General features: G+C 41.1%; 5 protein-coding genes across 20 annotated transcripts in view; 3 read left to right on the forward strand and 2 right to left on the reverse strand.

Annotated features, from left to right (window-relative positions):
* Positions 1 to 11,700: 11,700 nt before the first annotated feature.
* On the reverse strand, positions 11,701 to 81,793 carry SPRY3 (sprouty RTK signaling antagonist 3). 4 transcript variants are annotated; one of them, XM_084871148.1, is made up of 3 exons: positions 80,557 to 81,793; positions 24,971 to 25,145; positions 11,701 to 19,131 (listed from the first exon to the last, which is right to left on the reverse strand). In XM_084871148.1, the coding sequence occupies exon 3, from the start codon at positions 19,026 to 19,028 to the stop codon at positions 18,162 to 18,164; it is 867 nt and encodes a 288-aa protein (XP_084727274.1). In that variant the 5' UTR covers positions 19,029 to 19,131; positions 24,971 to 25,145; positions 80,557 to 81,793; the 3' UTR covers positions 11,701 to 18,161. The 4 variants fall into 4 exon arrangements, with proteins under 4 accessions (XP_084727274.1, XP_084727275.1, XP_084727273.1 ...); XM_084871149.1 differs by lacking the exon at positions 80,557 to 81,793 and adding an exon at positions 25,481 to 25,549; XM_084871147.1 differs by lacking the exon at positions 24,971 to 25,145.
* Positions 79,764 to 103,462, forward strand: LOC311615747 (histone H2A-Bbd type 2/3-like). 13 transcript variants are annotated; one of them, XM_084871178.1, is made up of 6 exons: positions 80,006 to 80,397; positions 84,919 to 85,072; positions 86,140 to 86,231; positions 86,696 to 86,818; positions 95,856 to 96,034; positions 102,765 to 103,462. In XM_084871178.1, the coding sequence occupies exon 6, from the start codon at positions 102,950 to 102,952 to the stop codon at positions 103,295 to 103,297; it is 348 nt and encodes a 115-aa protein (XP_084727304.1). In that variant the 5' UTR covers positions 80,006 to 80,397; positions 84,919 to 85,072; positions 86,140 to 86,231; positions 86,696 to 86,818; positions 95,856 to 96,034; positions 102,765 to 102,949; the 3' UTR covers positions 103,298 to 103,462. The 13 variants fall into 13 exon arrangements, 10 of the variants coding, with proteins under 10 accessions (XP_084727311.1, XP_084727304.1, XP_084727306.1 ...); XR_014793791.1 differs by lacking the exons at positions 95,856 to 96,034; positions 102,765 to 103,462 and adding an exon at positions 87,658 to 88,481 and having other exon boundaries at positions 86,696 to 87,459; XM_084871180.1 differs by lacking the exon at positions 86,696 to 86,818.
* Positions 103,463 to 103,897: 435 nt separating this feature from the next.
* Positions 103,898 to 106,624, forward strand: LOC311615709 (40-kDa huntingtin-associated protein-like). The gene has a single exon (XM_084871117.1). The coding sequence runs from the start codon at positions 104,167 to 104,169 to the stop codon at positions 105,313 to 105,315; it is 1,149 nt and encodes a 382-aa protein (XP_084727243.1). The 5' UTR covers positions 103,898 to 104,166; the 3' UTR covers positions 105,316 to 106,624.
* A 10,407-nt stretch (positions 106,625 to 117,031) lies between these two features.
* LOC311615378 (histone H2A-Bbd type 2/3-like) lies at positions 117,032 to 118,143 on the reverse strand (the record flags this gene model as incomplete). Its single annotated transcript, XM_084870820.1, has 1 exon — positions 117,032 to 118,143. Exon 1 carries the CDS (start codon positions 117,377 to 117,379, stop codon positions 117,032 to 117,034), a length of 348 nt encoding a protein of 115 aa, XP_084726946.1. The 5' UTR covers positions 117,380 to 118,143.
* A 15,115-nt stretch (positions 118,144 to 133,258) lies between these two features.
* CLIC2 (chloride intracellular channel 2) overlaps positions 133,259 to 144,179 on the forward strand; it is a 17,608-nt gene continuing 6,687 nt past the window's right edge. The window contains exons 1-3 of the mRNA XM_084871155.1: positions 133,259 to 133,829; positions 143,190 to 143,299; positions 143,426 to 143,551. Of these exons, the coding sequence (XP_084727281.1) occupies positions 133,773 to 133,829; positions 143,190 to 143,299; positions 143,426 to 143,551 (293 nt within the window). The 5' untranslated portion in view covers positions 133,259 to 133,772. The remainder of the gene's footprint in view (positions 133,830 to 143,189; positions 143,300 to 143,425; positions 143,552 to 144,179) is intronic.

Genomic DNA, 144,179 nt, shown 5'->3' on the forward strand with positions numbered 1-144,179 from the left:
TAGTCCCTCTTCCACACTGCAAATGCCATCTTTCTTCGGTGGAGCAATCACCTCTTTATGTTATCAGCCTGAAAGACTGCCATAGCCCCACCATCTGGACTCCCTCTCACCCCACTCTTTGAAGCTCATGCCCTGCTGAGGAGTTAGCTGCCTGGGCTGGGATGTAGAGCTCTGGACAGACTCAAGGTGTGTCAGTGACTGAGTGATGTATCTTTGGGGCAGGGCCATTCATTTCACTTTCTCATAAACCTGACTGGCACCCCCTCCCCCAATAGGAGATCCACCAGCCCAGTGGTCGGCAAACTCATTAGTCAACAGAGCCAAATATCAACAGTACAACGATTGAAATTTCTTTGGAGAGCCAAATTGTTTAAACTTCAACTTCTTCTAATGTCACTTCTTCAAAATAGACTGCCCAGGCTGTGGTATTTTGTGGAAGAGCCACATTCAAGGGGGCAAAGAGCCGCATGTGGCTCCCGAGCCCCAGTTTGCTGACCACTGCACTAGTCCAACCCTCAGGTCTCCTGGTGATCCCAACATCCCTATTGCTGGTGTTGTGACCTGCAGAGGTCCTGGCAGAATCTATGATAGACTAAGTAGTATGGCTTTGGAATGGGGGTCACTCCTCACACTTTTCCCCTGTCTGTCTGGCACCTCACCCTTATGGGACATCCACTAGCCCCACCCTCCCAACTCCCAGTGGCCCCCTCTGCTGAGCTTGGCATTCCAGCAGAATCTTAGATAGGCTGAGCTATGTGGCTCTAGGATGAGGCCCATTTCCTTCTCAAGACATGCCTTTCCACAGAATATCAGTGTGTTTGAGCCTAATAAACTCTGCTGGCCTCATCCTGAAGACTCCCTGAGACTCAGCCCCACCACAAAGGTAGGTACCCAGCATGTGACAGAAAGACTTTCTAAACCCTGGGACATTTGCTGGCTGGCCTCAGACCCAGCACTGACACTAAGTTTAAACCTGTATCAATCTGGTGAATATCACTCACCCCTACCTAGTAGTGAGTCACTGAGAACCTACCTCATGCAACTTTAGAACTGCCTGAGGCTCTTTTAGTGACTTAGGAATTTTGCTGACCTGCTTCAGGGGCTGGTACTGGTATAGGCAGCCTTGGTGCACAGTGTGGTCTTTCTTGCACCATCCTGGCCCAGCATAGACAGCCACAAACTCTGGATCACTGTGTAACTCCAAACAGATTGCCCGGTGGCCAATAATCATAGGCAGTGTCTCACCTTGGCCTGCACCAGAATCCCTCCCAAGAGACCCCAAATCATCACACCCAGTGGTCAGCTTCGGAAAATATCAGAGGAAGATCCAATCAGCTTATAAGAGGCATATCCAAAGGGAGATCTCTGGCAGGCACCAGACACTGCTGAGGTGAATTCCACTTTATGTGGGAAGCACCTACACAGCAGCTTGTACACTGTGGTATGGGTCAATCTTCATAGTCAGTCAGCCCGAGGGTCTACCCTATGCACAAATGAGTCAGTATCAATCAAGACTCAATCACAACAGGGAGGCCCACAAAAAACACATAGGGGACATTCCTGGAGACCCAGCTCAGGTGACAAAGAAGACTGCAACACTGAATCGACAGGACACCTACTATATAAGGCCATCCTACCAAGACTAGAGGTCACAGCAGCTCTACCTAATAAACAGAAAAAAAAAAAAAAACACAAAGAGGCAGCCAAAATGGGGAGACAAAGACTCATTATCCAAATGAAAGAACAGGAGAAATCAGAAAGAGAGCTAAATGAAATGGAAGCAGGCAATTTACCAGATTTACAGTTTTTAAAAAAATGGCTATAAGGATGCTCAAGGAACATAGTAAGAATTTCAACACATAGATAGCAAGCATAAGAAGGATATAAAACAATAAAAAATATGCTAGAAGGAATAAACAGTAGGTTAGATGAATCAGAGGATCAAGCTGTCAATTTGGAAGGGTAATAGCAAACAGCCAATGAAAGCAGAAAAAAAAAATTTTAAATAAAGAAGCTAGTTTAAGGGAACTTTGGACAAGATGAAGCATAACACGTCCTCACCATAGGGATACCAGAAGGAAAAGAGAGAACAAGGGATTAAGAACCTATTTGAAGAAATTATGGCTGAAATCGTCCCAAACCTGGTGAAGCAATAAGGCACAAAAGTCCAGGAAGCTCCAAGAGTCCCAAGCAAGATGAACCCAAAGAGGCCCACACCATAGTTAAAATGGCAAAGGTTAAATAAAAAGAGAGAATTTTAAAAGCAGCAAGAGAATGACAATTACCTACAAGGGAGCTTCCATAAGAATGTCAGCTGTTTTCTCCAAGAGGATATAGCCCTTGTAAACATTTATGCACCCAACATAGGGGCACCTAAATACGTAAAGCAATTCTTGATGGATATAAAGGGAGAGATCAACAGTAGTACAGTCAGCGTAGGGGATTTTAAAAGCCATTAACATCAATGGATAGATCTTCCAGACAGAAAATCAACAAGGAAACAGCTGCCTTAAATGACGCACTAGATCAGATAGATTTAATTGATATCTTTAGAACATTTCACCACAAAGCAGCAGAATATACATTCTTTTCAAGTGCACATGAACGTTTTCTAGGATAGACCACATGTTAGGGCAGAAAACAAGCCTCAACAATTTTAAGAAGATTTAAATCATATCAAGCCACTTCCCTGACCATAATGGTATGACACTAGAAATCAACCACAAGAAAAACACTGGAAAACACACAAATTTGGTGAAGATAAAAACATGTTACTAAACAATGAATGAGTTAACAATGAGATCAAGGGAAAAATCAAAAGATAACTTGAAACAAATGAAAATGAGAGCACAAAACTCCAAAATCTATGGGACACAGTGAAAGCAGTCCTATGAGAGAAATGCATAGCATTATAGACCTACCTAAAAACACACACACACACACACACACACACACAAAAGAAAAATCTTGAAGTAACAATTCAACTTTACACTAAAAGAAACTAGAAAAACACAACAAAGCCCAAAGTGAGCAGAAGAAAATAATAAAATCAGAGCAGAAATAAACAAAATATTCTTTTAAGAACCACAATGAATAAGATAAATAAAATCAAGAGTTGTTTTATTGCTGAAGCTGGTTTGGCTCAATGGACAGAGTGTCAGTCAGCCTGTGGACCTAAGGGTCCCAGGCTCGATTCAGGTCAAAGGCATGTACCTCCATTGCAGGCTCCTCCCCAGCCCAGACCCTGGTTAGGGCATGTGCAGGAGGCAACCAAACCATGTATTTCTCTCACACCTGTATTTCTTTCTGTCTTTCCCTCTCTCTTCCACTCTCTTTAAAAATCAATGGAAAAATATCCTCAGGTGAAGATTTTTAAAAAAAGAAAAGTTGGTTCTTTGAAAAGATGAATAATATTGATAAACATTTATCCAGACTCATCAAGAAAAAAAGAGAGAGAACCCAAATAAATAAAATCTGAAATGAAAGAGGAGCATTAACAACTGACTCCACAGAAATACAAAGGTTTATAAGAAAATATTACGAACAACTACATGCTAACAAACAGACAATCTGGAAGAATTGGATAAATTCCTAGAAATATACAATCTTCCAAAATTGAATCAGAAAAAAAAAATCAGAAAATCTGAATGGACAGGTTATAGCTAATGAAGTTGAAGCAGTAACTAAAAACAAAACAAAACAAAAAAAAAAAACCCAACTCACAACAAACAAAAGTCCTCCACAGGTGAATATTACCAAACATTCAAAAAACTAGCATCTATCCTTCTCAAACTATTTCAAAATATTCAAGAGGGGGGAACACTCCCAAGCTCATTTTATAAGGCCAGCGTTATCCTAATTCCAAAACCAGATAAAGACATTACAAAGAAAGAAAATGATAGGCCATTATCCCTAATGAACATAGATGCTAAAATGTTCAAATGTAGCAAACCAGACCCAACAATACATCAAAAAGGTCACACACCATGACCAAGTGAGCTTTATTCTTGGGATATAAGGTTGGTACAATATCCACAAATCAATTAATGTGACATAAACAAAATTAAGGAGAAAAATTACATGATCATATCAATAGATGCAGAAAAAGCACTTGATAAAATCCACCACCTAATTATCAGGAAAAAAACACACTAAATAAGCAATCCCATTTATAATTGCATTAAAAAAATAAAACACCTAGGAATAAATTTAATAAAAAATGTAAGAGACCTGTACTCAGAAAATTATAAGACACTGAAGGAAGAAATTGAAGAAGATACAAATAAGTGAAAGTATATGCCATATTCATGGATAGGAAGAAATAACATAATTAAAATGTTCATACTACCCAAAGCAATCTATAGATTCAATGCATTTCCTATCAAGATAACAATGGCATATTTCACAGAATTAGAACAAATATTACAAAAATTTATATAGAACCACAAAAGACCCTGAATAGCAACAGCAATCTTGAGAAAGAATAACCAAGTTAGAGGTATCATGCCACCTGATGTCAAACTATATTACAAGGCCATAGGAATCAAAACAGCATGGTACTGGCATAAAATCAGACATAGAGATCAATGGAACAGAATAGATAGCTCAAAAATATACTCGTGCCTGTATGATCAATTAATATTTGACAAAGGAGTCAAGAACATACAATGGAGTAAAGATTGTCTGCTTAATAAATGGTTGGGAAAATTGGGACAGATACGTGCAAAAATGAAATTATACAACTTCTTACACCATACACAAGAATAAACACAAAAAGGATTAAAGACTTAAACGGAAGACCTGAAACCGTAAAAGTCCTAGAAGAAAACATAGGCAGTAACCTCTTTGACATCACTCTTCGTAATATTTCCCCCGATATATATCTCCTTGAGCAAGAAAAACAAAAGAAAAAAAATTAACAAATGGAACTACATCAAACTAAACAAAAACCAACCAATCCAATAAAAAACAAATGGGCAAAGGACCTAAATAAACATTTCTCCAAAGAGAACATGCAGGTGACCAATGGACATATGAAAAGATGCTCAATGTCACTAATCATCAGAGAAATGGAAATTAACACCACAATGAAATATCACCTCACACCGACAGAATGGCTATCATCAATAAATCAACAAATTAGTGTTGGTGAGGATGTGGAAAAATGGGACCCTTGTGCACTGTTATTGGAAATGCAGACTGGTACAGCCACTATGGAAAACAGTATGGAAGTACATAAAAAATATTAAAAATAGAACTGCTTTATGACCCCGTGATTCCACTTCTGGGAATGTATCCGAAGAAACCCGAAACACTGATTCGAAATAATAAATGCACCCCTCTGTTCATTGTAGCATTATTTACAATAGCCAAGATTTGGAAGCAGCCCAAGTGCCCATGAGTAGATGAGTGGATAAAAAAACTGTGGTGCCTTCACACAATGGAATACTACTCAACCATAAAAAAGAATGAACTCTTACCTTTAGCAATAGCATGGATGGACCTAGAGACTATTGTGCAAAGTGAAATAAGCCAGTCATAGAAAGACAAATGCCATATTATTTCACATAAATATGGAATCTAATGAACAAAACAAGTTAACGAACAAAATTTAAACAGACTCATTGATACAGAGAACAGACTGACAGCTGTTAGAAGGGAGGGAGTTTGGGAGGCTGGGTGAAAAAAAGTGAAAGGACTAAGCAAAAAACAACAACCAATAACTCATAGATGCATACAAGAGTGTGGTGATTAGCCAAAACCGGTTTGGAATGGGACTACATCAAAATAAAAAGCTTTTTTACAGCAAAAGAAACCATCAACAAAACAACAAGAAAGCCCACTGTGTGGGAGAGCATATTTGCAAATGTTACCACTGATAAAGGTTTAATCTCCAACATCTACAAACAGCTTACACAACTAAATAAAAGGAAGATGAATGATCCAATTAAAAAATGGGCAATGGACCTAAATAGAATATTTTCAAAAGAAGACAGAAGGAAGGCCAAAAAGCACATGAAAACATGCTCAAAGTCACTAATTATCCGAGAGATGCAAATCAAAACAACAATGCGGTACCATCTCACACCTGTCAGAATGGCCAACATCAACAAATCAACAAACGACAAGTGTTGGCGAGGTTGCGGAGAAAAAGGAACCCTCGTGCACTGCTGGTGGGAATGTAGACTGGTGCAACCACTGTGGAGAACAGTGTGGAGTTTCCTCAAAAAACTGAAAATGGAACTCCCATTTGACCCAGTAATTCCACTTCTAGGAATATATCCCAAGAAACTAGAAACACCAATCAGAAAGGATATATGCACCCCTATGTTCATAGCAGCACAATCTACAATAGCCAGAATTTGGAAACAGCCTAAGTGTCCGTAAGCAGATGATTGGATCCAAAAACTATGGTACATCTACACAATGGAATACTATGCTGCCATAAAAAAGAAGGATTTCTCATCATTTGCAGCATCCTGGATGGAATTGGAGAACATCATGCTGAGTGAAATAAGCCAATCAATGAAAGAGAAACACCACATGACCTCACTCATTTGTGGATAATAAAGAACATTATAAACTGATGAACCATAAGATAGATATAGAGACAGTATATCAACAAGTAGACTGTCAAGTTACAGCGGGGACGGGAGGAAGATCTGGGGGAGATAATAGATCAACCGAAGGACTTGTATACATGCATATAAGTGCAACCAATGGACACAAAACTCTGGGGAGGGAGGGGATGTGTGGGAGGGAGGGAGGGGGTCAAAAAAAATCAATAAAATATATTAAAAAATAAAAAAATAAAAAAATAAAATTAGCTTATCAAATTAAAAAAAAAAAAAAAACCGGTTTGGCTCAGTGGTAGAGCGTCAGTCTGCGGACTGAAAGGTCCCGGGTTTGATTCCGGTCAGGGGCATGTACCTTGGTTGCGGGCACATCCCCTGTAGGGGGTGTGCAAGAGGCAACTGGTTGATGTTTCTCTCTCATCGACGTTTCTAGCTCTCTATCTTCCTCCCTTCCTCTCTGTAAAAAATCAATAAAATATATTAAAAAAAAAAAGAGTGTGGTGATTACTAGCGGGAAAGGGGTGGAGGTGGTAAAAGTGGGAAAAGGAGGGATCAATAGTGACGGAAGACTTGACTTTGAGTGTTGAACACACAATACAGCATACAGATGATGTATTCTAGAATTGTACACCTTGAACCTATATAATTTTATTAATCAATGTCACCCCAGTAAATTTTAAAAAGTGATCTGACATTTAAAAGGAGATGACTGATAATTAATTCAAGAGCTAATCTTAAACTCTGACAGACTGAACAATGGAAAATCCAGGATTATTATCTTGGTGTAAACATAATGTGGTTGAGTTGAAAGCCACAACAAAAGAGAGATGTCAGCTGTGTACAAATACCCGTATGCACATGTATATAATGTAGCCAAACTTACAGGAGACATCATTAAATTAGATAAATATTATTTCCTTTCTTAAAAAAAAAAGTACAATAGTTTTAGCCATAGTTCCTGGGTCAAAACCAGACACAGAAAGCCTAAGTAACTTACCAAAGGCCCACAGCACATGGTGTAGCGGACTATAATCCTCTGGATGGAATTCATCAAGGCTGTCTCCTCTTTTATATTGTCTTGTGTGCTTTTACATTTATTTTTTTAAAATCCAATGTTGCTTCTGGACTTTTAGGTTACGCTCTAGCCTTTTATGCAGTAATTGCCCTTTACTCTCTCGGTTCCCATCTCCATTCTGTTTATTTGATGTTCTCTTGAAATAGATTTCAATGTTCCTACTGTTAATGCCTGATACCACAACCACACCGGACTCTTCTTTTAGATTTACAGACATTCGGATTTCTTTGTACACATGCTATTTTATGCAGCTCATCCTAGGCTCCTGTAGCAATTGTTCTTGGGCAAAGCACAATCACTCCGGTGGCAGGGAAGCTATTAGCAAGGAGCTTTTGGAGTCATATTTTCTAGGAAATCATAGACCTCTGAAACATGGCCTCTAACAACCCAATTTTTTCATTGCCTCTTAATTGTTACCTGAAAAGGCAGCCCCTGCCTCAGGCAGGTCAGGATTATAAGTGCTCATCACTGTATTTTTAGGCTTCTTGATTCCCGTAAGCTGTTTTCTCTGTACCTCCCCCCCTTACAAAAGGAGGCATTTCAAGATGAAATTATTACTAAGTAGATTTTTCTTAACCAGCTTGCAGTGTGACATACAGAAATACCTCGCTTATTCATGGCTTGTTCTTAATTTGTGAACATGGCTCAGATAAGAGGAATAAAGGAGTGCTTTGTTAAATAAATATATTTTTGTATTTAAAAATAACTTTCAAATAAATACTTAAAAATGGTTGGCAAAATGAATGATGAATTAGGAATGTGTATTATACTTTCAAAATAAGGAAGACACAAGAGGTCCATTTTATAAATGGTACAGAATTCCATTTTTACCAAATAAACAAGTAGCCAGATGTATGGCTCTTAGGGGAATAGAAGTGGCCCCCTCTGGAAATTTCTAATATCTGGGATGGATAGGACAGGAATGGGTTTGGAGAATCTGTTCTGGGGCCCTGGAGTTGGGGAAACGTGTTCCTTGCAGTTACAGATCATTCTGGGGACACTAGATTCCCCAAATAATCTATTTCCTCAGATCAGCCACATCAGAAAGCCCTTTCCCTCCTTTCTGGTTTTTATAGCAGCAGCTCTTCCTCATAGGCAGCCCTCCCCCACCGGCTTCCTGTGCATACCGCCTTTCAGAAGAGACATCCTTTCTTTACTCCCCCCTCGCTTCCCCCTTCCTTAGCTCTAACCTATGACAGGCCTTAGGAATAGTCCCAAAGAAACTGTGGGCTAATTCAGTCCTAAGGCCACGCTGTAATTGATTGAGTCTAAGAAGTCCAGAGATCCTATTACTTTTATATATCTTTTAAGAACGTTCTCAGGGAGGGAAAAAGAAAGAAAAGACTGATCTCTGTCCTCAACTCCTAATTTCTTTGATTGACATTAAGGCCAAGTTCTGTTTAAAGGTACACACAATCCACCCGAGTGTTAAACCTTGATGCATGTTACCAGGCAGAGACAACACAGCAATGATTGTTGTTAAAATAGAAACAACTTTTATTAGGTTGTTTTAGATACACAGTCTCACATATGTGTTTTACATTAATTCCCTCGAGTATAACATTCCTTTGTATTTGTGTACAATCTCAGACATTAAAAAGGCGAAAGATTTATGCGATCTGAAGAGAAACCAGAGTAGCAATCGCAGACATTAAGAAGTGCTTCGGCTTTAATGACTCTCACAACATCTCTAGCCTTTATTATCTTCATTTTACATATGAGAAAAGCAAAGGTCCAGGGAGACCACGGAGTAGAGAAAGAAGGGACATGGTATAAAGGCAAGAACTCTGTCCCTACCTCACTGTGTGTTTATGAGGAAGTCGCTTTCCCTCTCTGAGCTTCAGTATCTGCATTTATAGAATGAGATGATTGGGCTTTCTAAACACTGCTTCAGTATTATAATCACCTGGGAGCTTTAAGAAAATACATTCCTGGGCTCCACCTCCAAAGATTCTGATTTCATTTGTCTGAGAAGACTGTGATTTGCACAACACCACACTGACTCAGAAAATGCCAATCCGAGGAAAGTCACAAATCCAGTCTGGTATTTCTCTCTGAAGGAGAGAAACCTTGTCATTGAGTATAAGATCCAAATACTGTGGGGCATGTCCTAGAAGGGAGTTTGAAAGGCTGAGAGTGTTAGCAGGCATATTCTAACTTTGAACCTCTAGGGGTGAGCTCAAGGGCCCCATTCCATCCACCTCTCTCCCTCTCTACCTCTCATGCGCAAACATACACACACACACACACACACACACACACACACACACACACAGAGTCATTCCTGTGGAAGTGCTGTAGGAATTTGGGAGAAAAAAAAAAGAGTGCTGATATAAGTCAAGAACAAAATGGAGTTCAAGGCTACAGCTGCACTAAGAGGTTAGTGAAATGGAGTTTTAGGTGAGCGAAACAAACTGGTTTCTTTCACATGGCTATCTTTTCTTAACTTTTGTTTTTCTTCCTGGACCCACATTTACCCACTACTTTTTTTTCTCTTTCCATCAATAGAGCTTATATATTAAGATGGGCCTAGAGGCTTTTTCTTCTTGGGAGGTCTTCGTTCCCATTGGAAGGGGGCCTTTTAGAAGAAAATTCACAGTAAAATGTTTTAAGCCAACTCATCTCTGGTATTAAAAAATAGTGATTTTTTCCCCAACTATTTCCCTTCTAGTGTTTCTTTTTGTTCATCAGAATGGTAAAATTTTGAAGGCTAAGATTAAAGTGTGGGCCTGGGATAAAAGGGACATAGACTTGAAGATGAGCCTCAGGATGCATGTATGATTCACCTCAGCTTGTCACAATAGGAGAACATACAGGTGACTTGAGGTTAAAGCCCCGTGTTAATAAAACTTTGGTGTTTGTCTGAGAAACTGTTATCTGTTTTTGTTTGTTTGTTTTTTTTTTACTCTTAGTAACTAGCAACAGCAGTGTTAGTCACTTCTATGACTTGGGGGCTTCCAGATTCTTGTCATCTGTGTCTCTTACCATCAGAGGTATGACCATTATCTGATCCAGTCAGTTAAAAGGATTGCTTGAATAGTTGGAGAATGACAACGCATGGGTCAGGATTATCCTCTTCTTTTCCAGAGGCCTGGTCATCAAATACGTTTGGGAGCTACACATATAACTTTGTAAAGACAGCAAGATCCCTAAACAATGAGCAGTGTCATTCCAAAGATGTCCTTTGAAGGGCTATGTGTCTTGTCTATCCTGGTCTTTGAAAGAAGCAGCACTGGTAGTGTTGTGATGATAAATTCGAGAGTCAAGATAAGGCCTAGATTAAGCTAAAGGGAACAAGGATTTCACTCTTATCAAACCTTAGGCCAGAGGTTCAAAAGGGGTACTAATGAGCACATCTGATCCAGCCTAAATGACCAGAGTAGAAGACTAATTTAGGATTCAGAGGTTGAGAATGTTGACTGCATTCACAACTAATAAAAAGTCTAGTGGATTACTATAAAGTTTTTGATCTGAGAAACTAGAAGGTTGGAATTGGAATTAAAGGAGATAGGAGAGGCTGCAAAGATCAGGCTTAAGGAGAGAAAAATCAAGAGCTTGGTTTGAACACGTTATGTTTGAAATCTTTATAGATATCATAGTAGGGATGAGAAATAGGCAGTTGAATATTTGAGTGGGAAGTATAGGGGAGCAGTCAGGCTGGAGATATAACTTTGAGTCATCATGTAAATGGTACCCAAAGACCAGATTCCAAGGACCAATCCATGGGATACTTGAATATGAAAAGGGCGGTGAGAGGATCCAGCAGAGAATACAGAGAAGGAGCAGACAGTGAAGTAGGAGGAAAAAACAGCAGTCTGTTATCCTGGAAGCCAAGTAATAAAAGTGTTTTTTAGGAGGACAGTGTAGGCAACTGTGTCAAATGCTGCTTGTAGGTCAGGTACAATGAGAACAGAGAAGTAATCAATAGACTCACTAAATGGAGGTCACTGGAGAACAGTTTTGGTAGATTGTTTGAAATGATAGCATGATTTCATTATTTACCTTGGAAATTTTTCAGAATTCCCTTATGCTCATCATTCTTTTTAAAAAAATGTATTTCTTTATTGATTTCAGAAAGGAAGAGATAAGGAGAGATAGAAACATCAACGATGAGAATCATTGATCGGCTTCCTCCTGCACCCCCCTCCCCACCCCTACTGGGGATTGAGCTGCAACCCAGACATGTGCCCTTGGCCAGAATGGAACCTGGGACCCTTCAGTCCGCAGGCTGACACTCTATCCACTAAGCCAAGCCGGCTAGGGATCATCATTTCTTTTTTAAAAATAATATATTTTTATTGATTTCAGAGAGGAAAGGAAAGAGAGAGATAGAAATATCAATGAGAATCATTGATCAGATGCCTCCTGCATGCTCCTGACTGGGAATCAAGCCTGCAACCCGGGCATGTGCCCTGACCATGAGTTGAACCGTGACCTCCTGCTTCATAGGTCGATGCTCAACCACTGCGCTATACCAGCCATGCTCATTTTTTTTTTTATATGAAAAAATAAAAAAAGAATTAACCCAGTGGAATTCATTTAGTGTTTTTTATGACTTGACCATAGATATGAAACCACATCAATGGGGTGTTTTCTTCATCAACTAGATGCTTGACTTCCGGTAAGAATGGTCTGTAGGGCACAGGGAATTATTGTGTATGAGAATAAAGGATAGTATAACTTTTAGAATGTGTCTAGCCTCCCGCTCTGAGAGCATGCCCCAGCCTTTCCCCACCCTCTTCTTTCCCCGGGCAATGTGCATTTCCTAAACTCTAAGGGTCTCCACAGACTTGCAACTAAGGGAGCACTGGGCAGAGGACACTCATCCCAAGCAAACCCTCTGAACCTGTCCCCAAGACCTCCTTTTCCCAGACTTCTCAGTGAGCCAAAGCAGCCCAGCTTAGGCTCGTTTCTTTCCTATAACACTTTTAGGGAATCAAAGCAGGCCCACCTAGTCTCTCTCCTCTTGCTTCTTCTATCCTAGGCCCCATCTTGTCTCACTGTCCCTACCTTTAATAAATGTACTCTCAAAATCATCTGGACTTGTGTTGTGAATTTTTTCCTGCACAAAGTCAAGAACCCACACCCTACAGGCCAGCCGGAGGCAGACCTGCTCCAGGCCGGGTTCCTGTACAGGTGGGAAGACTGGATTGGATGTTAGCAGAGGGCCTGTCTAAATGTAATATTTTGAGAGTGCAGGTTAAGAATTAGATGGAGCTGAGAGGAGAAACGTGAAATGTGAACAGTGAAGGCTGGGGAAACAGATTGATCTGTAAAATTGGTGATTGTTCTGATAGCAACAAACCCCCTGATCTACTTCTAGGTTTCCCTGAATTTCATAAACCTCCCAGTAGTTAAAATAGTAGGAACGTGGTACACCCTCCCATCATCCATATGTGAGAGAAAGAAAGAATGTGTCTTTATGGCGCCATCACAATTAGTTGAAATATGAAAACAAATCCAGTCAACCAACAGAGTGTTTTATTTCCATGTTACAAAATAACTTGTTTAACCACTTTTTTCTGAATTTATTAACTTGACCAGTTTTTTGTTATTGTGCTGATGGAGCCTAAATGAACATATGCGAATTGCCGTACTGTACATGCATTGGCTTAGACATGCTTTTTGAAGAGCTCAGTACAATAAAGTTTCATTTTTACACCAAGAAGGCTATCTTGAGACTTTGTTACTCCTCTAGTTGTACTAAAACTTAATTTCCATGTAGAACGAAGCCCTTCAAAGCACATCAGAGAATACATAGATTCAAGAAGGCAAATTTAGTACAATTCTGAGCACCACAATAAAGCCTTATGTTCTTTAAAGATACAGTAGGTTATCTCTAAGTCATTTTAAATGAACATGATTAAAGATGTAAGGGGAAAGCACCAGCCTAGTGTGCACTTTAAGTTCATGTGTCTTCCTCTATCCACACACTTGCCTCGCTGTTGGTAGTGGAGCCACAATGTTATTCCATTGCTGCTGAGGCAGGAGAAGCCAAGGTACATGACATGCTTGGGCACCCACACATGCGCTACCCAGAAGTAAAGGGGAAATGATATCCCACGTGGAAGGTATTTGACTAATGGAATGGGAGATATGAGATAAATTCTTCTTCTTTCCTCCCTCAGACACAGTAGGCCTGTCACATGAGCGTGAAAGATTAGCTTATCACGAAACAGATTGTGGCCAACATACACTGCTTTAAGTGTGCTCTCTTCCCTTCCCTACTTCCCTACTCTTTCTCCTTACTCCTACTTTCCTGGGAAGAAACTCAGAAAAGACATCTGGATATGGAATTAAGTCATAATTCCACCCAAACTCAGAACTACGTGACTCTGGACAGGTTACTTTCCTTTCTGTGCATCTTTTTCTCCAACTATAAAATGTTGATGTTGAAGTTGATGTTTTTACATCTACTGGCTAAGAGTAAAAGATTGTCCGTGTGAGAGAGGTGAGGGGAAAAGGTTGGGTATTATACTGTCCAATGGTCATCAGTGGATTGCCTACATTTGAATGAGAAGAATGCACTCAATGTTAACAGCTCCAACCAATCTCAAGTTTCAAAAATAGTTTTAGTTCTACTTTCTGCAGAAAAATACCATTAGGTTTCCTGGATCTATAAAGAGAAGGCCAAATAAACTCTTACCCTCTCTGTAACAAGTGAAAATACTTCTCTACTAGCTCTACAACATAAGCTGTCTGAGAAATGGCAACTGACTGCAAGCATATTTTCAAAGGGAGTAGTGAAAAAATTTGTAATGTCACCATGTCGGGAAGTGAGACAGCTAAGATATGATGTCCACGACTATTGTTTCACTCTTAACGTAGGAGCACATTTGTTTCAGCTCTTAGGCTGGAGGTGGACTGGAGTTAGGGAAATGACTATATACTATTGGAGGCTTGTTATACCAACAAAGTTGACATCATGCTCCAGACTTCTATAGCTGATTCCGGAGCATAGACTCAGGAGTCAGACAGCATAGGTTCAAATCTTAGCTCAGCCATTTACAAGCCTCTCTGTGTTCCAGTTTTCTCATCTGTAAAATGGATATCGTAATAGTATCTACATCATAGAATTATTGTGAGCATTAAATTAGCTAATATTTGGTACTGTGCTTAAGATCATGCTTAGCACATAGTAAGCACTATGTAAGTGTTCACTACATTTATTATAGCTATCGTGATGAGGGAAGATGGGCTGGAACCAAAGAAAAACTCTTGGCTAAAGCCATATGAAATGTATCAAGGGACCAATATGTAGAAAGCAGTAGAGTTAGGGGGTAACAGATGACTTAACTGCAAAAAAATGCTAAGCAGGAAACACCCTCTAAATATTCTTGTTTATACAGTACATGACACAAAGTCGAAAAATAATGAAAACAGAGCCTCTCTGCAGGATTTAGAGTTCTTTCGTATATATTTTAAATATACATGTGCAATACATTAAAATATATAGAGATGTGTGAATATATATATTTACAAAGGTTATATATATATATATATATATATATATATATATATATATATATATATAATCACAGAAGGGATACATATGCACACTCACTCACACGTCCGTGCGCGTACCCCAACAGGACCCATCTATACGTAAACCAGATGCAGTCCACATCAGGCCAACTTGGACACAAGTGAAAGCCCTGACTCAGCAGCAGATTGCAGATTGCAACTGCATTTGAGTAACCCTTCAGTTTCTTCTACCAAGTGTAAGGCCATTTAGAAACACACTGGGAAGAGCTCATCTGGGTATATGGCAGATCCCAGGGCCCCTCCGGCAGTGCACCATTTGCCTGAGTAAGGACTGCAGGATTGGGTTATCAAGGAGCTATCAAGGAGAAGGGACTTGCTTGCATTGCTTTGGGCCCTGAAACTAAGAAGCAAACATCCATAGAATAACATTAGCTCCAGGAACAAAGCACTAGTGTCATAGAATCCTTATATATCTCAGCACTAAGCAAATATCAGGCAGAAGCGGAGAGAAGTGTGTGTTGCGACTCATCACCATCCAGCTTGCCCCAGAGCACTGGGCACAGCTTTTAAGGGTATATAAGTTCAAAGTTCAATCAGGCAAATTTATAAGATTAACAAAACAAAACAAAAAAGTACTTAAAAATTAAAGGATCTGAAAGCAACTTAAGAGGTTACAGGTATTGGTTTGGGTTTATAAATTTTCCAAGAAGCCAAACCTTATATATGGCACCATTTGCAGCAATATCATTAACATTATTAATAATCATCATAACATATTTATATATACAAAAATAGAGCAAAGCAATTCTAGAAGAGGAGGTGAACATGAAGGCGTGGAGCTGTGCGCAACCCAAATGTCAGTACACTTTAGGAAGATTCAGAACTAACAATGACTGAGTGGCACATGTTTCTATAGTACACATCCAACAGGGGGTTATAGATGGTCCCTTCTTTTTTTGTCCCCCTGGGTATGATTCTACATCTCTCCCTACCTCTCCACCCTGCGATACACATCCATGCACACTTTCAAAGAGATGATAGATAAAGTTAGAGTCTGGAAGTCTTATACTAAGTTGGAGCACCTTCATTTCAAGCAAGTGCCCTCAATCTCTGAATTCTGTAGTGTTGGATTCACTTACAGAGGGAAACCGCATCCAGTTCTTTTCGTCTTTTCGCATCAGCCTTTCGGAGCCTGCCTTCATCACCGCAGCTGTTTTCCATCCAAAGGTATTCACTCACAGCACAGGCTCTCAGTACTTTGCAAAAGAGAAGTCAGTTGTCTGTATCATACACCCTTTTCGTCTCAGTTTTCCGCTGTTGCTGAAATTTAGGTTCTCAGGCAACTGTCATAGTAAAGTCAGGAGTAAGCACAGTGTTGTGCAGCAAAAGGAGGCGCGATGGCAAAGATACAGCTTGGTTAGGACTTCTTTAAATGTTCTTTTCTTTTCCACACAAGCTTCTATAAGGTGACAGAGCCAAAGGTGATGTCCGCTGGGGGAAGTCCCCAGCACCTGGTAGCTAGTTAGCTACCCACCTGGCTCTGTATAATAAAGATCACCACACTAACTTGGCATGGTTCCTGAAAATTGAATGGGAATGGCTTTCTGTCATTGTTAATAGAGCCCTCAGAGAAAAGTCCCACGGCTTCGCATGGGACAGGGTAGGGAAAATGGAACTAGGAGTCAGACGGCCTGCATTCCAGTCCCAACTCTGCCATTAACTCCGTGTGTGGCCTTGAGCCAATTCCCTTCCTACCTCCAGGTCTCAGTCTTCCCATCTGTAAAATAAGGGCATTGAACTAGATTAACTGTTAAGATTCCTTCCAGCTCTACAGTTTTATGACTTTTGATGTCCATTATTAAGGCCTGAGCCATGCAGTCTCAGGGCAGTTAGCTTCTAAGAGAGAACAGACCTCTTTGATATCCTTTGCTTTGTTCATTTAGCTATAAAGCACGTCTGCCTTTGGCACTTGGGTCAGACATACGGAGTTATGAGCATCCTGATTTACTATCCTACTCAGCATGCTAGTGGAATCTGTCAGTACTATAAGTTCATTATTGGGAAAGGGAGTAAAACTCCAACCAATTAAACCTGGAAATGTAAGATACTTTTGCTTTATATGCTCACAAACCGGTTAAGTGTGGTTATAAGTGCACACACACGTCAGGATATAGACTATTGCTAGTGATCAGTCCATTACAGTAATCCATTTCCCTTAATGAAAATTAGTAAATAGTATAGCATAGCAAAGTTTGGCGTCAAAGGAAACACCCTACGGAAAAAACAGCACTTTGGGATGTGTTAGAGAAAGAGGGACAGGTAGAGAGAGCAAAGACATTATCACACAAGACAGAAATACAAGCAGAGAAAGGATTATACCGAGAGAGCGGGAAGGGAGGAGTAAAACTCGGGACGGAGACGGCATGAAAAGAGGGAAAGCAGAGTGGGTGAGAATGAAGGGGGAAGGGGTCCGGAACGGAGTGATGAAAGAAGAGGAGAGAGGAGAGAAAGAAGACTCAAGAAGAGAAGGGCACTCAACAGGGAGAAAGGGTAAGGTCCCTGGAATAGTGAATGTTGTTCCACATGGGCCTGTGAAAACCTTCTAGAAGAAAGTTTTCAAAGGCACAGTGGAAAGAAGAGTGACGCTCAGAGCCTGCATCGAGAGGCTTTGCATTAGGGAGCCCCTAAACCTCCACGTTGCTGGCTCTGCCAGTCCTCAGTGTTCAATCTCAATCCGATATATCACCTGAATTTGTCATGACAGCCTTAAGGGCTGAGATGGTGGGGTGGGGTGGGGTGGGATGGGGTGGGAAAAGGTTGGGGAGGAGTGGGGTAGATACTGTGAGAAAGAACAAGGCATCCTACGCTAGGATGCACTTGGCCATTCCCCTGACACTGCAGGAACAAAAATTGGTGAGGCCCTAGCTTTGGCTACTTTACTCCTCCTTCCCCTCTTCGAAGATGAGGCGGTTGCATTACTGATGGGGGCTGGAAGGAGAAAGCTCTGGATCCATTTGGTGAGGAGGTCATACAGACTTCTCCTGGGCCTTGGGGAAAGGCGCGCTACCAGAGGAGATCTTCCTGCACACAGTGTTGGTGTGCCTCTTACAGCGGCAGCCTGGTCGCCGGAGGCTATCATAGCCCTGCTGGCAGAGATGGAGGCATCCACGGGTAGGCAGGTAGCAGCACAGGCAGGGTAAGAAGAGGGAGATGAGGCTCATGGCTGCCCAGCGGACAAAGCAGGAGCTAGGCCCGCAGGAGCAGGGCTCATCAGCGCAGTTGTCTTCATCATCAGTGGAGCAGTGGTAGAAGAGGCCCTTAACACAGCAGAGACAAGTGCCATAATCGAGGAGGCTCTCGGCAGAGCAAAGGCAACGCTGGTTGCACAGCCAGCAGGAGGGGAGAGGGCGCGATGCTGTGCAGAGGACACACTTGCAGCGCCCACACTCCTCACAGATGAAGAGGTGCTCATTGGGATGCATTGCGGATTGCTCATCTTCTCCCTTCAGAGCACCGTCAACCTTCGGGTGGGCCCCCGTTCCAGGCTGGGTTCGGATGATGGACTGGCCGGAAGGTGAGGGTGTAATGCTGGCCAGGAGCCTTTGATCAGAGGCAGTGGTGCTATGGGACATTGAGCTGGCAATGCTAGATTGGCTCAGATGCTGAGGCAAGGGCTGCAATTGATGGCACTGGCTGAGACTGCGGGGGAGAGCAGTAGGCATGGTAGCCAAGGACCAATCAGATTTGTGGGTTTGCACAATGAGGGAAGGGCTGGAGAGGGCCTGTTTACAGGGGGCTGGAGGCCGGTCCACATAATCATTGCTAGCATGAGTAGAGCGCAGCTGTTCGATAGGCAGGATCTGTTGGAAGTCATCTGTCACTGCAGCATCCATTTTGTCTTGATTCTTGAGTTCTGAGTGGCTTTGGGTCAGGATGGCACTTATGGTGATAAAGAGCCCTTGTATTTACATAGACCTTAGGGAACATCAGAGAATCCTAGGAGAGAAGAAATAGAAACAATTAATGAGACCACACAGGCGAGAGTACTTTGCAGGGAACTTATAAAGCTTAGGCCCTGTCACCACCACTACCTTGGATCACTTTACAGTAGATTTCATGTTACATATTTATTCTGCAATGACCTCACCTACCTCTTTACAGGCAAGTCTGATCTTCCCATTCAGACAATAAAACACTTTAGGAGCAAAGATCGGATCATTGATTTCTTTTGTATTCCATCATATGACAAGGGTCACAGGAGCAGCTAGCTCATTCAGATGCTTGCTACCAGAGAAATCCAGGCCTTGAGCATCAAAATTCTAATAAAAATGGACCCTGATTCCAAGCATAAAGGCCACTCCCCAAGGCAATGCTGATGTCAAAGAGAAAGCCTCAAAAGTCTTCTGTGAATTTTCATGTATAAATTCTCCTTTCATTGAAATTTGTGAGAAGCATAAATAAACAAGTGAGAAATGGCATTGCTTGATTCAATGCATAGAGGCAAGCAAGCAAGATGCAATAATGGCAGAGATGTGGCAGAGATGCAGAGGGCAGATATTAGGCTATCTGCAGAATAATAGGAAAAATGGCTTCCCAGAGGGACAGGATGCCAAGACTAATCATCCTACAGCTCTCCTCATCTTATAGGCTGATTTAACTTATTGAGGAGGTAATTCTTTCTAAATGACAGTGTGGCTACACAATCGGTTTATTTATGTATCTATATCTATACCTACATCTATTTCTATCTATATACATACACACAAATAGATATAGATAGATATATACAGAGAGATATAGATATAGATATATAGTTATATAGATATATATATGGAAGTAATACTGGGGCTGAAAGAACCATACAAGATGAGCCCTGAATTATTTTAAATATTACCCATGATTATACTTATTACTACCCTAAATCAGGGGTCTTCAAACTACGGCCCGAGGGCCACATGCGGCTCGCAGAGGAGTCTGATCCGGCCCGCCAGGTTTTTTGGGCAGTGAGCGCAGCCGAGGTGTTACAGTAGGAATTAGTAGTTCATATAGTCCGGCCCTCCAGCTCTCTGAGGGACCGTGATCTGGCCCCCACTTTAAAAAGTTTGAAGACCCCTGCCCTAAATCAAGTTTTATTGATGGCATTTACTTGGCAGAATCTGCTTGGAGTACTTTTCTCTATCCTTACCTTACACAATACAATAAACTAGCTTTCTTAAAGAGCAGCAATGTTCTTATATCAGATTTAAGCTAAGAAAGCATGTGCTGTATCTCCATTTTACTGCAATCCAGGATGGTTGGTGGCTATTCCCTCAAGGATTTGACTGAGCCTAGTATTGTTCATGGTGACTATGAGGAAAACACTGTACCCATAGCAGTTTACTGTATTGCACCAGAAGACTGAACCGCCAAAAAGGTGGACACAAAGAAACCTAAACGCAAACCTAAGAGTCACCCTGGAGGCATTAGGACCTAGGAAACAACATCATGAACAAAGTACATATTTGAAATCCATCAGATTTCAGGCGTCTCAAAATAGATTGGTTACTCACACTACTGTATGGGATGGAAAGCTTGAATGAGTAATAGAATGAACAAGTGAAAGAACATAGTGCTTGATTAAGCTTCCATAAGCAAGCAAACATGATACTAAAATATGCCCGAAGTTCAATAACAGGAAAAATAAGGATGCAGTTCATAAAGGACTCAGGGCTAACAATATGACCAGCCTCATTGCCTCGAGAGGCTATATCCCCATGCAAACCTGTTTAGTTGCATTTACATCTGTTCATTTTTTGAAAAGAAGATTTAATTTGGTTAAAAATAACTTTGCTGGCACATAACATCACAGAACCAGTGTGAGTTGTTTCAGTGTTATTTAATGCAACACAGAGAACGCAGATAAACACTATGGAGAGCCTAAGACAAATATCTGTATAACTTTCATCAAATCACTTGCTTTGCTTGGACCACAGTTTCACTATCTATATAATTATAGGGATGGACTAGGTGATTCTGAAAGACTGTGCCCCATTATTGTTTATGATTATATAACTACATCATTTGACAAGACTTATCTTTGTCTACACCTTCTGCATGTTCAATCCTTGAGGGAAAACTAAGCAACATGGCCTTGCTTACATATTTGGATATTCAAAGGCAAAATTCTATTTTATTCACTTGAACTCACAGCCTCCTGAAGCCTCGCACCTCAACCTTTGTTGTATCTTTATTAAGATTCATAATCTCAGCATTAGAAAAGAACAGGTAGTTTTCATTGGCACACTCAAATAACAAGGACATATTGTTCAGATGACTTGCAGGGTATGTGGATGTAGGAGCTATGGATTGGGAAGAATCTCTTGACAAACTTATAAGAAATAGATTTGTTCACCATTGATCACACAAAGAAGGTATGAGGCCCTTCAAGTCCTTTCCACTGTAAGAACAACATACACCCTGGATTCGTTAGACTCGTTAGTTGCCCAAAGGAAACCGGATTCAAACCATACTGAAAATTCCAAGAATCAGTGACTCAAAGGAAGGCACACACGGTCTCAAAGCTACAGAAAATGATCATATGAGATTCCAGGGTTGTCACCAGGTATCTCAGGGATATGATCAGAAGGTTGAAAGCTAAGGTTGGGGGATATAGGTCATAATAGAAATGACTCAGAACCATGTCCAAAGGGATTCTGTCTGGGAAGAAGAAGGGCATGTGGTGTTTAGGTTGAAAACGAGTCTTTGGATATTGATTCGTTTGCTGCAAGATTGAGGAGTTGAGATGATTGGTTCAATGATTAGAGGAAGCTTTGGGTATCAATCAGGGATGATGAGGTACTATTTCTTGATTATAGGTAAGGGGATTGGCAGAATACATTTAAAAGGTTTCTTCTTGCCCTGTAAAACCTTTTTTTTTTTTTTAGAATGGACCATGGAAGATCTGCAATACGGTGGGCAGGAGGACCTGGGTAAATTCAGGGTGTTGAGTAGGATAAAACAGGATTGGATGACAATAAATTGTTTGCCATTCTGGACGTGCTGAATCCGATCTGAGCTAACAGGATGAACTGAAATAGATACTGTAGGGGAAGGGAAGAGGGGGAAAAAAGTGTTGAGAAATGAATAGGCAAGAGCCGGTTTGCAGTACCTAGATTAGATGAAAAACTGCGACTACATGCATGTTTAGGATTCAGAAAAACACCCACTAAAGGCCCATTCATTGTGAGCAGCAACAATTAAGAAACTGACTATGCTGCTGATCAATTGCATTTTCTAGCAAACAAGAGGCAGAATATACATATCACATAGTATTAAGCAGGAGCCAAGGTGATTAAAAGTCTTGGCTGTACAGTGATGGGATCTAGTGATTTCTGTCACGTAGTGCCTCTGCAGTAATGAATGATGCATTGTAAACCCACTCCCATCTCAGTCCCTCTGGCCAGGTGCTCAGAGCTTTCTCAACAGTTTTTTTTTTTTTTCCCCTGTCGCCCTGAAATTTGCTCTGTTCAACCTAAACAGAAATTCCTTTTCTTGTGTCAATTTAGGGACTAGAAAGCTAAATCCATTCAAGAAATTCTGCTTGTTAATGAAGGGGGGGAAAAAAAAAGTGCTTTCTCCCTGGAACCTAAAACCTGCCATGTTGAGACTCCAGTTGAAAACTTTCCTATCTAAAGCCTTCTGTGCTAACACCTTCAGATAGTTCTGATTTCTGTGATAAATCCTTTCTGATAGAATATGATTCATCCTCAATTTCAAAGGAGCGGGGAGGCAGGGGTGGGGGGAGCAGAGAGGGAAAGCCTGGCTCCTGTTTGCTCCCACTCCCTTGGGTTCAATGCTGTTTTGTGCCTTACTGTGTAACGGCTCTGGCGTGTGTTGGCCTTTTCTGTGCTCTGCTGTTATATACACTCCTTCTCAGAATAACTGAAAGCACACATAGGGGCAATTTCTGCTATGGCTTTATATGTTTTCTTAGTTCTACTGTTCCAAAGTCTGCTCTCTCAAAATCCCTCTCTGTGCAGAAGCATTTGCATCTCTATCACAGCACTCCCCCCTTACAAATACCAAGTTGTATATAGTTTACATTACTAACCTCTCAGCCACTGACTGGGCCTCACTCCTACCGCATACATCTTGCTGGAGCTGCCAGGTTCTCACCACATTTAACTCTTAACTTGTCACGTCGCTCCCCTAGCCCTATTCATGACTTTAATCGTTTCATTAAGAATCAGAGCCATTTCTTTCAAACCAGGGAGCCTTGCAGTTTTAAGAGCTTGCATTTTGAAAGCTCTGGGTGTTTTAGTGACGAGCAATACAGGAAAAATGGTCATATCAAATGCATCCACACGCTTCTAATCCTGAGGAAAATGAGAGTTGTTCATTTTAAGAAGGAAAAAACTCCCTCTGGACCCCAAATCATGTTACAGGAGACACGAAACTTAAGATCTAGCCCTAGCTCCAGCTCTGCTTTGCTGTGTGTGACTACGGGCTGGTGACTTTTGTTGCAGGCCTCAGTTTCTTCATCTGCAGAGCGAGGGGCTAGCAAAGGAAGGCTGTGAAAGCCCCTTCCCCTCCTGATGCCCTCGATCTCTTTATGCTGGCTCGCTAGGTTGCGTTTCTCTGTCTCAAAGGTCTTTCATGAAGAACTAGTCCCCCTTCCCTTAGATTCTTTCCTTTCTCACGACTCAGCTCCTCGACGCTGAACAAAATACCACCAAATCCAAGCCACTCGGATCCCCCTCTTGATTGTTTCACGGCTAGAGAAAGCAAAACCCAGAGCACGCGCGCACAAAATGTGTAGAATATCACAGTACAGTCTTGGTAAATGTTTACTTAGAGGTACAGGGGGAAGACCAATATTTCCTTGTGGCTCAAACTGCTGGCCTGTTCCTTATTTGTATGCGTGTATGCTGCTCACTTGTTGGGAACACGATTTAACACCTGGGAGATCTAAATTCATGCGATAGCCCAGCTGGTCACAGGGAAGTTTTCACGCACCCAGAAAAGCAACCGTGGTTTGCATTTCCAAACAGATTTTCCGTCTAAGAGTTCAAGGTCTGTTCTGTTCGCCCGACCTGGTCTGCAGCACGCAGAGGTGCGTGATCATTCTAATCAGAAGAATGGAGAGGGCTGGAAATCACGGCCCGAGGTCTTATCCGACACCGATTGGCCAACCAGACATGCACACAGGTTCTCGCTTTGGACATTTCCATATGCCACATAGAGACATGTGCCCATACCCCCGGGCATGGATCCAAAGATTTCTAAATCATTGCTCTGACTCAATGTAAGTAGGGGGTTATGCCGTGTCAGCTTGCGCCATTTCTACCCAGGGCAAGGTGATGTGATGAAATCTGAACGATGCACAGCCCAGACTTGTGAGCCAATAGCCGACTAGCCCCACGCTGACAGGATACCCGCTGGGCAGCCAGACTGGCCTCGGCAAGGGCTCTCCCTCCATCCCCAGTCTGCGTGGTCAGGCTGCGCTATAAGGGACCCGGGCACGCACCAAAACGCATGGAAAGGTCAACAGGCTGGACACGAAATTGACGCCTGGCCACAAAAGGGTTATTTTCCAGTTCCATTTTGATTTAGAAATACCCCGTAAGAACCGCGTTCTGCAGGAGCCCGATTCATTGAAATCTCGTTTACATGGTTTTCATTTCATTTTACCCACGCGCTTGCGTTTGTGCTCGTGCACACGCGTGCGCGCACACACACATACACACAAACACACACGCACACACGCACCCGCACACACAGACGACGGCCGGAATGAATGGCAATCTGTGCACAGAAAGAATTCTGGGGTCCTTCAGATCTCATCGGTATGGCTTACCTTGAGGGAAGGATCTATCCATGCTGAGAAAAGCAGGAGAATTAATGCCCCATCTGGCTCAAAAGCCCTCCTCTGAGTCTCTCCAACCTCTTTTCAGAAAGTCTTGAATGAAAACTCCTTCTCCGGCAGCGGAGCCAGAAACAGAGATAGTTCTGTCTCCGTCTGGTTGGTCTTTCTGACACAGCAGAGAAAACGGAAAGGGAAAAAAAAAGCAGTGGTGGGGGGAGGAGAGTCAGACCTGTAGTGGCAGATACTTTGTATAGATTTTCCTTGCAGATCTAAATCTTGATGCACGTATTCCCCAAAGAAAGCTCAGCAGGGTAAGTTGCTCGCCGCCTCCTCCTCTTCTTTCTCCTCCTCCTTCTCCTATTTCTCCTCCTCCTCCTCCTCCGCCTCTTTCTCCTCCCCCTTCTCCCCCTCCTCCTCTTTCTTTTCTCCCCTCCTCCTCCAGCCTTTTCCTTCCCCTCCTCCTCCCCTCCCCCTTCCCTCCTCCCCTTCCTCCTCCTTTACCTCCTCCCCCTCCTCTTCTGCCTCCGCCTCCGCCTCCGCCTCTGTCTCCTCCAATCTGACAGATGAGCCCGAAGCTGCAGAAACTGCAGTTGTAGACACAGGGTTATCTCCACAGAGCAATAGATACCGAGTGTGTGATTATTTATACAGCGCAGGGTGTGTTGATATAGAATCTGCAGAGAGCAGGGGGGCAGGGAAGGGAGGCGAGATTGCAGTGCTGCTCAGCCGAGCTAGCTGGCTGTTTTGTGAATGTAGATGATTTCTGGAGGTCTTGTGAATGGGTTAGAGGGGAGGGGGGAGGGGAGGGATTTATTGCTCCTTGTTATAATTTCTTTCTCTCCCTCTCCCAGTGTCGTTTGTTTTCCGGGAGCTGTAGCTCTTAATGCTTGGCTAAGTGGCGTCATCCAGTTGAAATTGAATCGACCCATTAGAACTCCCCATAGGAATCTCTGTATCCGGTCCCTGGGTAATGACTGAAACAGGATTTAAAGGGGAATGGGGGCGGGGTGGAGAGTAACAATTTTAAGGAGGCCTTATTTAAATATCTCTGCCAGCCACAGTCCTACAGAGCCACTCAGCCCTCGCTGAGTGATTGCAGCTTCAATCAGATGGAGACAGAGCTTCTCCTTTGTTTGAGGGTTTCTCCCACGTCTTTTCTACATTCATTCCCACTTTTTCAGCGCTCATAAAGATTATCCATCCATCATGCATTGGGAAACCATTAACCAGCCTCTTTTCCCTTTCTGCCTTTCGTATGTCATATATTCAACGAATATGTTTGAGAGCCCTCCTTTGTGCTAGGTGTTGCGCATTCAATAAGGAAGGCAGAAGCCCCGTTTGCAGGGGAGCCTCGTTGGGGCCGCCAGGCCTCTGAACAACCAAGCAGCTCTGGACATTTTCTCTGCAACCGAAGGACGGAGTTTTCTGTAAATTATCCTCCGTTCACTGTTTCACGCAATAGGAAGGGGGTCTACCCTCTGGGCTTCCAGACAGAAGCACTTAGATGAAAACAAGCCTCATATTTAAAATAAAAGAGATCTGATTTCAAGTCCTGCTTCAATGGACAAGTCGCAGGAGCTTGACCATCAACATTCTTAGGATGCTTGGGTTATCCCATCGATAAAATTGAGAAGGTAAATGGTGACAGTTAAGAGTAAAACAAACCTGGGAGTCAGGAAACGCAGATTCTTAATCTTGCTCTAATTCCTTGTGTGACCTTTGCAATTTACTTTACCTCTATCTAGGGCCTCTATTTCTACATACAGGAGGTGATCTGATTAGGTAATTGCTAAGATACCTTCTAGCGCTGACATCCTATTTACACGAGATTAAAAACATGAATGCTTCCATGAGTCTGCATGTGCATGTGAATGTGTGCGTGGCAAAGTTGTTCCACGCTGTTTTGTTGATGTGTATGTGTGTGTGAATGTATATACAATGTACATATCCATTGTGTGTGTGTGTATGTGTGTGTGTGTGTGTGTGTGTGATTTCTAAACAAATCAGAATTTCCAGAGTCAAAAGATTTTCCTTTGTAAATTCTTCTCTTTTTGTGGCTCAAACATTGACTTGAGCTTATCAAAATTATAAAAACCATTAAAGCTAATCTGTAAATTCTTCCACACAAGAGGATGGATTTGCTGATATTTCATCCACCATTTTTAGAAGGTATTTATTGCATATCAACTTGGTGCCAAGCACTTACTAGGTTCAGGTCCAACAGAACAGGGTTCACATTTTGTTTCTCACTTGATGAGCTGTCTGACTTTGGGCACCTCAAATCACCTCTCTCAACCTGTTTCTTCATTTTTAAAATGGAGGTACTTACATCATAGGATTGTGCTAGTTCCTGTACATTGAATAAAGTCTTGCATTTAAAATGTATATCATGTGTCTGGAATATAGTAAGTGCTCAATGAACAGTAGGTATGAATCTTAAGAACTTTTTCTCACCCTAATGTAGCCTACAGGAGAGGCAAGATATTATTTCCATTTGAAATCCTTTTGTTTTTTAAGGTCCAGCTTTACATTTGAACAGATATATGCTAAATATATCTCCCTTAAATGTGACTTATTTTCATGCTTTATTCCCTTGTTCAAAAACTCACTTCTAATTTCTAGAGCACATGTGTCAAACACAAGGCCCGCGGGCCAAATCCAGCCCGCCAGGCCTTGCAATGTGGCCCGCACCGCGCTGTCATCACTGCACTCCGCTGTCAGTTTATGACATTGTCAGTTTATGACTGTTCAGTAAACCATTCGGCCCGCGATTTAGGCTGGATTTTAGATTTTGGCCCCTTCTTTGATTGAGTTCGACACCCCTATTCTAGAGCATGAAGTCTAAATGACTCTGGCTGTCAATCAAGTTATTCTCCAACTCTATACATTCCACGTCTCTACTCTTAACATAAGATAGGTTGAATGTTTCGATAAATACCTGTACTGTTTTTTATCTGTGGCTGGGTGTCCGTAGATACGGAGAGCTGATTATATGCATTGTTCTATTTCATTTTATATAGGGGATTTGATCATCCGTGGATTTTAGTATCTGTGGGGATTTCAGAAACCAAACCCCTTGATGATACCAAGGGACAACTTAAGTTTTGGGGGAGTCATAAGTTATACAAGGATTTTCAACTGTTCAGAGGGTTGGTGCATTGTTCAAGGGTCAAATGCGTAATTAGTTATTATTTATTAATACATAATTAATAAATGAATCCTTGCTCTCCAGGGGCTCCTACTTTGGCAGGGAAGATAACAAATAGACAAATATAATAAAGGATAAGTGCAATGGAAGGGATCAGAGAGGAAATATACCTCATCCAGTATTGAGGGGGTTATGGAACGCTTCTTAGAAAAAGTGACATTGAAATATAAAGTTGAAGGATGAAAAGGACATGATAGCCAGTGGGGATAGCATATGTATAAGACAAGAGGTAGCATAAAGGATGACAGGATGAACTGAACTGCAGATAGAACCATCACTGAATCTCCCAAACTCAGTATAATACCTGGAACAGAGAAGATACTAAAAAATATTTGATAGTCAAAAGAACAAATAAAAACCATTGCAAGCAGAGATAGCATAATGAACAAAGACACAAAGATGTGACAACAACATGTTTTATAAATCATTTTAAGGAGGGTACCCTACACTCATAGTCTTAGCAAGTCAAGAGTAGACATTTTCTCTAAAAGGCACCACCCACATGTTTTATTCATATTCCTGGAATGTTCTAAGCTTATTTAGGTTTTCCTAAATTGTAGCAAGTGGAAATAGATTATACATGAAAAACCAAGTTTGTATGATAGCCCACTTTGGTGTCTAAAATAATCATTATCAGAATCTTCATCCATAAACCAAATCAAATGTCAAATTCTCTCAACCTATAATTGTAACCAATTCTCTCTTATTTGGTCTTCATGAAACATGTATTCTGCACAAATTCTGAAAATATTTCCTTATTCTCTTTTTCCCAGAATAGAGCCCAAATCCATTTGAAAGCATGTAAGTTCCTATATGAGGCTAGTCCTATCATCTCCTTACTTGGTCTATTGGAGTCAAGAATAGCTCTTTAGAAATACCAGATGAGTCCTAGCCTGTTTTGCTCAGTAGCTAGAGCATAGGCCTGTGGATCGAAGGGTCCGGGTTGGATTCTGGTCAAGGGCAAGTACCTAGGTTGCAGGCTCCTCCCTGGCCCGGGCCTTGCTCATGGCACATGCAGGAGGGAACCAATTGATGTGTTTCTCTCAGATCAATATTTCTCTCTTTCTTTCCCTCTCTCTTCCACTCTCCCTAAAAATGAACTGAAAAATATCCTCGGGTGCAGGTAAAAAATTAAAAAAGAAGAAGTACCAGATGAAAATCTATGGGCATCCTGACTCAGCAGTGGTGATGCCAGAAGAAGTAGGTAATGCCAAGGAAATAAAATTTCTTAACCAAAAACCTATAGTGTTGGCAATAATTATTTTCTTTTCCACAGAAGCTGGCAAACAAACATTGGAGCAATATCATCAATAATAAGATAATGGTATAGGAAAGTCAGAGAGGGGGAAAAAAAAAAGACCTGGGAGAATATAGAATTATAGAATGGAAGGACAATGTGGTCCTGTGGAAAGAAAGTTGCATTAAGAGTAAGGAACTATAAATCTAGTACCCTAACCTGCTGTGTGGGTTTGAAGGTCATTTCTCATTCCCCATTTTCTTATCTGTAACATAGTATGCTTCAATGTAATTAAATAAAACAAGCATACACTGAGTACCTACTCAATATTAGGCAATATATTTGATGTGAAGAAAGACACAGAGATGAATTGTGATACAATATACCATCTACTAGGCCCTCAATAGATACTAGTTGAATGAATGAATGAATGAATGAATGAGTGGTCTTATCCTCTCATTACTCAGTCTAGTAGAATATATAATGCAATACAATTGATCATTAAATCAGATGACAGATAATTGTGGCTTGAATGAAGATAGGGACAGTGTGGATAAAGAAAAGTGATCAGTAGAATATGGAATAACTAAGACTTTGACTTATTAGATGTGGTTTGTTAATTGCGTCATTTACTGAAGTATGGAGGGAACATTTAAAATACCTTTCAGTACATTGGGTTTGAGATGCTTATGTAATATCTAAATGGTAATGTAGGTAATATTAAACATGGGTTTTGAGCTTAAAAGAGGATATGGGTCAAGAATAAAAATATGGACACTAATAGTGTACAGATTTAAGTCATGAAATAGATGAGTCTAGCCAGAGAGAGTGTGCAGTATGTTAAAGTGATAGAAAGGTAGAAGTCAAAACCCCGAAGAGGACAGGTATTTAAGGGATTGGCAGGAAAGAAGTCTATAAAATAGACTGAGAAGAGATGACCAGAAATGAGTCAGGAGAATCATAAGTGTGTGGTGCCTAGCAGGTAAGAAAGTATATTTGAAATTGAATGATCATCTATCAGTTGCAACAGATTGGTCAAGTGAGATACATAAAAGATATAAAGTATCTTCTGATTTGGCAATTTGGAGATTACTAGTAAATTTGGTAGAGAGTATAGAATTATATCTTTCAAGAAGTGATTCTCAACCAAGGCTGCACATCAGCATCGTATGTGGAACTTGATCAATCTACATATTGCTAAGCCTCACCTCCAGAGATTCTTACTCAGGAGTTATTGGGTGAGACCCAAAGAATCTGCATTTTCAAAGAGTCCCATATGGCTCCTGAATGTACCATGCTTTCTCTTACCTCTAGACCCATTACAAACATGATTTTCCTTGCCTGGAGTAATGGAAACTCCCAAATCTACAATCTCTGGTCCAGACTTCCTAGCTTAACGCTAGACCCAAATATCCAACAGCTGATCAGACATTTCACCCACAATCAAAGGCGATGTAGGGTAATGGAGATTGCTATTTCATGTATGGTGGTTATGGGAAGTCTCTCTCTTTAGATGTCATTTGAGCTGAGTCTCAAATAAGCTATATGGGGACAGCAACTCCCACATGGAGGGAACAGTATATGCAAATCCCTGAGGCCAGCATGTGCTTGGCATGTTCTAGGAAGAACAAGGAGATTAGCATGCCTTGAGTCAGGGGTCTTCAAACTACGGCCCGCGGGCCACATGCAGCCCCCAGGGGAGTCTGATCCTGCCCGCCAGGTTTTTTGGGCAGTGAGCGCAGCCAAGGTGTTACAGTAGGAATTAGTAGTTCATATAGTCCGGCCCTCCAGCTCTCTGAGGGACCGTGATCTGGCCCCCACTTTAAAAAGTTTGAGGACCCCTGCCTTGAGTGGAAGTAGTAAATGAAACCAGCACAGGGCTGGATCATGTGGAGTCTTGTAGGCCATGTTAACAATTTTGTATTTTGAGAAGCTATTGTTAAGTTTTTGTCTAGATGTAATATGATAGGTAAGTTAGAATTCTGGAAACCTGTTTATATTTTCTGCCATCAAAATACCTGTGTTTTGGTTTGTGTGGGGTTTTTTTCTGATTTTTTTTTCCATTTCAGTGAAAGGCATCAACTATATTTTTCCCAACACAAAATGTGTGTGTGTGTGTGTGTGTGTGTGTGTATCTAAATGTTTCTGTCTTTTCTGAATGTATACTGACTTTGGCCTGTCTGCATGTCCTAAGTAGCACAGGCATGCCACCACCACATAACTTACCTCTAGGCCACTTATAATGTGCCTCAAGTACATCTTTTTATATGGCCTGTCACACTTCCTACTGGGCCCCTGTGTCCACATTCATGTACCAAAAGTGTACCATGGTGGTGGTGAATATTTTATTGAGCATCTGGCCACATGGTGTTTAGATTCTGGTATTTACTTTGCAGAACATTTCCCTGCTTTACATATATACCAGCATACCCTTCACCTTTTTGAGCTATGCAACTTTTTTCTCCATGTTAATGGCAACGTTTAAAACAGCAGCGAGGTACAGAGACAAAGCTGAGAATGGCAGGAGCTTTGAGGTCACTGATGTGTCCATGTTCCGCACTCTCCTACAAGGGAGGACAGCCTGTTACAGGTGACAACAGCACAGAGGATTACATTCGGTTCTGGGAGCAGTTTATTTTCAGAACTGACATCCTACCCAGTACTAAATATAGCCAGTCTCTTCCTTTCAAACAAGGGTTTCTTTTCTGTTAAACTTCAATAAAGCTCTTAGCTCTGTATTACAAAGTCAGCCTCCCTCCCTCCCACCCTCCTCCCCACCCCTCTCCACTACCTTTATGAAACTTATTATTGTTATACGCCCTCTCCTCAACCGCCTACTTTCTTTTCTCTGGGCTCCTTGGTTTCTTCTTCTCCTTCTAAATACCTCCTCTTTCCTAGTTGTCTCCTCTGATTTCTTGATGTACTTCACTATCCCTTCTGGGCACTTTCCTTTTGATGTCCCCAATTTTCAAAAATACAATCTCTTATGCATGCCCTCCCCCAATGGGTCAAGAGAATACAGATGTCTTAAGACTAAAATGAGATATTTTTAAATTTATTTTGAATCTTCCCAGGCTGAAGATAGCCATGTTTGTCTGCTTATGTGCCAACTGATTGTCTATGATATTAATGACATGGCAACATTTATTGAGCATTAACACTGTATTTTTCTGAGTACTTTATACATATAACCCTAATTTGAAAATCCTCCAAGTAAGGAACTAAAATCCTCCCCATTTTAGGATGGGACAACTGGGGCCAAGAGAGGTAACGGCAAGCTTCCTTAGGCCAAATAGTGAATATGCCATAAATGGAATTTGAATTTAGGCAGTCTGACTACAGAGCTCACACCTTTAACTCCCATGCCATACTACTTCTCTATAGTAGGATTAGTGTCTATTGTGTGCCTACTAAATAAACAGGGAGCAGAAGGGTAACAGCTTCTAAAATAGCTTTCAGCTGACTGAGAAGATTGTACTCTTGTTAACTTTGCTTTTACTAAAGCAAAATGTGAAGGTGAAAGAATTTAGAGAAACTGGGAGAAAACATGAAAAGAACTAGAAAGGGTTTTTGCTTTCCCTGTTTCCTGCTTGTTTTGAATTATAATTCTGAGTTTTAAGCACTAGTACTCTCTTTATTCCCTAGTTAGACTATGTGAATTCATCAAGACACAAACAATTTAAACAGTTATATTGCAAATGCTGCACCAATTACAGCGGATGAATGGTTATATTCATGTAATGGATTACTACTCAACAATAGAAATGACTTGTTTTAGTCTATTACTGTTACTCAATAATCAGCCCATGATTATTATTTGTAGAAAACTTCCTGAGCAACTTCTCTAAAACACACGTTTTTATACACTAGCTACTGTGTGTTATCTGAAAATGAAATGAAGAAACCAAATTCATTGATAATACCATCATAAAAGATAAAATACTTGGTTTCAATTTAATGAAATAAGTGCAAGACTTGTCCAGTGAAAATTATAAAATGTTGGAAGAAATTAAAGAAGACCTAAATAAGTGGGAAGACATTCATGTTTATAAAGTAGAGCAGTGTTAGGACAATTTAATGGGGGAAAGAACAGTCTTTTGAACAAATGGTGCCGGAACAACTGGATAGCTACAGGCAAAAGAATGAAGTTGGACCTCTACTTCAAACCATATGCACAAATTAACTCAAAATGGATCATAGACCCAATGAAGGATGTGAGTAAAACTTTGTGACCTTGGATTAGGCAAAGTCTTCTTAGGTATAACAAAAGCACACATGACAAAAGAAGAAATAGATAAATTGTACTTCTTTAAAATCAAAACTTTTTTTTCTGCCAATGAGACTACAACCAATAGAATGGGAGAAAATGTTCACAAGTCACATATGTGATAAGAAACTTGTTTCCACAGTAGACAGAGAAACCTTCCAATTAAAAAAAAAAAAAAACCCACACAAATAACTGAATTGAAAAATGGGCAAAGGATTTGAGTAAAGATTTATCCAAAGAAGACATAGAAACGGCCAATATGTGATGGAATACTACATTGTGGTAAAAAAAAAAAAGAAGGAAATCTTACCATTTGCAACAGCATGGATGAATCTGGAGAGTATTATGCTAAGTGAAATAAGCCAGTCAGAGAAAAACAAGTACCATATGATTTCGCTCGTATGTGGAATGTAATGAACAAAATAAACTAACAAAATAAAAAGACTCATAGATACAGAGAACAGACTAACAGCTGTCAGAAGGGAGAGAGGTTTGGGGGTGTTATAGGTGAAGGAATTAAGCAACAAATAAATAAATAAAACCACATAGACACAGACAACAGTATGGTGATTACCAGAGGGAAAGTGGGGTAAGGGTAGGTAGAAGTGGGTAAACGGGAGATAAATGGTGATGGAAGGAAACTTGACTTGGGATGGTAAACGCACAATACAATATACAGATGATATATTATAGAATTGTACATCTGGAACCTATATAATTTTATTAACCAATGTCACTCCAATAAATTCAATTAAATATTTTTTAAAAGCATGAAGGCAGTTAGACTTCTGGCATAAACATTATTTTTTTTAGCTCTTTGCCATTGGCCTTTTAACTTTATTTATAATACTTCAAATGTTTTAAATTGTTATGTAGTTAAACTGATCAATCTTTTCCATTATGAGATTGACATCTAGCTTTGGGCCATATCTCCCCATGTTTTCTTCTAGTACTTCTTATATTTTGATAATTTCATTTTTTCAATAAATCTCCAATGCATCTGAGTTTATTTTGGTAGCGAGATATGTTAGTAATCCAGCAGAGCTACCTCACAGGGATGTGTAGTTTATGCACTGTACAAAGGTGCCTTGAGGGTATTTTCTTTTACTTTAAAGCTTAATTTTTTTTTTACAAAGATCTGTCTAGGCACGTGTCATTCTTCCCATTATTCCAGCTTCATGGGCTCCTTAAATCTGAACACTGAAATCATTCTTCACTTTAAGGAAATTTTAGTTCAATATTTCTTTGATTCCTTCTTCTCCTCTCTCACATTCTTTTCTTCTGTTCTGTCTCTGTTTCTCTGCCTCTGTTTCTATCTTTGTGTCTCCCTTCTCTTCTCTTCTCTTCCTTTCCCTTTCTTTTTTTTTCTGGAACTTTCATTAAACAGACACTGGGTTTTTCATAAAGATCTGTATGTCTCTTAAGTTTTCTTAACTTCTGTTTGTTTGTTTTTGTATTGAATCCTGGGAGAATCTCTGGATTTAATCTTCAACTAAGCTATTCTTGTTTTAGCATACTGCTAGTCACCCCTTCAGTAATGGGTAAATTTTGGCAATTATGTTTTTCATTTCTAAAAAAAACCTCTTTAGTAGACACTTGTCATATTTGTGTCTGATCAACATATAATAAATAACTTTTCTATAGCTGGGAAATTTTTACCACTCAAATGTTGAAGTCAAAACTCACACTTCTAGTCTGTATTGAAACTAAGATGTAGAAATATGACTTAGGTCTACCAATCAGATGTCCTAACATGACACTTTGATTTGGAATTGAAGACATGAATAAAGTAATACTGTGTGGTTTTTATTTTGCTGGAATAGGTGGTAGTGAAGGAACTTGGCTTTGAAGGATGGCAGAGATTGCAAGGTCAAGTTCTTAATTAAAGTAGTGGCATCAGTGCTGGCAGCAATAGCTGTTGCAGTAAAGTCAATTTCTTGGCATCTAATGTGGAGCAACAGTTTTTCTTATCAGGCAAATTCTGTGGCATTGGTCCTAGGCCCGTGGTCGGCAAACTGCGGCTCGCAAGCCCCATGCAGCTCTTTGGCCCCTTGAGTGTGCCTCTTCCACAAAAGACCACGGCCTGGGTGAGTCTATTTCGAAGAAGTGGCGTTTAGAAGAAGTTTAAGTTTAAACAATTTGGCTCTAAAAAGAAATTTCAATCGTTGTACTGTTGATATTTGTCTCTGTTGACTGAGTTTGCCGGCCACTGTCCTAGGCAATTGTTTCTGGAAACTGAGCTTTAAGACTGGTTTTCCAGCCTTTCCATAATAAATAACTGTACCACGTACATAATCCCAATTTTAACATCCCCTTTTCAAACCATTTCTTTCTATCTTTTCTCACTGCTTCTAATGCCAGATTCCTAACATTTTCTTCACTCTACTGAGACCTCCAATCCATTAACCCTGCTACTTTTTACTGCTACTTTCCTTCTTACTTGACTTTGTATTTCATGGTACATCATTATAATCACTCCCTGGCATATACCATTAATTCTTTTGCCTCTCTTTTCATTCATCTTACTCACCTGGGAAAAACCCAAACCTGATTAAATTCAAGTCTTCTTTTATTCTGTTCCCATGCCAACTGGTTTGATCCATTTAATTTCAGTCTTCAAATTCATGGCCATTAACCTCAGAAGGCCTTTAGTGCTGCCTGGCAATGCTAGGACATTTTATGCCCACTCTCTAGATGGCTATTTTATACTATCTACTCTCTCCTTAATCCTCCACTATCTAATACATACTCCATTCTCACTCTCATCTGATGACCCTTTTAATGAGCTACCCTTGTTAAGGTTACCAATGACTTCCATATTGCTAATTTCAAAGGTTAATTGCCAGTCTTCATCATACTTGACTTGCCAGTATTTTAACTTTATTTTTATGGTTGACATGATTACAGATATCCATATACCTCCCTACTTTGCCCACCTCCATCCAGCCCCTGTACCCCCTTTCCTTGGGCCATCACCACACTATTGTCTGTGTCTGTGGGTTATGCATATATGTTCTTCAGCTACCCTCTCCTTAAAACACTTCTTTTACTTGGCTTCCAGAACACCTCATTATACTTCTCCTTCTATCTCACTGGTTAATTCTTCTCAGTATTCTTTGGTGATATTTTAGTATCCAGTTGCAAAATATTGAAGTAATGCAAGAGTCAATCTTTGGTCCTCTTTTCTTCTCTATAATCATTCTTTAGCTGATCTCATCCAGTCTCATGACTTTAAATGCCTTCTATATATAGAGGACTCTCAAATTAATATCTATAGCCTAAGATCCCTCCCCTGAACTCCAGAATAATATATTCCACTGCTTACTCAACATCTCCACTTAGATGTTCAATAGACATCTCCTACTTAACATGTCAAAAAACTCAGCTCTTCGTTCTCCAACAAAATAAATTAGTTCTGAAATTTTCTTCATTAGAACAAATAGCTCCTTTGTTATTCTAGTTCCTCAGGCAAAAATCTTCAAGTTATCTTTATTCATTCTCTCTCTCTCTTTCTCTCTCTCTCTCTCTCTCTCTCTCTCTCTCTCTCTCTCTCTCTCTCTCTCTCTCTCTCTCTCTCTCACCAAATTCAATCCACTAGCAAATCCTGTCCATATTTCCCTTTAAATATATCCAGAGTCTGGTCATAAATCCTTATCCCCACTGCTAAGACCCTGCTCCAAGCCACAGTCATCTCATTCCTGTATCACTGTAAAAGCCTACCAACTGGTCTCTTCACTTTTACCTTTGCCCTCCCTAGTCTATTGTCTACACAGCCACCAGAGTGAAACTGTTAAAATGTAAGCTAAATTACATCCATCTTCAGCTCATAACCCTACAATGGCTTTTCATGTATCTCACTGAAAGCCAAAATACAGTGGTCTACAAGATCCCATATAATTTAGCCTATTCTTATCACTTTCATTTTAACATCACCCCACGGAAGCTACACTGGTTTCTTTACTATTAATAAAATCATAAATACAGACAACAGAATGGTGGTTAGCAGAGAGGAGAGGGGTAGGAGAGGGCAAAGAGGGTAAAGGGGATCAAATACATGGTGACAAAAAGAAGACTGGGCTTTGGGTGGTGAGTACACAATGGAGTATGCAGATGTCATTTTATAAAGTTGTACACCTTAGATTTATAGAATATTATTAACCTGTGTTACTGCAATGAATTTAATAAAGTTTCTACAGATATTAGAATTAAAATAGAAACATATTTAAAAAATCTAGACACTGCTTTTGCTTGGAACATTCTTCCTCTATCCTCTTGGTTCACGTCATCACTTCCTTTCATTCCTAGTTCAAATACCTTATTAGAGAGGCCTTCTCTGATCACACCATCTATAATAGTGCACGTACACACATACACACACGCACACACACACACACCCCATTGTTATTTGCTGTCTTCTTTACTCAGCTTGAAATCATTTCCTGAGTCATATATTTCTTTGTCTCTTGCATCCCACCAACATATAAGCTCCTTAAGGACAGGAATTTGTCTGTTTTGCTTTCTGCCGTATCCCCAATATCTAAAAGACTAGCTGGCACATAGTAGCCATTCAATAAATATTTGTTTATGCTTAAACTAGCTTGCATGGATTAGATTGCTTACAAATAAAAAACCTGATTTCCCTTTTTGAACAGAAGATTATTTTTATTTTATGAATGTGAGATATTAATAACATATTATATGAGTGTTATAAGTCTTTCTCTAAAACATGTTTGTCCATAGTTATGATTTTTTTTCTCTATTTACTATTTCCTTAGACTTAGTTATTGTGTTGGTTGAGTGTGGTGACCTTTATGGGGGTTTTTGTGGGGGGGGTTTTTTGTTTGTTTGTTTTTTACTTTTTACTAAATATTTGGTGATTCTTTGATTCTTTATTACAGTACCTCTTTATATTTACACACGAAGACCTGAATTCAAAAATGTCTGTGTCTTGCCTAGGCCGGGTGGCTCAGTTGGATGGAGCATCATACAGTGAACCAAAAGGGTTGCAGGTTCAATTTCTAGTGAAGGTGCATACAGGTGGCAACCCTCGATGTCTCTCTCTCTCCCTCTCTCTCTCTCTCTCTCTCTCTCTCTCTCTCTCTCTCTCTCTCTCTCCCCCTCTCTCCCTCCCTCCCTCCCTCTCCCTCTTTTTCTCCTTCTCTCTCTCCTTCTCCATCTCCCTCTCCCTTCCCCTCTCTCTAAAATCAATGAACACATCCTCAGTTGAGGATGAAAAAATAAAAATAGCATCTGTATCTTGAATTCATATTCTCTGTGCATGTGAAAATTCTTGTTCTCTTGGCAGTTAATGCAGAATCAGATTGCTATATCCCTAGTTCATTGTACATAGGAGCAGGGTAAAACCAGAATATTCCCTCTTCGTGGTGGATGGTGCTCTCCTAATTAGTCTTGAGTCCATGTAGCAGCCAGACACTTTCTAATGCCAAATCTGTTAGTCAGCCTTCAATAGCAGAATTCTTTGTTTAAACGCTTCATCCTGGATCAAACATCAGTGATGGGGAGGATTCATGTAACTGTTCCTAAGTCTTTTAATGAAATCTTCCATCTGTCATCCTATGACCCGTTCCCTTTCTCTTCTTGATACCTCTGACATAGGGTATTCCAATGTTCTACTAGCAAAATCACTTTTTTTTTCGGGGGGGGGGGGGGTCTCTCCTTTGTCTGTGTGGCCACGCCACTACCTAAACCCTATTTCTTATAATTACTTAACTATGAAAACATGATATTTGATACAGCCTACAAATATGTGCCAAAATACTTTTTTCCATATGCATATGATTAGCCAAGATTTCATCATTAAACTATTTTAAGTGTGATTTATAATTGGCAAGTGGTCTTATTGATATGCTCTGCATACCCAGGTGTTTGGTACCTCCTTAAGCATGGCCACCAATTTGTAATTAACATACACACATATCTGTTGCTTACCAGCAGCAGGAATACGTGAACTAGCATGCCACTTGAACTACATACAAAGGACTATGTGGCCAAATGTAGTTCTCATCCTTTCTTATTCAGCATGTGTTCCACAGACCAATACCCGTCCTAAGACTGCGTGTTACCAATACAGTGGTGCCTCGCATAACGAACGCCTCGCACAGCGAACTTTGGACAGGTTTTTCATGAAACCATCGGCCAAAAAGCAGAAAATGGATGAAGATGTGCAAGATTCGGTAGACTCTACTTAGTCTGTCTTAAAATTAAAAAAATGTGTTTTTTTTTAAAAAAAATTATGTTTTTAGATGTATCTAAATAAAAATATGTCATCTTAGCATATTTTATGCTACAGAATGAATTATTTTTTTTAACATGTATTGTTATGGGAAAACGATTTTCACATAACGAACTTTTTGCATAACAAGCTTGCTCCTGGAACGAATTAAGTTCGTTGTGTGAGGCACCACTGTACCTGATGAAATAAGCATGATACACATACAAATCACACAAGTATGATCAGGATACTGAACAAATATACAGATGTTAAGTAAGCAGTTAGATATTTTTAGAGCATTTTAACAATGCTGCTACACCCAAATGCATGATTTCCTATTTTACAAAAGTCTATGGCAGATGGCACAGTTTCCCTTCTTGTATTACCTTTGTCTTCCTCATGGTTGGCCTTTAAGCCAAAGGACCTGGCTGCCTTCCAAGCAGTCGTTTCCGCATAGTATAATAGCTATAGCCAGTGAACTGAAAGTGCATTTCCTGCCACCATACTGTAAAATTATTATTAATGTAATAGGAGAATGCACTTCTGGTTTTGGCACTGATGTTTGGGATGCTGCATCAGGGCTGGTAGCCTGAAAGGGTGGACAATATTATAGACTATGGATTAACATAGACCAAACCACAAAGAATACTTCCTGTTCAAATATGCTACATTTGATCCATTTTGAGATAATTTGATAGAAAGACATCTTAAATGAAAATATGTAAAGATTTTCTTAGATGGGACCATGAACTTCTGAAAAATTGAGGGAGGCGGATCTTAGCTCATTTTAAGAAATACCTTTTAAACAAAAAAGCAGTCTTCCTTATCAGGTAAATAATCAGAAACTGATTTACAAACTATCATTGATTCTGTAATAATGAATCATGCAATGAGTTGAAAATTAGATTAAGCTCTAGGGCCTTTTCCAAAGAAAGATTCTGTAATTATGAGCTGGGATAATTTAGGCATCTAAGGAAAGAAAATTAACTTTAAATCAAGAGCCATTAAGTGTGAGGCCCTGTCATTCCCCTTTAATTTAGAGAAACATTCTGTTATGCTTCAGAAAAGCTGCAATACTGAGGGCACTTGAGGGTTGAAAGTTTGCTTGGAGTTATACAGGGTCTCACACCCACAGTTCAGGGGCAAGAGAGAATGAGGATTCAAAAAAAAGAATGCATAAAAATATAGGCAGAAATACAGAAATATAATACTACCTGGAAACATTGCATGCAGAATGAACTCTTCCAGTAGCCTTCTTACATAGACCAATCCTGACCATCAAATCATTCATCCTGCAAAAACTACCTATTCCCATGCTCCTATTCTAGACTAGTTGCATATATCGCAGGAGTTCATTTATTGGGGCCATGCAGCAGTCCACTGTAGATCAACCTGGTTAGTCCCTCCAGAATTTGAGGTACCCTAGGGGGGAAAGACTAATGTAGATGTTCGGTTACTTATTAAGCTAGAGAATGTAAGACTCCAAACGCAGCCAGGGTAAAACAAAGAGAGAAAAGTAGGTGGTCACTCTTAGAGCCACCTTAAAACTTGACATATATAAAAACAAAATGTTTCTCTCCCCTTTGCAGTTATAAATTGAGGATTAAAAGCTATCCAAGTTACTGTTGGAGATAGGAAATCCTGGAGAATAGAAAAGTTAATTGAGAATGAGAAGCTTTTTCCAATTTTTACAAGGTCTTTATAGTGTCCTTCATTTATTAAAATGAAAAATGTAATAACATTAGAAAGTTAATGTGTTACTAACAAGGCTCTCAGCTACTGAAACCAGTTCTTAAAAATCAACTCCATAGGAAGACTTTAATGTCAAACTACCTATAATGTCTGTATCAGTTTATTTTTGTAAATTATTTTTGACCAAATGTCCCAGAAACAAATCAATGTAAAAGATTGTTAATATTTATTTGCTTACAGGTATAAAAGAAAGTAATGTGAAATGGTGTGGTGGTTTTTTGTTGTTTTTTTTTTTTTAAGAAAAGAGAAGAATTTTGTTATGAGCCAATTCATACTGCTGCAAATATCTTGGAACCAAGACTGAAAGGCAGAAATGTAAATAATGATAGCACTGCTGCTGCTGCCCTAGATTAAATTACAAAACAAGCAGCACATTTAGAAATTTATGCTGGAAAAATCTTTCAAATGTGTCTGAATACAGAACAGTTACAGTGTTTGTGCAGTCATGCAGTTTGGCCTTGTGCCAAGTGTAACGCTCCTACTCCTGGTCCCACCCTCCTGATGAGGAATCTGAAGGCCAGGTTACAATTCAAGGTTTCTATGGCTGGCTCAAGTTCTTACCCAGTGTTACTGAGCTTTCGGCTCTGCTATATTCGCTAGTGAAAATAATAATATTAAGAACCCTCGGTGCTTATTATGTACCAAGCATTATGCAAGATTAATTATACATTTTTATCTCAATTAGGTTTCACAACAAATTTATGAGGCAAAGTACTCTTGTGTTCAGCTGGGGAAATTGATGCTCAATGGAGGTTAAGAAAAAATTGATCAAGGTCAAATTGTTTTAGCTGCTCATTTGGAGGTTTAGCGAAATGTCAGTAGTCTCTCCTGATGACAAGAAGGATTTTTATGTTGAACGACAAGGTCAAGTCTCTTAGAACATCACAGTAAGGTCTCTCAAGCCTGAATATTCAGCTTCTGTCCTCACACATGACTTCTATCAACAGAAGTTTTGTCTGTTGTTCTCGCCGGTTGCTTTCAGCCACGCCAATAAAAAGTTGTCAGTGGTCCTCAGTAGCTATGCTACATCATGGTCCGTGTACCAGCCCCCAGTCTTAGGGGCTGCACAGTAGCAATGTAACTTAATATTACTACAAGGTCTCCAATGTGCCCTTAGTGACAGAAACAGTTAAGTAATAAGTCAAACCTCTGCTTCAAGGAAACCATTCTATAAAACACCAAGTAGCTTACTCATTCTAATTGCTTATCTTTGATTTAAACAGAATTTAGGGAATTAAAATTGGTGTGCCATGAGGGGGATTTCTACAGCGTGGAGGGGGTGGGGGGAATGGTTTTCTCTAGAGCTATTCCTGCGCCTGGAGTCACATTGAATCTCTGTTCTCTGTGAGGAATGTTTGAGTGGTGGGAAGAGACTAGGAATTGAAAGGGGCTTCTATGTGCCTTGCACACGAGTTCAGACATGATTGGAAATTCGTAAAGGGGCTTTGCACTCAGTGTTTTACTATCCTGCTATTCTTCCTTGATTCCACGTTTTTCTAAAATAAAATCTGCATCAGCTACACATTTAAAGAAGAAGAAGAAGAAGGAAAAAAAAAAAAGAGTTCCTGAGGCTCAACCCAATGAATTAGGGGAGATTGAAAATCTAGGTATCACCTGGAAAGGCTGCTACAAAATAATCCACAGGGAGAATGACCCCGGGCTAAATGAAAAGAATCCATCGCGAAGACTGGTGTAGCAGGTTTCCTGTCAAAGACTTTGTTTCCTTCTAGTCATGCTCTCCACATTGTGAGCAATGGTTGTGCGCGGCTGTGGCCCTGTCTCTCTGCCTCTAGTTTTCTGGGCTGTACATTTTTCTCCTGTGTTTTCTTTGTGTATGCGTGTGTGTGTGTGTGTATGTGTGTGTGTGTGTGTGTGGCTAACTCTCTCCATGTGATTAATGTTTTTCTATATGACACAACGTTGAGAGAAACATTTTAAACCGCGTTTGCCAGGAAATGTCCCTTCTCCTTGAAATTCAAAGCGAAACCAACACCACACTTAGCAGAGATATAGATGGTCGGATTGTTGCAGGGAAATGTCACCCCAATTGCCCCGGGAAGCAGGGGTTCTTTTGTTGCAGCTTAACCACTTCTTGCCCATTACCGTGCTAGGTTGTTGGCTCCTTTCACAGAAATCACCTCAGGAGATCTTTCAGACAGCATCGTGTCTGCCCTGTTCAAGCTGTTCTTGTTCCTCCAAGACTCTTGCTTATTCTTAGCATTTGGCTGGAATGTCTACTATAGGATTACTGTGGAACACACACACACACACACACACACACACACACACACACACACACACACACGGCTTCAGAGTTGTATCGAATTAGATTTTGTGAACATGAAGACTTCATTTTCCCAAACCTCCACGTGGTTCACAAGTGGGCTTCCTCCAAAGTCCCAGAGTGGCAAGATGCCTTGAATCAGACTCTCTCCCCTCTGTGTCCTCTCCTGCCAAAGACATTAGGCCACACAGTAAATTGCATGCCTTGCTAGGTTGCATGCTTCCTACGGGCAGTCTAACTCCAGAAAGAGAAGAGAAAATCGGGCTATGTAAACACACTTTCCCCCCTTAATATAATATAAACATATAAGATATATAAGTGAAATCAGACAATACTTGTCCTTTAGTGTCTGGTTTATTTCACTTAACATAATGTTTTCAAGATTCATCCACATTGTAGCAGTCAGCACGTAGAATTACACGGTATACCTTAAAGCTGAATAATATACCATTGTATGAAGAGACCACATTTTGTTTTTCCATTTGTCTCTTGGTAGACATTTATGTTTCCTCCCCCACCCCTTTTGGCTACTGTGAATAGGAATCTTATGAACTTTCATGTCAACGTTTTTGCTTGAAAACCTGTTTAACTTCTTTTGTAGATATAGTTAGGAGTGCACATTTTTTTGTCATATGGTAACTATGTTCAACACTTTGAAGAATCGTCAAACTTGTTTTCCACGGTGGTTGCAGCATTTTACATTCCCACCAGCAATGTACAAGGGTTCTGATTTCTCTACAGCCCCTCCACCCCTCGTTAGTTTCCATTATTTTTTCTTAATCATGGCTATCCTAGGGGGGTGTGAAGTGGTATCTCCTTGTGGTTTTGATTTGTGTTTCCCTGATGAAGAAGTAAGTGAGGATCAGAGATAAGACATGTTTTTATTTACCCTTTATGAAGATATACCAGGAATGGGAAAAATGATTTCTTTCTGAACAGATACACGAGATAGGTACTATTCTTACTTTCCTAAGTGACAAAAGGGGAGATTCAGAGAGTTAAACTATCCCAGGTCACACAGAGAGGTGGTGAAGTCATGTCACCATGAAGTTTGACCTCAAAGTCTATACTTTTAGCCCCGTGGCACTCTGAAACTAAACTAAAACGTATCAAAGAGCAGATACCATATCTCTTGTGTCTTCTATGCTTGCTCCCTCTCTGTCACAAACTACACAATATTGTACTTTATTGTACTTTGCACACAGGAAGAACTCTAGAAATATATGCTAATCAATCATGGGAATATTGAAAGCCCTGCTTGAAAGGCACAGAATTTTTAAAGCAGAAACTATGTGAGTAGAATAATCATAACTAGAAAGGGTTTTTTATTAATGCTACTTGCTGCAGCTGTTCTGATCTGAGCACCCCTTATCTGTTTTCTCCCTGGAAGCTATGTTTTCTTTTCTTCAGTATCTACATTTTTCTGTGTACTGTGTACATAAAAGAGGAATTTTAAAACCCCTCTTGTGGAAAGACATTCTTCCTGCTTAAAGTTCAAACTTAAACCTAATCTTGCATTTTGCACAAGCACATATGCTAGGAAAAAGAATTAAAATAAAAGTATTTACAACCTCTAATCCTCACAAATCCACCAAAAAGAATTCTGTCCTTGCATTTCTTAGACTTTGTTTCAAAGACCAGGATAATGGTTAAGAGATAGAAATGGAATAAACCAGGATTTGTTTGATTTACAATGGAAAACTTAGACAATTACTAAAAGAAGAAAAATTAACTTAGGTTAGATATAAGCGTTTTATGTCATTTTGAGAGAGAGAGAAAGGGATTAGTTTATCTTCTACGCCATATGAGTAGGAATTTTTGTAAAGTAAATAAGTGAAAATTATTTTTTAAAAGATAGTTTGCTAAGATTGTGAAAGGCGTATTAAGAGGGGAAAAACTTAAGAGTTTTTCTTAGTTCTTTTTGGATTTTAGACAAGTATTTATTTGGATACTGACACCATGCTGAGACTGCCACAAGGTAGATTGATTTTGCGCAGGTTACATTTGAAAGATATATCTAATTTTAGCAAGGGTGTGAGAGTCTAAATTGTTACAGCCATTTGGGGGGTATATTCTGACTGTTTTAATAAAATTAAAAATGTTAAAAATCTATGACACCCATTCCATTTCTTCCCTGGAGAAAAACATACACATGTATTAGGAGGCATGTAAAATAATATTTTTCTACAACACTGCAAAAAATTTGAAAACAGGCTAACTGTTCAATAATAGAGACATAGTTATATTTTTAAAAAATGTATATTTGGCTTTTCTACTGTCAGCATCATGGTCAAGTGAGAAGACCCCTTTGTATCTCCTTTTAAATTTACAACAAGTTGGACAACTGCAATTCAACAAAGGTTCCTTTGCTCAACACACTAACATACCTGAAAGATCTATGTATCGCTCCATCTGAAGATGGGCACTTTGAAATGCACAGGAGAGGTGGAATTGGGGACAGGATAAAGATGGTATCCACAGACACAGTTTGGTACTGCCCTGAACCCAGTCAACATAGTAGTAATGAAAGGTTCAAGCTTCGGACCCCACATTATAGTTCAATGGAAGGTAAGAAGGGCAGAAGCAGCCTTGGTGCACAAGAAGCTGTGTCTCCCATTGTGGCAGAACCTGGTATCAGCAGCACAGATGCCACTAACAACACAGCAGGCCTATGGCCATTAGTAACTAGGAGACAGCTTGCAAACCCAGTTCTCCTCCGCCCACCCTCCCCCCACCATGGTGGTGGTGCCCCCAAACTGAGGCAACCCAGACCCAGCAGGGACAATCACCACCCTGTTCACTCAGGAGTCAATTTACATCCAACCACACTCCCCCACCCCTGTTATCCCAGAGGCACTGGTAGTATAGGTTAGAGGGGAAAACTTGTGCTATTGCACCATCTGCTGGAAAACAAAAGCTAGAGCTCTAATGACCAACCTGCTGAATTGTTAAGTTCAAACAAAATGTTACTTAAATAAGAGAAGGGTCAATACTTCAACTGCTCTGGCAGAGGAACAATACATGAAGTAACATTAACAAAGAAAAACATGGTAACACAGAAATATAGTGATAAATCCCCAGAAACCAAACTCTAAGTCATGGAGGATTGTGATTTAAATGACAGAGAATTCAAGATAGCAGTTCTGAGGAAACACAACAAGATTCAAGGAAACTCAGAAAGGCAAAACAATGTACTCAGGAATGAAATTAATGAACAATAGAAGGGCTTTACCAAAGAGACTGAAACTATGAAAAAACAAAAACACAAATTCTGGAGCTTGAGAACTCAATGAATGAGATAAAGAATGCATTATAAAGCATTGGAAATAGAGCAGATTAAATGGAATAGAGAATTAGCAAACTTGAAGAAAGATATCCAGAAATGATTCAGGTAGAAGAAGAGAGTGAACTAACATTAAAAATAAATAGAAGAACTCTAAAAGATCTGACTCCATTCGAAAAAACAATGCAAGGAAAATGGGTATCCCATAAGGAGAAGAGAGGAAGAAGGAAACAGAGAGGCTATTCAAAGAAATAATTTCAACTAAAGTGACAAACGAACAGGAAGAAGTAAGAAAATGCAGCTCTATTTCAGAACAAGATTTTTAAAAAAAACCCACAATTATAACATAAAGGTTAAGGGGGGGGGAGCATTAAAATAACATAAGATACTATAATTTGGTAACAAAAATACAACATAAAAAGGGATAATTGGCTACAACAAAACATAAAAGTGAGGAGGAAAAAGCCGGTATTTGTATAAGCAAATAAAGGTCAGATGCTACTGAAGAAAAGGAATATTCTTTTAAAATATGTTTTTATTCATTTCAGAGAGAGAAAGGGAGAGGGAGAGAAGGATAGAAAAATTAATTATGAGAGAGAATCATGGATAGGCTGCCTCTTGCACACCTCACACTGGGAATTGATCCCACAACCCAGGCATGTGCCCTGACTGGGAATCGAACCGTGAACTCCTAGTTCATAGGTCAATGCTCAACCATTGAGCCACACCAGCCAGATGAAAAAGGACTATTTTATCGATCAGACATTTTATACAAACCCCATGGTAACTATGCGTTGCCCTCAGAAGACACATCTCAGCTTCAAAGACAAACAGACTCAAAGTGAAGGGGGTGGAAGATGATACTCCAAGTAAATGGTATCCAGAGGAAAAGAAGTTGGTGTAGCCATACTTATATCAGACAAAACAGACTTCAAGATAAAAATAAAAATAAAAAGATAGCAAGAAACAAAAGTGGACATTTTATAATGAAGAGGGAATTCTATCAAGAAGACATAACAGTTATTAACATATATACACCCAACATAGTAGCATCAAAATATATAAAAATTATTTAAAAACCTAAAGGAAGCAATTGACAATAATATAATAACAGTAGAGGGCTTTAATATCCAACTAACATCAATGGGCTGCTAATCCAGAAAGAAAATCAATAAGAAAACATTGTCCTTAAATGACACATTATAGCAAATAGACTTAATTGATATTCATAAAACTTTCCATCCTAAAATGACAGAATGCATGTTTTTCTCAAATGCCCATGGAATATTCTCAAGGACATGTGTTGGGACATAAAACAAGTCTCAATAAACTCAAGAAGACTGAAAACATACCACGCATATATTTCAAACACAATCATATGAAACTAGAAATCAACTATAAGAATAAAGCTGAGACAATCATAAACATATGCAGATTCAACAACATGTTACTGAACAGCTATTGGGTCAATGAAGAAATAAAAGAAGAAATCAAAAGATACATAGAGACAAATGAAAATGAACATACAACATACCAAACTTTTTGGGATGCAGCAAAAGTGATTTAATAAGAGGGAAGTTATATACTCTCGGAGTCATCCACTGCAGGGAAAACTTGGTTTCACCTTTCTACTAACGGACTGAAACCTATTCCATCCAATCAGAACTTCCCATTTGGATACCTTATTTACATTAAACAGACTTAATTGAGAACCTGGGTGGGAAATTTCACTATTAAAAGGCAGCCTTCCTTTTGCCTGGAGGAAATATAATTAAGGTTGCTTCCTGAATCTATGTCTCCAAACCTGCAGGTCCTTTTGCTCAAATAAATGCTTTTTTAATCTCCATTATAGTCTAAAATTAATTTTGATTTACAGAGCAATCACTAATAAGGAAATTTAATTAGTAATTAAAAACAAAAACAAAAACCCAGGACAAGAAGGCTTCACTGGTGAATTCTACAAAATAATCAAAGAAGATTTCATGTTTTCTCTTCTCAAAATCTTCCAAAAAGTTGAAAACAAGAGAATGCTTCTTAACTAATTTTTACAAGGCCAACATTACCCTCATACTAAATCTGTGCATATTACAAAAAAAGGAAATTATGGGCCAATATCTCTGATAAACATGGATGAAAAAATCCTCAACAAAATGCTAGTTAACTGCCGAAGCCAGTTTGACTCGGTGGATAGAGCAGTGGCCTGTGGACTGAAGGGTCCCAAGTTCGATTCTGGTCAAGGGCATGTACCTTGGTTGTGGGCACATCCCCAGCAGGAGTGTGCAAGAGGCAGCTGGTCGATGTTTCTCTTTGAAATCAATATATATGTGTGTGTGTGTGTGTGTGTGTGTGTGTGTGTGTGTATTATATAATAAAGGGGTAATATGGTAATATGCAAATTGACCCTCACATCATCACAAGATGGCAGCTCCCACGGAGGGGGTGCTGACTGCTCCACACGCTTGCTACCAGAGTCCCCTCAGCCCTGCCGAGGCCCTTGGGTCCTCCTGCACCCCCTACTGACTGAGGCTTAGGCAAGCAGGGCCAGTCAAGGCACAGGCAAGGCTTGGATGGCAGATGCCCAGGTGCAAGCAAGCCTTGGGCCAGCCTGAGGCTCAGGTAATGAGGGCTGGCTGAGACTTGTGCTGCTGGCAGTGGCAGCAGCAGAGGTGGTGAGGCGGGGGGGGCGTCACCTCTCACCCCTGAGGGCTCCTGTACTGTGAGAGGGGGCAGGTTGGGCTGAGGGAGCCCCCCCTACAGTGCATGAATTTTCATGCACTGGGCCTCTAGTATGTGTCTGTGTGTGTGTATTGAGTGGCCAGATTATTATATCTCAGTAATATATATATATATATATATATATATATATATATATATATATATATATTTTTTTTTTTTTTAAAGGCCTGATGCATGAATTTATGCATGGGTAGGGTCTGGTCAGCCTGGCCAGGGGGAGGGGACATGGGCGGTTGGCTGGCCTGCCTGCTGATCGAACCCCTGGTGGAGGGGACAATTTGCATATTAGCCTTTTATTATATAGGATATATACTGAGTGGCCAGATTATTATGCATTCAGAGGTCATAATAATCTGGCCACTCAGTGAGTGTGTGTGTGTGTGTGTGTTTTATTATTACTATTTTTTAAGTATGGGACAGGCTGGCTCCTCTCTGCCACAGAAAGCTTTTACTTAAATGGCAGTATCACCTAATACTTGTTAAGGTAGCTCCTGTGGACCTGTGTCCTTATACAGGATCTTAGATCCTCCCCAGAGAATTTACAGCAATGTACTCTGAAGACCATCAAGCTGGATCTGGGATGGCTGTAACACGCTCTTAATATGTAGTTCTGGGGGGTATAGGCTCCTCTTTGTTGAAACAGGTCAGTGGCTGACTGATTGGGATATAATCTGTGCACTCATAATTGAGGTGCTGTGAGTGAGATGGAATCTATTGTCAAGCCCCACAGGTATTGCTGCTATATAGAAAAAAAATTCTTCCTGAACCATATATCCTTCCAGGTATTACAGTAAATTTAGTTCCATTATAATCTTATGGGACCATCATCATATATGTGGCCCATCATTGACCCAAACATTGTTATTTGGCTCATGACTGTAATATAGAATTAAAAAATATAGGCATAAACAAAATATAAGAAGAAAAAGAGAATAAAAGGCCTGGCTGAAAGAGTGAAAATATAGCAGAAAATCTAAGACAAAGATACATTTCTGTGTTTATTAATTGCTAGTGACCCAGTGCATGGATTCGTGCACATTGAAAGGGAATTAATTAGGTGGCCAGTGGGCCGGGGCTGGGCAAGATGGGCCAGACATGCCCTGGAGCCAACCTCCACCGGTCCCTCTCCAGTATCTGCAGAGTGAACAGGGTTCTTCTGGCAGGTGGGGTCCCTCAGCCTGGCCTGTAGGGATCAAGCCAAACTACCTCTCCAACATCCCCTGTGAGGTCCTGGAGTGCAAGAGGGCACGCTGCAAAGTTGCTGTCATACAAGGTGTGGAATGCAAATACAAGTGTGCAGTAAACCAGATTCCGGGCCAGCAGTGCCCCAGCAACAACATAACCCACAGCCCAAGGTGGAATCATGCGGTCTAGCAAGGAATCAGGCGCCCTCCTCTCTGGTTTTGGGGTGCATCACCTGAGAACCGCTGCTACCAAGTCACTGCAGCTCGGCAGCTCCTGTGTTGAGTGTCTTCCCCCTGGTGGTCAATGTATGTCCTAGCTACCAGTTGATGGTCTAACGGTTGGATGGTCACTTAGGCTTTTCTATATATAGATGTGATCAGATTAGGGTTAACAAATATTAATAACAAACTCACAGAGGTCATTGTGTATAATTTTACACTGTGATACTGGCTGATTGAAAGAGCTAAGCTCCTGTATCCTTATCTACCAAAAAAAGCAGTTAGGGCAGCAAAGTCAGGGACTAAGGATCATGCACAAGTGATTGGCCTGCAAAGAGTTAGCTACTGCATTCATAAATAAAAAGTGACCTTGAACAATCACTTAATGACAAGTCTAAACTGAGGGAACTTAACTTTCAACATTGCAGTAGCTTTCTTCACAAAGAACCTTCATTCAGAGGCAAGACTACATTCAGGCTTTTGTGTAGCTGGAGGCTTGAAAGCTCTTGATTCTACTAACTCAATATATGACCTTATGAAATTCCCTTCCCCACTCTGGGTCTGTTTCCTCACTTGTACAATAAAATTATACAGCTCCAATGGCTTACAAAGTTCTTTATAATTGATCTGAAATCTAATTCTGTGTAATTTCCACCTTTTGTTTTAATTTATGTTCTAGGATCCAATTGAATAAACTTATTATCTCTTACACAGAACAAACTTCCTTAAATGTGAATTCTTCAGGCTACACATCTCTATCTTCTTTATTTCCTAAATGTATTACTTTCAAGGCCATGGGAGAATCAATAGGCACTACAAGGATGATGTTACAGTAAAGGAAAGAAGGCCAAGGATGTGAAGAGTGACATATTTATGAAACTATAAGGATTAGAAGAGAAATTAATAGAGAATAGAAAAAAGCAGAACAAATTAGTCCAAATTATCTTTGAAATTATCAGCAAAATTGACCAACTTTTACATAGATTGATCAAGGGGGGGGGGGGGGAAGAAGACTCAAATAACTAATATAAAAAAAGACATTATCACTACCAACCATATAGAAATAAAAAGGATTATAAGGGAATATTATAAACAAGAATATACCAACAAATTGGGTAATTTAGATAAAGTGGACAAATTCCTAGGAAAACACAAAACACTGAAAGAGATTTAAAAAGAAATTAAGCCGAAACCGGTTTGGCTCAGTGGATAGAGCGTCGACCTGCAGACTAAAAGGTCTCAGGTTTGATTCTGGTCAATGGCATGTACCTTGGTTGAGGGCACATGCCCAGTGGGGGATGTGCAAGAGGCAGCTGATCTGATCGATGATTCTCATTGATGTTTCTAACTCTCTATAGCTCTCTCTTCCTCTCTGTAAAAAATCAACAAAATATATTTTTTTAAAAAGAAGAAATTAAGCACCTTCATAGACTCATAAAAACAGGTTGAGCCGGGACTGGTTTGGCTCAGTGGATAGAGCGTCGGCCTGTGGACTGAAGGGTCCCGGGTTCGATTCCGGGCAAGGGCATGTACCTTGGTTGCGGGCACATCCCCAGTGGGGGGTGTGCAGGAGGCAGCTGATCGATGATTCTCTCTCATCAATGTTTTTGGCTCTCTATCCCTCTCTCTTCCTCTCCGTGAAAAATCAATAAAATATATTTAAAAAAAAAACAGGTTGAATTAATAACTTAAAAAAAACACCACATTACACTAAGAAGTGCCCAACCTAGAGGGCTTCACTGAAAATTCTACCACATCCAAAAGCAATTCTTTTCACTTCTTCACCAGTATAGATATATATTTTTTCTCACTTTTAGTCCTTTTTTTTTCTTCAATGGAAAGGGCTGATTTGGGATCTCTAGCAAAGGGACACAGACTGTTAATTTGCTAAGTATTTTATAAGGGATTTCTTCAGCCAGAAATATAGGACATTAGAATTGGATACTTTATAGATTGACATAACAAAATCATAAGTAGACAGGCCAGTATGTTGCTCAGCATGGGTTTTCCTGTCCATTTTGAAGGCTACTGAAGTCATTCTACTGCAGTCATTAAAATGTTTTTTCTTCTGAAATGGGATTATAGGAACATTCTCTTAACTGCACTTTAGGATGTTAGGGATAGAATAGTTTTCTCCTAAATTCAGAGCACAGATAATAAAAGTAAGAAGAGAAAAATTTACACCAAGAGAAGTCCATTTTGACAACTAACCCATTCAGTCTAGAATAGTCCATTAGAGTCCATAAGGAACCTCACATTTCAACCCAGGCCAGCTCATTCAATGTGACAGTGCTGATATACTCCTGCACACATCTTTTCCTTATTCAAAAAGCTTACAGGTTTATGTGGAAGGCCCCAGTATAGCCAAACACAAGTCTATGGTTTTTCATAAAACTAGATCGTGTGTGTGTGTGTGTGTGTGTGTGTGTGTGTGTGTGTTTTAATCACTTGTTATTTTTTATTTTTTTATTTAGTTACTGTCTAAAGTTTTACATATGTCTCTTTTTTTTCCCGCTTGACCTCGCCCCAAACCATTCCCACCCCGGACAAGCCCCCGCCACTCCAGTGTCTATGTCCATTGGTTATGCTAATATGCATGCATACAAGTCCTTTGGTTGCTCTCTAACCTCCCCCCCCCACACACACACATGCACCATTTGTCTCTGGATCTATTCTTTTTCCTCAAATTATGTTGATCATTATATCTCACATATGAGTGAGATCATGTGATATTTATCTTTCTCCGACTGGCTTATTGTGCTTAGCATAATGCTCTCCAGTTCCATCCATGCTCTGTGTGTGTGTGTGTGTGTGTGTGTGTGTGTTTTGGGAGTTTTCCAACATTACTGGGGTCACTCAGTACCAAATAGTCACTCAGCAGGCATTTCAGTCTGTTAATGGGAATAATAAAAAAGTATTCCATCAGGAGAGCCATGAAGTCTTGGCCAGGAAAACAAATAACCCTTCTGCTCTGATAAGACATTTCTTGGAATGACTTTACAGGTACCCAATGGAGTCCACAGAGGTCACAAGTGTTTTCTGGGTTCGTAGGAGCTCCATTTTCTGGTTATAAGGGCTGTAGGGGGTCACCATATAACTCTCCCTTTCTTAGCTTTAGTTTGGAACCAACTTAAAAATAGAGAAGTTATAGACATGGAGATTTTTAAAAAATCAACTTTATTACTAATTAAGCTAATTTGGAGAATGTGGCTTTCTTAATATTACACCAAAGAATTAGTCACTTCTCTATCCAATACTATACAACCATAGGTATGCTCATGTGAAAGCCTGTCCCTGTGAAACTCGTATAAAGAACTAGACAGGACCACATGCTTCCTTGTAGTCTGCTGACAACCAAGGGAAGAGAAGGGAAAAGAGTATCAGTTACACATGCTCAGTTCATGTTCCCAAATTCATCAGTCAGGTAAGTCACCAGAATTAGTAGGTGAGGGAACAGACAAATAACAGAAGAGTATAGGGAAAAGCTTTTCTCTTCAAAACCAGAGGAGAGAGGAAAAGTTGGTCTCCACCTCCCAGAACATCAATTTTTCACCTGCAACATTTAATAGTCTGTGTCTACAGGTGTAGCAATTAGATATGTCCAAACTTTACATCAGTATTTTTATTGATGAGTATTTATTTTTAACTTGATGTTACTCGTAACTTTTTTTATACCTTTGCAGATGACTAATTTGTTGGCTTTTCTCACTGTGACTATGTTGTAAGAGATGCAACTATATAATCCTATGATTCAATTATCATCTATAATCACTGACATGAATCTGCTAAAATACAACTAAAAATGTACAGGATGAAAAGAAAAAATAGGAAGAACACAAAAGGAGCCTAAGATGCCTGTAGGGAAAATGGGTAACATAAAACAGTGAGCATCTATGACTACAGAGATTTCATATTCTAATAGACCCTTATAACCACATAATCTGTAAAAAAAAAAAAAATTAGACATCACTTGCCCCAACTCATTTGACACTAACGTCCATAGAAGGTAAGCAACTTGCCAAAAATAAGAGCAAATGTAAGCACGAGGAGGGATATGGAATTAAAATTCAGGTCTTCTGATTTCCATTACAAGATATCTTACCAAGATTTATCCTTTGGGAACCACTCACATATGTGATTCATGTGGGTAAAATGCTTAGGCCATATATTATGTTAACATCTGATTTAAAAAAAAAAAAATCAGAACTACTCAGATACCATTTGTCCCCCTACTCCTTGTCAGAGATATTGGTTTTTGTACTGGACTTAATAAAACTTTAGAAAGCAAAATTTTTAGCCCAATAAAAGTGATGAAAGAGAGGAAAGTATGGAATTAACTCAATGGGTTCAAGTCTTCTAACCAGATGAATCATATTCATACTGAGAAAAGTTATGGATGAGATCCTTCTTGATGATCTTTGAAGACTTACAGAATATGGGAGAGGAACTCTAAAAAGTGCATAACATCATTAATCATCAGAGAAATGCAAATCTAAACCATGATATGATATCACCTCACAACTGTTAGGATAACTATTATTAAAAAATAACAAGATTTAGCTGAAACCGGTTTGGCTCAGTGGTAGAGCGTCGGTCTGCGGACTGAAAGGTCCAGGGTTCGATTCCAGTCAAGGGCATGTACCTTGGTTGCGGGCACATCCCCGGTGAGGGGTGTGCAAGAGGCAGCTGGTCAATGTTTCTCTCTCATCGAAGTTTCTAGCTCTCTATCTCTCTCCCTTCCTCTCTGTAAAAAATCAATAAAATATATATTAAAAAAAAAGATTTAACCAAGATATAGATAATTGAAATACTTGTACACTGTTGGTGGGATCATAAAATGGTGCGGCTGCTATGGAAAACATATGGAGATTCTTCAAAAAATTAAAACTATGATGTGATTCAGCAATCCCACTCTGGGTATTTGTTTTTAAAAAATGGAAATCAGGATCTCAACTATTTATCTACACGTGCATCTTCATTGCAGTATTGTGCACAATAGTCAAGACATGAAAACAACTTAAATGTCCACTAACATATTAACGGACAAATAAAATGTGGTATATACATACATTGGAATATTATTCAGCCTTAAATAGAAGGAAGTCTTGTCGTATATAATAACATGTATAAATCTGAAGTACATCATACTAAGTGAAATAAGTCAGTCACAGAAAAACAAATATAGTATGATTCTATTATAATGGGGAATCTAAAATAGTGAGAAACAGTGCTTGTCAGGGGCTGAGAAGAGGGAAAAGTTTAATAGGCATAAAGTTTCAGTTACACAGGATGAATAATTTCTAGAGACCTGCTACAACATAGTGCTTATAGTTAGAAATCCTGTATTATACACTTAGATTTTTGTTACAGGGGTAGATCTCATGTTATGTGGGTTTTGTTTTGTTTTTTAATCCTCACCTAAGGATATTTTTCCGTTGATTTTTAGAGAGAGTATGGAAGAGAGGAGGAAAGATGGAAAAATGTTGATGAGAGAGAAACACTGGGGATGTACCTGCAACCAAGGTACATGCCCTTGACCGGAATCGAACCCGGGACCCTTGAGTCCGCAGGCTGACACTCTATTCACTGAGCCAAACTGGTCAGGGTGATATGGATAACTCTTAAATGCCTATTTCGAAGTGAAAGGAGCCAATCTAAAAGGGCCACATCCTGTACAACTCCAACTCTGTGACACTTTGGAAAAGGCAAAATTATGGAGGTAATAAAAACTATCAGTGGTGGAGCACAGAAGATTCTTAGGGCAGTGAAACTATTCTGTATGGTGCCATAATGGTGGATACATGTCCTCATACATTTGTAACACTCACAGAGAATCCTAATGTAAACTATAAACTTTGGGTGATAATGGTGTGTCATTGATCATAACATATACCACTCTGGCGGAGAATGTTGATAGTCGGCGAGGCTATGCATGTGCAAGGTCAGATGGTATATAGAAATTCTTTGTGCTTTCTGTTCATTTTGCTGTGAATATAAAACTGCTCTAGCCCTAACCAGGTTGGCTCAGTGGATAGAGTGTATGCCTGTGTAATGAAGGGTCCCAGGTTCCATTCTGGTCAAGGGCATGTACTTGGTTGCGTGTTCGATACCCAGTAGGGGGTGTGCACTAGGAAGCTGATCAATGATTCTCACCCATCAATGATGTTTCTATCTCTCTCTCCCTTCCCCTTCCTCTCTGAAATCAATAAAAAATATTTAAAAATATATAAAGTCTATTAAAATAGAGGTTGAAAATATAGTCCTTAGTTTCAAAATAATGAAGGGAAATTTAAGAACTTATAAAATGTGATCTTAATGTAAAGTTTGGTCAAGACTTTAGAACTAATTACCAAAAAATAATTATGGATGAGAAGAAAAAATGTAGTGATTACCAGGAACTGAGAGTTATGACCAACAGTTTTCACAGAATACTGTTATTTCCTACTGAAAACTCTGTGCTGATTTTTGATAGAAAAAAAGATCCAAATTAAGTTACTATGAATACTTTATTTTAGTATATGTTACAGCTAGAAAAATATGTTGTACTGAGGCAAGTAGCTTTCTTTTCCCCTAAGCATCATACTTTTGCACATTTTACAGCCTTGCCTCATGTAACATGAATTGTAACATGAAGAAGCTCAATGAACAGAAAACAATATATAACAACATTGTCAGTAGCTGGCAGATGTAGCTCACCAGCCACATCTTTCCTACAATATCAACTCATAGTCTTTTGGATGTTCTTTGTTTCACTCATAATGACCAAAGTGGTGGAAAATATTCTTGTTTGGGAACCACGGTCTTTGTTGTGTGTTTCCTAACAACTAAAATTTTATCCCTCCAACCCTGGAGGTCCTCAACTGAATACTTCTTATTTTTGGAGCTACTTGCATATCTTTAAGCCATGTGCTGGTCATTTTCCATTACTCTCATATATCTCTTTTCTCATTCCATGGCACACACACCTCTCCCCCCAATTTTCCTCTTCTCTTTCCATACAGAGACATATTTCTTGTTTCTCTTGTAGCCTTTCTCCTGAAGTAAGCCAGAAACACAGCCACATAAATTCTTGTGTTCTTATTGGCAAGTGACAGCTAAGCTTCCAACTTCCAATTTCATATCTATTTAGAGACATGTTGCACTTCCTTCCTATGCTGTATCTGGATTGAATGATGCAGGCATTTGACAAAGTTTCATATGATATAATTCTGAAAACAATAGAAAGGTGGCAACACAATTAGATAGGTTCACAGCTATTGAACAATCAAACCAAAAGCTAGTTCAATTTTTGCTGATGACTTAGATAGGGATAAAGAGACCTTAAATAGATTTAATATTTTAAAAAATGAAATGTGGTCAAGATCAATGGAAATGTTCTTCAAATACACAGGAAAGAACAAACTTGGCTTAATAGCTTCATTCTGAAAAAAGACTTATGGGATTTAATTGACAGACTATGGACCTGGCTGGCATGGCTCAGTGGTTGAGCATCAACCTATGAACCAGGAAGGTTGAGGTTTGATTCCCAGTCAAGGCACATGCTCAGGTTGTGGGCTTGATTCCCAGTGTGGGGCATGCAGGAGGCAGCCGATCAATAATGCTCTCTCATCATTGATGTTCCTATCTCTTTCTCCCTCTCCCTTCCTCTATATATATATATATATATATATATATATATATATATATATATATATATATATATATATATACTGCCTATGAGTCAACAATGTGTAATTAATAAAAAATCGAGCAAAATCTCAGTGTCTTTAAAAATATTTTATTGGTTTCAGAGAGGAAGGGAGAGGGAGAGAGAGATAGAAATATCAATGATGAGAGAGAAGCATTGATTGGCTGCCTCCTTGCATGCCCCACACTGGGGATTGAGCCCACAACCCTGGGCATGTGCCCTTGACCGGAATCAAACCCAGGACCCTTCAGTTCACATGATGATGCTCTCTATCCACTAAGCCAACCCAGATAGGGCAACATCTCAGTCTTAATTAAGAAAAGTATAGTGTACAGAGGAGAAGAGGTGTGAAAATTCTACTTATATTTGCTCTGACCAAATCCCACCTGAAAGAATGTGCTCTGCTCTGAGAGGCAAAACTTTCTTTGATAAAAGTAGAACCATATAACCATTAGGTTTAGCCAATAATAGAACACACTTCCTTCCTTGAGAGGCAGTGAGTTTTTCAACTCTGGAAGTTTTCAAGAAGAGACTGGAAATTTAACTGGAAAGACTTCATACAAGAAATTTTTCTTCAATATGAAAAGATGATTAAAAAAAAAAAAAGGAAAAGGAAATCTTAAAACGTCCCAATTGGTGTGTTGTCTTTGGCACTGATTCTCTACAAATGGAGACTATGGGTAAGCAATAAGATATTGATTCTTTCAGCCTACACAGTGGACCAGACAGAGCTTTGGGAGGCTGGAACTTCCAGGCAAGTTGCTTCTGGCTGCAAGCAACTTTACCTGTTTGCTCCAGTTAGATAGGCAAATACTGTTTTCTATTTGAGTTATGATGCCAAAAAGATTGGAACCATTATCCAAAATGAGCCCTGGGTCTGGGTTCCTTTCAATTATGGCGACTGAATTATCCAAGATAGTGTTAGAGTTGTCGTTAGAAATTAGTCCAAGGTTCTTTGTAAAATATATCACCCATTGAAAGTCTGGGGCTGGGGTGGGGGCTGGCTCGAGGGGTTAATAGAGGGGAAGGGGAAACATATAATATTTTCAACAATTTTATATATAAAATCACCCATAATAGGGAGTAAAATACACATAGTATCTTGAATTGAAGTAAAATAAAGATAGCTGTTGTTGTAGAATTAGACTTAGAGAAAGGTGATAAAGACAAGTGGATTACATCAAAATAAAAAGCTTCTGCACTGCAAAAGAAACCATCAACAAAATACCAAGAAAGCCCACTGCCTGGGAGAACATATTTGTCAATGATACATCCGATAAGGGGTTAAACTCCAAAATATATAGGGAACTCATACAATTTAACAAAAGGAAGACAAACAATCCAATTAAAAAACTGGGCAAAGGACCTAAAGAGACACTTCTCTAAAGTGGACATACAGAAGGCCAAGAGACATGAAAAAAATGCTCAAAGTCACTAATCATCCGAAAGATGGAAATCAAAACGACAATGCGGTACTATCTCACACCTGTCAGAATGGCTATCATCAACAAATCAACAAAAGACAAGTGCTGGTGAGGATGTGGAGAAAAAGGATCCCTCGTGCACTGCTGGTGAGAATGCAGATTGGTGCAACCACTGTGGAGAACAGCATGGCATTTCCTAAAAAAATTAAAAAATGGAACTCCCATTTGACCCAGTAATCCCACTTCTAGGACTACTGGTATATCCCAAGAAACTAGAAACACCAATCAGAAAGGATATAAGCACCCCTATGTTCATAGCAGCACAATTCACCATAGCTAAGATTTGGAAACAGCCTAAGTGCCCATCAGGAAATGAGAGGGTAAAATAATGAACAAACCGTGGTACATTTATACAATGGAATACTACATGGCAATAAAAAAGAAAGAACTCATACCATTTGCAACAGCATGGATGGACCTGGAGAGTATTATGCTGAGCGAAATAAGCCAGTCAGAGAAAGATAAGTACAGTATCACATGATCTCACTCATATGTGGAATGTAATGAATCAAATAAACTGATGATCAAAAATAGACAAAGAGACATATAAACATGAACAGATTGTTGAACCTAAGAGGGAAGGCAGGAGAGGCTGGGTAGGAAGAGATCAACCAATGAACTTGTATGCATATATGCATAGCCTGTGGACACAGACAATGGGATAGTGAGGGCCTAGGGGGGAGAGACGGGAGTGGGCCAGAATAGGTTAATGGGGGGGGGGGGTGGAAGAACCTATGTAATACTTTCAACAATAAAAATTTTTAAAAATAAAAATAAATAAAAAACAAGATAAGTGGCATAGGCTATAGTTCTAACTGTCTGGTGCAAGGCAGAGAAATCCCATCCTTTGGGCATTGATAGTAGAATTGACCAGAGGTGAATAGGGCTGCCCTCTATCTAACTATATCCTGAATCAGTGTCTGTTTCCATAAGGTTAGTCTCTCACAGTGCATGGCCTTCTGAAAAAGAATCTAGATACGTTTTGCCCAGCAAAAGACTGAATAGAAAAAACTCCAAGCATGAACTGCCCAAGTAAGAAAGATCTTGGTAAAATGCAGTAAGAAGAGAGTTGGAAAGCTGGGGGACAATGTGAAGGCCTTAGAGATCTGAGAGGCGGTAGTCAGGGAGGTTGGAAGGGCACCAGAAAAACCTTGGCTGATTTCCCACTTTGGCAGCATTTCTGACAAACTTTGGCCAGAAACCTGTCCCACTGCAATGTCCCCTTTTGAGAATACCAGGAAGGATTTACTAAAACCAACAAATGCTTTCCACAGGAGAAACACCAACATCTTTTCAAATCTATTTCGTTTTTAGTGAACAAAGAAGAAAAAAGTTGTATATGTATATATACATATATGATGTTTTGAAAGCATATCACTTTCAATCATATGTTGTACTCATGACATAAGGCCCTTAAAAGCAGAAACTGTTTTGAGCTTTTGTATTTGTATTCTTATTTTGTTGCCAAGATATAGCACCTAGATAGATAGATATACATGATAAGTATATACATGATAGATAGATAGATAGATAGATAGATAGATAGATAGATAGATAGATAATAAATAGACAGACTATGAATAACTTCTCAAAACAAATGTTTGAATGAAATAGTTGGATAATTGCTAAGACTTGGAATGGTAGCTATAAGAAGACAGAGAATGATTTGTCCTAGCCCTTGGCACGCCCTTCCTGCTTCCTCACCAAGCCCAAATACCAACCCTTAAGATATCCCCATCCCCCAGACATTTGGATAAGCAATAACCTTCCTGCAGCAGAAAACTGGCTCCTTGCCTCAAGGATCAGAATGACTCAGGGGAGAGAGAGAGAGTGATTAACAAAAATGTTAGGCTAAAAGATCACTGTTTAAATCGTGAACAGTCTACAAGAAAAAAATTTAAAATAAATAACTGTATTTCTCTCTCCAGCCTATCATTCCCGTGTCTACTAGTTCTATATCCTCCAGCCCCCAGCTTCCTCATTATGTCTAAGATATAGTATCAAACCTAGCAGATTGCCTCAGCACCTTCCAAAGCGTTAGAAGGTGGGAGTACCATGATTCAGCAAGAGATAAAGGTAAATGGTACAGAGCATGCCAAGTATGCTATATGAAAGGAAAAGGTTACCCTGTGCTCATATCTGAGGACAAAGGAAGACCATGCACTAGTGATGAGATGACTTCCTTCAGGTAACTCTGTTTGAGGATGATCTGTGGTTCTGGCCCGTAATAGGCTTTAAAAGGCCAGTATGGTATTATGGAAAGAACATTGTAGCAGAAAGGTTTTAGCTCCAGTTCTGCCTTGTTTGACCTTGAACAAGTCCTTTTGCCATTCTGGGCCTAATATGTAAAAGTAGAGAAAATAATGTCTACTTTATATAACTCATAGGTTGCTATGAGGTCCAAGAAGATAGTTCTTATAAAAGAACTAGAGGCCTGGCACATGAAATTCGTGCAATGGGGCAGGGGGCCTCAGCCCAACCTGCACCCTCTCCAATCTGGGACCCCTGGGGGGATGATTGACTTCCAGGCCTAAACAGGTAGTCAGACATCCTTCTCACAATCCTGGACTGCTGGCTCCCAACTGCTCGCCTGCCTGATTGCCCCTAACCACTTCTGCCTGCCAGCATGATCACCTCCAACCACTTCCCTGCCAGCCTGATCAACGCCTAACTGCTCTCCTAACAGCCCAGTCACCCCCAAATGCCCTCCCCTGCATATTCCCTCTTTATTAGATAGGGTTTTTTTCTTTAACATATTGGACAGCCCTAACTGGTTTGGATCAGTGGATGGAGCAAAGGCCTGCAGACTCAAAGGTCCGAGGTTCGACTCCAGTTAAGGCCATGTACCTTGGTTGGAGGCACACATCCAGTGGGGACTGTGCAGAAGGAAGCTGGTTGATGTTTCTCTCCCATAGATGTTTCTACTCTCTATTCCTTTCCCTTCCTCTCTGTAAAACATCAATAATATATATATGAAACATTTAAGATTCCTCCATATCTGCCTGGCTGGTGTGACTCAGTGGCTGAGAACCCAGGCTGGGCCTGGAGGGGATCTCTGCATGGGAGCACACCTCTGCCAGCCTGAGACCCCAGGCTGGGGGCATGGACCCAAACCACTGCTTGGTGCTGGAGCATTCCCAAGTGGCTGCAGGCAGGGCAGAATGTTCCCGCCCTGTCCCCAGCAGCTTGGCGCCTGCACTCATAGGCTCCGAGTGGCCAGGGGGCATTCTGGGACCCCTACCCCTGAGGGCCTACAGACCCACAGGCTAGGAGCAGCCTGGATCTGGAGGATGTTCCCATTGCCTGGGAAACCCAAGCCTCCCTCCTGCTCTCTGTGGCCATAGCCATCTTGGTTGGGTTTATTTGCATACTCGCTCTGATTGGCTGGTGGGCATGACTAGTGGGCATGACTTGTGAGTGTGGCGGGGTGATGATTAATTTGCATATCACTCTTTTATTAGGTAGGATTTTTAAAACTATAAAGCAAAATTCAAATAAAAGGAATTTTACACTCTAAGCTGTTCAATTTACAGAACAGACAAGTCTAAAGCCAAGAGATAGGGAGCTGGGTAGAGGGGGGTAAAGAGAGGGGGGGGGGAAATGGGGGACATCTGTATTACTCTCAACAATAAAAATAAATTTAAAAAATACATAGCTACTTAGTAACAGAGCCAAAACAAGAACTCATTCTCTTGACTCCAAGTCAGGTACTTTCTCCACTACACTATTTTACCACTATTAGGATATGTGAGAATTCAATTGACAGAGCATGCAAGCATGGGGTATCTAATTCATTCAGAATAATAATCTACACATTTGCATTCACACTTCAATGGAACTTACTGAGAAATATCTAGATATTGTCTCTGTAGATTTAGGTCTTTTCTGTGGATTTTAACTTAGAAAAAAATGGTAATGGTAAGCATGTCCAACCATTCATTGAAGCAGTACTGTGATCTGTGTTATGATTAGCTGATAATTTATTAGCATAGGGATTATAAGTATGCTTATGATTCATCTTTCTAGAAGATATGAGATGTTCAGTTTGTCAGTTTCTTAAAGACACAGTTAATAATTTGGGAGATTAATGTGACTTATACATATTGTACACCTTAAATAGTTCAATATTTAGACCATGGGGGGGGGGTGTTGAGAGGTCCAAGGATAAATTTTAAAAAATATTTGTGTAAGATGACTGAGGAATACAATAATAGGAGTAGTTAAGATGGATAGCATGATGTGAAAGAATAAGAACATCAGGATAGAGGAAGGAGGAATAAAGTGGGCGAAGGTTAATTAGCTTAAAGGTAACTCTATAAAAGCCATTGATGATTATTTAGAGACACATTAGAAATTATTCAGTGGATACTTAATGCCAAGAAAGAATCCCTTTATTACTTGTCTGATCTAGGTTGTTTATCTCCAAAAGCAAATCGTTGGAATGGGGCCAGTATTACATTAGGGTTACTAATGGCTCACTGTCTATGATGGCCTACTTTTTTTTATTTGAAAGACACTTTAAGAGCAAATCTTCCATAAGTCTTTATAACATGGACAATCCTAAATCATGGAACATGGAAGAGGGCAGAAATACACTATCCTAGAGCTGGTAATTATGGATTGGGACATAGCGGCTAGAATATTCTATAAGATTGGCCTAACCAGAAGAGAAAGGAGAAAAACCACCAGCAATAGAACAGAAAAGGCACAGAGAAAATATGAAGAGGTAGTTACTCTAGAAGCCCAAGGGTAGTTTTGAGCTTCACAGTAAGAGGCTCAAAAAACGGAGAGAGAGTGAGAAAATATGTAATATAAGAATTACCTAGGAGCTTTAAAAATGTATTAGGATATAATATGCACAAAATGCATAAAGAAGAATAATCTTAAGTGTACAGCTAAATAAAATTACACACATGTGTATATGCCTGTGTAACCTCAATAGAGATAAAGCTATAGAATACATCTAACATTGAAGAAAGTTTCCACTGGTCCTTTCTGATTCTATATTTCACCTGTCCTTTCCCAGGAACTAACCCCTATTTTGACTTTTTCTTATCATAGATTAGATCAGCCTTTTCTAAAAATTGATACAAGTGGGATGTCACACTATGCACTCTATTGCATTTGGCTATTTTGCTCAGCAAACTGTTTTTGAGATTCATTCATATTGTTATATGTGTCAGTAGTTTCTAATGGCATTCAAATAAAAGTTTTATTCATTCTACTATTGATGGGTTTTTGGGTAGTTTCCAGCTTGGGGCTATTACAAATGATGCTTTTCTTATCAGTCATATACATGTCTTTGGGTAAACATGCACTTTTGCTTCTATTAGATATATATTCAGGCGTGAAATTGCTAAGTCTTAGAGTATTCATATGTTCAGCTTCAGTAGATACTATTAATTTTTGTAAATAGGTTGTTCTAATTTATGCTCCTATCAGCAGTGTATAAGACTCCAATTGTTGAACAACCTTGGCAACACTTTGTATTGTTTACTCTATAAACCATTCAGGTTGATGAGCAATAGACACATTGTGGATTTAATATGCATTTCCTGATTGGTAATTATGATAAACATATTTTCATATGCTTATATTAGTCATCTGGATATCCTCTTTTGTGATGTGTCTTGTCAGGTCTTTTGACCATTTATTAAATTTATTATTTTTATTTTTTAATTACAGTTTATATTCAATATAGAGGCCTGATGGGTGAAAATTCATGCACTAGAGGGGGGGTTCCCTCAGCCGCCTGCCCCCTCTCACAGTCTGGGAGCCTTCAGGGGCGGGAGGCGACCTGGAGATCAGGGAAAGGTGACTCCTCCATCATACCTCTGCTGCTGCCACTGCTGGCAGCTCAATCCTCAGCCAGCCCTGATTACCTGAGCCTCGGACAGCCCTGGGAGACTGGGCAGCCACCATCCGGGGCTTGCCTGGACCTCGGGCCAGCCCTGGGCAGCTGCCATCTGAGGCTTGCCTGTGCCTCAGGCCAGCACTGGGTGGCTGGGAAAATGCCATTGGTGGCTTGTTTGAGCCTTGGGCATCTGCTGTGCAGCTGCCATCTGAGGCTTGCCTGTGCCTTGGGCCAGCCCTGGGCAGCTGGACAGCCAATGTCTAAGGCTTGCCTGCACCTCAGGCATCCACTGTGCAGCTACCATCTGAGGCTTGCCTGCACCTCGGGCCAGCCCTGGGCAGCTGGGGGGTTGAGGGGTCTGGGGGACTCTGGAGGCAGGTATGCAGAGTGGCCAGAACACCTGGGGATGGGCCCAGCCATGCCATATGCCTGCTGCTCTGGTGGGGTTGAGGGGACTGGGCACCACCATCTTGTGGCTGTGGGTGCCACCATCTTTGAGGGTGTGACAGTCAATTAGCATATTCCCTCCTTATTGGTTGTGGGTGCTGCCATTTTGCAATGGTGTGATGGTCAATTTGCATATTCTCTCTTTATTAGCTAGGATTATTCTGTATTAGTTTCCGATGTACAGTGAAGTGGTTAGACAATCATGTACTTTACACAGTGGTCCCCCCTGCTGCTTCAAGTACCCACCTGACCCCATACATAGTTGTCACAATAGTATTGACTATATTTACTATACTGTAACCTACATCTCAGTGACTATTCTGTGACTACCCATTTGTACTGCTTAATCCCTTCAGCATTTTCACCCAGACTCTGAACCTCCCACCCCTCTGACAACTGTATCTATGAGTCTGTTTCTGTTTTGTTTATTTTGTTCATTAGATTCTACATATAAGTGAAATCATATGGTATTTGTCTTTCTCAGTGCTCATTTTAATTGGGCTATTGTCCTTTGTAATTGATTTAGAAGAGTTCTTTATATATTCTGAACATGAGCCCTTTGACATGTATATGTATTGCAATTATTTTCCGTGGCTTTCTTTTCCCCTCTACTAATGGTATCTTTTGATGAACAGAATACACCTATCACTATCACCACCACCATCTCCCCAGCAGAAAAACTTACTTTCCAGTCCTACCTTAGAGGGATAACAAAAGCCACCAGATAAGGGTTCCTTCATTTTCTTGCCACCAACCCTTCACTTCCTATTTCTGTCCCTATTCTATCTTCCTTTCAACTTATAATTATTATAATAGAGGAGTTGTTCTTCCTCCTGGCTAAGGCCAATCTCTTCTTCCATGCTTTGAATCTCATCCAGTCTTACCATTTCAGGAACTAGACATTATCAATTGCCCTCTATTTGTCCTGTACCTTCAAACTCTACCTTGAATGGACTTTCTCATCAGTATTTAAGCATTTTCATTTCTCTCCCTTTTGAAGAAAACAACAAATAAACATCTCCTTTTTTCATATCTATATTGTTACATATATATCTAGTTCACCCACTTTAACTGCATTAAGATATTCTTTGAGTTAATGAACCATAGTTTATTTATCAATTTCTCTAATAAGGGATAGTTAAGTACATTACAATATTTTCCTATTCAAATATTGGGTCGGCAGCTAAGTAATTGCGGGTTTCACACATATATGGCTTCAGTTGAATTTTTAGGTTTGCAGACGTAGTATAAATGTAAAACACATTTTGTTATTTGATAGTTGGCTATTCAGCTGTTAATCAGTAAAAAAAGTTTTTTGATCTGTTTTGTAGTTTTCGTTTGGCGTTCGTTAAAAAATGGAAAATCAAAAGGAACATTTTCGTCATATTTTGCTTTTTTATTTCCGCAAAGGGAAAAACGCATCGCAAGCTCATAAAAAGTTATGTGCTGTTTATGGCGACGAAGCCTTAAAAGAACGGCAGTGTCAAAATTGGTTTGCCAAATTTCGTTCTGGTGATTTTTCACTCAAAGATGAAAAACGCTCTGGTCGTCCAGTTGAAGTTGATGACGCCCTAATCAAAGCAATAATCAATTTGGACTGTCACAGTACAACACGTGAGATTGCAGAGAAGCTTCATGTATCACATACATGCATTGAAAATCACTTAAAACAACTTGGCTATGTTCAAAAACTCGATACATGGGTTCCTCACGAACTGAAAGAATCACAGTTAACACAACGCATTAGCAGCTGCGATTTGCTAAAGAAATGTAATGAAAATGATCCATTTTTAAAACGACTGATAACTGGCGATGAAAAATGGGTTGTTTACAACAATATCAAGCGGAAAAGATCGTGGAGCAGGCCAGGTGAACCAACTCAAACAACATCAAAAGCTGATATTCATCAAAAGAAGGTTTTGTTATCAGTTTGGTGGGATTACAAAGGAATTGTCTACTTTGAACTCTTACCACCCAACCGAACGATCAATTCTGATGTCTACATTGAACAACTAATGAAATTAAACAATGCAGTTAAAGAAAAGTGGCCCGAATTGACAAATCGAAAAGGTGTTGTATTCCATCATGACAATGCAAGGCCACACACATCTTTGGTCACTCGGCAAAAATTAATGGAGCTTGGTTGGGATGTTTTGCCACATCCACCATATAGTCCTGACCTTGCACCATCTGATTACTTTTTGTTTCGATCTTTACAAAACTCCTTGAATGGTAAAAATTTCAATAATGATGATGATGTCAAATCGTACCTGATTCAGTTTTTTGCTAATAAAAACCAGAAGTTTTTTGAACGTGGGATTATGATGCTGCCTGAAAGATGGCAAAAGGTCATTGATCAAAATGGGCAATACATTACAGAATAAAGTTATTTAGTTCCATGAAAAAATTGTCTTTGATTTTCTTTTAAAAATCCGCAATTACTTAGTTGCCGACCCAATACTTTGCAATTGGCTTCCTTTACCATATCTCTTTTTGCATATGTACAGTTTTTTACAGGGTATATGTCTAAACATGGGTCTGTGCATCTTCAATACTTATTAGATATTGCCAAATTCTTTCCAAAGCAGTTTTACCAATTTAAAATTACCAGCAATTGAAAAGTTCCTAATTCTCACCCAGCCAGTGTGACTCGGAGACTGAGCATCAACCTGTGAACCAGGAGGTCACAGTTCCATTCCCGGTCAGGGTACATGTTCGGGTTTCGGGCTCTCTCTCCAGTGTGGGGCATGCAGGAGGCAGCCAATCAATGATTCTCTGTCATCATCATTGATGTTTCTCTCTCTCTCTCACTCTCCCTTACTCTCTGAAATCAATAAAAATACATACATACATACATACATACCTACATACATAAATGTTCCTAATTCTCTTCATTCTCAATATTTGGTGCTATCAGACTAATGGATATGAATTAATAGGTCATTGTGATGTATTTACCTGTATACCAGTGGGGTGAATTTTCTTTTAATATGCTTACTGGTCATTCAGGATTCTTCCTCTTGTAGTTGCTGGCTCATAATATACCCATATTTTTAGTCTCATTGTTTGTCTTTTTTTTTTTTTTGCTTATAGAAACTTTTATATATTCATAATTTTAAAACTGTGTTGGATATCAGATTGTAAATGTTTTCTGGCAGTCTGTAACTTGCCTTTGTTTTTGCTTATACTTTGATATTTTTAAATTTCAATGTAATTAAATTTATCAATCTTTCCCTTTATGGTTTATATTTTTATGTATTTTATGTCATGATTTATTGTTATGTCTTATTAAATAATCCCTCTCCTACTTAGATATCATAAAGATATCTGATGTTCTCTTTTTCTTACTGTATATGTAGATATATAATGATAAGGTACATATATAACTTTATATACATATAAATGATTTCATTTTGTGAATACCTTTTGAACTTATTTTTTCACTCAACATTATATTTTTAATATGTATCTACATTGTTATATATAGATAGAGTTCATTCACTTTAAATATATATAGCTGACCTTGAACAACAAGTGTTTGAACTGCTGGAGTACACTTATACATGGATTTTTTTCCCAATAAGAATACAGTTGGCACTATGTTTCCCTGGATTTAGCATCCATGGATTCAACCAACCTGGGATAAAGAAAAATCACAGTATTTTCAGTCTGTGTTTGGGAATCCTCAGATGTGAAAGACAGACTGTATGTATTGTTCTATGCTATTTTATATAAGTGACTTGAGCATCTGCGGTACCCATGGGGGGGGCGGGGCGGGTTGTGAAATCAGAGGAATTATTCATCAGTTATGAAAGCAAGAAGAGGATAGAGTGAAATATTGAGACTACTGGGGAAAAAAACCACCAGCTAGAATTCTATACCTAGTAAAATTATCCTTCAAAAGTAAAGGAGAAATAAAGACTTTCTCAGACAGATAGAAACTGAGGAAATTTACCACCAGCTGATTCGATTCCTGGTTAGAGCACATACCTGGGTTGCGGGATCCTCTGTAGGGGGCGTGCAAGAGGCAGCCAGTCGAATTTCTATCTCTTACTCTAAAAAATCAATAAAAACATATTTTTTTAAATAAAGAAAATATGGTGTATAATACAGTATAATATTATTTGGCCATAAAAAGAAGGAAATCTTGCCATTTGTGGCAACATGGATGAACCTTGAGGGCATTATGCAAATGGAAATAAGTCAGACAAAGAAACACAAATACCATATGATCTTATTTATATGTGGAATCTAAAAAAAAAAAAAAAAAGGCTCATAATATAAAGAACAGATTGGTGGTTGCCAGAGGTGGGGATGTGGGTGGGCGATACAGCGAATGGGGTCAACTGGTACAAACTTCCAATTATAAAAGAAATGAGTCTTAGGGATGTAATGTACAGCATGATGATTATAGTTAATAATATTGTAATGTATATCTGACAGTTGCTAAGGGAGTAGATGTTAAAACTCATTACAAGGAAAAAAATTTTGTAACTATGTCATAAATGTTAACTATAATAATTGTGATCTTTCACAATATATACAAAAATGGTATCATTACATTGTATACCTGAAACTAATATAATGTCATATGTCAATTAAACTTCAATAAAAATTAATTTTAGGAAAATATTTTTTAAAGTAACAAATATTTTCTTCAAGTCGGAAATGGCTGTGTTGACTTCTGATGAAAGATTTTTGAGGTAGAATGATTATGAAGCTTTAGCTACCTACCAAATATTAATGATATCTCAGGTTACATTGAGATGAGAAAACTAAACTGAAGGAGAATTTGCTTGTGTGATAATTTTTGCCTGAAAAACAAGACATTAAAAACATCCCCACAGTTAAAAAAAAATGAACTTGGACCTCTACATCACACCATATACAAAAACTAATTCAAAACGGATGAAAGATATATGTGTAAGAGCAAAAAAGAAAACATTGATGTAAATCTTCATGATTTTGGCTGCGGCAATAGTTTCTTATGACAACAAAAGCACAAGCAACAAAAGAAAAAAATAAACTGCACATCATTTAAAATCTTTGACCTTCAAAGGACACCATCAATACAGTGAAAAAAAAATACTCACAGACTGGGAGAACATTTTTGCAAATCATATATCTGCTAAGGTCTTATATCCAGAATATGTAAAGCGTTCTTACAACTTACTAATAAAATGACAAATAACCCAACTTTAAAATAGCAAAGGATTTGAATAGAAATTTCTCCAAGGAATATATGTTAAATGGCCAATCAACTCATAAAATATCTCAACATCATTTGTCCTTAAGGAACAGTAATTCCAAACCACTTCAACCCCCCCTCCACTAAGATGGTCATAATTAAAAATAATAACAACAGAATGGCCAGCATGGCTGGGGGTTGGGTGTCGACCTATGAACCAGGAGGTCATGATTTGATTCCCTGTCAGGGTGCATACCCTGGTTGCAGGCCCAATTCCTGGTAGGGGTGTGTATACAGGAGGCAGCCAATCAATGATTCTCCCTTATCACTGATGTTTCCATCTCTTTCTCCGTCTCCCTTCCTCTCTGTAAACAATAAAAATATTTTTTGGAAAAACAAGTGTTGGCAAGATGTGAAAAAATTGGAACCCTCAGACATTGTTAGTGAGAACGTAAAATGGTGGAGCTATTATGGAAAATAGAATGCCAGGTCCTCAATAACTAATGAGTATTACCATATTACTCAGAAATTCCACTATTAGAGAAATGAGAATATATCTCCACAGATTCATAGAAGCATTACTCACAAAAGCCAAAAAGTGAAAGAAAAACAAACAAAAAAAAAAAATGTCCATCAACTGACAAATGAATAAACAAAACTTGGCAAATTCATACAAGAGAATATGATTCAGTCATATCAAGAACAGAAGTATTGATACATGCTGCAGCATGAATTGACCTTAAAAACAATAGGCTATGTGAAATAATCCATTCATAAAGGACCACACATCTTATGATTTTATTTATATGAAATAATAGGTACAGGCAATATATAGAAATATAAAGTGGATTAGTTACCAGTAGTAGGGCTGGGGGGTCAGGAGATTAAGGGTGTGAGGTTCCTTTTTTTGTTAATCCTCACCTGAAGATATTTTCCCATTGATTTTTAGAGACAGTGGAAGGGAGAGGGAGAGACAGAAAGAGAAATATCAATGTGAGATAGACATATCCATTGGTTGCCTCCCAGGTCAAGCCTACAGCTGAGGTATGTGCCCTCAACCAGAATTGAACCTGGGACCCTTCAATCCACAGGCTGGTCCTCTATCCACTGAGCCAAATCAGCTAGGACTGTGAGGTTTCTTTTTGGGATAATGAAAATATTCTAAATTTGATTGTGATGATGAATGCACAACTCTGTGAATATATTAAAATTCATTGAATTTTAAATGTGTGAACTGTATGGTATGTAAATTATATTTCAATAAATCTGTTTTTAAAACATGCCCAGAAATAGTCAGCAAAATTGAGACTTTGGGGAAATACAGATAAGCAATCCTTCAATAAACATATGACAAGGAAAAAGTAAAACAGAAGAAAAATGAAGAAGTCTACATTTAAAAAGATTTAAAATATAAACTGACCAATTTCAGATTCTGTGCATTATTGGGGTCGAATCAAACAAACTGAAAAACAGAAAAGATTTGTCACATGTATGAGACAATTAGAAATTAGGATACTGACTGAATAGTTGTTTATATTAGGGATATATTGTTTTGTGCAATAATGGCATTGTGGTTATAGCAAATAAAAAAGACCTTATACTTTATAGCTACATACTGGAAAATTTACAGATTGAATGATAAATTATAAGAAACTCGCTTCAGAATCCTATATAATAAAGAGATAATATGTAAATTGACCCTCATTACCTTGCACAAGATGGCCGCCCCATGTGGTCAAAGATGGCCACCACAAGATGGCCGGCAGGGGAGAGTAGCTGTGGGTGATCAGGCCAGCAGGGGAGGGAATTTAGGGGCAACCAGGTTGGCAGGGAAGGGCAGTTGGGGGTGACCAGGCTGGCAGGGGAGCAGTTAGGCATCAATCAGGCTGGCAGGGGAGGGGCTAGAAGCAATCAGGCAGGCAGGCAGGTGAGTGGTTGGGAGCCAGCAGTCCCAGATTGTGAGAGGGATCAGACTTAAACCGGCAGTCGGACATCCCTCAAGAAGTCCCAGATTGGAGAGGGTGCAGGCTGGGCTCAGGGTCACACACACACACACACACACACACACACACACACACGCCCCAGTGCATGAATTTTGTGCACCAGGCCTCTAGTATCTACATGAAACAAAACTTGGCATGAATTGAATAGTCAAAGCTGGGGGAAAGGTATGTGGGAATAATAACATTCTTTCTACTTTGGTGTAGATTTCAAATTTGCCATCAATAACAATTTTTGAAAGGAAAATGCCTCAAAATTGGATGTGATGTCCCCATACCCTAGAGAGGCTGACTTTATAATGGGGACCACCAGCTTGCACTTTGGGGTAGCCTTTGTCTGCTGAGAGTTTCTAGTAAAAGTATGGGCAGAGCAGGTGCAGTGCAAGGGTTTCTTGTACTGCTCTGTTGGAGAAGTCTCTCTCTCAGAAGTATAGAAGCTGTGACATAAGATGAGGTATAAACAAAGAGCATCCTGAATCCTTGGGCTGCTCTGAAGTTCCAGAGACCCTGATTCTCTTGTCCAGGAAGTCGGTAATAACAGAAATTGGGCCCAGCACTACTGATTATACCCTTATGAAGTCCATACTGCAAGGAGGAGACCTTGGCTGACATCAACCTGACTCTATGAGTGGACAGGATTCCATTTAGGAACTTGGCCTCCAGACTCTTGAAGACAATGTTTCCTATTGGCATGTGATGGCAGTCCAACTCATTTTATGAGAAACAGGTTAAGTTTCTCATAAAATGTTTAATCTAGGGAAGACTTGTGGAAGTCAGGGAGTGGTAAAACAAAGGAAAATCCAAGAAGGGTTTGATGGTCAATACAAGAGGACCAGGATAGAATTCTAGGTTTGTCAGACTACAGAGTCTTTGCCTTACCAGCAGTGAGACTGGAAAGGAAGTAATAGGTAATAAGAGAAAAATTAATATGCCTTTGTGACTAGAATATACTTTTTCATTGTTTTATGCATTTCTTGACTCAAATCCAAAGTGGATTTAAAGTCATTTATAATACAGGACATGCATGGAATAAATCTTCTAAAATAAAGGTTAAAAACTATTTACTTTTCCAAACTCACTTTGCGTGTCTCTTTCTTCCTCTTCAGATATCATTATTAATTCATTTTCTTTTTTATATAAGTCCATTGTAGACTCTGGCTACAAGTGATTGCCCAAGGGGCTTCAGTGTCAAAATCTTTTCATCTCCAAATGTCAATTATATTACTTCCTTTTTTTAGTTTTTAAAAATGTATTGGGGTGACATAGGTTAATAACATTTATAGGTTTCTGGGGTACAATTCTCTAATACATCATTTGTAGACATAATGTCAGGAGAATAACTAAACTGACAATAATGACTATGGCAGAGTTTGATCACAAAATTTAGTTGTTTGTACATGCTTACATTCATAATTTCTCTGTGAGCAGCCATGACAGTTGCCAGATTGAGTGTCCAGTATAGAAGTGGCAGCCATCAACATTACTGACTACAGGAAAGTTTCTGTTGCAGCAGTAGCAGTGGTATAAATAGTGGTACCTAGTGTTTTGTGATATCAAAAGAGGCCTCCTTAGTGAATTTTTGGTTGTTGAACCTGGAAACAGCCCCATGCCTCATTCTCTAGGCCTTATGATGATGCTGTTAGCTTCCAAATATCCTTTCTTCCAACTTAATCTTTATCAGTTATTTTATACACAGTTAAATATACAAATCTTAACTGCACAGGTCAATGAATTTGACAAATCTATACAGTGTGGGACCAACATCACAATCAAGACATACAGCCTCATCATCACTCTGAATGCAGAATGATGCTGAGTTTGTGATGAATCATATTTCTGTTGAGAGTCAGAAATGCTCACATCCTGCTCATATCCTCAGACACAAATTAATACACTTTCAGCCTTTAACACATTTTTGTCCATCGGTAGATGAGGAAAATTTTGCATGGTCTAGATGATTTTTTTAAATGCCGGTATTTATTTGTTTCTGTATAGAGTTAGTAGAATTTTCATAGACCAAATCCTCCACCAAATTCAACATTGTGTTGTGTCCAGAATATTTATTTTCTGGCTAAGAGTCCCTTTCAGTTGCATAACCAAAGTTCATTTTATTATCAATCTTTTTTTTTTCCTTTCCTTCATTTTTTTAAAAAAATTTATTGATTGATTAAGGTATCACATATTTGTCCTCAACCCCCAATTCCAATCCCCCCTACTCATGCCCCCACCTCCCTATTGTCCTTGACCACTGGTTAGGCTCATATGTGTGCACATAAGTCCTTTGGTTGATCTCTCCCTTTATTTCTACCCTCCCTTTGAGGTCCAACAGTCTGACATGGCTCCTTATCTCTGGGTCTGTTCTTTTTCATTAGTCTATGTTGTTAACCATTTCCCCTAGATGAGTGAGATCAAAGAGATAATCTTAAAGTTTTCCTTCATTTTTTTAACCTTTTTAAAGATTGCTCCTTAGTTGGTTCTTTTAAGGACCATTTTGAAAAATCACAATTCAAAATTATAGCACACTGCTTTCATTGGTTTTCAACAACTCAAGGTTATGAACAGGATTAGAGGGCATGGCATCTTCATTAAGATGCTGGGCAAACCAAGATGCAGATGTTGGCCAAAGATGACAGTTGCCACACATCATTCGTATACAATAGTCCATGCAAGAGACGGTGCTAATTTGGTCTAGAGCAGGGGTTGTCAAATTATAAGCCCACAGGCCAAATTCTGCCTCTTACCTCTTTTTGTCAATAAAGTTTTATTGGAACACATTCACACTGTCGTTTAAGTGTTGACTGCAGCTGCTTTTGCTCATTAAAGGTAGAACTGAGTAGTAGCAGGCAGAGAATGTATGCACCCCACAAAGCCTGAAGTATTTATTATCTGACACTTTATAGAAAAAAATACCAACTCTGGGTCCCTAACGCTATCAGGGCAAGTGGAGACAAATAGATGAGCAGATTATATTATTGGAAGAAGAGCAGGAATAAGCCTGATGTGTTCTAGAAACACAGGAAGGCCATAAACAGACCCAGATACTATCATTTCTCCCCTAATTTTGTAGCACATTTGTAACTATTGATAATTATTTGGACATTAATTCACTCATTCAGTGAATATTCTTTAAGTTCCCACTGTGTGCCAGACACTGTTAGCTGCTGCACACACACACACACACACACACACACACACACACACAAATCGTAATAAGGGGAACCTACTAGTAAACAATTCCAACACAAAATACTACATGTTAACTAAAAATGAGGGGGGAGCCAAAACCGGTTTGGCTCAGTGGATAGAGCATCAGCCTATGGACTGAAAGGTCCCGGGTTCGATTCCGGTCAAGGGCATGTACCTTGGTTGCAGGCACATCCCCAGTAGGGGGTGTGCAAGAGGCAGCTGATCGATGTCTCTCATCGATGTTTCTAACTCTCTATCCCTCTCTCTTCCTCTCTGTAAAAAATCAATTAAAAATAACTAAATTAATTAATTAATTAAATAAAATAAAAATGAGGGGGAAGGATGCAATTGATACAGAAGAGGCAATAAACTTTTCTTTTACCACCTAGTCAGCATCTGATATTACATGTAATCTTCCTCAAATTATAGCCGAACCACATCTTCCCTGGTTGGTCATGCCTCCCCTCCTTCAGTCGCTAAACTATATCATATGATAGTAACAATCATCTTTATCACAGCGAATACTCATTGAGCATTTACTGGGTGTAAGATATAGCAAGGTGCTTGACACACATCTACTATAATAAAAGCATAATATTCTAATTAGACCAGACAGCCAGATTACCTTCCAGACAAAGTTGGGGCTGCGAGGGCTGAAACACAAATTTCGTGCATCGGGCCTCTAGCAGTGATATAAATATTACTATGTCCGTTTGTGAAATAGGAAATTCAGGGTCAGAGAGGTGAAGTCTGCTCAAGTTCTCCTGTGTGCTCCACAAAGCAGTGCTCAGGGCATCTGCTATTTTCTTCCTCCTCTGCTCTGGCTTGCTGCTGATGGCTAATGTTAAGATTGCTGCTTGATGGTATCACCTACCGAAGGCGCCAATACCAACCAATGCGTATGCCAAAGTCTTATGTCTAGAGCATTAATGCTCGAGTCCAGGGTATTGTTTCTCATAGATGCTAAATATCTGGGAACAATGATCATATTTTGTGAAAGAGTTCTTTGTAGTTTTTACTTGTGCTTTTATTACAGTTCCTGCCCTTGGGTCTGGTGCCAAATTACCTAGGTTTGAATCTCAGCCCTGAAACTTAAGTGCTGTGTGATCCTGGCGAAATTGCTTAACTTCTTCATCCCCCAGTTTCCCTATCCTTAAAGCAGGAATAATAATATTATCTACCTTCAGTGTCTATTATAAAATACTTAGCCCAGCGTTATTGTGAAGAAAACTGGTTTCTTTTCCCAACTATTCAACAGGCCTCTGTTAACCTCTTGCCTCTTTCTGGGTAGTTTCTATCTGTTAATTTCACCTTAAGCCTATTGATCTTCTTCACTTTAATTGCTACTGTCATGCTCCTTCCTATTACAGGAACTTTGATTATGCTGTTCACTGTGTCTGAAATGTTCCTTTTCCTGTTTGCCTGGCCAATTTCTATGTGTTCTTTAAACTCCATAAGGGTGAGGATTCTACCTGTTTTTATTTGCCATTGCACACCCAGAGCTTAATATGGCACTTGGTGCACAGTAGGCCCTCATGAACGTTGGTTGCGTGAAAATCAACCTGAGTCAGCCTAGTAGCTCACCTTATTCAGGTATTGCTCTGCATATTAATTCACATCCTAGCTACAGCTTTTTTTCTGTCTACTTACCGGTTCTAGATAATTTTCAATAAATAAACAAATGCTATATGTTAGGTTCTGGGCTAGGGTCTTGGAAAATAAATTTTTAAAATAAAAACTTTCACCCAGCCAGTGTGGCTCAGTGGTTGAGTGTCAACCTATGAACCAAGAGATCAATCATGGTTTGATTCAGGGCACATGCCTGGGCTGCAGGCTCAGTCCCCAGTGGGGGGCATGCGGGAGGCAGCGAATCAATGATTCTCTTTCATCATTGATGTTTTCTGTCTCTCTCCCCCTCTCCTTTCCTCTCTGAAATCAGTAAAAATGTATTTTTTTAAATTGTGAGGGCATGAGGGGGTTGGGGGATTGGAATGAGGGGTTGAGGACAAATATGTGATACCTTAATCAATAAAGAAATTAATTTTTAAGAAATAAAAATAAAATACACCTTTTCTGCTCTCAAAAAGCTACTAGCTCATTGGAGGACACAAGCATTCAAAGACAAAGGCTACAATCTAGATCCTGAAGGCCTACACTGGACTCACTGGGCATAATGGATCCATGGAAAATGAGAAAATACAGTTACTTGAGAAAATATAGGAAAGGCTTCACAGATGAAGCAACACGTAAACTGAGTAAAAAATAAGGAGAAGCAGTTTTTCCAATAGGCAAGTCAGGGCAAAGTCTGAATGCCTTTTCTTCTTTTGTTGATCCTAACTTTTACAGATTGTTACCCCTGAGACATTAGCCTAATATTTTGCATCTCTAATAACTATTTTCCATTTTCCAGTGTCTCTATAGATTATGCCTATTGTTTGTTCTTGCTCTCCATGTTTCCCTCTGCCCTGGATTGCCCCTGCGCTTGCTAATTCGGTGCCCTTTTTGGTCCTTCCTTTGTCATCCGTATTGTTCCTTCATTTTTTCGCGCACAAAATATGCATTCTTAATGGTTACTTCCCTCCAGTACTCGGTGTAGTTCGCGCTATGCCTGCAGCCTGAATTCAGGGTGCTCAATTGAATTACTGGGAGTCCCGCATTGAGTAATACGTGACGTAGGTTCAAGAAAGTGCTGGAAGGTTAGTGAAAGGATTTTTCGATCCCGCAAACCCTGCTCAGCCACCATGAATAGGAGCCGAGTGGAGAGACGAGGTAGGCGCATTGAAAAGGCAGACAAGGCTCCCCGCGTTTTCCATGCGGCGGCGTAGTTGCACGGGTCCGCCTATCCTCCCCGAGCCTGTGGCTCCAAGGTCTTTTCCACACCCACGCGCGCCCCATCCCCATCCTCCTGGATCGGAGGCTCGGCTGCTCCGCCGCCTCCGTGGGCCAAGTCCCGGGCACGCGTGGAGCCCACCCTGCACGGCCGGAAGGAGCGGGGCGGGGCCTCCAAGCTCCCAGCTGGGCCCGAACCCGCTCGGGGAAGCCAGCGTGGGGCCGACTGTTTTTTTAGGCAAAAAGCAAAAGGCGGGCGGGCGCCAGGCTGCCTCCCCAGGCTCTCCTTACTTGCAATTCCTTCCGCTCGGCTGAATCGGGAGTCGCGATCTCCAGCACAGGTGGGTCCCGCCCCGTGGATCCGGGAAGGGGTGCCCCGGGTGGGTGCGATGGGTGGGGTCTGCTGCCCGGGCGCTTGCATGCAGGCCTGGCGCAGTGCGGGATGGCGCGGGGGCTCCCACCCCGGCGGCTGGGGCCCGTGGGTGGGCGGTGGTACTCACCTTCACCCTCGCGGAGAAAGAGGCCACTCGCGCCTTGCTGCAGGGCCGTCCGTCGTCACGATTCGTGCCAGTTGCGCGCGACAAAGAGTCCGCCCGGAGATCAGCGCGGGGCCAGATGGGCCTAACGCTGGAAAACAGCTGCAAGATCTGGAGCGAGCCCGCCTTGGGACTTACGCCCAGTATACATTGTTTTAAACTCGATCGGACTTCCCAGTCCCGGATCTGAAACTGATTTGGCGTCTCGCTTCCAGCCAGTCCCTGCCCTCCCTCTCTCTCTGCCTCGCTCTGCTGTGGCGATGGAGAGGAAGGTGGCTGCGTGCAAGACCTTGCAGCACTGATTTTTTCTCTCGTTCTAATATCCACCAATGTTCTCTGCCCAGATTTTACCCTTTGTCTGCCCCTCCTGAGCGAGGATTCCTTGCAAGTCAGGAGTGGCAGGGCAAGGCTTTGGCGGAAGCTAGGCGAGGAAGTTCTCTCTCTAATGAAAACAACTCTGAAAAGCCTTTTTAATACTACTGACTGCCCTGAAAGCTGGAAACATCCATTCAAGGCTTAGTTTGAATGCCAAACGCGGAAGAATGCTTTACTATTAAAGATTTTAACTGGATGATTGTTGGACCCAAATGTTTTGTGTTCAATGAACAGAATACACCACTTAGCAAGTCCCATCAGCAAAGACCTGTGTCACTTTAGGATGTACACCCAATCGTTGAAAGAAAACCTTAGCTCTCACATGTAGGAATACTTCCATAATCCATTCCCATACAGCAATTTTTAGAGTCGCTTCTTCGCTTGGTGTTGCTCTTTCAGGGAACACGGTAGGAAAAAATGACACACAATTTATTTTACATGAACTTAACTGTAAAGGCAAAGAAGAATTATAACCACGATGAACCAACATTGTGGTGTCAATCTGAGCCTCTGCATTAAGGAACTGGTGAGAATGAGAATGACAATCATGTATTATGCAAAGCACTATAATCTTCCAAATGAGAGGTGGGTGTGTTTATTGACCACCACACATAAGGAGGTTATACTTTATTTCATAACCAGTGCGATGAAGGGAATATTCACTGGGGTGGTTGAGTCTGGGCATCTTTTGAGTGTCCCACCGCATTCTTGATCTGGCAAGTGTGGACTGAGACGAATCACTTCCGAGCTTTGGCATCTGTGATGGGAACCACAGGCAGTTGTGTATCTCTGCTTGGCAACCCTGGGAACAGCAGTAAAATATCCAAACATCACTCAGCAACTGCAGTGTTTCTAGCAGCTGCGTGTTCTGCCTGCCAGGAAGGGGGTGGTGCTGGAGGAATACACCTTTTTGTAGGAAGAGTCTCTTTCTGGTCAGAGCCCAAGGGAACATAGACCCACCAGTTGGACACCTTGGTGACCCTCTTTCTTCAACATGGGCTATTTCCCATGCTCACATGGGTTCTACATGCACCTGCCATGGCCCTCATGTGAAGAAGTCACAGAATAGGCTCTTGACAAACCCCATGAGGGCACCCTGGCAGGCTCTGTGTAAGGGGGGGCCGATGTGCAGGTGGGTGTCCTTCAGGGCACGGGACCTGATGATCCCCAGACGGTTGATAAATGAGAGGGAAATTGTGGCAGACGTCTGCTGAGTCATCCTGGAGGGTGAGTCTAGGACTGGCTGTTTGGCAGGACCTGGTGGATGCTCTGATCATATTTTTACTCTGTTCATTCATTCTTTCATTCCAAAGGCAATCAATAAGTGCTTGCTCTGTGCCAGGATGCTGATCCACTCACGGCGATTGGCAGCACGGGGGCCAGGAAGTTTGGGAAGACAACAGGAATTCAATGTTCAGCATGCTGAGTCCGAGGCCTCCTCACTCTTCCCCATTCCCTGAATCTAATCAGTGCAAAATCTTGTCACTGCTGCCTCCTGGATATTTTTAAATCCCACCCACTTCTGTTTGCCCCCCACTGCTACTCCAGATTTCAAGCCAGAATCGTTCTATTTTAGTGATTTTTTAAAAAATTTTTTTTTGGGAGAGGGAGAGAGAAAAACATTGATGAGAGAGAAACATCAATCAGCTGTCTCCTGCACGCCCCCTACTGGGTATTGGGCCCACAACCCATGCATGTAACCATGGAACCAGTGACCTCTCGGTGCATGGGTGTATGGGAGGACTGAGCCACACTGGCCAGGGAATTTAGTGATTTTTAAATCTTTATTTTAGAAGATCTAAATTATTGCCAGTCTTAATGGGAAAACCACCACTTCTACCATCACCACAGTAGCAGCAGCAACATACAAGAGCCTAATGAGCTCTGTATTATTCCTAATATAATGTCTAAGAGACAAACTCTTTTTCCTCTGCTTTCTAAGGTGTTTTTAAAATTGTGTATTCAGATATAATATACATACCATAAAATGGACTCATTTTAAATGTACACGTCAAGGATTTTTAGTAAATTTGTTGAGTGGTGCAACCATGACTACAGTTTTAGACATTTCCATCACCGCAATGACATCTCTCTTTTACCCATTTGCAGTTAATCCCTGTTACCTCTCCCAGCCCCTGGCAACCACTAATCTGCTTTCTGTGCCTATGGATTTGCCTATTCTGAACATTTTATACAAATGCAATCATACAATATGTGGTCTTTTGTGACTTAGAGTAATGATTTTAGGCCTTGTTTTCTTTTCTAATACATGCATTCAAAGCTGCAAACTTCTCCCTAAGCACTGAAATGGCTACATCCCACAATTTTTGATAAACCAGTTTTCTTTTATTTATTTCAAAGCAGTTTCTCTTGAGATTTTTTTTTTTTTTTTTTTTTTTTTTGCTTTGACCATGGGTTATTTAGGAGTGTGTTTTTTAACCTCCACATATTTTGGGATCTCAAGTTATATTTCTGTACATATTATATGGTTTCTATTCTTTTAAATTGTTAAGGTGTGTTTTATGATCCAGAATGTGATCTATCTTGGTGGATGATTCATGTGAGCTTGAGAAAAATATATATTCTGCTATTTTTGGATGAAAGAGACTATAGATTTCAATTATATACAATTGATTGATGGTGTTGTTGAATTCAGCTATGTTCTTACTGATTTTATGCCTTCTTATCTGTCATTTTTCTTTTCTTAATATATTTTTATTGATTTCAGAGAGGATTGGAGAGAGATAGAAACATCAATGATGAGAGAGTCATTGATTGGCTGCCTCCTGCACACCCCACACTGGGATGGAGCCTGAAACCTGGGCATGAGCCCTGACTGGGAATCAAACCGTGACCTCCTGGTTCATAGATCGACTCTCAACCACTGAGCCATGCCTGGCCGGGCAGATTTCAGTCTTTTAGTGACCCCATACCAGTTGGATAATTTGTTTTACTATTGAAAGAAAAACATAGACATTTGTGGTTTCAATTTCTTAGCATGATTTTTGTGCTGCAGAAAAAGGAGAGTCAGAGTCGTCATTTTTCCCAATCCCTAATGTAGTCATTCTCCTCAAATGTCACTGCCAGTCATTCAGGAATCAAAATGCCTAGTTTTTTGGCTTGTAGACTCTAAAGAGGATATTTCTTTGTAGTAAACATGAAGAGATTGACGTTGACACATGTGATTACCTACTCCAACTAGAATTTCTAGCTGTGGCCATTGCCCAAGTGTTTTTGAATATTTTGTAATCAATGATTTTGGGGTCTTGATTTAATTTAATTAACATAAAAATGCATTGAGTCTTTAGTATATGTTTGGCACTGTGGGGATTACAAAGAAATTCGTTCTGTGATCTCATGGAATTTACAGCCCATCTGGAGAACCAAAGCTTACATTCCTGAATCAGTTAGGTCAATTCAGTCAAGATAATACCCTCATGTTTGGTTCCAACAGTATGTGTTGTTGATCGTCAGGAAAGAAAAAAATCTATGGAGTCCAGGTGAGGTAAGGAAGGCTTCTTTCAATGAATAGTACTTGAAATGACCTTTGAAAAGTCCATAGAGATTTTACATAAAGAGAACATTCTAAGTAAAGTATTATGAACAATACCATGGTCAGAACATTGAGAGCCCCCCGTTCAACTAGACTAGTTTCTCTCTTGAATCACATATACCCACTTCTTCATCGTGTACTTCAAGCCATAAAAAAGTGCATCCTGGTGCATAAGTGGCCATTCACAGGGAAATCATAAATCATTCCATTTGACTAACACTGGCCATTCTCCCACTTGACTCTCCAGAAACTCTCTTGTTTCTCTGGTTGGAACCTTTTCCTCATCCTTCATATTGAACACTCATGGTAACCTTCTTTGTCTCCTGACCATAATCTTATCTTTTCATATTAGTAGGTCATCCTTGGACTATTTCTGATAGTTTCTATTTTGGTTTTAGCAGTGCTTACAACCTGCCACCTAGACACTGATGGAAATCCTCCTTGGGTTGCAATACCTGGCCTTCATAAAGTCTATCCTTCAATCAGTAATTCTAGGAGCACCATGGTGTGTCATTGGAAGAGATAATGGTGCACCAGTAGACAATATATATGGTAAGTATGACCCTGAGGAAAGAAGGTGCCTCCCTTCATATTAAGGATACCAACTGATAAACCAGCTAACAGAACAGATAAGTTCAGTTGCTAGCCTTGTCTTGCTCCACTTACTCTTCCTGGAAAGCATATACATGCACAGATAAAGCCTTAGTTTAGTTATTACTAAGAGGCACTAACACGTGTGCTTCTATTGGAACTTTTTTTTTTTTTTTCTAACAAGGCGTCACAGCTGCCCGGATTTCATAATGATCCCAAGGCACTTAGGAGTGCTCTTCATTTATATCACAGCTTATCCCACAGCGTTTATGCATCTTAAAAACGGGTCTTCTCCAACACAACAGTACAGGAGACCCCACATGGGTGATGGGGTGCCTTGTACATACGTATACTACAAGTCCTCAGTAGCCAAAGGCCACTCTCAAAGTACAGGTCAGTGGTCCCTGCTGTAAAGTCATTCTCTCTAGGGTATAAGGGTGTCCCCTCCAGTGGGCACCAGGGTCAGTAGGCTTCATCCAGAAGCAACAACAGACCAACACCTGTGCTCAGCAGACTTACCAAATGGACAGAGTGTGTGGCCACTTGCTCTAAGGTGCCTTCATGTGAGTATATTTAAGTATACTTAAGTTGCCAGTTGTAGATCCTGGTGGAAGTATACCTACGTTGCCAACTCGAAGCCCAAATTCTTGGCCTGTACCATAATACCATCTCATTGTGCCTCTGTGACTCGTGGAATAAGTCACTTAACGACATTTTGTGGCACTACATTTGACATTGGGTCTTGTGGCATGCATAAACATGAGGTCTGTTCACTGCAGACAAGGACACACCAGGAAAACCAAAAGGAAAGCTCCACATACTCTTGACCTTAGACCACCCTTGTTTGACATAAACTTGACCTCAACCTGTCCTGCCTGTCTCCCAGTACCACAAGCCATACTCATTACAGTAGGTGCACTGATGAGATTGGCCATATCCTGCTTGACATTATTGTTTCTCACCAAGGGCCACAGTTGTCAATGCTTTTCAAACCCCTAATTCTTTAAACCCTTGCTTCTCTCTTACAGGATACTAAATAAAGTGTATGTCACAGTGCTCATCTCCTTTCATGTAAAAAAAAGATCTGCAACATTCTCACCAGCACGGAGCTCAGTAGCAGGTCAGCAACATGTCTAAAGCACCTCGTGATTCACCTCCACCTGTCTCCACCTACCAGTTGCCTGTTAGGCTCAGTCACTAAAAGGGCCTTTGGTGGTATGTGAGTTGCATGAGATAGGTACTCAGTGAGTCACCAGGTAGACGTGAGTGGTGTTCACCAGATTGATACAGATTCAAACTCAGTACCAGTGCTAAGCCTGAGGCCACTCAGCGAAAGTCCCAGGGCACACCAAGGGCAGCTGTCACCCACTGGGTGAACACACAGACCTTTGAGGTAGGTAGGGCAGGGTCTCAGGGGGTTGATGGGAGGGGAGGACAGCAGAGTTCATCAGGCTAAAAGATTTGGATGTATGGAGTGAGGGCTCTTTACAGGAATAGTAGTGCTGGTTAGACAAGTGAGGGAAATGGCCCCTTCCCTAGAACCACACAATTAAGCCTTTCTCTCTTCATCTCTGTCACTTGTAGTCTGCCTGGACCCCCTGAGAGCCTTCCAAGAAGGTCTGCACCATGGGGCCAGTCTGGCCAGAGGCAACAGATTCCTCCAAAAGTTGAGAGCTCAACAGAGTGGGGCCACAGGGAGTCTGGAGGGTGAGGCTGGTGCATTCCCCTAAGCCAGTGGTCAGCAAACTCATTAGTCCACAGAGCCAAATATCAACAGTACAATGATTGAAATTTCTTTTGAGAACCACATTTTTTAAACTTAAACTTCTTCTAATGCCACTTCTTCAAAATAGACTCGCACAGGCTGTGGTGTTTTGTGGAAGAGCCACACTCAAGGGGCCAAAGAGCCATATGTGGCTCACAAGCCACAGTTTGCCAACCACAGCCTTAAGCTGATGCAGTATGGATGGGAGTGCTCAACCCAGGAAAGATGGCATCTGTGAGTGGTGTGGGAGAAGAACTCAGCACAGATACCTTGGTGGCTGTCCTTCCTGGCCTTTCCCAAGAGCCACACTACTCAATCTCTCCCTGTAGGATTCCAGTCTGCTGCTGGAGCCCAGCAGAGTTAATCAGACCCAAACAGACCAAGATTTGACCATGGGAAGTGAGCGCTCTGCACTGGTTGGACATGTGAGGGATAAATGGCCCTTGACCTGGAGCCACACAAGTCATTCCTTCTGATATTCTACCCAAAACTCCTGGAGAGTTGGAGTTTGGCAGCCAGAAGTCAGGAGGGGGGGATAGCATATGTCCCATGAAGTGGTGACACTGGTCAGGCTAGTGCAGGGGTCTTCAAACTACGGCCCACGGGCCACATGCGGCCTGCAGAGGAGTCTGATCCGGCCCGCCAGGTTTTTTGGGCAGTGAGCGCAGCCGAGGTGTTACAGTAGGAATTAGTAGTTCATATAGTCCGGCTCTCCAGCTCTCTGAGGGACCGTGATCTGGCCCCCACTTTAAAAAGTTTGAGGAACCCTGGTAGTGGGAAGGCTATGGAATGGTCCCCACCCCAGAGCCACACATTTCAGCTTCTGACACCCCGTGAGTCCACACAGACCTCTATACCCTGGGCCCAGACAGCTGACTTCTCAGGGCATGAGCTCTGGAGGGCAACGTGACAAGGAGTCAGACCATTGCATTCCTCCAGGCTAATGCCATTTGGAGGTGGTTGTCCCTTCACTTCTCCCCGGAGCCACACAATCCAGTCTTCTCACACAAACTCCACTCTGCTTTGAGCCTCCCTCCCTCTGCTGGAGCCAGGGTGAGTGGCTGCCAATGAGGCCTGTGCACTGACCCATTAGGAGGGTGTCTGGGCTTCTAGCAGATCCTGCATCTCCCTGGTGGACAGAAACGTGGCTGATTTTCACAGCCAGGTGTTCTATAGGCTACATGTTCCAGTTCTGGCGCTCCAGGCAGGGGAGCCTGGTTTGGGGTTGAGACCTCAGGCTCCCCAGTGGAAACCTTTGCAGCTGAGATATCCTGTTGGATTATTAGCCACTGCACATGAGTGTAGAGCCAGCCCTTTTCATGATACCACCCTTCCTACTAGTCTTGATTTGGCTTCTTCTTTAAATCATTGGTTATAAGACTTCTGTTAAGCTAATCTTCAGTTGATTATTTAGATTGATTGTTTTATATTTTAGTTTTAATTCCAATTTGGTCCTGGGAGGAACTGAAAGTAACTTCCCCCTATCTGCCACTATCTTGGATCTCGGTTTGTCATTTCTATCAGAGTAAAAATCTAAGTTTTTATGTTTTAGCATAGAAAGCCCTCTGTGATCTGCTCCTTTCTGATAGCATCTCCTACTAAGCTCTAGCCACACTGCTTTTTAAATTAAAATACACACACACACACACACACACACACACACACACACACACACACATACTGAGTGGCCAGATTATTATGCATTCAGAGATCATAATAATCTGGCCACTCAGTGTATGTGTGTGTGTGTGTGTGTGTGTGTGTGTGTGTGTGTGTGTGTGTATTTATATTTATATTTGAGGCTCAGTGCATGAATTCGTGCATGGGTGGGGTCCTGCCAGCCTGGCCAAGGGGAGGGGAAATGGGCAGTTGGAGAGACTGCCTGCTGGTTGAACTCCTAGTCCAGGGGAAAATTTGCATATTAGCCTTTTATTATATAGGATATACACTGCCTTCAGAGATCATAATAATCTGGCCACTCAGAGTGTGTGTGTGTACGTGTGTGTGTGTGTGTGTGTGTGTGTGTGTGTGTGCATTTCAGAGAAGAAGGGAGAGAGAGCTAGAAACATCAATGATGAGAGAGAATCATTTATAGGCTGTCTCATGCATGCTCCACGCTAGGGATCAAGCCCACAACCCTAGCATGTGCCCTGACCGGGAATTGAACCTTGACCTCCCAGTTCCATAGGTCAACAATCAACCACTGAGCCATGCTGGTTGGGCCACACTGCTTTTTATACTGTTTTTTTGCAACAATAGATACACCCAGCCTAGTACCTTTACACTAATCTACTTTACACCAGATATTTTCATGACAAACTACCTCTTTGTTCAAATATCACCTTTCTCAAGGAACTCTACCCTAACCACCATGTTCAAAAGTCTGCTACTTAAGAGCATACACCTTTACTTTGCTGGGTTTTTTGTAGCTCTTATTACCTTCTAATATACTATATAATTTCCTTCATGTTTTTTATCTTTAATTGTCTACCTTCTCCCAGTAGAAGATAAACTCCATAAAAACAGGAAATTTGTCTGTTTTGTTTACTGATATATCTATGTCAAGGGCCTAAAATAGTGCCTGGCAGAAAGTTGGCACCTAATAAATATTTCTTAAATGAATTGATTAGCTAGTTAATTAGTTAATAAGGATGTCAGGGAAGGTTTTTAAAATGAATTTCTAGTTGAGACCTGGAAACTGAATAGGAAAAGAATGAGAGGGACAACATGGTTGGCAGAGGAAACAACATATGTGAAGGCCTTGAGGTAGTGGGGGCAAGATCAATAAGGCCAATTATATAAAGATTTGAGTGCCATTGTAAAGAGATGACTTAATCCTTTTGCCTGCCCTCTAGAAGCTCTCACCAAATGGGGAAAGAAAAATAAACAACCAATTATTATACGTGTTGTAAGTGTACTAGTAAGAGAATGCAAAAAGAGCTGTGAAAACACCAAGTAGTCAGCTGCTAACTCTTCCTAGGGGAGTTAGGAATATTTTACAAAGAAGGTGACATTAGAGCTAGGTCTCGGGCAGGAGAGTGACATGATGAAAGTGTTTTAAGAAGATTAATCTGGCAATAGTATGGAAAGTGGATGGGAATATGGATGGACTGGAGGCAAAGAAACCATCTAGTCTATGGCAGTAGTCCAGGCATGAAGTGATGAAGGCATCTATAGGAATGGAAAGAGAAGGACAAATCTGAGAGACATTTGGAAGGAAAAATTGACAGGAGCTAAATGGACTCTTGGCTTTAAGCCCCTCGAGAGGTAATGCTTCTTCTTTAGTAATAACCATGAAAAGATTCAGACTGACCTATTATGTAATTGCCTACTCTGACTAGAATTTCTAGATATGGCTGGCCTCCAAAAGTTTGTTATTGTGATTGATACTTGTTGGACCTTAATTTACATTAAGATGGGTTTAGACCTTAAGGTTGGGATGCTCTCACAAACATAATTTTGACTATGAAACAGCAAATTATTCTATTAAAAAAGAAATGAGTGAAACCATGGGACTGCATAGGAAGTTTTACAATGAGCTCATAGTTCCTTTTTTAAAAGTATAATATTATATATGGAAAAGAAGAACACTGTAACAGGCTGCATGTGCCTAAAGGATTAGTATTTAGAAAAATAAGGCCCCAACTTACTCTGGCTTGGATAAATAAAAACAATAAGAACAACATTTTAACTATGTTCTCAGAAAGAAAAAAATACATGTGTCTTGGGTAAGTTGCAACTCAGATGATATTGTTAAACTATTCTTAATGATCAATGGAATTAAAGGGTGAAGTAGTACTATTTTTTAACAACAGGGATGGATTTTGAAAGTATTATGCTAAGTGAAATAAATCAGACCGAAAAGGACAAAAATCATATGACTTCACTCATATTTGAAATAAGCAACAAACAAAAAATAAACAATCAAGACAAAATAAAAACAAATTCATTTTCATATATATGGACAACATATTAGTGGTTACTAGTGGGGAATGGGAGTATAATAGGTCAAAATAGGAAAAAGGAATCAAATATATGGTGATAGATGGAAACTACACTTTTGGTTAGTGAGTACACAGATGTCAAATTATAATGTTGTACACCTGAAACATAATATTATAAACCAATGTGACCTCAGTAATCATAAAAATGTCTTAGTTTATCCTTACCTTGATTGATAGTTTGCCTTGATATAAAATTATGGGTTCCAAATAAAGTACAGAAGTTTTAAATCAAAAAAAAAAAAAAAAAAAAAAGACTGTGTTAATGTAAATACATTACCATTTATAACAAAGAAAAAGAAGGAAGACTTTTAAGTAAGTGAGTACTTAGAAAGTTACAAAGTTATCAACAAAGGCATTCCACCCAAATATAATTTTTACTTCTGACAAGATCATTAGATGTAGTTTATGGAAGAAATATGGAATGAGTGAATGACTGATATTTCATCAAGATTTTAACACATCTTTTATGACACACTTATGAAAAATAATTATGAACCCATATTGATGGTTTAGATTAGGGGTGTCGAACTCAATCAGAGAAGGGGCCAAAATCTAAAATCCAGCCTAAATCGCGGGCCGAATGGTTTACTGAACAGTCATAAACTGACAATGTCATAAACTGACAGCGGAGTTCAGTTATGACAGCGCGGTGCGGGCCACATTGCAAGGCCTGGCGGGCTGGATTTGGCCCGCGGGCCTTGTGTTTGACACATGTGGTTTAGATAATAAAATTGTGTATTAATTAATTAAGTTATTGTCATACTCAAAGAGTAACAATTAACAGACCACTAGCAAAGGAAGAGTTTTGATAGGCTGTTTCAAACCTACATTTAGCTTGACCTAGTCAATATTTTTATTATTGAAGTAAAGATTCGGAACAAGCATCTCAACAGATTTAAAGAGACTACGAAGCTGGAAGAAAAGTAATTTAATCCAATTCCCACAAACATTTATGCAGTTTTACTATGTCTAGAAACCATTCTAGATATTAGAGTATAAAGATTATTGAAACATATGTCTTTCTATTGAGGAGCATATAAGTATTTCTAGGAGGAAAGACATAAAGACATAATTTTAGCAAAATGTATTAAGAAGGAAGATAGAGCCGAAACCGGTTTGGCTCAATGGATAGAGCGTTAGCTTGGGGACTGAAAGGTCCCAGGTTCGATTCCGGTCAAGGGCATGTACCTTGGTTGCGGGCATATCCCCAGTAGGGGGTGTGCAAGAGGCAGCTGATCGATGACTCTCTCTCATCGATGTTTCTAACTCTCTATCTCTCTCCCTTCCTCTCTGTACAAAATCAAAAAATATATTTTTAAAAAAAGAAGAAGGAAGATAGAGACATAGACAGTATTATGAGAGAACAAAAGAGATACTAGTTTATTTGGGGAGTTTAGAGAAGACCTCTTAGAGGAGATGATTCTTGAGGATGAATGAAAGGTAGAGTAGGAAGGGCTTCCAGTTTGAGGGAATAAAGAACATGAAGATGAGTTTCTTAGAATCATGAAAGCATTCAGTGGACCTGGGAAACTATAAGCAATATTGTACAAAGACATAAATAGCAGAAAGTAAGGCTGAGAAGTAGCTCAGGACCAGGTAATGGAAGGCATTGCATAACATGATAAGGAAACTGGTCTGTACCCTGAAGGCCCTAGCAATCCATTCAAACAGAATGACATAGTGACATGTCTGTTTTCCTACAGTGTGCACAACAGTTTGAATTGAAGGTAAGTGTGTATATGGATAGATTAATTAGAAGTCTATTACAGTCTTTGAGTGAGAAATAATAGTGGACCTGAACTTAGAGAGTGATAAGTAGAGATATAATGTAGTAGATGGGTTTTGAGCATCATTTAGGTCAGAAGTGGGAAATATCCAGCCCACAAGCAGTACAATGTCCGTGGAATCATTTGGTCTGGCCCTGCATTAGAGGTAAGTTAATTAAATGTTTGAGCAAATATAGGGAAGAGTAAAATCCACATGGGAAAGATTTACATTGATTGACTTCCAATCGAGATGGAACAGTGAGTTCATACTATGGAAAGCCTGCCACTCCAAACATATGGCAATGATGGGAAAAAACATTAACAGGTAAAATAAAAAATGAATGGCCAAGACAAAAAAAAAAAAAAAATTGTCTGTGTTGAATTGGCAGGCTTCGTCGACTGGAAGCAAATGCTGATAGCAAGAAGATGAGCTCCCGCGGAGTATAACATTCCAAAAGCACTCTGAGTAAGATGAAGCACAAAAACCAGGCTTATTGCTTCAAGCCAAACACTAGCATCAAACTATCGAAAACCCCACTAACTCCTGAATGCACATCCGTCAGAAAGAGAACTGCTACCAAGTCTATCAGGGTCATTGGCTCTTGTGAGTTGCAGGCCTACAGAGATGAGAACAAAGAACTCTCATCATGCTGAAACCAGTTAGGCTCAGCGGATAGGGTGTCGGCCTGTGAACTGAAAGGTCCCAGGTTCGATTCCGGTCAAGGACATGTACCTTGGTTGCGGGCACATCCCCAGTAGGGGGTGTGCAAGAGGCAGCTGATCGATGATTCTCTCACTGATGTTTCAAACTCTCTATGCCTCTCTCTTCCTCTCTGTAAAAAAAATCAATAAAATATAAATATTTTATAAAAGAACTCTGATAGCATGGAGTCCTCCCAGTTTTGCCAGGCATAGTCAACTGCTTTTTCCTTTGCACTTTTTCATTGTACTCTGTGCTTACAGCTATCATAGATAGTATTGGTAATCACATATTTGTCTTTCTTCCTCATTATATTGTGAGGTTCTTGAATGGTGGCTGGGATTGCTGACTTATTTATGTTTATATCTCCAATGCTCAGTAATATGTGTTGGGTGAAACAATGAGTATAAATGAATTAATATACTTGCTTAAGAGTGGTTTGGGGTGGGGGAGTAATACAATATAACATGATAAGAGTATTTGATTAAGAATTGAACATTAGACCAGGGGTTGGAATTTTATTTTTCTTTGAAGGCCCAGCTAAGAAATATTGTACATTTTTGAGGTCGCATGTGGTTTTGGTCTCATATTCTTCATTATTTTTGTTTACAACCCTTTAAAAATGTAAAATTCATTTTTAGCTTGTAGGCCATATAAAAATAGGCATGGGCCGTAGTTTGATAGCCTCTGTAATAGACAATACCCATAGTTTGGGAAACAAGAGTCTATGGAAAAAATAAATATAACCCACATATCAGCAGAGGCCACTTTATGCTCTGCTCCTTGCAAACACCCATAAACTCTCCATAAATTTGACTTTAGCTCTTGATTTCCAAACCTGTTATTTCAGAGCATTCCCTTAATCATCAGCAAATTCTATTATGTCTTTAGCTATAGCCTCTGGTATGTGATTGGTTTCATCCCACATCAACATGAAATTTAGTCCGTTCATCAGCTTACATCACACACACATGCATTTAGATGGTGATAAGTAGAAATATATTGGCATTTTGTGCCTGGACAGTGTGGCTCAGTAGTTAGCACTGACCCATGCACCAAAATGTCCCTCGTTCGATTCTCGGTCTGGGCACATTCCTGGATTGTGTGCTTGATCCCAAGTGCAGGGCATGCAGGAGGCAGCCAATCAATGTGTCTCTCTAATCAATGTTTCTGTCTTTTTATCCCTCTTCCATCCCCTCTTTTTAAATCAATAAAAACATACCAAAAAATAGCATTTTTGTGGGTTTAGTGACCTTAGGGTGTTATAGACAAGGTTCATATAAAGCACCATTCAGCTTCTCTGCAGTTTCATGTCTTCTCTTTTCCCACAAGACAAATTAATTGCTTTTAAGGTTTTATCGAAATAACGTTGTTTTATTAAGCTTTCTGAAACCATCACACTCAGGTAGTTCCAGACTCTAGCCAGGTTTATCAAGAAATATAGTTTATTCCTAACAACAAACATAATAATTATGATGATGATGATAATGATGATAGCAGCTAATATACATAGGTCTTAGTATGGGACAGATACAGGTCTGAGAGCTTTAGTGCTCATATTAAACCCAGGAGTGAAGTGTTATTATTGTCCTCATTTTACAAAACAGGAAATGGAGTCACTGGAAGTTTAAGTAACTTGCCCACAATCACATACAATCAGTGGAAAAGAAAGCTCCAAGAAGCCAGGGTGAGGGCAATCAATACTGCTGTAAGTGAAGAGGCCCAGAAGGATGGAACCTGCAAACCAATGCTTATATGTGGTGGGAAGGTTAAAATTAATGAAATTTAGCCTTAGCTAGTTTGGCTAGGTGGCTAAAGCGTTGGCCTGTGGCCCAAAAGATCCTGGTTTTGATTCCGGTCAAGGGTATGTACCTTGGTTGCAGGATCCTCCCTAGCCTGGGCCCTGATTGGTGCCCTGGTTGGGGCACGTGAAGGAGGCAACTAGTCAATGTGTTTCTCTCACATGTTTCTCTCTGTCTTCCCCTCTCTCTTCCACTCTCCCTAAAAATCAATGGGAAAATATAGACACAGACAACATTAAGGTGATTACCAGAGCTAAGAGGAGGAGGGGTGGTGAGAGATAGAGGATGGTAAAGGAGGAATAAATGGTGATGGAAGGAAACTTGACTTTGGGGATGAACACACAATACAATATATAGAGGATGTAGTATAGAATTGTACACCTGAAACCCATATAATATTATTAACCAATGTCATCCCAATAAATTCAATACACATTAAAAGTAAATAAAAGAACCACTTCTTAGGTAGTGGGGTAGAATCAACATTGCAAGGCATAAAATCAGAATGGCTGGTGAATAAGTAGAAGCAATGGTTATAGACCACTTATGCTTAGCTATTTAGAATGTCTTCCTTGTTTAATCCTGTGTAGTTGAGATCACGAAATCTATTCCTTTACCCAGTTTTTTATGTAGTCTTATTCCCTTGGGCTCATAAAAGTTGTCATATGTTGTTACTAACTCTTTCTTCTGATTATTGAATTTTCTAGGATGTGCCACAGTTTTTCCTACCTGCAAAGCAGGATCCAGGACCTGCTGAGAGAAAGAGTCATTCATTGGGCCCTTCAACAGCCCAACTTCAAAAGCTTACTTCCTTTAACCATCCATTGACACCATACAGACTCCAAGCCTCTGAATTGTGCTTGACAACAACATGGAGATGATTTTGGTAAGATGTGTGGAGGAAAATACTTGCTTTTTAATTGTGATGAAAACATAAAATTTAACATAACTATTTTTAAGTGTACAGCTCAGTAGTGTTCAATATATTCATACAATTTTACAATAACAGATGACTTTTTAGTGTTTCTTTTTTTATTTCTTTTTTTTTAATTGATTATGGTATCACATAATTGTCCTCATCCCCCCCATTCCCATTTCAAACCCCTCCCCATATATGCCCCCACCCCCCTGTTTTTCATAGCCACTGGTTAGGCTTATATGCATGCATACAAGTCCTTTGGTTGATCTCTCCCCCTTACCCCACCCTTCCCTGCCTTCCCTCTGAGGTTTGAGCCCAGAAAGGAACTCACTACAGACTGATTCATTTGCCTCTCAGCATAACCATTATGGCTTGTCTCAGTTTCGGTTCTTACAAGGGTATTTCTTGGATCACATGATCTCACACATCTAGAGGAAATAACAAGATACTTTTTTATGTACACTGAAAATACTTTCTGAGGAGCTCTAGCCATTTATTTCCAAGGTTACCCTACAGGTTGCAAGAAAGACAAAAAGAATTTGGGCAATAGTAAAATGTCATCCCAGCTAGGAAAAGGGAACACTGTTCCAGCCCCATTCTTACCTCCCAGTATCATGTAAGGAAAAATGGGAAAGAAAAGAAAGCCTCATTGTACAAGAGAGAGGTTCAAAGTCATAGACTGGAAATGCTACCACCAGGAGAAGTATTAGGTGGAAGAGCGGGGAAAGCTTTATCCCAGTGTATTAGTTTCATAACACTGCTATAACAAATTACCATAAACTAGTTGGCTTAAAACAGCATAAATTTACTCTCTCTCAATTCTGGAGGCTAGAAATCTGAAATCAAGGCATTGGCAGGGCCATGCTCCCTCCAAAGACTTTGGGAGAGAGATCTTCCTTGTCTCTTCTAGATTCTGGTTATCATTAAACCTATTCTGGGGGTTGCCAACAATCCTTCATGTTCCCTGGCCTGTGGCAACATCTGTTTCCATCATCACGTGGCCTTCTTCCCTGTGTCTCTTCTGTGCCTTCAAATCTCCCTTTCCTTTCAAGGACATCAATTGATGGGTTCAGGGCCACCCTAATCCAATATGACCTCAGCTTATCTTGGTTACCTTCAAAGACCCTATTTCCAAATGTAAGGTCTTATTCACAGGTGCTAGGAGTTGGGATATTAATGTATCTTTTGGGGGCATACAGTTTAAACCATAACACCTGAGAAAGGGACAAAAACATTTGTGAAGGCCACACTCCCAAGACATAGGCTCACTATTCACTCCAAAGATTGAAACATAATCCAAAGATTTGAGAGTGTCCTCCTCCCACACACAATACAACCAACTAATATTCCTCCAGTTAAAATAAAAGTGGGCTCCAGCTAAGAGAACTGCAGGAGGCAGGCTGTCTCTGATGTGCAGCACAAAGGGAAAGGGAGACAAAAACAAGGTCACTAGGTAAATTTACTGCCTCTGTTACTCATAGAGGCAAACATCAGATAGACTCCATCTCTTGGCTGGACTGATATATTCACCCTGAAGTTCTATTCACCTCAGAATCTACTGTCCTATACAGCATGCCTGGCCTTTAACAACAACAAAATTTAAAAAGCACAATAAAAGGCAAGAAATAATACAATTTGAAGAGACAAAGCATCATGAGAACTAGGTTCACATATGACGTGGGTGTGGGAAACTAAAAAACAACTATGATTACTATGTTAAGGACTCTCATGGACAAGGTAGACAAAATGAAAAAAAACAGATGGAAAATAGAAGAATCCAAAGGAAATCTCTCCCTCTCTCTCTCTCTCTCTCTCTCTCTCTCTCTCTCTCTCTCTCTCTCTCTCTCTCTCTCTCCCCCTCCCTCCCTCCCCTCTCTTTTAAATATATATTGTTTACTGAGTAAGGGAGAGATAAATAGAAACATCAATGATAAGAGAGAATCATTGATTGGCTGCCTCCTGCATGTCCCTACTGGGGATTGAGCCCACAATTTGGGCATGTGCCCTTGATCAGAATCAAACCTAGGACTCTTCAGTCCTAAGACCGATGCTCTATCCACTGAGCCAAGCTGCCTGGGATGAAATCTGTCTTTTTCTGACCCCTTGCTCTTATCTTTCTGGTTTGATTCCCTCTCAGTCCTCTCTTATTTTCTGTGTGGACACTCATTCAGTCTCCTTCCAAGAATTTTCTTCTTTTGCCGGCCCCCCTTAAAAGAAGTCATCCTTGGTCCCCTTCTATATACTTTCCCTGTATGATCTCACTACATCATGCCCACTAAAATTATCCTAATGAATCCCAAATCTATATCTCCACCCTGACCCCCCTCTCTCTTTAATTCCCACACCATTTATCCTTCATCTCCATCTCTATATCACACAGGCATCTCAAACTGACATATTCCAAATAAACTCATCTTCCAACCAATACCAGGACCTTCATCTTTAGCCCATATCTCTAGTAATGGCTCCAAAAATCCATAGTCATCTCACCCTGTATTCGAGGAGTTATGCCAGAGCTTTCTCCCCCGCTCCTCTACTAATGCTCTACTTTTTCACTCAGCTAACTTCTATTTGTTCTTCATCTTGGACACTAATGTCTCCAGGAATGTGTCCCAAACAGCAAAATCCATGTAAGTTATTCCTCAATGTTCCTATAGCATCTTGAACTTCCCTTTTCATAGCACTTATCACAATACAGTGTTTTATTTGTCAGGTTCCTTGTATATCTATCTTTCATCATACTACATGCAGGAACCTGATGTACATTGTTCATCAGTATTTCCTCAATGCCTACCACAGTCCCAGACATATAGTAGGCATCCAATAAATATTGAAGGGAATAAATCACCAAGTCTCCAGCTAAGGTCAAAAGTGTCATAAATATGTTTTAAGCACCTATTATGTATCATTTTACTAACTAAATTATTATTTTTATTGTTGATAGTAATACAGATGTCCCCCATTTCCTCCCCTTTACCCCTCCACCCAACACATGCCCTATCCAGGCCTTCACCACCCGATTATCTGTGTCCATGGGCTATACATATATGCATATATGTTCTTTGCTTAATCTCCTCCAACCCCCCCAACCTACTCCCCTCTGAGATCTGTCAGCCAAATTATCTTTTAAATTGAATTTGTCCCCTGGAGTTATTTACCAATGCCATCATCTTAGTTAAAATGTCTATCATTTCTTGATTAAGTTACTGCAGTAGCTATCTAACTTCAATCTCAGTCCTCTCTATCCTGAATAAGCTGCCAGAATAAGTTTTCTGGAAACAAATCAGGTCATGCCACTCCATAGCTTAATGACCACAGTGAGCTCATAATTACCTACAAGGTATTTAAAAACCAGAGAATAGCAGACCAGGACCTATGTGTCTTGGCTCCTACACCCTCTACTCTAGCCACATCAACAGCCACGCTCCCATGGGCACCCTACTCTTCAGTATTAGTAAACTAATTGCAGGTCCCCCCAAATGCCTCAGCTTCTCGTCATGGTACAGATCCCTTCTCTCACACACACTTTCCATCAAGAAGTTTGCCTGGTCTGCACCTATGCTTTCAACAAAAAGTGTGTGGACCATTCGTTATACACTATGACCAAGTGGGATTTCTCCCATGAGTGTAACATATGAAAGTCAATTAATATAATGCACCTAATAGAATACAGGGGGTGTGGGAATGTCATGCTCATTTATTCATAGATGTAGGGGGAAGGGAAGCATTTGACAAAATCCAACACCCTTTTATGAAAATAAATTCAACAAAATAGGAATAGAAGGGGATTTCTTCAATCTGATAAAGAGCATCCCATTCACAATGGTGAAAGGCTGGGTACTTTCCCCAAAGCATCAGGAGGAAGATAAGAATGTTTGTTCTTGACACTCTATGCAACATTGTGCTCAAAGTTGTGCCAGACCAAATAGGTAAAAGACATTCAATTTGAAAGGAACAAGTAAAACTATCTCTATTCACAGACATGTTCACATATATATACTAGAGGCCTGGTGCATGAAATTTATGCATGGGGGGGGGCGATCATCCCTCCACCCAGCCTGCACCCTCTCCAATATGGGACCGCTCAGGCCTGCGCCCTCTTTGTGGGATCAGGCCAAAACCAGCAGTCAGACATCCCTCTCAAAATCCAGGACTGATAGCTCCTAACTGCTCCCCTCCCTGCCTTCCTGATTGCCCCTAACTGCTCTGCCTGCCAGTCCGATCACTCCCCAACCACTCCCCTGCTGGCCTGATTGATGCCTACTGCTCCCCTGCCAGCCTAATCACCCACAACCATCCTTCCCTGCAGGCCTGGTTGCCCCCAACTGCCCTCCCCTGCCGGCCATCTTGTGACAATGTGGGGGCAGCCATCTTGTGATGACATGGGGGCGGCCATATTGTAATGATGTGGGGGTAGCCATCTTGTGACAACGTGGGAGCATCCATCTTGTGACACAAGGGTATGAGGGTCAATTTGCGTATTACCTTTTTATTATATAGGATACACATATATACATACATATACACATACATATATACATACATATAAAACACTAAAGAATATACTAAAACACAACAGTTTATTCAATTATGCTATCAAGGAGCTCAGCAAAGTTGCAGGAGCCCAGATCAATGTGCAACCATCAATAGTATTTCTATACACTAGCAACGAACAATCCAAAAATGAGGTTGAGAAAATACTTCCTTCTCTAGTATCATCCAAAATAAAATGCAATACTGAGGAAGAAATTTAACAAAAGACATGTAAGACTTGTACTCTGAAAACTGCAAACCGTTGCTGAAGGAAAGGGAAGAGGACTGAAATAAATGGAACGGCATCCCATGTTAGCATTTAATATTGCGAAGATGGCCACAGTCTCCAAGGCAATATTCAGACACAGTGCCATGCCTGTTACAATCTAACTTGGCTTCTTTGTGAAAATTGCCAAGCTGATCCTTTAATTCACATGGAAATGCAAGGAATGCAGAGAGCCAAAACAATCTCACAAAGAAGAACAAAGAGGGAGGACTCTCACTTCCCAATTTCAGTGCTAACTACTAAGCTATAGCAATCCTACAAAGTGTGGCCCTGCATAACGATAGACCTATTGTAAGTCAATGTTTTAGAATTTAGAGGCATAAGTAACTCACATATGTATAAATAATTGATTTCCAATAAGGGTACCAATACCATTCAATGGAAGAATGAAAAATCTTTAAAAAAAAAAAAAAAAAAAAGTGCGGGGACAACTAGATATCCACAGACATAAGAATAAATATGGAGCCCCAAAACACACCAGGTACAAATATTAAATCTGATGGACCACAGACCTAAAGTTAAGGGCTGAATCAATATAACTCTTGAGATAAAACTTAGGTGCAAATCCCCATGACCTTGGATTAGGCAATGGTTACAAAATATGAGAGCAAAAGCACAGCCACAAAAGACAAAGAAAAAAACACAAAGATAAATTGTATATCATCCAAATACTAAACTTTTATGCACCAAAGGACTCTACCTAGAAAGGGAAAGGACAGCCTCCAGAATGGGAGAGACACTTTTGCAAATCATATGTCTGATAAGGGCCTACTTTCCCAAAGGCATCAAGAATCTTAAGACTCAGCACCAGAAAGACAAGCAGCCCAGTTGTGGGAAATGGGCAGAGGAGTTGAAAACACACCTGCTGTGCAGGAAGCAGATGTAGGAATGGCCAAGAGGCACAAGACAGAGTGATCAACATCACTCCCCATCAGGGAAATGCAAATCAACACCATGAGATACCACTTCACACCCACTGGGGTGGCCATCAGAAGCAAAACAAGAGGAGAATAAGTTTTGAGGAGGATGTGGAGAAATTGGCCCTCAGACACTGCTGTGGGGAGTGCACAATGGAGCAGTCACTATGGAAATCAGTGGGGCGGTTCCTCAGTACATGAACATGGAATTGCCATATGGCCTGGCAACTCCACTCCCAGATGTACACCCAGAAGAGCCGAAGACAGGTGTTCAAACAGAACCGTGTGCAGGAATGTTCACCGCCGCGCTAGTCACAACTGCCAGGAGGTGGAAATTCCCCAAACACCCATCCACCGAGGAGCCGATGCACAGCATGCAGTCCACCCACACGATGGAATACTATTCAGCCACGAAAAGGGAATGGAGGGCTGATCCAGGCCACCACCTGGGTGAACCATAATGAGACCGTTATGTTAAGTGAAAGTAGGCAGACACAAAAGCCACCTATTATCTAAGATTACATCTCTAGAAATTTCCAGAATAGACAAGCCTCAATGGACAGGAAGCAGATTCATGGTTGCCCAGGGTCTAGGGGAGGAGTAGAAGGGGTATTGGGCTGGATAGAGGAGGAGGGCAGTGGGAAGTGACTGCCTGATTGGGTAGAGGGGTTCTTTTGGGGGCAGTTCCAACGTTTTGGAAGTAGATAGTTGTGTTGGCTATTCAACATCACCAGTTATGCCTGGTGCCACTGCAGTGTTTTTTCTGTACAACATTCCTGTCCAGTAGACAGTGGACCTCGTAGAGAAGGTCCCATGGGCAAGGGTGCATAGGGAGCTGCCAGCATCCCTTCTCTGCAGGCTCAGGCCGAGGCCCAGGCTCGGGCCCAGGCTCGGGCCCAGGCTCGGGCCCACCAGGGCCAATGGGAAGGCAGTGACCTCACAGAACTTATGTATCACACAGCCTGTCCCTGGACCAATGGGGGGCCGGCCCGTGGTCGCTAGGAGACAGAGCAGGAGCCGCTGTACCCGCCATTTTGAGCGGTTGAGACCAACTGGTACCTTCTTGACCGCCCTGAGCCGCACCTTACCACGCCACAGCCCAGCGCAGCGCTAGACGGGTCGGAGACAGCGCACCCCAGCGATACCATGTCCGGGCAGAGGAGCCGGGAAGGGCCCCCTGACCACCAGAGGCGCAGGCGCACCCGCAGCCGCACCGCCAGAGCGGACCTGACCTTCTCGGTGAGCCAGCTGGAGCGCCGCCTGCTGGACGGCCACTACTCGCAGCGCCTCAGCGCCAACGCGCCCGTGTTCCTGGCGGCCATCATCCAGGACCTGACGGCCACCGTCCTGGAGCTGGCGGGCAACGAGGCCCAGAAGATGGGCTGCCGACGCATCACCCCGCAGCTGCTGGACATGGCGATCCACAACAACGCGCTGCTCAGCGGCTTCTTCGACAACATCACCATCTCCGTCATGAGCCCGGGAATGCAGTAGCTTCCCAACATGACCCGGGGGCCCAGGCCTCCACCCCTCACAGCCCAGGCGGCCCGGGCCTGCTGGCGCCTTGGGCACAGTTATTGAAAGTTATTTTAAATAAATAAAGCATTGAAGGAAACCCATGTGCCTGCTTCAGTCACTGAGTGGGGGGGTTGGAGGGATGGGGCTTGGTGGTGTGGCCCTGGGAGCGGGGGCAGAGTTGGGATGACAAGGGAGGAGCAGCCCCTCATGGTGACAGTGCAGGGTGGTCCAGGGCGGGAGAGGCCGGCTGGGGTGGGGTGGGCTGGGGTATGGAAACCTCCCCATCCCCTCTGAGCAAGTCAGAGTCTGGCAGCGCCCCCAAGAGGCTGGTGTTCACTGGGGTGGAGCTCAAGACCATGACTCAGGCCTCGTGATAGGGTGAGGGGGCCATGCCAACCCGTGTGCAGAATGGAGGGGTGGGTGGAGTGGTTGGCATGGAATCCACAAGGCCTTTGACGGGAAGATTGAGGAGTGAACGGGAGGAGGGGACAAGGAGAAAGACACAAAATCAGAATGAGCGAATGAGCATCACCAGTTTATTTTTGGTCCTGTTCCCTTAGAGATGCTGGAGACACCCTTAGCAACCTGGGTAAACATGCTGTCACCTAGCAACAGAGGGCACCTGACCAGGCCCCGCCCCAGGATCTGTGATTCGTCTAAACTCATTGTTCTAGGCCAGGCCCCGCCCAGGGCGCACCACATTTGCATATCACCAGGGCAACGCCAGGGCGTGCATCGCTGGTCCCTGCTCCGTGGGAGGGAGGCCAGAGCGGAACGCAGGGCACGTCGCTGTCAGCTGCCTGCACCCACGAAGTCCGCCCAGAGGAAGCGCTCGGGCTGGGAACATGGCGGCGTCCTCTAGCGGCCTGGGTGGCTTTTCCGGGATGGGTCTGGATGCCGGGGACTTCCTGGCCAGGTACCGGCAGGTGTCGAACAAGCTGAAGAAGCGGTTCCTGCGGAAGCCCAACGTGGCGGAGGCCGGCGAGCAGTTCGCCCAGCTGGGCCGCGAGCTGCGCGCCCAGGAGTGCCTGCCCTACGCGGCCTGGTGCCAGCTGGCGGTGGCGCGGTGCCACCAGGAGCTCTTCCACGGGCCGGGGGAGGCCCTGGCGCTCACCGAGGCCGCCCGCCTCTTCCTGCAGCAGGAGCTCGACGCCCGCCAGCGCCTCGCCTGCCCCGCCGCCGCCGGGGAGCCCCTGCAGGCGGCCGCCAGCGCCCTGGGCGCCGCCGTGCGCCTGCACCTCGAGCTGGGCCAGCCGGCCGCCGCGGCCGCGCTGTGCCTGGAGCTGGCCGCCGCCCTGCGCGCCCTGGGCCAGCCGGCCGCCGCCGCCGGCCACTTCCAGCGCGCCGCCCAGCTGCAGCTGTCGCCGCTGCCCCTGGCCGCGCTGCAGGCGCTCGGCGACGCCGCCTCCTGCCAGCTGCTGGCCCGCGACCACAACGCCGCCCTGGCCACCTTCACCCGCATGCAGCGCCTGGCGCAGGAGCACGGCAGCCACCCGCTGCAGCAGCCACCCCCGCCGCAGCCGCCGTCGCACCCCCTGATGCAGCCTCAGCCTCAGGGGCCCCACCTCAGACCCAGCGCGGTCCCAGCCCTGTCCACCTCGCAGCGCCCTGCGAATGCCGGCTTTGCGGCCGCGCCCTCTGGTGCCCTGCTGGGCGCCTTCTCGGACATCGCGGTCCGCTGCGAGGTGTCCCGCGTGCTGCTGCTCCTGCTCCTGCAGCCGCCGCCCGCCAAGCTGCTGCCCGAGCACGCCCGCACGCTGGAGAAGTACTCCTGGGAGGCGTTTGACAGCCAGGGCCAGGAGGGCAGCGGCCAGCTCCCCGAAGACCTCTTCCTGCTGCTGCAGTCCCTGGTCATGGCCGCCCACGAGAAGGACACGGAGGCCGTCAAGGCGCTGCAGGTGGAGCTGTGGCCGCTGCTGAGCGCCGAGCAGAACCACCTGCTGCACCTGGTGCTGCAGGAAACCATCTCCCCCTCCGGACAGGGGGTCGGATGACGCCCACCGGCCTCGTGACTGTGCCCGTGGCCGGACCTCGGGCACCACCATTGCATTTGGAGGGAAATAAAAGTTATTGATCACAGCGACTCTACCTTTGTTCGCCTATTCCTCTTGCCACCACAGACTTTAGTTGACTGAAAGTTACCCGTACCCAAAAGGCTTCTTTCCATAATAGTGGCAGCAAAAAGCAGCATGAGAGGGACAGAGTAGAACGCATGGCTCTCTTCCCCAAAACTGTACCGTCAGAATGAGAAGCCTTTTACCCTTTTCCTCTTCCACCCAAGTCGCCCCACCCCATACCCCAATCTTTGTTTCCTGATCAGGGTTTTATTTTGCACTGCTGTCTAACTACTTAAGCTATGTGTTTTGATCATGACTCATCTCTTGGTGCATTTCTCTATCTATCTCTGTGATCACCCGATTTCTCCTGTTTTATCAACGCCATCCATATTCACAGGAACCATTTGATTCCATGCATCGTTGTTGCGACAGCTCTACATCTACGATAAAGCCATTCCAACAGTCCTGACATGTGGTTTCGATTTACTTCATCTATAAAATGGGAATAATTTATCTCCTTGTCAGGCTCCAGAAAGCAGGAACAGTCCTCTTTCGGTTCCAAGACGTATTCATTCATTTGAAATTGACAGTGTACTTAGCATGCCATTACCCTGGACGATGAGTCTACGGAGATCATTTTACTGGGATCGCTGCAATGCAAATGTATCTGGTGCAATGTCGGGTTGGGGGGTGTGGCTGGAGGGGGGTCCAAGGCAAACGTGTCAGGTGTGCATTGGAATCCACATGTATGCTTCTATTCTGAGAGTTACCTATAACCCACAAATTAGCATGACTGATTTCTTGGCGCATGTCAATATTTGTAGTAGGAATCTTTCTGCAACTCTTATGTAACTCGACTATGTAAAATCAGCATGGTTCTTTGGTGTTGTATGATCATGTAGATGACCAAAAACATGATGGCGTTCCATTTAAAAAGTCTAAATCTTCAGACTTTTTGGTCCACATGTTGCATGCAAAATGACTTGGCTGTGTATTGTGTGGGTTTTTTTTAATTCAATTTTATTTTATTTACAGTTTCAAGAGTGATAACAAGAATTCTTCAGAGTATAATCTCAATCATTCAGCTTTGGGAAAATGCATCTCAAACCAATACAAAATAATATGAATGTAAACTGTAATTTAAAAAATAAAAATAAATTAAAATTTAAAAAGACCTGTTTGCAACAGTACTCGGACATAATAAGGAGAGAATAAAAGGAAATGCATGAATAAAGTTGCTATACACTGGATGAAAAAATTGTGTCTTCAATAATTTAAGAATAATGTATTTGTGTATAAAATCAAGTTGTTAATGAAAATGAACTGGAAAATATTTGACAGACAATGGAAAGCTAACATGTTGATATTTGACGTGATCAGGAAAGCCCACTCAAAGAACAGAAAAAAATAACCAAATTTAAAGCTGGAAATAAAAAGTTCCTGAGTTGATGAAAGACATGTGCTTAAGAATGCACAAGTTACAAATGGGAACAAATTAGGAAGTAAGCCCTAACCAGTTTGGCTCAGTGGATAGAGCGTCAGCCTGCGGACTGAAGGGTCCAGGTTCGATTCCAGTCAAGGGCATGTACCTTGGTTGTGGGCACATCCCCAGTAGGGAGTGTGTAGGAGGCAGCTGACCGATGTTTCTCTCTCATCAATGTTTCTAGCTCTCTCTCCCTCTCCTTTCCTCTCTGTAAAAAAATCCAGAAAATATATAAAAAATTAGGAAGTAAAACTAAGAAGTAAAAGGGTTAGAGAAATAAGGGAAGGGGAAAAATAAGACTATTGACTATAACAGATTCAACCAACAGAAGCAACAAAGATAAGTCATCATTACAAAAATCATATAAATTATAAGGAGGGGTAGCATGAAAAAATGCTTTTAAAATATAGAGAATCAATAAAAAGGTAAAAATGATTAGAGAAAAACGTATGTTATAGAGCTAGAAGTCAAATCCAGGCATATATGACTTCCAAGTCTGCACCATTGTCTTCTGCCTTTGGATATATACACTGTTATGCCCAGATTTCAAGATCCCCGAGGACCACCAGGGAGCCGAGTCTGATGCAAAAGCAAAGAGCCTTTATTCAAGCTGGACCCCTGTGAGCGACTAGCCAGGCAACTGCTCTGCCATTCTCCACGCAGGGAGACCAGAGAGCAGCAGCTATGACCCTTTGTGTAGGACTGCTTTTAAGCCCATAAACCACATCCTGTTTTTGCAGAACAAGTAACCCAAGACAGAACAGTTTTTCCCAAGCAACGTCAGAGTCATGCCATAGATGACCATGTTGTTCACAGGGTTATCCTGTTCTTCAGAAAGCTGACAGTGCTCTATGAAAGAAGGCCTATGTGCTGGGAAGGGGCCATGAGACCTTATCTCAAGGTCTGGCCTGTGTCAGCACTGACAGCTCTATCTGGGGCATAGTCCATGGCCTCTCTGGAAGCATGCTCAAAAATTCCCACTCTCCAACATACACAACCACTCATCTTGAACTTTCTTGCTACATTTAGCTTACTTTAATTCCATGTTACACTCTGGATCACTATCTATTCAAATGACCTGAACATGTACACTCTGTTGAGAATCACGTGTCATTAAAGCCATTTCTGATATATGATCTAATAGAAAAAGATATAAGCCTCTGACCTAATAAGAAAGGTATGTATATGAGTTCACAGAACTCAAACCCTACCTGAAATCAGCTCCAGAATACAATGTGGCCTTTCACGGAGAAAATCTGGGAAAGAGTTCATCTATGACCTGCACACCAGGGAAGGCCTGAGGGGAGACGGTAGAGTCCAGTGCAGCCAGCAATCCTTCGCTTGTAAAATGTAAACATCTCCCAGTCAGAAGAGACCATGGCCCTCAGGTCCTTTTGTTTTGTTAAGCCTCTCCCGATGGTATTTTTCCATTGATTTTTTTAAGGGGTAGTGGAAGAAAGAGGGAAAGATAGAGAGAAACATTAATGCTAAAGAAACACATCGATTGGTTGCCTCCTGCACACGCCAAGGTACATGCCCTTGACTGGAATTGAATCTGGGACCCTTTGGCCTGTAGGCCGATATTCTATCCACTGAGCCAAACTGGCTAAGGCAGCCCTCAGGTCCTTGCATCCTCTGTCCTGAACTAGCGAACTCCATCCTTTGTGCTCTCCACCTCCTGACCTGCTTCTTAGGTGCAGAATCCTCCACTCATCTCTTATTTTCTATCTTCTGATGCCCCCCTCACATTTGCTAATTGGTACTAGACCTCAAGCACTCACCTCCACCTTTCTTCCTCCATCAATTACTTAACTTATCTGTGTCTTAAGTTCCTCTCCTACAAAAAGAAAACAATAGTATGAGTTTGGCTGTGGACCCTAGTGACTTTGGGTATCATCATATTTTTTAGAGTTGGAATAAGAGCCCTATTAAACTTTCAATAACAACAAAAATGCAATCATAAAAAGAATGAAACAAAAGAGAACATGTAACAGCATTAAAATTGGCATTTAAACTATTGACTCAACGAATCAACAGGAGCTAGAAGTTTCCAACATGAAATCATGGACCAGGGTCTTGCTTCAGGATGAACTGAAAAACAGTTAACTATTCAGTGGTCTCATAAGCTCCACGTGATGCTGTGGATAATCCTAATCATCATATTGTCCAAAGTAGTAGATTTGGCTTTTCCACTTACTTGTTCCAGTGGTTAAATATAGGGGTGGGCAAAAGTGGTTTTACAGTCGAGTGCATAAAACACAGTTTATTTATTAATTATTATATTATTTGTTACTATTATTGTTTTTATTTCCTATCCTTTCTTATTATTTAACTTTAGGGTAATAAGGGCTGGTTATTTAACCTACTTTTACCCAACCCCTGTATCTACCTTTTATTCAACCATTTCCCTATCTGTGCCATAGGCCAGTGTCACTTTATGTAATGTCCCCAAGAGACCTCTGGAGGGAGGCAGAGGGAAGGATGTCAAGAGCTGTGATTCATAAGCCAACTGGAAAGACAAATTGTAGTCAGTTTTATTACTATAGACATGAAATCTTCAAATCAGATAAAATCTGCACATTGTGTCGAAGGTGTACTTTGCTCTACTAGTGTAGACTCCATCTTTCTGTTCTCTAGGAAAGTATTTGGTCAACTTGAATCCAATCTTTTTCTATACCCTGAGCTGTGGGGCTATTTTTTTTCTTTCTTTTTTTTAATTTAATTTAATTTTTTATTGATTATGGTACCACATAATTGTCCTCATCCCCCCATTCCCATCCCAAACCCCTCCCCCATATGCCCCCCCCCCCCCTGTTGTCCATGGCCACTGGCTAGGCCCATATGCATGCACACAAGTCCTTTGGTTGATCTCTTCCCCTTACCCCCACTCTCCCCTACTTTCCCTCTGAGGTTTAAAAGTCTGATCGCTGCTTCTCTTTCTCTGGGTCTGTTTTTATTCATCAGTTTATGTTGTTCATTATTTCCTCTAGATGTGTGAGATCATGTGATCCAAGAAATACCCTTGTAAGAACTGAAACTGAGACAAGCCATAATGGTTATGCTGAGAGGCAAATGAACTCACTACAGATCAGTCTGTAGTGAGTTCCTTTCTGGGCCAACAGTTATTTCAAATCTGGTTGGTGGACAAATGGTGGTGATTGTGGGGCTATTTTCAGTATCTACAGGAAGAGACCTTCCCCAGCAACAGTACATTCACAAACGCCAAACAATACTTAGACCCCTGGGGAAAAAGAGGTATTCAGTGTGTCTCTCAGAAGACCTCATAGGCTGTTTGTTCTCTACTTCCTTTTCTTGCTTTACCAGTTCCCTGACACCATGCCCCTTCCTCTTGCAAATAAACATAAGACCCCCAGGGCCCCAGAACAGCAAGAAGTACTAGGGAAACATGGTCTTTTGTTAAGGGAATCCCTTGGGCTTGTAATAAAAATAAATTCTCCTCTCCTATTCTATCCTCTTCTGACAGCAATTTTATTCTTCTCGCTTACACTGCACTCCCAAATTAGCTCCATTGTCTGTGCTCTAAGAATACTTTGGCTCAGCACAGCCCCCTCCCACTTTAGTGGTGCTGGTCAGAGATGTCAGGAAATAGCAACTCACACATGTTTTCTCTATCAGCTCACAGATAATGTTTTCTATACAATAGTAATAAGTAAGATCTACATAACTAAATGTAACTAATAATAGCAATAACTAAATGTGTGGTGGTAGGGATGGGGACTGTCCTAGTGTCAAAAGAAGAGAGAGCACCAGAAATTATCAACGCACCTGAAAACGCTGGGGCTGCTTCCAGCACAAGCCAGACACAGGCAGCTCAGCCCCAGTAGAAAACGCAAGCCTGTGCAGCTCCGAAATTGCCCCTGAATAGCCATTTGGAGCTGGGCTTCCTCAATGGCCTGCATCCAGCTCACAATGGCACTGGGTTTTAGAATTACTCGCTTCGAACTCATTCAAGACTCTCATTGTCCATAAACAAAGAGTCTACTGTGTGTGTGTGTGTGTGTGTGTGTGTGTGTGTGTGTGTAAGAAAGAGAGAGAGAAAGAGAGAGAGAGCTACACACCCAGAAAAGAGAAAAAAAGATAAGAAAAAGCAAATGGACTATTTCTCTAGTCACAGAGATGTAAAGTACAGTAGCAGGGGTCCTCAAACTTTTTAAAGTGGGGGCCAGATCACGGTCCCTCAGAGAGCTGGAGGGCCGGACTATATGAACTACTAATTCCTACTGTAACACCTCGGCTGCGCTCACTGCCCAAAAAACCTGGCGGGCCGGATCAGACTCCTCTGTGGGCCGCATGTGGCCCGCGGGCCGTAGTTTGAAGACCCCTGGAGGGAATACAGTCAATAATATTATAGTAACTTTGTATGGTGTCAGATGGGTACTACTAGACTTATGAGGGTGGTCACTTTGTAAGTTATGTAAATGTCCAATCACTGTGCTGTACACCTGAAACTAATATAATATTGTATATCAACTATAATAGAATTTTTTAAATTTATCTTTATTGTTAAAGGTATTACGCATGTTCCCCCTTTTTCCCTATTGATCCCCTCCACCCACCCCCCCAGGTCTCCACCATTCTATTGTCTGTTCTATGCTTCTATGTTCCTGGATCTATTTGGTTCATCGGTTTATTTTGTTCATTAGATTCCACATATGATTGAGATCATGTGAAACATCTTTCTCTGGCTTATTTCGCTTAGTATAATACTCTCTGGGTCCCTCCATGCTGTCTCAAAGGGTAAGAGATCCTTCCTTTTTACAGATGCATAGCATTCCACTGTGTAAATGTGCCAAAGCTTTTTTTAAATTCCATTTATCTGCTGATGGGCACTTGGGCTGTTTCCAAATCTTAGCTATGGTAAATTGTTCTACTATGAACATAGGGGTGCATATATCCTTTCTGATTGGTGCTTTGGGTTTCTTAGGATATATCCCTAGAAGTGGAATCACTGGGTCATAAGGTAGTTCCTTTTTTTCTTTTTTTTTCTTTTTTTAATATATTTTATTGATATTTTACAGAGAGGAGGAAAGGAGAGAGATAGAGAGCTAGAAATGTCGATGAGAGAGAAACATCGACCAGCTGCCTCTTGCACACCCCCTACCAGGGATGTGCCCACAACCAAGGTACATGCCCTTGACCGGAATCAAACCATGGGACCTTTCAGTCTGCAGGCCGACGCTCTATCCACTGAGCCAAACCGGTTTCTGCTTGAGTTTATTCTTTTTTAAAATGTATTTTTATTGATTTCAGAGAAGAAGGAAGAGGGAGAGAGAGATAGAAACATCCATGATGAGAGAGAATCATAGATCGGCTGCCTCCTGCACGCCCCTACTGGGGATGGAGCCTGCTCAACATCTTAAGTCATTAGGTAAATGCAAATTAAAACCACAATAGGATATCACTATACATTTATTAGAATTGCTAAAACTAACTTGCTGACAAGATCAAATGTTGGCAAGGTATGGAAGAACTAGGACCCTCAAACATAGTGGGAATGCAAAATGATACACTTTTTTAAAAAATATTTATTGTTGAAAGTATTACATATGTCCCCTACCCCCGCCCCCATTGACCCCTTATAGCACATGTGTCAAACACAAGGCCCGCGGGCCAAATCCAGCCCGCCAGGCCTTGCAATGTGGCCCGCACCGCGCTGTCATCACTGCACTCCGCTGTCAGTTTATGACATTGTCAGTTTATGACTGTTCAGTAAACCATTCGGCCCGCGATTTAGGCTGGATTTTAGATTTTGGCCCCTTCTCTGATTGAGTTCGACACCCCTACCTTATAGGTACACTTTTGAAACCAGTTTATCAATATACACCTAACACCAACACTTCCTTCCGCTTTGGGGAATTACCCAAAGGGAAATGAAAACATACATGTACACAAAAACTTGAACACAAATGTTCGCGGCAGCTTTTTTCATAATCAAAACTGAAAACAGGCCAGATGTCCATCATCACTTGAATGCATAAATAAAGCGTGATTTATCAATATAGCGAAATAACACCAAGTGAGAAAAAGGAATGAATCCTTGATACACACAACAACATGGGTGGATCTCAAAAGAGGCTTCACTTGCTGGGACCGGTTTGGCTCAGTGGATAGAGCGTCGGCCTGCGGATGGAAGGGTCCTGGGTTCAATTCCGGGCAAGGGCATGTACCTTGGTTGCGAGCACATCCCCAGGAGGGGGTGTGCAAGAGGCAGCTGATCGATGATTCTCTCTCATTGATGTTTCTGACTCTCTATCCCTCTCTATACCTCTCTGTGAAAAATCAATAAAATATATTTATGTATGAATCCATGAATCTGAAGTTCTACAACAGGTCAAATTATGATGTGGTCTTAAAAATAGGAACATTGGTTGCCTCTAGGGTATGAGAATGAGGATAATTGGGCAGGGGCTTGAGAAATCTTTTCATATGATCCAGTAGTCCAACTCTTGGGTATTTACTCTAGAGAAATGAAAATTTATGTTCGTGCAGAAATGTATCCATGACTCTATTGAACAAAAACACAACAGTCAGTTAAGTTAGTTATTTTTAAAAATATATATTTTATTGATTTTGTACAGAGAGGAAGGGAGAGAGATAGAGAGTCAGAAACATCGATGAGAGAGAGTCATCAATCAGCTGCCTCTTGCACACCCCCTACTGGGGATGTGCCCGCAACCAAGGTACATGCTCTTGACCGGAATCAAACCCGGGACCTTTCGGTCCGCAGACCGACGCTCTATCCACTGAGCCAAACTATGGCAAAACATTAGGCAAGTGCAGAGAACAAAGGAGAGGAACTGTTTCTTTTTCTTTTCCTTTTTTTAAAATAAATTTTATTAATTTTTTACAGAGAGGAAGGGAGAGGGCTAGAGAGCTAGAAACATCGATGAGAAACATCAACCGGCTGCCTCCTGCACACACCCCACCGGGGATTTGCCCGCAACCAATGTACATGCCCTTGACCGGAATCGAACCTGGGACCCTTCAGTCCACAGACCCACGCTCTATCCACTGAGCCAAACTGGTTTCGGCAGGAACTGTCTCTTTATAGAGGAATGGGGGTAGCTGGGAGAGGCTGTTATAAATAGGGTCCATTGGGAGAATCCAAGATGGCTGCCCAGGTAAACACCTAGCCGCAGCCGCACACAACAATTTCAATAAAATACAACTAAAATATAAAATGGACATTACCCAGAACTACAGGAAAGTTGACTGACTGGAAATTCTACAACGAGAAGCAAGGAGAAAACCAGAAGGAAGCACAGAGGAGCTGTAAAAGCCTGAGGTACTGAGACACGCGGCACACGCCGAGAGGACGTGAGGAGCCAAAGAGGAGGGAGGCTGAGTGCCTGGCTGGCGTTCCCTAGTGGGAAGGAGATAAAAGCTCCGACTGTGCTGGGCCCCAGTTCCGACTGCTCTGAACCCCAGTTCTAGGCCAGACCCCGGGGACCCAGGCTCAAACAGAGGGAGCTGGGCTGTAAGGCGGAACCCCGGGGAAGCGGCGAAAGGAGGTCCCAGAGGCTCGCACATTGCGCGCAGAGAAGGGACAGTTGGCTGTGCTGCAGGATTGCCCTGGCGGGAAGGAGACAGGGGCTCCAGACTGCTCTGAACTCCATCTCCAACTCTACTTCCAACTGAACTGAACCCCAATACCGGGCTCATTGGGGGAGAGCCTAGACTGTTTGGTAGCAGGCGAAAATCGAGGGCACCTTTCTCTCAGAGGCGCTTGCAGCCAGTACTGAAGGACCCTGAAACTCAGGAGCCGCATAGGGCGGGGCTGATGGAAGCCAAGCCTGTAGGCTCCATCCTGAATCTCCGCCCCATCAGGGAAGCTACGAAAATGCCGAGACAATGAAATAGATCACAAATGAAAGAAATGAAGGACAAGAAGCGACTGGATATAGAGTTCAAATCTACGCTTATAAGGTTTTTCAAGAATTTCCTAGAAAAGACCAATAAGACCTATGAGGATATGAAAAGAAATCAACTAGAATTAATAAGGAATCAACAAGAAATGTTAAGGGATCAACAAGAAATAAAGAATACATTGTCTGAAATAAAAAATATTATACAGAGTCCTAAAAACAGAATGGAAGATCGCAAGAATCAAGTCAAAGATTTGGAACATAAAGAGCCAGAAGACACTCCTCCACAGAAGCTAAAAGGCAAGAGAATCCAGAAAATTGAAGATAATGTAAGAAACCTCTGGGACAACTTCAAGTGAACCAACATCAGAATTATGGGGGTCCCAGAAGATAAGAGAGAGCAAGATATTGAAAACATACTGAAAGAAATAGTGACAGAAAACTTCCCCCACCTGGTGAAAGAATTAGATTTACAAGTCCAGGAAGCACACAGAACTCCAAACAAAAGGAATCCAAAGAAGACCACACCAAGACAAATCATAATTAAAATTCCAAGAGCAAAAGACAAAGAGAGAATATTAAAAGCAGCAAGAGCAAAGCAGGTAGTTACCTATAAAGGAGCACCTATACGATTGTCAGCTGACTTCTCAACAGAAACCATGCAGGCCAGACGGGAATGGCAAGAAATATTCAAGGTGATGAATAGTAAGAACCTACAGCCAAAGATAATCTATCCAGCAAAGCCATCACTCAGAATCGAAGGTCAGATAAAGAGCTTCACCAATAAAAAATAAAAATAAAAAAAAGCTAAAGGAGTTCATCACCACCAAACCAGAATTATATGAATTGCTGAAGGGGGTTCTTTCAGAAGAGAAAGTAAATAAAGATAAAAATTATGAACAACAAATACGTAACTATCAACAAGTGAATCTAAAAACCAAGGAAATTAAAAAAAATCTGATGAACAATATTAACTGTTGAATATAATAGAATCAGAGGTATGAAAGGGGAGTGAACTGACGATTCTTGGGGGAAAGGGGAGAGGGGGATGTGGGAAGAGACTGAACATAAACTGTGCACCTATGGATGAAGACAATGGGGAGTGGGGAAAGGGCAGAGGGTGGGGTGGGAACCTGGTGGAGGAGAGCAATGGTTGGGGGGGGGGGGAAGGAACATTTGTAATAATATTAACAATAAAAATTTATTTAAAAAATAAATAAATAAATAGGGTCCATTGGAGGAATTTGGGAGTTGGAAGTGTAGTGGGTTTTCATTGGATGGGCTGCGACAGTCTCTCATTGGTGGCAATGAGTATATCTTGCAGTTCAGTTCAGTGAAAGACTAGTACGCTGGCAGAGAAGCAGTAGGCATAATCAACATCAAACTACATAGGGCAAAAGGAAGTATTATTGTATTCAGAGTAAGTTATGAATCTAGCTTTCAGAAACAAAGACCCCCTTCCGAAGTGATTTGATGAAAAACCTGGTTGAAAACAGGTTACACACACCCATGAGGGGCTTGGAGGAAAGCCTTTCAGGGGCACAGTTCCCATGCAAAACTGTTGAGGGGCCAGACCTTGCCTGGAGCAAGCAGCATATGCAAATAGAGAATCCAGGGTCAGCCCTGGCCAGGCACCCACTGTTGCTAGGTGACCGTTTGTTTACCCAGGTTCCTCAGTGAGTCTCCTAGAATCTCTAAGGAAACAGGACCAAAAAAACTCCCGACCCTTCATGACCTTCATTCCCATTTTGCATTTTGATTGCTTGTCCAATACCCCCACCGCCATCACTCCTCAATCTTCCCGTCAAAGGCCTTGTGGAGTCCATGCCAACCACTCCGCCCACCCCTCCTTTCTACATGCGGGTTGGCATGGCCCCCTCACCCCATCACGAGGCCTGAGTCATGGTCTTGGGCTCCACCCCAGTGAACACCAGCCTCCTGGGGGCGCTCCCAGGCTCTGACTTGCTCAGAGGGGATGGGGAGGTTTCCATACCCCAGCCCACCCCACCCCAGCCGGCCTCTCGGGCCCTGGACCACCCTGCACTGTCACCATGAGGGGCTGCTCCTCCCTTGTCATCCCAACTCTGCCCCCGCTCCCAGGGCCACACCACCAAGCCCCATCCCTCCAACCCCCCCACTCAGTGACTGAAGCAGGCACATGGGTTTCCTTCAATGCTTTATTTATTTAAAATAACTTTCAATAACTGTGCCCAAGGCGCCAGCAGGCCCGGGCCGCCTGGGCTGTGAGGGGTGGAGGCCTGGGCCCCCGGGTCATGTTGGGAAGCTACTGCATTCCGGGGCTCATGACGGAGATGGTGATGTTGTCGAAGAAGCCGCTGAGCAGCGCGTTGTTGTGGATCGCCATGTCCAGCAGCTGCGGGGTGATGCGTCGGCAGCCCATCTTCTGGGCCTCGTTGCCCGCCAGCTCCAGGACGGTGGCCGTCAGGTCCTGGATGATGGCCGCCAGGAACACGGGCGCGTTGGCGCTGAGGCGCTGCGAGTAGTGGCCGTCCAGCAGGCGGCGCTCCAGCTGGCTCACCGAGAAGGTCAGGTCCGCTCTGGCGGTGCGGCTGCGGGTGCGCCTGCGCCTCTGGTGGTCAGGGGGCCCTTCCCGGCTCCTCTGCCCGGACATGGTATCGCTGGGGTGCGCTGTCTCCGACCCGTCTAGCGCTGCGCTGGGCTGTGGCGTGGTAAGGAGCGGCTCAGGGCGGTCAAGAAGGTACCAGTTGGTCTCAACCGCTCAAAATGGCGGGTACAGCGGCTCCTGCTCTGTCTCCTAGCGACCACGGGCCGGCCCCCCATTGGTCCAGGGACAGGCTGTGTGATACATAAGTTCTGTGAGGTCACTGCCTTCCCATTGGCCCTGGTGGGCCCGAGCCTGGGCCCGAGCCTGGGCCTCGGCCTGAGCCTGCAGAGAAGGGATGCTGGCAGCTCCCTATGCACCCTTGCCCATGGGACCTTCTCTACGAGGTCCACTGTCTACTGGACAGGAATGTTGTACAGAAAAAACACTGCAGTGGCACCAGGCATAACTAGTGATGTTGAATAGCCAACACAACTATCTACTTCCAAAACGTTGGAACTGCCCCCAAAAGAAACTCTCTACCCAATCAGGCAGTCACTTCCCACTGCCCTCCTCCTCTATCCAGCCCAATACCCCTTCTACTCCTCCCCTAGACCCTGGGCAACCATGAATCTGCTTCCTGTCCATTGAGGCTTGTCTATTCTGGAAATTTCTAGAGATGTAATCTTAGATAATAGGTGGCTTTTGTGTCTGCCTACTTTCACTTAACATAACGGTCTCATTATGGTTCACCCAGGTGGTGGCCTGGATCAGCCCTCCATTCCCTTTTCGTGGCTGAATAGTATTCCATCGTGTGGGTGGACTGCATGCTGTGCATCGGCTCCGCGGTGGATGGGTGTTTGGGGAATTTCCACCTCCTGGCAGTTGTGACTAGCGCGGCGGTGAACATTCCTGCACACGGTTCTGTTTGAACACCTGTCTTCGGCTCTTCTGGGTGTACATCTGGGAGTGGAGTTGCCAGGCCATATGGCAATTCCATGTTCATGTACTGAGGAACCGCCCCACTGATTTCCATAGTGACTGCTCCATTGTGCACTCCCCACAGCAGTGTCTGAGGGCCAATTTCTCCACATCCTCCTCAAAACTTATTCTCCTCTTGTTTTGCTTCTGATGGCCACCCCAGTGGGTGTGAAGTGGTATCTCATGGTGTTGATTTGCATTTCCCTGATGGGGAGTGATGTTGATCACTCTATCTTGTGCCTCTTGGCCATTCCTACATCTGCTTCCTGCACAGCAGGTGTGCTTTCAACTCCTCTGCCCATTTCCCACAACTGGGCTGCTTGTCTTTCTGGTGCTGAGTCTTAAGATTCTTGATGCCTTTGGGAAAGTAGGCCCTTATCAGACATATGATTTGCAAAAGTGTCTCTCCCATTCTGGAGGATGTCCTTTCCCTTTCTAGGTAGAGTCCTTTAATTCACAAACACTTTCCATTTGGATGCCAAACAATGTATTTGTTTTATAGTGCTGGAAAGGGGTTGGAAATGCTTCCAGTTCTTAAACCGTTTTCACCCTCATTGTTTTGGTGCCCACCCCCTTCACCTCCACTTTCAGAGTTACCCTTTGCAGCCTTTGAAGATTCTTCTGGGGAGGGGGCAGAAGAGCAGTAGTAAATGAGGCTGGTTTGGGGCTTTTCCTACTTAGGGCTTAGGATCCCCAGTTTGTGGCCTTCTGGGGTCTGCTCAGTTTATTACTCCTCATCTATCTCCTTTCCTGCTTTTTCAGTCTTGTCAAATATAATTTTCTTGTAATTTCAGTAGATTTGGGGGACTTGATAAAGTTATATGTGGAAGTATGTGTTCTGCCTCAACTATACCTCATGGTGGGCATGGAGGTCTGCTTGCCTGCCTCATTCACCCTGTGCACTCTTTTTAATCAAGCCACTTTCCCTAAAATACTCCAGACTCAGATGGTCTCATTGGGCTCTTTGATCAATTCTGTGACTTTTTTTTGCCTTTTCAGCTCTCAGCCCCAAGACCATGTACTCCAAACCAACTTCCTAACCATAAACCCTCAGGCCATGCTTGAAGTCCAGATGCCTTGCCAATATGTCTCTACTTCATAACCTGTCCACTCTCTCTGACCCCCAGTGTTTCCACACACTTTTCCAATTCTGACCCTCATAACTTTACTCCTTCTCGCTAAGTATAATGCTGACTCCTACCAGACACAGGCTAGTCCTGGTCAGTCCTATTCATTCAAATAATGATATTGGTGACAGTGATAGCTACTAAGTGCTGAATGTTTCTTATGTGATGCTCACTATGGTAGACATTTTATACACATGACCTTGTTTCATTCTTCATCACAGCTTTATTTGATAGATGGCATTTATTAGACCCATTTTGTACATGAAGAATCAGAGGCTCAAAGAAGGAGAGTGGTTTCCCCAAATTCACCAGGCTGGTAAGAAACAGAGATGGAATTTAAACTAAAATCAGGCCAAGCCCATGCTCTCTTAGAACACTATCCTGCTTCAGTCAAGGCATCAGAGAGGGAGCTGGTTAGCAGAAGGTGAGAAGATACTTAAAGCCTGAACTGGAAAAATGGACACCATCAATGGGACAAAAGGTAGATCATGAAGAAAAACGGGGCTAATGAAGAAAAAGCTTCACTGACTTCTCAGATTTGAATAGCATTGACCATGTGATCTTCATTTGTCCACAGGATAAATTACCATGCTTATCTATCCACACAGACAGTAAGTTAGTACACCACTATAAATCATTATGATACTCACCAACATGGGTTAACACACTGTGGGCGGATCACGAGCATTCTTGTGTTTTCAAATTACACAATGTTTTATATACATGTTAAAGGCACATCTTAAAATTAAATACCCATTGCATTTGAGGTTATTTATTACATGTTCTTACAAGGTAATATCTTTTTTCTTTATTGATTAAGGTATTACATATGTGTCCTTATCCTCCCATTGTCCCTCTCATCCCCCCCACTCATGCCCTCACTCCCCGCCCCCCCCCGGTGTCTGTGTCCATTGGTTAGGCTTATATGAATGCATACAAGTCCTTTGGTTGATCTCTTCCCCCTTATCCCCACTCTCCCCTACCTTCCCTCTGAGGTTTGATGGTCTGATCAATACTTCTATAACTCTGGTACTATTTTTGTTCATCAGTTTATGTTGTTCATTATATTCCATAAATGAGTGAGATCATGTGATATTTATCTTTCTCTGCCTGGCTTATTTCACTTAGCATAATGCTCTCCAGTTCCATCCATGCTGTTGCAAATGGTAAGAATTGCTTCCTTTTTACTGCAGCGTAGTATTCCATTGTGTAGATGTACCAAGGTTTTTTAATCCACTCATCTGCTGATGGGCACTTAGGCTGTTTCCAAATCTTAGCTAATTCTCTTTCATTGAGTTGTCTTTATCTGGTTTTGGTATTAGGGTTATACTGGCTTCATAGAAGAAGTTTGGAAGTGTTCCTTCCTCTTGAATTTTTTTGAATAGTCTGAGGAGGATAGGTTTTAGTTTTTCCTTGAATGTTTGGTAAAACTCCCCTGTGAAGCTGTATAGCCTCAGGCTTTTGTTTGCTGCAAGCTTTTTGATGACTGCTTCAATTTTTCCCCACAATTTTTAGCCTACTGAGATTTTTAGATTCTTCCTGATTGAGTTTTGGAAGGTTGTATTTTTCTAGGAATATATCCATTTCCTCCAGGTTGTCTAGTTTGTTGGAATAGAGTTGCTCATGATATTTTTAACAATCCTTTGTATTTCTGTGGGGTCTGTTGTTATTTTGCCTCTTTCATTTCTGATTTTGTTTATTTGGGTCCTCTCTCTTAGCTTCTCGGTGATCCGGCTAGAGGTTCATCAATCTTGTTTATCCTTTCAAAGAACCAGCTCTTTGTTTCATTGATCTTTTATATTGATTTTTTGGTCTCTATGTCATTTATTTTTGCTCTGATCTTTATAATTTCCTTCCTTCTGTTCACTGTGGGCTTTTCTTGTTGCTCTTTCTAATTCTTTAAGTTGTGGAATGAGATGATTTACTATAATTTTTTCTTGTTTTTTTTTTTTTGAGCTATAAACTTCCCTCTCAGGACTGCTTTAATTGTGTCCCATAGATTTTGGATTGTTGTGTTTTTATTGTCATTAGTTTCCAGGATGGTTTTAATTTCTTCTTTGATCTCTTTGTAACCCAATCATTGTTTAATAGCATGCTATTCAGCTTCCAAGTGTTTGCATTTTTTTGGATTGTTTTTATTGTAGTTTATCCTATCTAATACGGAGGGAATATGCAAATTGACCATCACTCTGTCACAAACATGGCTGCACCCACAGCTGAAGCCAAGTTCCCATAAGCCTTATGGCATAAGGAGTCTTAATGAGCAATCAGCAGGGACCTGAGGCTATGCCCTCTGCCACCCCCATGGGGCTTGACAGGGGACCTCAGGCTGCATCCTCCACCCGGCAGGGCTTGACAGGGGACCTCAGGCCATTCCCCCTGCCCCGGTGCCAGGCCAGGGGACCTGAGGCCATGCCTCCCGCCCAGCGGGGCTTGATGGGGGACCTCAAGGTGCACTTCCTGTCCTGGTGCTGGGCTAAGGGACCTCAGACTGTCCCCCCGCCCCAGCGCTAGGCCGGGGGACCTCTCTGCACTCCCCACCAATTGGGGCTTGACAGAAGACTTCAGGCTACAGTCCCCACCCCGGCACCAGGCCGGGGGACCTCAGAATGCATCCTCCTCCCCAGCACTGGGCCAGGGGACCTGAGGCTGCACCCCCCCTGCCGGGCTGGGCTTGACTGGGGACCTCAGGCCATGCCCCCCACCCAGCAGGGGTTGACAGGGGACCTCAAGGTGCACCCCTAGTGCTAGGTCAAGGGAACTCAGGCCACGCCCTCCACTATGTGGGTTTGACAGGGGACCTGAGGCTACAACCCCCTTCCGGTGCCAGGCCTGGGAACCTGAGGCTGTGCCCCACTGCCTGGCAGGGTTTGTCAGGGGACCTCAGGCCATGCCCCCATCCAACGGAGCTTGACAAGGGATCTCAGTCATTTACAGGGTGCTCATGTGGCTGTTGCTCCTTAGACAGGGTCGGGCTGCTAGTGTGGTTGCTGTTCCTCGGATGGGGTGTGGGCCATTTACATAGCTGCTGCTCCTTGGACAGGGGCAGGCCACGTGAGCCTGCTCCTTTCAGCCTGGGGCAGGCTGCTCAAAGGTCTGCTGCTCCTCGGATAGGAGCAGGCTGCCCAGGTGTCTGCTACTCACGTGGTCGCAGTGCCCTGGGCTTTCTCCAGGGGTCCTTTGCCCTTCCTGGCTGCAAATTGTCTCACCAGCTAAATCTCCTTTGCCAATTCGGGGTGGATGCTATTTGTTTCAGCTGCTCATTCTATCTGCTCCAGGACAAGGCTTGGGACACATCCATCTATTCTACCGCCATTTTGTTCTCTCCAATGAGCAGAACTAGTTAAGATTGGCTTTCCATGAAAGGATTTCCATGTGTGAGAAGAAGGAGAAGGATTGGGAGAATGCCAGTAGCTCTCTTAACTTTCTGCTCCTGGCTTTCAAAATTTTATTTCTGGGGCAGTGGGACAGGAATAGCCAGAGACACCTACCACAGGCCTGCATCCCACAGCACACCTCACTAATATCTTTTTAAATTATGATATTTTGTAAAAAGATTTTTGTACTCATTCAATAGGAACTTATCTGGCCCCTGGGTAAAGCTAGCAATAAAACTACTGGTGCACAATGTGTTAAGATGATTTATCACAATTATAAAAGATGCCTGATTATTTTTGTCCAGAAAGAAAGCTTGAATTCTATTAATCAAACTGAGACTTTATACTGCCTTCCTAGCCTGGCACAAAAATGAAGTCATAACAGTAAGCCTGAATCGTCAAGAAAGCATGCAGTCATATTTTGCAAACCAAATTTAGGGAATTATGGCCCTAGCCAGTTTGTTTCAGTGGATAGAGTATCGGCCTGTGGAGTGAAGAGTCCTGGGTTCGATTCTGATCCAGGGCACATGCTCAGGTTGCAGGTTCAACCCCCAGTGGAGGGTGTACAGAGGCAGCCAATCAATGATTCTCTCATCATTTATGTTTCTATCTCTCTCTCCGTCTCCCTTCCTCTCTGAAATCAATAAAAATATATTTTAAAAAATTTACAGAATTAGGTAAGAATAAAATCCACATGGGAAAGATTTATATTGATTGACTTCCAATCGAGATGGAACAGTGAGTTCATACTATGGAAAGCCTGCCACTCCAAACATATGGCAATGATGGAAAAAAAACATTAACAGGTAAAATAAAAAATGAATGGCCAAGACAAAAAAAAAAAATTGTCTGTGTTGAATTGGCAGGCTTCGTCGACTGGAAGCAAATGCTGATAGCAAGAAGATGAGCTCCCGCGGAGTATAACATTCCAAAAGCACTCTGAGTAAGATGAAGCACAAAAGCCAGGCTTATTGCTTCAAGCCAAATGCTAGCATCAAGCTATCCAAAACCCCACTAACTCCTGAATGCACATCGTCAGAAAGAGAACTGCTACCAAGTCTATCAGGGTCATTGGCTCTTGTGAGTTTCAGGCCTACAGAGATGAGATCAAAGACATTGCCTGACATCATAACTAGGAGCTGAGCTAAGTAACCAGTTGGCTCTGTGAGTGGATCTCTTAAGATCCCCAGGAGCTCTCTGGGGCAGTGATGTGAACATGTCCTATGAAATGGTTTTAACCCTAACAACTGACTGGCATTTTGCAAGAGTGCCATAAGAAGGAAAGGGTGCTAAACAGAATGATTTCCTTCTATCATAGAACTTCTACCTTTGCAACAAATAAAATGAGAGAAATTGCAAAACACTTTTTAGAAAATGAGGGGGTTTTGTTGATGTTTGCAAACTATTTTTAAAACGAATCTAGCTATTCTCATGTGTTTTTTTATGGAATTTCCATGTAAGCAAGAAGACAATGGAATCATGTTTTTAAATTATTGAACAATTTAGCCCATAATTCTATACCAATTGAAAATATCCCTAGAAAAATAAAGAAGAAATACTTATTAGATGAACAAAAACTGAAAGAATTGTCAGCATACCTACCCTGCCAGATATGTTAAAAGAAGTTCTTTCAGAAGAAATACAATAGAGTTTAGAAACTTGGATATACACAAAGAAATGAACAACTTTGTATATGATATAAAGGAATGTAAAATACAACTTATTTCTGTCATTTTAAGGGTATTGAAAAATAACTCTTTGTTTAAAGTAGGGGTGTCGAACTCAATCAGAGAAGGGGCCAAAATCTAAAATCCAGCCTAAATCGCGGGCCGAATGGTTTACTGAACAGTCATAAACTGACAATGTCATAAACTGACAGCGGAGTGCAGTGATGACAGCGCGGTGCGGGCCACATTGCAAGGCCTGGCGGGCTGGATTTGGCCCGCGGGCCTTGTGTTTGACACATGTGGTTTAAAGCATTAAAGGTAGCAATATATGGACTGTTTATAACATATGCAAAATGAAATGTTTATAACATATGCATAGGAGAACAATGGCGCGCACACACACACACACACACACAACGGATACAATTCTTACAGTATCCACGAAGTGGTATAATATTACTGGAAAATAAACAGACTACTTATTGGAAACTCAAGATAATGACTGAACTAGTTTAAGAAAAGATGCATAAATTATGCCAATGGAGGAGATAAAATGGAATCATATAAATTGCCCAATTAAAACCAGAGAAGGCAAGAAAAGAGGGAAAATAACACAGCAGACCTACAATAAAAATAAAACAACTACAAATAAGATAGATGTTTATCCAATTATATTAGTAACTTTTAATATGAGTAGACTAAATACACCAGTAGAAGAAACTTGTCAGATTGCATTAAAAATTACAACCCAACTATATAGATCTTCAATAAACCCAACTAGAATATAAACTTATGTAGATTAAAAGTAAAGAGATGAGAAAGGCATGCATGTAAATGTTAACAAAAAGAAACCTGGATGGGTGTGACATCAGCATCATGGCAAAGTGTGGCACCCTCTTAGATTTCCCCCATAAGTCTACAGCTTGTCAGACATCTATAATGCAACAAGAGTTTCTCTGTTCAACACACTAGGATCCCTGAGAGATCCACGCTTTGGCACATCTGAAGTTGAGCATACTGGAATGCACGGGAGAAGGATGGAGGGACGAGGAGAAATAGGATCAATGCCCACAGACACGGTTTCTCAAACACCGTGATTGTTACCATGATCGCAGTGACCACGGTAGTGTTAGAGGATCCCCAACACCACTTCACCATGAAGGGTAAGATGGGCAGCAGCAGAATCAGTGCTAAGAATCTGGCTCCCTCTCCCAATGATGGCGGAGCCCCCCAGCAGCAGAAATAAATCTAAGATTTGCCATGGTGCCAGCAGCCATAGGGAACCAGGCAGCAGCACAGAAGACTCGCAAACCTGGCCCCTCCCACCTGCTACATCCCCTCCCCATGGTGATGATGCTCCAACAACCAGGAGATCCATCACCCTAATTACCCACAGGTTGACTCCCAGGACCGCAGAGAGCACCCCCACCCCATACTGGGACATTGGAGGTGCAAGTAGTGCAGGTAATAGAAAGCAAAAACTTGCACTGTAGCACCATCTACTGGAAGGCATAAAGAAAGACCTCTAATTACCCACCTGATGAATTGCTAAGATCACACTGCTTCAAATGGGCCAACAGAGAAACAACCCTTCAAACACCGCGAACAACTAAGGCGGCATGGTAACGCAGAAAGAAAATGACAGTTCTCCAGAAACGGAACTCAAACACATGGATTGTGATCTAGAGGATTCCAAATAGCAGTCATGAAAAAAAAAACTCAATGAGATTAAAGAAAACTCACAAAAGCAGTTCAATGGGATTTGGAATAAAAATAATAAACAGAAGGAATATGTTACCAAGAGATTGAAACTCTGAAAAATACCCAGAAATCTTGGAGCTGAAGAACTCAGTAAATAAGATGAAGGCTATATTGGAACTAGAACAGACCATATGAAAGAGAGAATTAGCAAGCTGGAAGATAAAAATCTAAAAATGATTCAGGTAGAGGGGAGAGAGAACTAATTTTTAAAAAATTAATGAACTATACAATAAATAGCTGATTTCTTTAGAAAAGGCAACATAAGGATGATTAGTATCGCAAAAGGAGAAGAGAAGGAGAAGGGAACAGATGCTAGTCAAAGAAATAACTAATGAGAACTTTCCAAACCTGGGGAAGGAATTGCACATTCAAGTACAAGGAGCTAACAAAACACCGAATTTTCTCAACACGAAAGACCTTCTCTAAGACACATTCTATTAAAACTGCCAAAAGTTAATGATAAAAAAGAATTATCAAGGCAGTCAGGGAACAAAGACAGTAACACACACACACACACACACACACACCCATTAGATAATCATCAGAATTCTCAGCAGAAACCCAATGGACCAGCGGAGAGTTAAATGATACATTCAAAATATTTAAAGAGAGTAGAAACACCAACCAAATATAATATATACAGCAAAGTCATCCTTTAGATATAAAGGATACATAAAGACTTTTGCAGACAAGTAGAAGCTGAGGGCATTTACCACCACAGGGCCTGCATTATAAGAAATGTTGAAAGGAGCTGTTCTACCTGGGGAAAAAAAAAAGGCCAAATACACAAAACTTTGAGTAAGATGACAAACAGGCAGGAGCAGAAAAGAATGGCATGTAAAAACTTAATTATACAATAAAGGTTAAAGAAAAAATAAAAATATCTATAGCTACTTCAATTTGGTAATGAATGCACAACATAAAAAAGGGGTAATTTTTTAAATACATTTTATTTTTTTCAGAGAGGAAGGGAGAAGAAGAGAGAGATAGAAATGTCAATGATGAGAGACATTAATTGACTGGCTACCTCGTTCATGACCCACACTGGGGATGGAGCCTGCAATCTAGGCATGTGCCCTGACAGGAATTAAACCATGACATCCTGGTTCATAGGTCGACACTCAACTATTGAGCCACCACAGTTGGGCCAGGAATAATTTTTTTATAATAAAAACATAAAAGGAAAGGGGAAAGAATGGAAATTAAGTAAGTAAATGACAACAAGTTGCTCTCAGGAGGAAAAAAAAGAATTATTGTACCTAAACTTTTTTATTACAAACATGGTAACCACAAAACAAATATCCAGATCTGAGACATAAAACACACACAAAAAAGAGGAAACAGAGAAAAAGGTCATAGAAAAGCACCAAACACATGGATTAGAGAGAGAAAACTCATAGACACAGACAATAGTGTGGTGATTGCCGGGGGATGATGGAGGGAGGTGGAGGAGGGTATAAGGAGGATAAATGATGATGGAAAGAGACTTACTTGGGGTGGTGAACAGATGATACATCGTAGAATTGTACACCTGAAACCTGTATAATTGTTAACCAGTGTCACCTCAATAAATTTAATAAAAAGGAAAAGTTTTTTTTTTTTAAGATACAATGGAGGTACACGGTAATCAGAAAACAAAAGATAAAAAGGCGGTGGTAAATCCTCACATATGAATAATCTGTCTAAATTTACATAAATTATACTCATTAATTAAATGCCAGAGTAGCTGGATGGACAAGATCCAAATATATCCTGCCTTCTGAAAACCAATTACAGAGCTAAAGACAAATATAAGCTCAAACTAAAGAGGTGGAAGATGATACACTAAGCAAATGGTATTAAGAGGAAAGATGGACCCTAGATGGTTTGGCTCAGTGGATATAGAGGTGGCTGGGATGGTCCTGGGTTCAATTCCGGTCAAGGGTACATACCTTGGTTTCAGGCTTGATCCCTGGCCCTGGTCTGGGTGTGTGCAGGAGGCAACCAATTGATGTGTCTCTCTCACATAAATATCTCTCTCCTTCTCTCTCTCTCTCTCTCTCTCTCTCTCTCTCTCTCTCCTCCCTTCCACTCTCTCTAATATATGTATATGAATATAAATATATATAAATTATATATATACAATATATATCCATATATATCGATAGATAGATAGATAGATAGATAGATAGATAGATCGATCGATCCTTGGGTGAGGATTAACCAAAAAAAACCAAACCACCCTTTTTTAAAAGAAAAAAGATGGTATAGCCAAACTTATATCATACAAAATAGACTTAAAAAAACAAAAAGTCAAGAGGTTATTCTAAGGATAAAGGGAACAATATATATTTTTTTAAAAACATAACGTTTATTTATGCATATGCACTCAACTTGGAAGCACCAAAATATATAAAGCAATTATTGAAAGACCTAAAGGGGGAAATAGACATCAACACAATAATAGAATACTTTCAAACTCCACTTACAACAATGGATAACTCATCCAAACAGAAAGTCACCAAGGGAACATCAGCCTTATATGACATATTAGACCGGATAGACTTAATAGATTTTTACAGAAGTTTTCATCCCAAAGTGACAGAATACTCATTCTTTTCAAGTGCACATGGAACATTCCCAAGAATAGAAAATATGTTGGGACACAAACAAGTCTTAATAAGTTTAAGAAGACTGAGATCATCTCAAGTATCTTCCAACCACAATGGTGTGAAACTATAAAATTACAAGAAGAAAACTTAAAAAAATTACAAATATGTGGAGATTAAACAACATACGACCCAGCAACTATTGGGTCAATGAAGAAATAAAAGAAGTCAAGAGGCCAATGAAAATGAAAATATAACATACCAAAGTCTTTGGAATGTAGCAAAAGTGGTACTAAGAGGGAAGTTTACAGACCTATCTCAAGAAACAATAAATACCTCAAATAAACAATCTATTATTACACATTAAGGAACTATAAAAAGAACAAAGGAAGCCCAACATCATTATAAGGAAAGAACGTATAAAATTCAGAGCGAAAATTAATAAAATACAGAATAAAAAGACAACCGATATAAATTATTAAAATTTTGAAAGAAAATATTGGAAAAAATCTTCATGACCTTGGGCTAGGTAAAGAGTTTTTAAATACTATACCAGAAAAAACCCACAACCCATAAAAAATGATAAAATGAACTTTATAAAAATCCAAAACCTTTGCCCTTTAAAAGATATTATTAAGAAAATTAAAAGGCAAGCCATAGACTGGGAGAAAATATTTGTAAATCAAATATCTGATATGAGTCTAGTATCCAGAAGAACTCTTACAACTCAAAAGCAAAATGACAATTCAAATTAAGAATGAGCAAAGTACATGAGTAGATATTTCTCCAAATCAGATATACAAATGAACAATAAGAACATAAAAACATGCTCACCGTCATTAGGAAGTGAAAATCAAAACCACAATGAGATGCCACACCCATTAAGGTGGCTATAATTTTTAAAAAGAAATAATTTTAAAAATAGAAAATAACAAGTATTGGTGAAGCTGTGTAGAAATTTTGAATTTTCATATATTGCTGGAAGGAATGTAAAATGGTGCAGACCCTATGGAAAACAATTTAGCAGTTACTCTACAAGTTCAACATAGAGTTACCACATGACCCAAAAATTCAATATCTAGGTACATATTTAAAAGAACTGAAAATGGGTATTCAAGCAAAAGCTTGCATACACATGTTCATAGCAGTACTATTCGCAGTAGTAAAAAAGATGGGAACAATAAACTGATGAATGGATAAACAAAATGTAATATATACATATAACTGAACATTATTCAGCCATCAAGAGTAATATATGGATGGACCTTGAAAACATCATGATGAGGCCCAGCTAGCATGGCTCAGTGGCTGAGCATCAACCTATGAACCAGGAGGTTACAGCTTGATTCCCGGTTAGGGCATATGCCTACGTTGGGGTTGGATCCCCAGTATGGAGGAGTGCAGGAGGCAGCTGATCAATGAGTCTCTCTCATCATTGATATTTCTGTCTTTCTCTCCCTCTCCCTTCCTCTCTGAAATCACTATACACACACACACACACACACACACACACACACACACACACACACTGAGTGGCCAGATTATTATGATCTCTGAATGTATAATATGAATGTATAATAATCTGGCCAATCAGTGTATGTGTGTGTGTGTGTGTGTGTGTGTGTGTGTGTGTGTGTATTAGAGGCCCGGTGCATGAATTCATGCATGGGTGGGGTCTGGCCAGCCTGGCTAGGGGGAGGGGACATGGGCAGTTGGCTGGCTTGCCTGCTGGTTGAACTCCTGGTTGAGGGGGAAATTTGCATATTAGCCTTTTATTATATAGGATATACAGTGAGTGGCCAGATTATTATGTGTCCAGAGATCATAATAATCTGACCACTCATAAAGAAAATATCATAGTGAGTAAAAGAAGCAAGTCACAAAAGACCACATACTGTATGATTGCATTTATATAACACTAGAGGCCCAGTGCACAAAATTCGTGCATTTGGGGGGGGGGTCCCCCCCTCAGCCCAGCCTGAACCTTCTCCAATCTGGGATCCCTCTCACAATCCGGGACCACTAGCTCCTAACTGTTCACCTGCCTGCCTGCCTGATCACCCCTAACTCCCCCCTCATGCCAGCCTGGTCATCCCCAACTGCCCCCCCTGCTGGACTGGTCCCTCATCTGCCCTCCCCCACCAGCCTGGTCACCCCCAAATGACCCCTGCCAGCCTGGTCACCCCCAACTGCTCCCCACTGCTGGCCTGGTTGCCCCTAACTGCCCCCCTGCCGTCCTGGTCACCCCTCATTGACCCCTCTGCCAGCCTGCTTGCCACCAACAACCCCCCCCCCCGCTGGCTTAATCACCCCTCACTGCCTCCTTCTGCTGGCCTGGTTGCCCCACATAGCCTGCTGTTCAGTAGTTACTATGAGGGCGCCCTTCCCAATTTGCATATTACTCTTTTATTAGTATAGACGCCCCACAAAGTCTGCTATTGAGTTGTTACTGTGATGGCGTCCTTTCCAATTTGCATATTACCCTTTTATTAGTATAGATGTTCAGAATAGGCAAATCCATAGGCACAGAAAGCAGATTAGTGGTTGCTAGGGGCTGGGAGAGGTAACAGGGATTAACTACAAATGGGTAAGAGAGAGATGTCATTGCGGTGATGGAAATGTCTAAAACTGCACTGTAGTCATGGTTGCACCACTCAACAAATTTACTAAAAATTCTTAAAAGTGTACACTTAAAATGAGTCAGTTTTAAGGTATATAAATTATATCTCTAAACAAGATTTTAAATACCCTGAAAAGCAGAGTAAAAAGATTTGGAAGCAGCCAAGTGTCCATCAGTCGATGAATGCATAAAACAGCTGTGGTACATTTACACAATGGAATACTACTCGGCCTTAAAACGGATGAAAATTTTACCCTTTGCAACAGCATGGATGGGTCTGGAAAATATTATGCTAAATGAAATAAGCCAGTCAGGGAAAGACAAGTATCATATGATTTCACTCATATGTGGAATTTGATGAACAAACTGAACTAACAAACAAAATAGAGACTGACTCATAGAGAGCAGGCAGACAGCTCTAGCAGGAAGGGTGTTGGGAGTTTGATCAAAAGAAAAGAAAGAATTTGTGGACATAGACAACAATGTGGTGACTGTTGGGGGAGGGGTCTAGAAGTGGAAGAGGTATATTGGGGGGGAATGGTGATGGGAAAAATAGAAAAAAATAAAGAAAAGTAGTTCATCACTTCGACAATTTATTAGGCATGATACAGAGCTCCTTGGGCTGCTGCATGTTGTTGCTGTGATGATGGTGGGAGTGGTGCTTTTCCCATGAGGCCTGAGGGCCTAGCAATGATTTGGATCTTCTAAAAATAATTTTTTTAAATCACCAAAATATAATGATTCTGGCTTGAAATCTGGAGTAGCAGTGGGGGGCAAACAGAAGTGGGTGGGATTTAAAAATATCCAGGAGGCAGCAGTGACAAGATTTTGCACCGATTAGATTCAGGGAATGGGGAAGAGTGAGGAGGCCTCGGACTCAGCATGCTGAACATTGAATTCCTGTTGTCTTCCCAAACTTCCTGGCCCCCGTGCTGCCAATCGCCGTGAGTGGATCAGCATCCTGGCACAGAGCAAGCACTTATTGATTGCCTTTGGAATGAAAGAATGAATGAACAGAGTAAAAATATGACCAGAGCATCCACCAGGTCCTGCCAAACAGCCAGTCCTAGACTCACCCTCCAGGATGACTCAGCAGACGTCTGCCACAATTTCCCTCTCATTTATCAACCGTCTGGGGAATCATCAGGTCCCGTGCCCTGAAGGACACCCACCTGCACATCGGCCCCCCCTTACACAGAGCCTGCCAGGGTGCTCTCATGGGGTTTGTCAAGAGCCTATTCTGTGACTTCTTCACATGAGGGCCATGGCAGGTGCATGTAGAACCCATGTGAGCATGGGAAATAGCCCATGTTGAAGAAAGAGGGTCACCAAGGTGTCCAACTGGTGGGTCTATGTTCCCTTGGGCTCTGACCAGAAAGAGACTCTTCCTACAAAAAGGTGTATTCCTCCAGCACCACCCCCTTCCTGGCAGGCAGAACACGCAGCTGCTAGAAACACTGCAGTCGCTGAGTGATGTTTGGATATTTTACTGCTGTTCCCAGGGTTGCCAAGCAGAGATACACAACTGCCTGTGGTTCCCATCACAGATGCCAAAGCTCGGAAGTGATTCGTCTCAGTCCACACTTGCCAGATCAAGAATGCGGTGGGACACTCAAAAGATGCCCAGACTCAACCACCCCAGCGAACATTCCCTGGTCAAGAAAAGAGAAGTGAAATTTGCAACCCAGAAGGGAAATCTCACAGTGGAAGCAGTAGAATCGTGGGTGGGGACATTTGATGAAGTACACTTCTTTAACCCCCTGTTAGTCAGTATTGTTAGATAAACATCCTTTTCAATGATAAAACCCAAGTCATTTCTGGTCCTTTTCCTGGAAGAGCATTCTGTTGCTGTCAGGCTACAGGAACAGTCATAAGAGGCCATATTCTGGGCATAGAGCCCAGGACTCCAAGGGAGGCCCGAGAGAACATCTGGTGTACTTGATATATAGAAGCCAGAACCGCATGCGTGTGTTTGTGTGTGTTTGTTTCTCCTCTGCTGACTCATGGCATTGAAACCTCGGTGGAAACACCCTCATCTTGCTAGCTAGCCAGTTTAAACACACCCCTTTGGCTCCTCCTTGATTCAAATGATAGGTCAAGAGGAAGAAGGAAAACAAATTCAAGAGGTGCTCTCAAGCATCTAGAATTCTCTGCCTCCCACTTCTTGAGGAGAAAAGTTGGCCCCAGCTCTGAGTCAGTCCATTAAAAAAAAAAACTGGACTGCTCGCTTAAAGCACCCACTGGTATTTGAGCCTTAAGGTGAAACTGGAAGAAAGGAGTTCACAAGTGCTGCAGGCCGTGCAGGAGTCAGCAGCTGCCAACTAGCAGTGAAAACAGAAAGATGGCAGGCCTGAGGTCCAACGTTCAAGCAGATCCTGAGATTGAGCTCTTTGTGAAGGTAAGTTTTCTAGCTATCATAACAGGATACAGGATATTTTCTTTCTTGACCCTGGGCCTCAGCTTATTCTTAAAAGGGCAACATTGGGGCTAGAGATAGGAAAGAATTCTGTAATTGTATTTCTATTCTGAGTCCCAGAAGGATGTCTGGGTGTTGGTTGTTCTTAGAGAACAACAGGAAGGCATCTCACCTGGAAAAGGCCCGGAGACATAGTGGAAGGAACTCTAGACTGCTTGGTAGTCAGAGCAACTGCATTGTATTCTTAGTGGTTTCCTATGTAACCTTGACCAAACCCCTTCCTCCCTCTCCATTTTCTCTATACAATGTAGGAGGCTAACAAAAATGATCTATAAGAGTTTTTCAACTCTCACACTCTGCATTTGATGCGATAGGTTTTAGGAGACCTGAATGGGAGGAGAAGAGGTGCAAGAATAGCCGGAGGGCCCCATTCCCACACATGGCCCAGACAGAGTTTTCTAAAATTCTCCCGCAACGGACAAACATCACAGCAGGTTCACATGGACATTATAGGAGGAAAAAATCCAAGAGTCTGTGTGCCTGCTATGTGAGAAGGAGGCATTTCAGAAAGCTATGCTCTGCCTTGGTGATGTTGGTGTGTGTGTGTGTGTGTGTGTGTGTGTGTGTGTGTGTGTGTGTGTATGTGTTTTTTCTGCCTTAACTTTTCAGAAAAGCCCTTTGGAAAACCCCTAAAGCAGGAGAAAGGAACATGTGTTTCTAAATTAGCTCATCAAGAGAAATAATTGTGCGTGGGTTATTCCAAGTAGAAATTACATAATTTCCTAAGTCCTTGCTTATGTTAACTATTTGTTCTCTATACTTTCCTTGACTATTGGAAGTAGTCAGGATGCTAATGATAACAACAGACTCTTATATCATGCCTGATGCTTTTGAACAACTTACATATATTGTCTCATTTAGTGCTACTCCAACTCAGGAGCTATAGTATTAGTAGTGGTAGTAGATCAGTAATAATAGTGGGAATAAAACTCATCATTGTAGTAATATTGTCACCATTTCTAGATAAGTAAGCTCAGGCAATAAAGTATATAAGTAACTTGCCTCTAAAACTATATAGCCCAGTGATGGCATACAAAGACGTAAAATAACGTATGCTTACCAAATGTTAGCTTAAACTTCAGTTTCCCAATCATTTTAAAATTTTTAACAACTGGTTGTATATATCCACCAAAGATATAATCAACCTGCCTTTTCAAAATCGTAGCAGAGAAACTTGAATTTTTACATTGCAAAGCAATCCAAAACATGTTTGCTGGACCATGGAGCATAAGAACTACTTGTCCTATCTCTGGATTCTAGCAAAACACGTGACTGCTCAGAAATTATATAAATAAGCCTTAATTTTCTATCTGGCCTTTTACACCTACCAATTCCAAGCCAGAGCTCATGTCTTTTCATAGGATAACCAAAGTGTTTCCTTTATCTAAATAGTTCATTCAATCTAATCACACCATAACCAGTCGTTGCCATTGGTCTGTGTGCTTATCTTCATAGATGGCCCATATTTGGGTGGTCATCTGAACAGGAGGAGTTAGAAAAGCATACGGTATATTGGATGAGCAACTGTTGAATTACATATTAACTTTCAGGTTAAAACAACTAACCGTTTATTCTTTACTATTTGGCAGGCACTGTGCTAAGTGGTTTAGTAGTAACCGTATTTTATGGATACAGAAGCTAAAGCAAAGAGAAACTAACTTTGTGCACAGTCACATGGCCAGTGAATTACAGGATTCTAATTCCTTAAAATATGTCTGTGAACAACTGTGTGGTGGTTGTGGGGGGGGTGAAGGAGGTTGGGGGGAGGTGGTAGAGGGCATATAGAGGATAAAAGGTGATGGGGAAATTTAAATTTAATAGAATTTAAAAATTAAAATAGCTATGTCTAATCTTATTCAATTGTTTTCCATTTGGCAAGCTTTTTCGAAAATTCTTCCAAAATTTCATCAGATGGAATCCTTTAGGTATATGACACTGATACAGATGAAAGATTTCCTGGGAGAATCTTGCATATCATCTGGTCCAGATTTCTGTTTTTGCTTTGCTTTAAGAAGTGATCTTCAGATATCTAGTAGTTTTATAGAAGATGGTGGAAGGGGACTCAGAAATTGAGAGGGATGAAAAATATTGATGAGTAATTTTTAAAAGCACTGCTCTTCCCCAGTGGTATCTCATTTATAGATAATGAGGTATCATTCTAAAGATTAAATGAGTCTGTGATTTCCCCAGATACCTCTGGTTGTAGCTTAAAAACCCCACCACAATTTCTTCCCCAGGCCCTGATGAGATTCCTGTAAGAGATTAAGCGCTTCCCTATCATAATTAAGAATTTATACCACACCACCTATGTGTTCCATATAGTCAAGGAAACATTGTCTTTCAGCTCTGTAGGATTTGGGCAAGATTTATATCTAGATACTGAAAACAAAAGATTTTCTAACACATTTTATTTTATCTAACTGCAGCATTCATCATATTGGTTTGTTGTTCATAGTTAAATGAAGTTTTTGTGTTTTCTACCAAACAGTCTAAAATTAACTTTTAGTAGGTCTGTACATAACATTACAGCATCTAACATTTGGCCAAAATTCTGAATGTAATGTTTGTCTAAAACATGTGGTCTAGCCGAAACCGGTTTGGCTCAGTGGATAGAGCGTCGGCCTGCAGACTGAAAGGTCCCGGATTCGATTCCGGTCAAGGGCATGTACGTTGGTTGCGAGCATATCCCCAGTAGGGGGTGTGCAAGAGGCAGCTGATCAATGATTCTCTCTCATCGATGTTTCTAACTCTCTATCCCCCTCTCTTCCTCTCTGGAAAAAAAAATCAATAAAATATATTTTAAAAAATATAAATAAATAAATAAATAAATAAATAAATAAATAAATAAAACATGTGGTCTATGTGGGGGGAAAAGAAAGAGATGATACTCTTCTCTGAATGTTCAGACCATTTTTGAACTCTCTTAGAACTATCATAACAACCAATTAATTTTTAAAATTCCAACAAAACTATTAGATGAGAGAAAGCAGCATTAAAGAATATAAGTTCTGGAGTAGATAGTCCTGGATTTGGTACATGAGAAGAGTACATATGTCACCCGGCTGGTGTGGCTCAGTAGTTGAGTGTTGACCTATGAACCAGAAGGTCAGGGTACATGTCCAGATTGTGGGCTCCATCCCCAATGTGGGGAGTGCAGAAGGCAGCTGATAAATAATTCTCTCGCATCATTGATGCTTCTATCCCTCTCTCCCTCACTCTAATATTAATACAAATATATTTTTATAAAAAAGAATACATATGTCATCAATTCTTGTCTAAAGTGAGCTCCTCTGAGTTTCAATTTCCTCATCTGTAAAACATGAGTAATAACAGAACTTACCACACAGGATCATCTTCAATGTGAGGATTAAATAAAACAAATATGTAAAACAGAGGAGTTGTTACTATAGTTAACAGTAAATGTAAGGTATTGTGGCAATTATTTTTTATGGTTAGAAACCTAGATCACAAACACCAAGAGAAATGTTGTTTCGGTGAATGACCATGTCCTGGCTTTGCTAGGTAAAGACAATTAAGAGGTAGATAATTCATCAATCAGGCTACTGAATTTATATCCTAAAATTGTATGTGATGCCACTTTAAATCAGCATATTATAAACAATAAAAAACCTACAGTTTTCCTGTAAAATTTTGCTGCATTTCCCACCCCACCCCACCCCCCACCCCGCCACTTCACTGTTTTTGCCTTTCCTTTTGCCAAAGGCGGTCCACCCTTCCTGTTGTATCTATTATCAGAGGCCATTTTTCTTCCTGCTTCCCACCCCTAATCGTGTTTCCACTCACTAACACCAGTTGTGACTGCATCCTCAGTCTGACTTCTGTTACAAAAGAAATCCGCTGCCAAGGTTGGTGGCTATTTCCCATACCTCTTCGTGACATCACAAAGAGCAGCAATAAACATGATTTTCCCTGTCGCACCCACTGCCAGGGAAAGGAAACTTTACCTAAAAACTAGAATTATGCCCATGGCTCCTTGGACCTTAGTACTAGTAGAAATCACAGCTCATAGCTGCTGTAAGATGAAGTCGCTTTTATTTCCTTCTACAGACTGAGGCAAAAGAGGAAATATGAATTCAAGAGATGAGAGAGATTGATGGGTTGGACTTGGAAGCTAGTGTTGAACATAGTAAGCATCAAATAAACATTGAATGAATGAATAAATGAATGAATGAACGGCATAATAGCCATGGCAAACTTATTTGGAGATATAGGTAAAAACTGATAAGAATTAGTAGTTGGATTCAATATTCAGAGTGAAACAAAAGGATTATTATCGAGTTTCTAGTTTGTTCACCTGGGTGGATAATGTCTTGTCTGCTTGGGCTGCCATAACAAAATACCATATACTGGGTGGTTACATCAGCGAGAGAGAGAGAGAGAGAGAGAGAGAGAGAGAGAGAGAGAGAGAGAGAGAATGAATTGGTCTCTTCTCTTTTAGGCATAATACCAACATAAGAACCATCCTCATGCTCTCATGTAAACCTAATTACTTCCCGAAGGCCTCACCTCCAAATACAATCACATTGAATGTTAGAGTTTCAACATATGAAGGGGGGGAGGGGGGCCCAATTCAGTCCATACCAAATGATGGTGACTTTCACTGGATTAGGATCCTTAAAGAAAAAGTAGGTCAGTGTGTGGAGTAAAGAACAAGGAAGGAATTTAGTTTGGGACATTGTTTATTTTATTTCACATAATTTTATTGATTTCAGAGAAGAAGGGAGAAGAGAGAGATAGAAACATCAATGATGAGAGAGAATCACTGATCGGCTGCCTCCTGCACACCCCCCACTGGGGATTGAGCCTGCAACCTGGGCATGTGACCTGATCAGGAATTGAACGGTGACTTCCTGGTTCATAGGTTGACACTCACCATTGAGCTATGGCAAGTTTGCTGGCTGGGCAAGATTGAGGTGTCTAAAATCTGGATTTCCCACGAGAACACTACATCAGCTATAACCGTCTCAAGAAGTGGCTGCCTTTTCTTCCTCATTCTTCTTACCACTGTGCCTGGAGATGGGTTGGTGTCCTTTAGGTATCCTTGCTCCTCATTCCTGTTTTCAGACCATTCTGTCACCCCCATCTAGAGAAATACCTAGGTTGAGTCTCAAAAAATCAGACTACACCACTCACTGCCCCTCCTTGTCATAGTAGACTACCAAACCCCTGGTCATTCTCCCTTATTCCCAAGGATTTATGTTCCTGGATCACTGTCACTCTCTCCAACACTAGTCTTAATTCTTGGTGATTTTAATAACTAGACAGATAACCCTTCCAATACTATGATGCTCAGATCCTTGACTTCCTCCCCTCCAGTGATCTCGTTCTTCACCATCTCTCAGGCACCTCCTTCCATGTCCATACCTTTATCTTTGTCATTGCAATGTCTGAAAACCCTTCATAATTATTTATTTGAGGGACTTTTTGTTCCTCTTTTTGAACTTCTGTATTTTAATACATTTTATTGAGATATAATTTGCATAAAATAGAAACTGCCATTTGACCCAGTAATCCCACTTCTAGGAATATATCCTAAGAAATCCGAAACACCAACCAGAAAGAACATATGCACCCCTATGTTCATAGCAGCACAATTTACAATAGCTAAGATCTGGAAACAGCCTAGGTGCCCATTTGTAGATGAGTGGGTAAAAAAAGCTGTGGTACATTTATACCATGGGATACTATGCAGATGGAAAAAGAAGGATCTTTTACCTTTTGAGACAGCTTGGAGGGACCTAGAAATTATTATACTAAGTGAACTAACCCAATCTGAGAAAGACAAATATCACATGATCTCACTTACATGTGGAATCTAATGAACAAAGTAAACTGACAAAAAAAAAAAAAATAAGACCGTCGATGTGGAAGCATGGAACAGACTGACAGATCTCAGAGGGAAGGTGAGAGGGAAGGCTGGGTAAGATAAATAAAAGAATCTTATATGTATATATGCACAGTCCATGGACACAGACAATAGACAGGTGAAGGCCTGTGGAGGGGTGGAAAGGGGAGGAAATGGGGGAACATCTGTAATACTCTCAACAGAAAAACAAGAGGAAAAAATGCACCCATTTTAAGTGCATCCAATGACTTTTGACAAATGTATACACACATGTAGCCACCACCCCAATCAAAATATAGACTATTAGAGGCCCGGTGCACAAAATTCGTGCATGGGTAGGGTCCCTAGGCCTGGCCTGCAATCAGGGCCCATCTGTGGGGCAATCAGGGGACCCCTGCTGGTACCTGCTTTGGCTGGCCTAGGGCCTGTGGGCTGGGGGCAGCTCCTGCATTGAGCGTCTGCCCCCTGGTGGTCAGTGTGCATCATAGTGACCATTCATTCTGCCGTTTGGTCGATTTGCATATTAGGCTTTTATTATATAGGTTTTCCATCACCTCATAACGTTCCCTTATGTCTCTTAGCAGTCAATATTCCTCACTCTATCCCACGACTCCCCTCCTAGGCAATCACTGATCTGCTTTCTGGCAGGATAGGTTGGTCTGCATTTTCTAAATATTTCTATAGATTGAATCATGCACTATGTACTCTTTTTTGTTGCCTGGCTTCTTTTGCTCAGCATAATTATTTTGAGATTGGCCCATATTGTGTTCAGCAATAGCTCATTTGTTTCATGGTTGAAGTATTCCCTTGTATGGATGTACAACTAGTATATTTGCTTATCCATAAAGGACATTTGAGTTGTTTCCGATTTTTGGCGATTGTGAATAAATTTGCTATAAACATTTGTGTACACATCTTTCTAGGGCTATATGCTTTCATTTCTAACCTTGGATTGGAATTGCTGGATCATAAGTAGATAACAATTTTAACCTTGGTAAACTCTTTCTATAGCAGTTGGACTATTTTACACTCCCAATAACACTGTGTCAGTTCCAGATGCTCCACATTCTAGCCAATACTTGGTACGGCCAGTCTTTTTAATTTCAGCTATTCTAATGTGGGTGTAATGGCGATCCATTGTGGGTTTTGCTTGCATTTTCCCGATGACTAATGATGTTGAACATCTTTTCATGTTGGTATTTATTATCTGTATATCTTCTGTAAAGTGTTTAAAAAATAAAATGTCGTTTCTTCAGAAAACGCCTCCCTGACAAACCCCATATAAACTATATTTCTCTCTTACACATTCTTATAACATGCATGTCCTTCCTCCAAAGACTTTTCAAAGACTTCATCTCAGTTTAAAACAGTGTGAATTTGGGGGACTATTTTTTTATTTTAATATCTGTTTTTGCATATATAATGTCTGTTCTATGTTAAAAACATAATTATTTCTTTGGTAAATATTTATTGGGAGAATGAATAAATGAATGAATAAAAAAATAGAGTCCACAGATAAACTCAAGTATATGTAAAATTTCAAAGCTGAAAGTGTGTTGTTTTTAGTCAGTGGGAAGACATGGTTTTTTATTATTATTATTATATACACTGAGTGGCCAGATTATTATGACCTCTAAATGCTACTAAGTGTATATCCTCTATAATAGAAGGTTAATATGCAGCCGAGACCGGTTTGGCTCAATGGATAGAGCGTCGGCTTGGGGACTGAGGGGTCCCGGGTTCAATTCCGGTCAAGGGCATGTACCTTGGTTGCGGGCATATCCCCAGTAGGGGGTGTGCAAGAGGCAGCTGATCGATGACTCTCTCTCATCGATGTTTCTAACTCTCTATCTTTCTCCATTCCTCTCTGTACAAAATCAATAAAATATATTTTTTTAAAAAGGCTAATATGCAAATTGTCCCCTCGACCAGGAGTTCAACCAGTAGGCAGGCTGGCCAACCGTCCATGTCCCCTCCCCATGGTCAGACTGGCCAGACCCCACCCATGCACAAATTCATGCACCAGGCCTCTAGGATGTATATAGTTATACACTGAATGGCCAGATCATTATGCATTCAGAGATCGTATATTTCAGGTGTCTAGCATAATGGTTAGACAATTATATAACTTACAAAGTGGTTGTTTTTATAAATATATTTTTATTGATTTCAGACAGAAAGGGAGAGAGAAAGATAGAAACATCAATGATGAGATAGAACACAGACTGGCTGCCTCCTGCATGCCCCACACTGGGGATTGAGCATGTGCCCTGACCGAGAATTTAACCATGACCTCCTGGTTCATAAGTTGACACTTAAATACTGAGCCACACCTCTAGTCAACCAAGTGGTTTTAACAACTGGTGTTAAGACAACTATTAACTATTTGTAAAGATATTAAAGCTGAAAAAATAAATAAAGTAAAAATAATAAAATAATAAAAAGATATTAAAGCTGGAGTCCCTATACACTTCTTACACTAAAATAAGTTCCAAATAGATTAAACAAATGCAAACATTAAACCATAAAGTTACTAGGAAAAAACACACAAGAGAACATCTTTATTTTAAAAAATAACAAAGTAACTTTTGTAATATATATTATATATACTGTATATATAGTATATATAATTATATATATATATATATATGTGTGTGTGTGTGTGTGTGTGTGTGTGTGTGTGTGTGTGTGTGAGTATGTGTTATGTAAGCATATAAGAAAAACCAGACTGCACAGAGGAAAAGAATGATGAATTTTATGTAAAATTTAAATTTTACATGAAACATGCATTTGTAAAATTACCTGTAACGCGTACTAAAATAGTTGCTATCTTTAGTATACAAATAATTTTTCCAAATCGATAAGCAAAAAGTCATCACCTTAATATCACTTTAATAGAAAATGTAAAATTTTCATGGACACTTCATAAAATAAGGAAATCAAATAGCCAATGAACACATGGAATACCTTTCAGGAAAGAAATTTGGCAAGATCTATCAAAATGGGAAATATACACACTTTTAACTCAGCACTCCCATTTTAAAGATTAACTCTAAAGATATAATCTCAGAGGTACTACAAGCTATATGACAAAAATATTTGTTGCTGAAGTATAGTAGCAAAAATTTTGTAATATTTAAAATGTCTATTGTAGGAAATGGTTATACAAATCTTGGTAATATATATTATATCTAATGTATTATTATTATTATTATTATTATTATTATTATGTCAGCACACTTGTAATTTTACATAAATGAGATTTGATTCATTGTCTCTCTCTGCCCACAAATGGTAGAATCCATAAGATTAAGTATTTTTAACTTTGTCTCTAGCAACTAGCTCATTTGCCAGTAGGCACTCGGTACATACTTGTTAAGCAAATGAATGAATGAGGCCTTTCTTTATCTTAATAGGCTGGAAGTGATGGGGAGAGCGTTGGAAACTGTCCTTTTTGCCAACGCATTTTCATGATCCTCTGGCTCAAAGGAGTTAAATTCAATGTGACTACTGTTGACGTGACCAGGTAAGAGAAATCAGAACAGGTTTCATTCTAAGGATTGAAATCAGTAGGTGCCAATACAGTGTTGTACCAATATATGATGTGTGCCTAATCTACCGGTCTAACTCTACTTATTTGTAATAATTATAGAAAGCCCGGAGAGCTGAAGGACTTAGCTCCAGGTGCCAATCCTCCCTTCCTGCTGTATAATAAGGAGCTGAAAACAGACTTCATTAAAATTGAGGAGTTTCTAGAGCAGACACTGGCTCCTCCAAGGTACAGCCTTTTACACAGTGTTATTGTTCTTGAGACCATCTGTTTTCTTGGCCTATTTACTACAGATTGACCATTCTTAGTTCTAGACAGCTCACTCTTTTTTAATGTCAGACCTCTCTTTTGTTACAGTTCTATAAAACTTTGCAAAAGTCCCCCTTGATCACTCCACATGTGATTAGAAAACTTGACTACAGAATTATGTATTTAGTGTATGTAAAACCATGAATAATTTATGAATGTGGGTAGCATATTAGGAAAGGGCAAAGAAGAGACTTGGAAACCTGGGAAAGGCAGGTAAATTTGGGCCACATTTAATTTCAGCCTCAGGGGTCTTCAAACTACGGCCCGTGGGCCACATGCGGCCCGCAGAGGAGTCTGATCCGGCCCGCCAGGTTTTTTGGGCAGTGAGCGCAGCCGAGGTGTTACAGTAGGAATTAGTAGTTCATATAGTCCGGCCCTCCAGCTCTCTGAGGGACCGTGATCTGGCCCCCACTTTAAAAAGTTTGAGGACCCCTGATTCTAGCCCATAATGAAGTTTGGGAGCATTTACACTGATAAAAATCAAACCTTTTTGTTGGAGAGCCCTCGGAAGATCTTCAATCAATGACCTTCTATCATTATTCAGTCT

The sequence above is a fragment of the Pipistrellus hanaki genome (assembly GCF_964339955.1).
Source record: "Pipistrellus hanaki genome assembly, chromosome: X".
In the NCBI taxonomy this organism is placed as follows: Eukaryota; Metazoa; Chordata; class Mammalia; order Chiroptera; family Vespertilionidae; genus Pipistrellus; species Pipistrellus hanaki.

Coding starts and splice junctions, on each gene's coding strand:
- SPRY3 (XM_084871147.1), bottom strand. CDS start 19,028: ATGGATGCTGCAGTGACAGATGACTTCCAACAGATCCTGCCTATCGAA.
- LOC311615747 (XM_084871185.1), top strand. CDS start 102,950: ATGTCCGGGCAGAGGAGCCGGGAAGGGCCCCCTGACCACCAGAGGCGC.
- LOC311615709 (XM_084871117.1), top strand. CDS start 104,167: ATGGCGGCGTCCTCTAGCGGCCTGGGTGGCTTTTCCGGGATGGGTCTG.